We start from the raw sequence: 144,179 nt of genomic DNA on the forward strand, positions 1-144,179 counted from the left end.
CAGAGGAAACCCACGCAGACACGGGGAGAACATGCAAATTCTATGCATGGTGGACCCAGGAAGCGAACCCCGGTCTCCTAACTGCGAGGCAGCAGCGCTACCCACTGCGCCACCGTGCAGCCCCCATGTTGTACATACGAATAAATTGTGTATTTTGTTAAATATAATTAAGTTTCTTTTCAGTTTTATACTTTAATGAAAGCAGGCACCTCTTCACTCAGTGACTACAGACCAGTGGCACTTACATCTCACATCATGAAGACCTCTGAGAGGCTGGTCCTGGACTACACGAGTCCTCTTGTGGTAGACCATCTGGATCCACTGCAGTTTGCCTATTGGACAGAGATTGGAGTGTAACATACAATGACCCATCTGCTCCACAAGGCTTATTCTTACTTGGACAAAGCTGGCAGCACTGAGTGGATTCTGTTTTTTGATTTCACCAGCACCTTCAATACCATCCAGCCATCCCTGTTAGGGGGTAAACTCAGAGATATGTAGACGGATGAGCCCACGGTGTCCTGATAACGGGTTATGTGTCAGGCAGACCACAGTTTGTGAGACTCAAGGATTGTGTGAGCAACACAAGGAACAGGCCTGTCTCCTTCTATCGCCACTCTGTACAGCTCCATCTATAAATATAACAGCAGGTCATGTCACCTGCAGAAATTCTCATATTATTCTGCATTAATGGGGTGTATTGATAAGGGGGTGAGACAGACTGGAGGAGTCAGGTGGAGAACTTTGTTTCTTGGTGCAAAGTGAATCATCTGCAACTAAACATCAGAAAGATCAAGGAACTACGTAGTGACTTTTCCAACACTAAAGAACTTCTATGTCTGGTCACTATTCAGGAAGTGGGTGTAGAGGTGTGGCACCTCTACCAGTACTTGGGAGTCCACATCAATGACAGGTGGGACTGGTTTCAGAACACAGAGGAACTATAGGAGAAAGGGTTGAGAAGGCTCTCCTGTCTTTGAAGATGGTGTTCCTTTAATGTGGGAAGTGACATCCTTCACGTCTTCTGCAACTCTATGATAGTCAGTGTGATTTTCAAAGCTGTGATGTGCTGGGCTGGTAACATCACTTCAAGAGAGGCCCAACAAACCTAAATGCTAATTAAAAAGGCAGGCTTAGTTATGGGATGCACTCAGGACCCCCTGGAGATCTTAGTGAATTAGAACAAAACTGAGTGCAGTTATGAGCAATGCTGCACATCCTCTCTGTGACACATCAACACTGGGGACTTTCAGCCAACAAATTATTCAGAAGAAGTGTGTTAAGAAACACGACGGAGGCTCCTTTCTGCCAACAGCAATCCACATGGGGCTGAGACTGCCAAGTCACAACTTTTATTTTCTTTCTTTTTAAAAAATTTTCTTGCTTTTTAGTTATTGTGTGTGCACATTTATTCATTTATCGATCACTTCATTTATTTACTTATTTAAAGAGCTTCTGTAAAAACCTATATTTCCCCCTGGGGACAAAAACTTCTATCTATATATATATCCATCTAAATGTAACATGATGGAAACACTCTAATTATATTACATTTGTTTATTGTGCTAATTAATGCAAATACAAACAACTATTCACAATAAAAACTTTTTTATAAGTTGAAGTTTACAGACCTGTTCAATGCTTAAATAAATACAACAATCTCACTAGAATGCCATTTTCAATTCAAATAGTAAGATACTGTAAACCGATATGTGGATGTGAATTTGGTGTCTAAAATACTGTACTGCCATCAATAACAAATAAATACCAAACACTTTTAACCGGAATATCTAAAAAACAAACTTATTTTTATACAAAATACATCAGTTATTCCATATGACAATTTATTTGGTGAAAAACACAGTTTTGTAGTTCTTGGATCTTTAGCGAAAAAATCTGATAAAAGAACTGGGAGTTTCTTGCATACAAAATCACCCCCATGAAGAAAATTAAAGCCACCATATATTTTAAAGGATTTATTATTTGAATATTTGCCCAAATTGGATCTTTAGGCATCAAAATCGTTTTAAATGATTCACCCATCCAGTTTCTTAACCCGCTTAGCCAAAGCAGGGTCGCGGATTTAGTTCGAAATGAACGCAGTAAACCTACAGCATCTAAGTCAACGCTTTGCGTAAATACTGCACAACAACGATATTTCAAATTTATGCAATTTACTCCTCCATATAAACCATAAACGTGGACCGATCGATTCTCTCAAACCATACAGAAGTAGTTAATGCCAGGTAAGCTAATCGAGATATTCCATTATTCTTCAACGCACCGGCGAATTCCAACGACTGCTGATGACGTAATCTCTACACGCGAAGTCTTTGCCTAGGGGGCGTGGTCTGGTGCCAGTCGTAATCAGTTGCTGCCGGAAGAGTCTGATGCTTCTGCCGAAAGCTCTAGATCCAGCATGGCTGGCAGCATGTTGATACGAGATTGTTGCCGAACGGCAGTTTCTTTGTTGAGGGGGTCGTCCGGAGTGGGGCGCCTTAACAGATGCACCATCGCCCGAACGAAGCAATTTTATTCCGTTGGTAACTTCTCAACGAGTAGTCCTTCTGTACGACATTGGAGACGAGTAGCTGGCAGTAGTTGGACGCTCAGCTGTCCAGCAACGGGCGATGTTATCGACTGCACCCAGCGGAGGCATCTTCGGGGCTTCGGGAACAGGAGCGGTGGTGGTAACAACAACAGCAGCAGTAGCAGCGCATATTCAAATGATGACAACCCTGATAGCAGCGGAGGGGACGAATCGGGGGACGCGGGAGAAGGAGGGGGCTATGCTGCCCCAGTGATGACAGCGCTAACCCCGATGACAGTGCCTGAAGTTTTCCCCAACGTGCCTCTCATTGCCGTCTCCAGGAACCCCGTGTTCCCTCGCTTCATCAAGATCATCGAGGTGAGGGGATTGTGAATGTTTGCCGATCGTGACTTATTTTCATCCAAAAAAATAATAATTTTGTTAGTTGACTGTAAGTCGAACGTTGAGTGTATGAAGTTAATAATAATAATTCTTTACAGTTATACACCGCTTTTCTCACTACTCGAAGCGCTTCAGTGAGTGGGGAGCCAAAGCAGGTCTCCTGCGATTCCGATTTGGGTTAAAATGCAGACATTTTATAAAAACAGTGAAAAAAGTGATATATGTGTGCTCACGTGGGCCGGTCTGTCAGGTGACTGCTTTGCAAAATGTTGGCCGGCATAGCTGACCTTGTGTCTTCTCCCGTTACATTTGGCAAGGACAAATCCATTACGACTGTCTACAAATTGTTTTAATAAATGTCTTTAATGTAGATCTGTGCAAACCTGTTAGAGTAAAGTCACAGAATAAAAAATGGCATTGAAAAATACACGTCCATGCATTTGCTGGACCCGATTACCTCATTCATTTTTAGGGTTATGGGAAGCTGAAGCAAACCAGGCAAGATGTGAAGCTGCCTAGAAAAAACGGTATATGCAACCTGGCCAGTGTACTTGAAAAATATGATTGCCCTTCTTAATAGTTATACTGTTTGCCTTGGTTTTATAATAACTACAACACTGGTAACATGAAATATTCAGCGGTGCAATTAGAAGCACTAACTGCAGATTTATTATAGTGCTAGCTGAGTTACCTGTCTGTGATGGGTAGATTACTACTTAAAAACTCTAGAACAATAAATGGCATTTGATTTGATTTCTTAAAGTTTATACTTATTCCACTTCATAATGCATGTCAGTGTTTTTATTCATGAAAATATTACAATTATAATGTTATTTATATGCAAGTCATCTAAGATGAATAAACGTTAGATATCAAGTGATTGCTCCTTTACAAACATTTCTTGGTGTATTTCATGCAGCACGTATATTGTAAGCAAAGACTGTTTGACGTCACTCGTGCACAAGCATTATAAAGCTGGCCATGAGAGAAGCAATCTGATCTTAAATCTTACAATTTTCAGTGTCTGACCTTGTGAGTTGTTTATGACACAGATAGAAAATGGAAGATGTTTAAAAAAGAATGGAAAAGTTTTGGGAATCCACAGTATTCTTGGGAAGAAAATGGTTTGAGCACTTCTGTCTCCTACCAATATTTCAGCCTCTGTAGTGACTTCAGGAAAAAGCGTTCGACTCAGTTGATGGAGCTGCCCTGTGGGACATCCTGAGGGTTCACGGGATCCCCTCGAGGTTGCTGGATATCATGGCCAGTATGTACACTAGTACTATGAGTGTTGTTAATCTCAATCATGCTAGATTCATCTGACGCTCAGGTGATCGTGTGAGATTGCACCAAGGTGGACAATCCCACTACTGACAAATTGTGCCAAATTCTTGGAAGTGGAAATGGCTGGTTGGTTCCTCAATTTCTGGTACCTCCGACTCTTCAATTTCTGGTACCACTGACTCTGACACATCATTGTCATGATACTGGCAACTCTGTCTCTGAGACCTCAATTTATGGTACAACCAACTGTGACTCCAACTCCTCTATTTTTAATCAGACTTACTGTATATCCATATTTACAATTATGATTGAAAGCACACAGCGTGGTTGGTTGTGCTGAATTCATGGAGGTGGAACTGTTGGTTGCACTAAATTCACTGAGTTGGGACAAGGGTGGGTCGCGAACACACTGGCATATGAAAAACTGAGTTGTGACACCACAACATTTGGGGGAACACTGCTCAAAAAATTGTTACCCCTGTGCGGTGTTGTCTGTAGCAACTGGCTGTGTTGTACTGTGGAACAAGACAGTGGCCAAAACATCATGCAGAGGATGGGCAGCCTTAGTGCTGATGGTCTCTAGTTTTGCTCTCATCCTCTGTTCTGCTACTAGTGAATGCAGGGATTTATATAAGATAGGTGAATTTTTGAAAAGAAAATTTTTTTTTTTAAAGTTTAGCAGATATATAGCTGAACACTTAAGAGGCCCTGAAACCCTGAATAAAGTACAGTTTAAAAAAAAAAAAAAAAAAAACTTCATACGATGCTTAAAACACAGCAACCCACTAATTAAGGTGAAAAGTTGTGGATAAGGTACACAATGTTAAAACCTAGCAGAAGGTTCAAGGATTTTAGGCAAAGAGAGAGCGTATGAATTATATATATAGTCAATGTATGTACAATGTATGTATGTACAGTGCATCCGGAAAATATTCCCAGCGCATCACTTTTTCCACATTTTGTTATGTTACAGCCTTATTCCAAAATGGATTAAATTCATTTTTTTCCTCAGAATTCTACACACAACACCCCATAATGACAACGTGAAAAAGTTTACTTGAGGTTTTTGCAAATGTATTACTTTATAGGTAAAATAGTTAACCTTTAATTGATTGTAAAAGAATTTTAATTGGAAGAGACAAATTGGAGGTTTGGTCTTATATGTCTGTTATGATTCCTTTGACGCTCGCAACGTTTGGACAATCATTGAAAATTGCTGAAATCAATTTGGGTACAGCCTGCTTTTCACATGGACAACTTTATGTGGCATGTTCAAGGGTAGGAAGTCCTAAGAACCTTTATATATTGGCTAAAGATGGAAAAACTGAAAACATTGCATATAAGAAGGCACTTCAGTAAACAATACAAGCACATTAGTGAGTCTTCATTGTTTGTTAGTTTATTTTTATTTTTAAAGTTGTGTTTTTTTAAATTTTTCTCAAACAATTAAAAAAAAAAAAACACTTTATTTTCTTCCCGGGTATTTCATCTAGTATAACTATAAGTGAGGTCTATAAGGTTGGAATGCAAAAGGTCAGGTGTAGTTTTTTTGTTCTAAATGTTCATAGTTGCGTTAAATGGACCTGTCCTTACATCCTCGAAAACCGAGCTTTCTCATAATGGAACATAAAGAGAGCAGGCAGGCTCACAATGAAAGACGCTATATACTTGGATAAACACCAAATGCAATACATCTATTCAGTACAAAGCTATACAAAAAGAGAACAGGATAACACAGCCTAATGCTATTTCCTCCATTATGTTGTAGCAGAATACTGTCTGAGAGTTATTTGGTCTGTATACTGTAAAGCTGATCATTAAACGTTACCCCAGGTCTAACTAGAAGTTCCCTATAATAACATAGACCTCCAAGCCCAAGTCACACTCGAGGAACGCCAAGGAGATAATGTATTGTTGTAGTGGACTTTATCGACCGCTATACAAAAGTAACTTTAACTTGAAATTTGGAATGATGTACTGAAAGTTAGACTGGGTAGAGTGTCTAAGTTTACACACAGTATCTGTTCGCTTTTTATCTTGGTCATAGATGTCAGGCTTTCAGGTCATGTTATGCTCTTTTCAAAGCAAATGTCAGAAATTTAAGTTTCAAATTTCAGTTGTTTAAATCATGTGTTTTTTTTTTTTTTTTCAATTTCAGAAAACAAGCATCTCCTCCAGGCAGTTATTTTGTCAATTAAGTCAGCTCCACTAATCCATTTTCCAGATGTTTTTGGATTAGTAACTTCTCTGTAAAATGCAACTGGGAAATACTGACAGCTGAAAGCATATGGAGGAGGTGTGATGCAAGAGAGAGAAGGGTTGCATCATCATTAGTTTTTTTATCTTCTTTGTTAGGCAAATAATCCAGTAGTTACATACATATACACAAAGCAATTTGTATTAACTTGTATTTGTATTCTTTCATTTGTTGTTACCATTTTTGGTTGTAATTTTTCCAAAAGACATTTTAAAATGCTGCTCCTCAATTTGGGGGCTGGGTAGTCTTTCGGTGCACCTTGCATTTGATTTCATCATTCAGACGAGGCTGCATCCAGGCTTGAAGCCAAATTGTGCTTCCAGATCACTCTGTTTTTCTGATAAGTGTTTGTTTCTTTGTATTCATTGTGGTAGGTTGTCTGGGTAGTTAAAGGGTTGTGTGAGCAAGTGTGTTAGGGTTATACAGGCTGAAGTTACCAGAAGTAAGCAACAAAGTCCTTTTCAGATGCTTTCATGGACTTAGTGCACAAGGAGATGGGATTTCAGTATAGGAGGGCATTGTTAAAAATGCTAAACTTGCATGGTCAGACCCCACGACTGATTCAGTGAATGATTCTGAGTGAGTCATTTAGCCTGCCAGTTTTTGCATTATACAGGTGCATCTCAATAAATTAGAACATCATTGAAAAGTTAATTTATTTCAGTAATTCAATTCAAAAAGTGAAACTCATGTATAGATTCATTACACACAGAGTGTTATATTTCAAGCATGTACTGTATTTCTTTTCATTTTGCTGATTATGCCCTACAGATACAGTAACAAAAGCTCAAAATTCAGTATCTCATAAAATTAGAATATTACATAAGACCAATAAAAAAAAAGATTTTTAATACAGAAATGTTGGCCTGCTGAAAAGTACCATATATACTCGTGTGTACTGTAAGTCGGGTTTAAAATCAATAATAAAATCAGACTCCGACTTATATGCCAGTTCAAAAATGCAACACTTAATTTTTTTTACACATCTTCTTGCCGCCTCCAATCTCATACCAGTTTCTCAGACACATTGAATTTTGTTGCAGCAGTGCGATTTCTTTCGCCACTTCAGCAATTTTTAATTTAAAACCAGCTTCTTATTTTCTTCTGATCGAACGCTCCATCATAGATAAGGGATGCTCTTACGATAAAGGTGTATGAGGGTGTGAGATATAAAAAAACACAAAACAGTGCAGACTTTGCTTCGGAATAGTTTGGGTATTACCGTGTGGTCACGTAGGCACAATACATAGAACAAAAAGGCAGTGTGCTCTGTGGTTACTCTCTCAGGTGGGTGTTAGCATATCATAATCTCTTGGACCAATAGTGTGAGTTTTCCGCGTTAGACTTATACGACCGGCATTATAAAATACCGGAAATTATATTGTAAAATCAAGCTCCAACTTATACGCGGGAGAACTTAAATGCAAGTATATACGGTATGTCCATGTACGCACTCAATACTTAGTTGAGGAGGAAGATGAGAGACACCAGACCCAACAATGCAGACGAGCTGAAGCCTCCATCACAGTATCCTGGGCTTCCATAACACCTCAGCAGTGCCACAGGCTGATCGCTTCCATGCATTGATGCAGTGATTCATGCAGAAGGAGCCCCAACCAAGTATTGAGTGCGTACATCGACTTACTTTTCAGTAGGCCAACATTTCTGTATAAAAATTCTTTTTTTTTTTTTTTTTTTGTTGGTCTTATGTAATATTCTAATTTTCTGAGATACTGAATTGATATTTTGAATTGAACTTTTCATTATCTGTAAGCCATAATCAGCAAAATGAAAAGAAATAAACACTTGAAATATATCACTCTGTGTATAATGAATCTATATAATATACTGTATGAGTTTCACTTTTTGAATTGAATTACTGGAATAAATTAACCTTTCAATGATCACTTTACCTTAGGCAGGCAATACAACTTGGCAGGTTGGCCATGGCACAGAGTGCCACATTTGAGTACCGAAAAAAGAAACAGAATAGGTGAGGTTAGTGACAAATTATAACTATCATGTTTTAGTGCTAATGACTAACTAACAACAGAGATGCAGTCTGTACAGTTAATCAGCAGCTCTAGTCAGGGTGTGCTAAACTGAAGTTGTGAGTCTTCAGCTGGGATTTAAAAGCTGAGACTGAAGGGGCATCTCTTATAGTAGCAGGCAGACCAGTCCACAATTTAGGGGCCCTGTAACTAAAAGCTCGACCTTCCACTGTTATTTTATTAATCCTTGGAATCATAAGCAGACCGGCATCTTGAGATCTTAATGTGCTTTCTGGTTTGTAAGACATGATAAGTTCAGACAAGTAAGCTGGACCTCAGCCATTTAATACTTTACAGGTGCTGGTCATAAAATTAGAATATCATGACAAAGTTGATTTATTTCAGTAATTCCATTCAAAAAGTGAAACTTGTATATTAGATTCATTCATTACACACAGACTGATGTATTTCAAATGTTTATTTCTTTTAATGTTGATGATTATAACTGACAACTAATGAAAGTCCCAAATTCAGTATCTCGGAAAATTAGAATATCAATTAAGACCAATGCAAAAAAAGGATTTTTAGAAATGTTGGCCAACTGAAGCTATGAACATGAAAAGTATGAGCATGTACAGCACTCAATATTTAGTTGGGGCTCCTTTGGCCTGGATTACTGCAGCAATGCGGCGTGGCATGGAGTCGATCAGTCTGTGGCACTGCTCAGGTGTTATGAGAGCCCATGTTGCTCTGATAGTGGCTTTCAGCTCTTCTGAATTGTTGGGTCTGGCGTATTGCATCTTCCTCTTCACAACACCCCATAGATTTTCTATGGGGTTAAGGTCAGGCGAGTTTGCTGGCCAATCAAGAACAGGGATACCATGGTCCTTAAACCAGGTACAGGTAGTTTTGGCACTGTGTGCAGGTGCCAGGTCCTGTTGGAAAATGAAATCTGCATCTCCATAAAGTTCGTCAGCAGCAGGAAGCATGAAGTGCTCTAAAACTTCCTGGTAGACGGCTGCGTTGACCTTGGACCTCAGAAAACACAATGGACCAACACCAGCAGATGACATGGCACCCCAAACCATCACTGACTGTGGAAACTTTACACTGGACCTCACGCAACATGGATTCTGTGCCTCTCCTCTCTTCCTCCAGACTCTGGGACCTTGATTTCCAAAGGAAATGCAAAATTTACTTTCATAAGAGAACATAACTTTAGACCACTCAGCAGTCCTTTTTGTCTTTAGCCCAGGCGAGACGCTTCTGACGCTGTCTCTTGTTCAAGAGTGGCTTGACACAAGGAATGTGACAGCTGAAACCCATGTCTTGCATACGTCTGTGCGTGGTGGTTCTTGAAGCACTGACTCCAGCTGCAGTCTACTCTTTGTGAATCTCCCCCACATTTTTGAATGGGGTTTGTTTCACAATCCTCTCCAGGGTGCGGTTATCCCTATTGCTTGTCCACTTTTTTCTACCACATCTTGTCCTTCCCTTCGCCTCTCTATTAATGTGCTTGGACACAGAGCTCTGTGAACAGCCAGCTTCTTTAGCAATGACCTTTTGTGTCTTGCCCTCCTTGTGCAAGGTGTCAATGGTCGTCTTTTGGACAACTGTCAAGTCAGCAGTCTTCCCCATGATTGTGTAGCCTACAGAACTAGACTGAGAGACCATTTAAAGGCTTTTGCAGGTGTTTTGAGTTAATTAGCTGATTAGAATGTGGCACCAGGTGTCTTCAATATTGAACCTTTTCACAATATTCTAATTTTCCAAGATACTGAATTTGGGACTTTCATTAGTTGTCAGTTATAATCATCAACATTAAAAGAAATAAACATTTGAAATACATCAGTCTGTGTGTAATGAATGAATCTAATATACAAGTTTAACTTTTTGAATGGAATTACTGAAATAAATCAACTTTGTCATGATATTCTAATTTTATGACCAGCACCTGTATATGTTAAAAGGAGGATTTTGAAATCTGCCCTAAACTTAACTGGGAGCCAATGTAAGGATCTAAGAACTAGAGTTATGTGTTCATATTTTCTTGTTCTTGTAATAATTCTTGCAGCAGCATTTTGGATTAACTGGAGGCTGTATAAAGAACACTTTGAACATCCAGTGAACACCGCATTGCAGTAGTCTGTCCTACTAGAAATAAGTGCATGAATTAATTTCTCAGAATCCTGTTTATTTAGAAAGCGCCTTAATTTTACAACATGTTTAAGATGGAAGAAACATGATTTGGACAACTTTGTAATGTGTGCTTTAAATGACATGCTAGGGTCAAAGATAACTCCTAGATTGTGTGATGATTCAGTAAAATTAATGGGGATTCCAACTGAGTTTAATGATGACAAAATATTGTTGTGATCAGTGTCATTTCCTCCCAATTATTAACATCTCTGTTTTATTGGTGTTTGAAGATAGGTAGTTCTCATCCATCCACTCCTTTAATTCACTAACACAACTAATTAAAGACAACATTGGAGAAACTTCATTTAGTCTAAATGAAAGGCATAACTGTTTGACTGCTATCATCCTTCCATCAATTCTAAAAATACTACTTCTTTACATTTATATAACACTTTTCTCTCTACTCAGCACGCTTTTCATAACTAGGGAGCCACTTCAACCACTACTTATGTGTAGCATCCACCTGGATGATGCAATGGTAGCCATTTTTGCACCAGTACACTCACCACACATTACCTATTAGGTGGTGAAGTGTGTGACAGAGAGAGCCAATTACAGACAGGAAATGATTAAGGGGCCAGAATGACTAGGCTATTGAGGACAATTTAGACTTGACATTGGGATACACCCTGCTCATTATGAAGGATACCCAGGGATCTTTTATGACCACAGAGGGTCAGGACCTCAGTTTTACATCTCATCCAATGGATGACACCATTTTTACAGACCAGTGTCCTCACACGGACCAGAGGGTAAACACTCCCTGCCGTCTCCCTTTTTCTGCCACTGAGAAGCACCCCCATAACATACCACTGTCACCACCGCCACTACGCTTCACCGTTGTGATGTTATGAGCAGTGTCTGGTCTTCATCAGACATAGTGCTTGGACTTCTGCCCCAAAGAGTTCAAATTTTGTCTCATTAGACCAGAGAATATTTTTCCTTGTGCTCCTAGAGTCCTTTAAACCAGTGGTCCCCAACCTTTTTGACAGCAAGGACCACTTTATTAGATGCAAATTTTTCCACGGACCGGTCGGGGGGGGGGGCAGTTTTATACACAATTTACATAACATTTCTATTATTATTAAGTTATTAAGCAGTTCGCATACGTTTGTAACCTGAGATTTTTCTTCTTTTTTTGCATATAACAAAGACATATGCTTTGCATTTGCCATTCCAACAGACTGCACATCACAAACATTAACACTGTTATCGTTTTTTTCGTGTCTGCCGTTTCTATAGGAGGGTGACAATGAGTTAAATTCCAATGGATGTTTTTCAAATGTTGACAAGCAATAAGCAAAAGGTATCACTGAAAACCACAGAAAACAAAAACAGCAAAAAAAAAAAAAAACAGTACGAGGAAAGTTCGAAGAAAGAATTTTTTTTACAATGTTTCTGTTTGGGGATCGTTGTGCAAACGTGCACATCTGAGCTGCGCCCACAGATCTAACTGCTCTGTGGATGATTCATTCAGGCATTTCAAGGTCACTTCGTTGTAATGAAAGCATCTGCTGAATGTACTTCGTAGTAACGCGATTTCTATAGACTCGTGTCATATGGGGAAACTGTCGGGACCATAAAAATACTTTGTTGTAATACTCTCTCACCTCGGTCTCTCTCCTCTCTCTGAGCCGCTGCAAAGCCCCGCCCGCCAAGCGTTCTGAAAAGTCTGACTGAGTCTCCGTTGCCGGCAGTTCTCTCGCGGCCCGGCTGTCAGACGGCTGCGGCCCGGTAGTGGGTCACGGACCGGTGGTTGGAAACCCCTGCCTTAAACTATCATGTACGTTTTACTGAAGACTGCAATCCATCTAGCCACTCTACCATAAACACCTGATTGATGGAGTGCTGCTGAATTGGTCATCCTTCCGACAGATTCTCCTATCTTAGCAGAGGACTTGTGAAGCTCTATTGGAGTGGTTGTTGGGTTCTTTATGACTTCCATGAGCAAAGCCCTTCTTGGCCAGTTACTTGGTTTACCAGGGTGGCCAAATCTAGGAAGAGTCCTGGTAGTCCCAAACTTCCGTTTCAAATTAGCGAGGCCAGTGAGCTCCTGGAAATAGTCCAAGCTTTAGAAATCGGGGTTATCCCCTTGTCCTGATCTATACCTTATCACAGTTCAGTCACAGAGGTCTACAGTGAGTTCCTTGGAGCTCATGGCCTGGTTTTTGTCTTGACATATGGTGTGAATTGTAGGACCTTCTACAGTATATACAGGTACTTGTGTGCTTTTCTAAACAATGTCTGTTAAATTCAGTTTGCCACAGGTGTGTTCCAATCAAGGTATAGACGCATCTAAAAGAGAGTTAAATCAAACAGAAGGTACAATTTGGAGTGCCTCTGGTAGGTTTCTGAATGAGAGATTTCAGTTTTTGGTTTTCTTCTGAAAACGTTTTGAGTTTGTCATTATCGGTTATTGAGGGTAGATTGATGGGAAAAATGACAGATGTATCCATTTAAATATAAATCTGCAACACAATAAAGTGTGCAGAAAGTGAAGGGGTCTGAGTACGTCTGAATCCACTGTGTTGTATACAGTTTTACATGAGTTTATCTCTCTATTATAAAATAAAATCTTGAGACAAGATTATTGCCAAGAGATTTTTTTAAGTCCTACGAGATGAGGCTATTGTCAAGAGATTTTTCAAGTCCCGCCCTCCTTTCAACCATTTTCAACCATGCCCCCAGTCCTCTCACCTCTTATTTGTGTGAGTGCTTTTGTCAGACACAGTTCCTGTGCTCTCAGCTCTTATAAATTTTTACGTTTTCCTCTCTTTATGTTCCCAATAAATGAAGTCTTATTATGTCCAAATCTTATTGAAGAATTTCATCCCGAAGGGTTATCAACAGAAGAAATGAGTGCATGGGCAATCCTAGCACAGAGAAACAATGAAGTCAAACGAATTAACGTGAAAATTGTTGATCGGTTACACGCCAAATTGGTTAAATGCGTATCGATAGACTATGCTGAAACAGTTGGTGGTGATGGTGCAGAAGATGAAAACACCAACTTACAATATCCTTTAGAATATCTACAACCATTAATATTGTCCGATCTTCCACCAGCCGAATTACTGTTGAAAGAAGGATGTATTGTAATGTTATTGCGTAATTTATATCTGAGTGATGGGCTATGCAACGGAACAAGATTAGTTATATTCAAAAATGGTCGAACAATTCTGATACGTAAAATTTTAACAGACGACAAGAAAGGTAATGCACCACATCTTCCGCGGATAACATTAGATACCAAAGGAGATCTTGATATGCCATTTGTATTAAAACGTTTACAGTTTCCTGTTAGAATAGCTTTTGCTATGACAATCAGCAAATCACAGAGACAAACATTCGAAAAGTCGGTTTATTTATTAGAGAGAAAGAAACGATATTCACTCACGGGCAGTTAAACGTTGCATTGTCACAATGTAAGTCCAAACACGGAATCAAAATTCAATGCGATATTGAAGAAAAGTTAATTCCAAAAATTGTTTTTACTGAAGTTTTACAGTAAAAGTGTAAACAGAACGAAAACGTATAATGCAATGAATCCCTCTAACGCAACATGAAACATAATTTTCTTTCAATTTATTACGTTTTACTATTTTTTACTATGGTTAATTACTCGCTCTAATGTAAAATAGTTAGTTCTATTATGCATATGTAGCAATTCCCATGAAAATAACAATCTGTTTAAATTGTACATCTGCTTCCCCATATGTGAACGGCAGATCCATGAAGTGGCTAGCGTGTAGCACCCGCCCGGGGGTTGGCGAGCGAAGCGAGCAGGGGGCAGACCCCCCTAGTATTCATTATGGTAAGGTGCTATTTGAAACCATTGATCTCCATGTTCAGCCTGTATTGAGAACATTAACTGATGCTGGAAACGCTGGTCTGTCTGATTTATACGTACACTGCTATCATATGACATATGACATGTTGAAATGTAGAATTTGTATGAAGGTTTTGGAGTACCTAAAACTGGCAACTCATAGTTTTAGAGTACACTTTATCAGACAGATAATTCTCCATCTCATGAAGCATACATCATCTGTAGTTGGTTCAATGAACATAAAGGTGACTTCACTTTATCCCATGGGCCTGCACACTCCCAAGATCTCAATCATATACAGCAGAGCATTTTGTGGATTAAATGCTAGGTGTGCAGCATGAATATGTGGCCTATAATCTGCAGGAACAGTTCCTATGGAGTGTTTCCAGTGCCTTTTTGAATGCATGCCTGAAAGGCTTCGCATTACTCTGGACACGACAACGGATTCAGCTCAGTACAAGCTGACCACCAAGTGCAAGTTCTCAATGGAATTAAGGTCTGGGGAGTTTCCTGGCCATGGACCCTCTGATTGAGAACTTGTGGTCAATCCTCAATAGGTAGGTGGACAAACAAAAACCCACCAATTCTGACAAACTCCAAAAATTGCAAGAATGGGTTGCCATCAGTCAGGATTTGGCCCAGAAGTTGATTGATAGCATGCCAGGGCGATTTGCAGAGCTCCTGAAAAAGAAGAACCAACACTGCAAATATTGACTCTGTGCATAAACTTAATGTAATTGTCAATAAAAGCCTTTGAATCTTATGAAATGCTTGTAATTGTACTTCAGCATACCATAGAAACATCTGACAAAAAGATCTAAAAACAATGACCCAGAAAACATCGTGAAAATTAATGTTTTTGTCATTCTCAATATTTTTGGCCACGGCTGTAGAGTTCTCCCAGTGTCATTGCAAGTTTTCTTTGGATACACTGGTTTCATCATATAGCCATGCAGCGTAGGTTAATTGGCAATTCTAAATTGGCCCAATGTGAGTGAGCATGGGAGAGTGCATGTGCGTGGTGGCCTGATGTTCTGTCCAGGTTTGGTATTGGACTTGAGCCTTTTGGTGCTTGGGTAAACTCTGCCTCCACATAATTTTGAAATTGACCAAAGGAGTTCAGAAAATGGATGGATGTATGGATTTTTCCAGACTGTTAAGCTGATCAAATGTTAAAATGTTCAAACAGTCTGTACTTCCTGTAGGCACTGTGACAGTCTCTCACACTGACCACCATATTAACTGAAGCATTAATACATAGAAGCATTTCCTGACTGATGCCATCAACCAGTATTATAATGTGCATTTCTGTTTTGTGTTTGTTAAATTCAGGTGAAGAACAAAACCCTCATGGACTTGTTGAGAAGGAAAGTTCGGCTTGCCCAACCATATGCCGGTGTGTTTCTCAAGAAGGATGACAGGTAACTAACGGCTATGTTGCTGAGCTACCAAAAGACCACTTTCTGCTTTGTTTATAGAAAAACAGAAAGCAGAGTTACATGTGTGATGGCTTGCTGGTTATAACTGCTGCCTCACAACTTCAGGGACATTTTTTTTAAATCTGGGCATGGGCACAGTGTGTGTGGAATTTGTACATTCTTCAGTTATCAAGAATTGCTTTTCTTAAGGTTGTGTGTCTGAGGTTAATTGTCATTTGTAAATAATACTCAGTGATCATGATTCTGGAGAGTGACGACCTGTTGCATGTTGATTAGCACATGCAAATAAAACTTTCACTGTACACTGTATTTTTGACGATAATAATCCTATAAATTGGCCTGGTGTGAGTGAATATTGGCGTGTGTTTGAACATCCCATGTCATGGATTGGTGAAAGGAAAAAGTTGGTTCGGAAAATAGAGGACTGAATGAAAATATCCTATTACAGAGATCTCAGTGTTTGTAATGGAAATGCATACACTTGCATAGAAATTCCAAAGGGCAGGCACCACTATTAACAGATACACCCTCCTTTTGACCTGACTTCTGAAGGAGGGAAGTCTCCTAGTCTGCTTGTTTTGTAAATCAGTCCCACATTTCTGTAACTGTCTGTGCTTTTCTTTTTCATGGTCTGTTAAACCCACACTGGCAGTTTAAATTCCAAAATGAGCGGAATTAGCCTTAAGTCCACTAAGGGAAAAGTTATGCAAGTGGAGTGTTTAAAAATCCTCCAGTTTTCTTTAAATAGAGGGGCACAGTAATCCATTTCTTTGTCTGATTCTTCTCACACACTATGCCCAGTGCAGTACGATGGTGCGGTTTCCTCGGCCCCATATTGGTCACACTCCTCATGTGTTCTGTTTATTAATCTGAATCTGTGATGTAAGAGAAATACTTCTACTTCTTCTTCTTCAACTTTCCTTGCTTCTGCGTGGGATCAGTGTGCCTGAACAGCCTTCTCCAAACAGCTTGGTCTTTCATCTCCTCCCCAATCAGGCCCTTTTTCTTCAGATCTTCTTTTACTTTTTTATCCATCTATCTCCACATTGGCCTCCCATGCTTCTCTCTTTCATATTGTAGCAGTAGAGTCTTTTGTCCACCTCTTGAACCCTCAGGTACCACTCTGAACACGAGGTAAAAGTATAAATACTATTTTTTTTATAAATATACTGTGCACAAAGCACCCTCCACTCCACACTCATATACAATAAACTCTTCTACAATAATCACAAATCCTCCTCACCCAGACACTTCGCCACCCTACCTCCCAGCTCAGCTCAGTGTACTGGGCTTCCCATAGTCCTTTTATAGCCCCTGACCCGGAAGTGGTTTCTGGCACAACCCACAAGTCCGTTTCCTTCCGGGTCAGGGCAAACAGTCCTCTTCTTCATCCTGGGAGCACGTTGTTTCCTCCAGTCACGTGACTGTGACGCACTCCCGGGTTATAGGGCACGCAAGAGCCCACTAGCCCCCCCACAGCGACTCCCGGTGGTCCCCAAGGTATCCAGCAGGGCTGTGTATACAAACTACAAAGTCCATGAGGCCCAGCTGGAACTCGGGGCACCATCATGCTGTCCGGAGGGCTCCTCCTAGCGGCCTGGGGGTGGCGACCAGAGTCTGTAGCCGGTCGTCCATCACAATATATATATATATATATATATATATATATATATATATATATATATATATATATATATATATATATATATATATATATATATATATATATATATATATATAATATATATATATATATATATATATATATGTATATGTATATATATATATGTATAATATGTGACCCAAGGTTCCACTGTGTGTGTATATAAACATCTCGGACCATGTACAAATCGAGTTACGACCAAAAAGTTCGCCAAACTTTTGCATCCGTTCATGACCACACACTCGGGTGATGAACAATCCAGTTTCCCTTCCGGTACGTACGCGCCGATGATTTCCACGCCTGTTCAGTCTCTCCCTGTGCAGCGAGCGAGAGAGAAAGAGAGCGCGAGCGAGCAAGAGAGAGAGCACGAGCGAGCAGATAGAGTGCGCGAGTGCGAGCGAGCGAGAGAGAGAGAGTGAGTGCGCGAGTGCGAGCGAGAGAGAGATTGAGAGAGCGAGCGAGCGAGATAGAAAGAGAGCCCTAGCAGGGGTGTTTTGGCCGACACTCGGTGGGGCAGAAGGAAGCGGTCGCTCCAGCTGAGCGATCAAGGAGCTGGAGTGACCAGAAGAAATAACTAAACATTTAGTTTACTATTACACTGTGCATTCTACAGTATGGTATAATTAACTATTTTTGTGCTTAAAAATCTTTAAAAAATATATATATTTACATACAGCTCGTAGGGTCCGGAATCGATTAATTGTATTTATATATATATATATATATATATTTTTAAGCACAAAAATAGTTAATTATACCATAGAATGCACAGTGTAAATGTAAAAAAAATGTAAACGTAAAAACATTGAATAACACTAACATTGTATGAGTTTGTGCTAGACCCTTACGAACCGCTCGCTGTAAACACTATTTTTATGAGTTTTAAGCACAGGGAAAAAAAATTTAAATGCCACTTCTCTTGTGAAGCTTTTGAAACCATCCTCTACTGGCTTTAAATTCCTCACCTTCGCCACTCGAAGAAGGATTTTTTTTTTTTTTCAGCAAATCGCCATGAATCTTCCTGGCTTTCTCGCATATGATTGCCTCACTTAGTCAATCCCCTGCAAGTTGCTTCTTGTTCAACCACACTAGCAACAGTTATTCCACCTTTTCCAGAACTTGAGGCCTCTGCTTGGTTAACATTATAACTCATTTTACAACATCAGCTGCTTTCTTAGGCCCTGTATATGCAAACAAAAGAAAATGGGAAACAGAGAATGGGAAATCATTGGCGCGTACGAACGTGCGTATGGAAACTGGCCGCCAGTGTTTTTGTTCACCACCAGAGCGTGTGGTCTTGAACAGATTAAAAATTTTGGCAAACCTTTTGATCATAACCCGATTTGTACGTGTTTGGAAACATTTGTGACCAGAGGTTCTGCTGTGTGTATGTGTATGTGTGTGTGTGTAATATATATATATATATATATATATATATATATATATAAATATAAATATATAGTCACAAAGCGGATGTTTGGTGGCACTGTTGCTCACATTTTCCCCAACAGACAAATCACTAAGAAGTAATTTAATCTGTTCTCTTTTCTGTGTTGTGCCCCAAAGCACCACAACCACCACAATAAACCAATAATAAATAATACAATTCTCCTCCACACCTCCCAGCAAGCTCTGTCACACTCCCTTCCAACTCTGGCTCCCTTGCTGGGTTTCCAATACTCCTTTATGTAGTTCTTGACCCGGAAGTGCTTCTCCTCTTCTGTTCACATGGTCTGACAACACTTCCGGGTCAGATGGAGAATTACATTTTTCTTCAGCCTGGAAGTACTTCTGTCCTTCCATCCCCATGACTTGGGAGTACTTCTGGGCTATATGGAAAGTATAAAGCCTTGTGTCTCCCGGCAGCGTCCCCTGGTGGCACCCACGGTACCTAGCAGGGCTGTGAAGCCGAACTACAAAGTCCATGATGCCCTGCTGGAATCTGGGGCACCGCTACGCTGCATGGAACTCACCATCTGACATCTTGGGGGAGGCAGAATCCCTGAATAGGTGCCTTCCACCATTTTTCTTCTCTTCGGGTGTCTTGGCCAGGTTGTGCAGTCGGCCGTCTGCAACAATATATATATATATATAATATATAGTGGACTGTTGAATAACTGCAGGGTGAGTCCCAAAAGTATTGGGGTGCCAACAGAGTCTCTCTTTATAAATTTTTGAACTGAAATATAGCAAAAATCGGTGCTTGTGGGCACGAAACAGAAATAATGGAAATGCAGCTTTTTTGTTTCCAAACTCTTTTCTCTTAGACAGCGGTCAGTGGTATTTATACACATTATAAAAGTAGTACTTCAGAGGGTGTAGTAACACAGTCTCATCCAACTCTGCTTTAAGACAGGCAGAGGGTTGAATTTAGTTTTGTTAAGCTTGACTTGAATGTATAGAATGTTACTTGCTTTTAATCAATTTTTTAAAAAAGAGAGGGTTTTTAAGTAATCAGCAAAAGTTGGGACACCTTTGCAAATTGTTTGTTTCAACTTCCAAGGCTTAATTTACTTTAATTGCTGCAGAACATCTGTAGATTGTAACCTATCAGTTGTTCTGTGAAGAAAAGACCCATTTGTAATTTTGTGAAATGTCTCTGTTTTTCAGTTTTTGCTAACCGAAACTTTAAATTTAAACCTCTGGCAGTTTACTGCTTAATTTTTCACAATTTTAGGTCATTCATTGAACTGATTGAATTTCAAGGAAAACGTGGAAAACTGAGGTGTTCTTAAACTTTTGACCAGTAGTGTATGTATGTGTGGATATTTGACATAGCCACTATGAATATTGGATTGGTCATGTTGTATACTAAATGCAGTTTCAGTGGCCAGTGCATGCTTGCCGATATACCACATGTTGACTCAGAAGAGCATTTCTAAATCACCGTGCCTTGACAAGGGTTTATTCCTTCCCATGACACTATTTTAAAATCGTTTTATAAATTTCAGTCTAGTAGTGGTGTGAAAGATGTGTTTGTTGGAACATTTAGAAACGTGAGCATGCCAGAAAATATCGAATGTGTGAGATAGGCTTTAGAGATGAGCCCTTGGCGTTGAGTTGGTAGCATTAAACATTTCAAGTAAGTAACTGTTAAGTAAACAAGATAAGGTAAATAAACTGCATCGATGATATTATTTATGACTTTTATTTCATCAATTTCAAACTCAGTCTAACTAGTCAGATATTTTTTCAAAAACTGTGACATACTTGCACTGGACCCATTGTATTTTACAGGTTTGTCTTGATTAATTTCACCCTGAAATACTTCATTGGCTACTCAGTGCTAGTGAAACCATTCAAAAAAAAAAAAAATTAGTGCAATTATAAACAAGGAGATTGTTCACAATGTTGTCTCTGTTTGAATGGCCATGCAGTCCAATATTTCATACTTATTCTATTCAAATGTGTCGTATTTACTATGGCTGCCAATACACTTGGTTGTGCTGTATGTTTGTTTGCTGCGAATCACATTTTAATAAATTTGTTTGTTTGTTTGTTTATTTCTGTGGGCCAGCAATGAGTCGGATGTGGTGGGCAGCTTGGATGACATTTATCATACTGGAACGTTTGTGCAGATCCATGAGATGCAGGACCTTGGAGACAAGTTGCGCATGATCGTTATGGGACACCGCAGGTACAGGCCGCCAGAGACTTTTCAATGTTGTTTTTCCTTTTTATTTGTTATGATAAATGCTGTGAGCTATTCTTCGTTTTTTTGGTTTTGTTGCAAGACAAAGTAATATGGTGTACAGCACTCCCAACTCTTTAAATTTGCTTGCCTGTGTTGCGTGCTGTTTGTATATCTTTTTTATTTATGTTTTTAATTTCCTGCTGCATTTTATCTTCTAAAGTTTTCCCATTGTTATTTTTATTGTCTGTACGCCGACATTCCGCGCCTCCCAGTGTCCACTTTGTTCTCACGCACATTGTTTACAGCTCGCCGCAGTTAAAAAGTAGAAAGACGCAAAACTGTTTTCCTCATCTCTTCTACTATCAAGTACTGCCAACTAAAAAAAAGTTACAATGTGGCAGTTTCCGTGACAATCACGTGGGCGAATAAATAAAACTTCTCTGTCAGAACGCGCCTGGCGGCGGACGGGTCAGCGCTGTAGTCCAGAGAGGAGGGCTGGGAGAGGACAACGCAGGGTGTAGTTCTATGGGATAGATTGGCGTAGATTGGCGTGTCTGTGTTTACTTCTTTTTAATATCAGTAAAATAACTCTCACACAAATAATAACAATTCGTAAAGACGATATAAAAATGCCGTCCACAAATGAAGTGTTTAGTTCCTGTATTATAATATGTTCTGTGGTTATACGTAATTTCCATATCACGTGATCATACGTAATTTCCGTTTCATACGTAATTTCCATATCGCGTGTTCATACGTAATTTCCGTTTCAAACACGAAAAGAATTTTATATATATATATAGATATATCATAGATGCATATTTTATTATACCTACTTAACTTTTATCGACATTTATCTAACTCTGTATTTGTTTTTCTAGTATCAGAATGTAGTTTAAGTTAATTTGTTTTGGTTTCAATAGATGTATTTTTCATATTTTCGATTCTTGTTTTCTTTTTTTCATATCTTTGCGAGGGGTGCACCCCATAGTTTGAGAACCGCTGGTATAGGGAAAGTATTGTAATCGTCCAAAGATTCAATGTCGAGATTTTGTCATCCATCCATCCATCCATTTTCCAACCCGCTGAATCCGAACACAGGGTCACGGGGGTCTGCTGGAGCCAATCCCAGCCAACACAGGGCGCAAGGCAGGGAACCAATCCTGGGCAGGGCGCCAACCCACCGTAGGACACACACACAAACACCCACACATCAAGCACACACTAGGACCAATTTAGAATCGCCAATCGACCTAACCTGCATGTGTTTGGACTGTGGGAGGAAATCGGAGTGCCCAGAGGAAACCCACGCAGACACGGGGAGAACATGCAAACTCCACGCAGAGAGGACCCGGGAAGCGAACCCGGGTCTCCTTACTGTGAGGCAGCAGCGCAACCACTACGCTGCCGTGCCACCTGTGTCAATTTTAACTTTAGTCGACTTGCCTTGTGTGGGTAGTGAAATGTACCATCTCTCATCAAGGTCTCTGTCAGCAGCTATTGACCCATTGTCATTTTCACTTGCTTACCAGTTATTTCACATGCAGCTGGAAAGTGGCCTGGTTTATTGCATTTCCTACAGCGTTTGTTTTGAGCAGGGCACTCCTTCCCTTCGTGCCTGCGATTATAGTGTGTGCATTCTATAACTAGTTGTCCCTCTCCCATCTTCACTTTGTTTCGCTGACCACCGCTGTGTCTGTTGTCTCTGCACTGTGCTAGCCGAACTTCACTCGCTCCAGCCGACATTTCCGCACTTGCATTCTGTTGCTTAATTAGCTGGGATTGGCGGGCAAGCTGGACAACAACAACATTTATTTATATAGCACATTTTCATACAAACAATGCAGCTCAAAGTGCTTTACATGATGAAGAAAGAGAGAAAAAAGACAAAATAAATAAGAATTAAAATAAGGGAACACTAATTAACATAGAATAAGGTCCGATGGCCAGGGATGACAGAAAAAACAAAAAAATTCCAGACGGCTGGAGATAAAAAAAAAAAAAAAAAAATGTGCAGGGGTTCCAAGTCCACAAGACCACCCAGCCCCCTCTAGGCATTCTACCTAACATCAATGACCTCAATCAGTCCTTATTGTATACAGGGTTCTCATGAAAGAACTTGATGATGACGGTCATGTGGACTTCTGGCCGTGTAATCCAACAGTGTAGGGACATCACGGTGCTTTAAATAGCACCACAGAAAACCAGAAAAAGAACAGAAGAGAAAGTAGGGGTTAGTACGAATTTTGAAGCCATCATGAATAATAATGATAATTAATTGAATATATAGAGCATCAGGATTAAACTAAAATGAAGCTATGAGAAAGTCATGTAAAAGTCATGTGTTTTCAGCAGTGTTTTAAAGTGCTCCACTGTATCAACCTGGCTAATTCCTATTGGCAAGCTATTCCAGATTTTAGGTGCATAACAGCAGAAGGCTGCCTCACCACTTCTTTTAAGTTTAGCTCTTGGAATTCTAAGCAGACACTCGCTTGAAGATCTCAGGTTAGTGTAAGGTGACAGGCATTCTGAGATATAGGATGGAGTGAGATAATTTAAGGCTTTATAGACCATAAGCAGGATTTTAAAGTCAATTCTAAATGACACAGGTAACCAATGTAGAGACATCAAAACTGGAGAAATGTGCTCAGATTTATCTAAAGTTAATTCTGCTTCCAATTGCAACCTCTGGGAGATGTCGCCATCTGCTATCCTGATAAGAAGTCTGTTTCTTATTTGTTCTCCTTTGCTCGCCCCGAACTCACAATATTCTGCAAGCTCGTACAGACTCCTCCAACAAAAGCTTCTACTGTCTTTACAGCTTTTTGTTGCCGCTGGTGGAAGAGAGCCTGTTTATGTATAACATTTCTCCAATGTACGAAATGTTCTTCAAATTTATCAAACAGCCTCGTAATTATTCACATGAGAAGCCTCTCAAATATAATCTCGGCATCTTTGCCCATTGAATATAGCAGGGAATTAACTTGCATCTCACCTTCCTCTTTGTTTAGCTTCGTAGCGATGCGAAAACGATTAAAATGCTGAATCCACATCGGCCACTATGCTGGTTGCGTAAAGTTGAAAGCCTCCGGTGCAGTGAACTTTTGACATTTTTCCTTCTCTTTCCAAGGCTGCGTGGGTGCGACTAAACTTCTGACACCATGTGATGCGCAGAGGGACAATTCAGGAAAATAGTTTAGTTATAATAATTCCTTAATCCGAACTCACAACACAACAACACAGTGCCCAATACTAATCCCAGAACATTCATATGCACCCCTCAAGAGGTGGTAGTAGCTTACGTATTACTCATCTGATTGGCCAGCAGGCACATCGGTATCTCCACAATGCAAAGTTTGTAAGTGTTGCAGGTAATCGCCTCCACCCCCACACCCCATATATAAAAGCTGGTCAACCAGAAAGCATACTGTACCTGGACTACCAAGTCTGCATAGCTGGTAGCCCAGCAGATTACCATTTGCATTTTCAATTTGTTCTTCTCTGTGTGGTGTAGAAGTTGAGGGAATTAATTTCTGCCATAAGTGTGCTGATTCAGTTCCAGCTGGGACCGACAGTGTGACATTGAGCAAGTTGCTTAAACTTTATTAGTGTCAGTTGTAAAAAATGTACTTGAGCAATTGTACTATATACTCTTATATTGCAGGTCACCTTGGATAAAGTCATCATCTAAATGTTATTAATAATAAAAGAAGATCAGCAGATTTGCCGGCTAGTAGAGGCAGAGATCTGGCTGGTAGATACTGTATAGCATAACTGTGCTGTAAAAGTCAATTTGGCAGATGTTGTTTAGAATGGAGTTGTTTTTGTAGATAGACACAAAATATGGGAATGCGGGTTAATTCTGCACTGACAGCAGCGGACAGAAACGTAGTTTTTCCACCAGTGAGCCTATGTTAGATATGAATTTGGAATGGAATAAGAAAGTAAGATGTGCAGATGGAAGAGGGATAATGGTTTAGGACAAATAAAATCAGAAGTGTTGAAACGGGTAGAAGATCTGAGTGATTGCTGAAGTCGGCCATCTGATGAGGTGACCAGTGAGCTTAATCTTTCATTTATTACTGGAGGGATGTGAATAACGTTAACGTGTGTTTTTATTTAATTAACTCTTTTAGGGCTAATTTTTTTTTGTTTCTTTCTTCCCAGGGCTGAAAATTTTTCCAAAAACTAACTTTTTTTAAAAAAAGAACACAAAGCAATTGAAATCAACAAAAAATATTTACTTTTGACAAATGTTACTGTCTTGCATGTTGTATGAGCCTGCATACTCTATGATTTCACATACATATCACATACATTTTACACAGCAAAGTCCTGCAAAGTCTGATCTCGCTCAAAGCAGCCAATTTCAGTCATTGCCATATTGCACTCCTTACAATATGTGTTGCTTTGGTGCCTACTTTTCAATTGTCTGTTGCTGCACTTTCTCACATATATTGTTAGTGTGTACTGTAGAGAGACAAGTCACCCGTTTGCCATCGTGCCATGCCACTGCCACCAAGTTTTCTGCCCGCATGAAAACCGCATTGTCACCTCTTTTCCTCTTCAGCCTGTTTGGCTTCAACTGTGAAGCCATGTGTCTCCTGTTCACCCTCACTGTGCCACAAGCTCCAATTCCTCTGCTCTGTAGCTCCATGAACAATTCTGGGCATGTATAAAAATTGTCCAAATGTACACAACATGACCCAAATGTTCATAGCCCTGAAGCAGCTCCAGCACAACCTGACTTGTCAAGGGACAGTTCTCTCTTTGAAAGAAATACTTTCCTGTATATGTAATTACTTTCAGGCAGAAACCAGCGTTTGCTTCTGCCAGTACATAATCCTTTATGCCATACTTTGTGGGCTTGTCTGGCATATATTTGCAGAAAAAAATGTGCCCCTTTTATTTTATCATAGATTCATGCACAGACAAATCACAGCCAGGCTGATAAAATTGTTTCTATGTTGGTTCCACAATGTGAAGCAGGGGCTGAACTTTATGCATGGCGTTATAGCCTGGCTCACCCCATGGGATTTGCTTCTGTTTATTACAGAAGTGAATAAAACTTTGCAGCATCACGTACCTATCATCACACTGCATAACCTGTCCAAAGCCACCAGGGGACAAAGCACGTTTGGACCAATGTTCCCTGAAGTTATATCACCAGTTCTGTCCTGTCTCTATTTGTAATGCCACAGCGCGCTTCATCTCGTCTTTTGTTGTGGGTTTCCACTTTGAAAAACGAGAATGCGATGCAAGCGCAGCCCGCGATTCAAAAAATTTCTCTGCCTACCTGTTTGTCTCGTCTGACAGTAGCTGAAAAGCAGCATCAGGAGAGAGCAGCCTGAAGTAGTTCAGCAGCTGGTGATCTGTCGTGTCCAACAGCAAGCCATGCCGTCTTGTGAAGTCCGGTAGCCAGTTCGGCTCCCACGGATCAATGTCTGTGTATTCCTCCCACGCGAACCTTGTCGTAGATGCATCAACTGCGCAAATTCACTCAACTGGCAGCGGATCAGCTGGCGCGGGATCAGCTAGTGTCCGATCAGCTGATGCCGGCTTCTCACTCTCTTGTTCGATCTCCTGATCACTGTCAATAAAATCCGATTCTGAAAAATCAGAGTCCGACTCCGTGATAATGCGCAAAATATTGTCTGCCGAGTGTTTTCTTTTCTGCACTCGCTTCGCTCCCTTGTGACATGTCGATGCCATCTTGCCATTGTTTACATTTCGCAACTCACGCACACGCAAGGATAAGTTGCCGAGTCAACGAGTCTAGCATTCCTCCAAGCACAGAGGGAATGCCTGCAACGTGACAGTGAGTTTTGTCGCCATTAACAGCTGATTGTCGCCCTCTGTCCCTGGATGTCGACTTTTGTCGACATTCGCCCTCAACCCCTCCTGTCGACAAAAGTCGACATCCGCCCTAAAAGAGTTAATGTTTCAAAACTCAAGCACCAACATTTAATCTTTTAAGTTTCTTCATGGCTCAATACTGGAAGAAAATTACATTCCTGAGCCTCTTGTCGTTCCTTTTAGCAGACTGGTCAGATGTGTCTATGTGACTATTGAGGCCAGGGTTCTTAATTGGTAATATTTTGGTAGATCTTTGAATGTGCCTAGGTCTACTTAAAAAGGGCTCTATTCAATAAGGGCGCGCACAAAAAGGCGAGCTTCAAAAGGGCGACCTCAGTTGGGTGCGGTGAATAAAGGCCCGCGTAAATAAAGGCGATCTTCAAAAGGGCGACCTCAATTGAGCGCGGCGAATAAAGGCGTTCATAGATAATTTAGTTCAAGTGGCTCTGGAATATGTGAAGAGCAACAAAGGTGCAGATCTACTCGTAGTCTTTGTTGCGTTTGCCTTTATTCTCTGCACCCAATTGAGGTCGCCCTTTTGAAGCTCGCCTTTTTGTGCGCGCCCTTATTGAAGGATACCCTTAAAAAGAGAGTGCTATTCTTTCTCCTTCTAGATAGTGAATGGAGCCTTTTCCTCACTGTCTTCCACTATATGATATTGTAGGTGAGATTTCCTTAGAAACAAAATTGATTTTTTTTCCTTTTTAAACAGCCCCCACTTCCCTGTAGTGCCCTACAAGGACAACTTGTTTTGAAAGATCTTTTCTTTTTGATCAATAAAAAATGATTTAGTCTGCCTCAAGAATGTGAATGTGACACTACCACTGATACTGAATGGAAAATAGATTGTAGGAGGGGAATGGGCATCTCGGCTGGGAAGAAGGGTGACTTATTACCTGGATGGCAGGCCAGAGTGGAACAACAAACAAATTGGCTGGTGGGACGGAGAAACAAATTTGCACTCGGCCAGTATTACTGATGGACCGATGGAAACCAAGAATCGGGAGTTGTTCCATCCTCATAATAATATTAATAATAATTCTTTGCATTTATATAGCGCTTTTCTCACTACTCAAAGCGCTCAGCAATTGCAGGTTAAGGACCTTGCTGAAGGGCCCAACAGAGCAGAGTCCCTATTGGCATTTACGGGATTCGAACCGGCAACCTTCCGATTGCCAGTGCAGATCCCTAGCCTCAGAGCCACCACTCCGCCACCAGGTGGCAGTGATCCTCGTATGGCAACCCAGTTGGGACACCCACAGGGGTGCTTGGGAGGTGAGGTCTGGAAGTGCAGCACTGTTGAGGTCCCTACATACCGACAGAGGGCACTGTCAGAGGAGGACCTCCCTACTTTATTTATGGCCCAGAGGTTCTTCCTGGAAGACGCGGTGTGGCACCAGAAGTAGTTTGCCTTAAAAAAAGCCTGCTGCTTCACATCGGATAGTTAGAGTCGGGAGGCAGCTTGCAACAGTCAATGGGTGGAAGGAAGGAGGAAGACTTGGTTATTATTGTTTAATTTGTCTTATTGTAATGGCTGATTGTTGGAGATGATTGTGAAGAGGTATTTGGAAGAATAAATATCTTTTTTTATTCTAAAATGTGTGTTGCATTGCTGTGTCTTGGGTTTGTGGCTTGTGGTCACACAGTCAATAAAGACATGATTAACTCTTTGAATGTTGAATATTTTTTCCCTAAACCTCAGTTTTCTGAAAAGCACAGAAAGCAATTGGTTTCAGATGTACAGTAAATCAACATAAAACATCTGTTGCTGTGTGCCGCGGCTGCTGTCGGTGCCTGTTCAGTGCCTCTGGCAGTAGCGGCCACAGCTCGATGGCCAGCAGGAAAGCACCGCGGGCCGTCTACCTGGCTGTCTTTGCATTGCAAGTGGGTGGCGGTGGTAGTCCATCTGGTTTGTACCTCTTGTCATTGTAAGTGTCAGCCTTCATAAGCAAACCTTGCTTTAGGCGCCTCCTCTATACAAACAATCTCAACACCACGAACAGCTGAGGATCGACCAGCTGATGCTGGTGCCTCACTTTTGTTTTTGATTCTCTATCTCCAGATCACTTCCATCAAAATTAGAGTCTGAGAAGTCGGAGTCCAATTCAGCGATAAAATACAAAACGTCGTGCACAAAGTATTTTGCTTTGCGCGTTCACTTGGGTCTCTCAGCAGATGTTGATGCCATAGTGATTGTTTGCTCTTCGCTACTCGTGCACACACAGGGAATCGAGGTCAAATCAAAGTAGTAGCCAACAGAGCAAGCTCAGTATTGTTTAGACATCTGAGCAACTAACGAACTAACTAAAACAATATTACTTGGTTAAGACAATTACCCTAGCTCTCCTATCCCTTTTGTCCTTCAGGATCCGTATCAACAAGCAGTTGGACCCTGAACTAGAAGAACAGCAGCAGCTGGATGCAGATGATAATAAGCAGAAGGCACGCAGGAAGAACAAGCGCCCCAAAAAGGAATTACAGGACCTTGGAGAAGCCATGGAAGAGAAGGTGCAACAAGTAGAACTTGTTATTGAACCAGTGGAAGCACAAGCCAACCCAGAGGTTCTCATGGTGGAAGCAGACAATGTTGTCCATGAGGACTTCCAGATTACTGAGGAAGTCAAGGTGAGTGTATTTAAGAGAAGTGTATACAGGTTTTGTGTGAGACATTATTGGTGTCAATTGCTTTGATGATGGTATTTTGTTTTCTAGGCTCTGACTGCAGAAATTGTCAAAACTATCCGGGACATCATTGCCTTGAATCCATTATACAGGTACTTTGGATAGCGGTCTTTCTCGCTCTCTCTCTCTCTTTTATTTTTTTTTATTTATTTTTTTATATTTGCATTTTCCAGTGAAAGTTGATTGAAAGCCAAAGGCTTTCCTGGCTGTAGCAAACACAAAGCTGGAGCCAACCCTACACAGGATACCAGAAAAATCAGAGGACACACTCATATTTACACCCATAAACACACTAGATGAGCATACTGAATGCTGTTAGAACAATAGAACAGTATTGACAGGAATAGGTCTTTAAGCCCAACAGGATTGTCAATCCTCTTGAACTAATTTTTCCTAAATAACATCAAATCAAGTTTTGGTGGTCTTCAAATTACTACTGTATACCTCACTTGGTTACATAAAAAACTTTCCATCTGTGTCTCCATGTTCCTTTTTAAGATTTATTATTAGTTTGTTATTATTTTTATTTATTAGTTTGCTGCTGGAGAATGTGAATTTCCCCTTTGGGATTAATAAAGTATCTGTCTGTCTGTCTGTCTGTCTGTCTAGATTATAATTGTTGTTATTGATATAGGTTGTTATTGTAGATTTATTAATAGTTGGTATCCTCTATGCTAAATTCTTCCATTATTTCAAAATTTTTAATCATGTCGCTTCCTATTCTGCATTTGGTTAAACTTAAAAGATTCAGCTTCTTCAGTTTTTCCTCGTAACTTGTACCTTGTAGTCCCAAAATCAGTCTAATCACTCCTCTCTAGACTCTCTACAGCGCTGCTACGTTTTTTTTCTGAAACCTGTACATCAGAACTGCACACAGTACGTCAGATGGGGTATCACTAGTGCATTACACGGCTTAATTGTAACTTCTCTTGACTCTTATACAACATATTGGTCTATAAAACCTAACATCCTTAAAGCCTGCTTAGTAATGTCTGTCCACTATCTGGATATAGACAATAAAGAGTTCACTAATGCTTTGAGGTCCTTCTCATAAAATCTTCTTTCAAGTTTCATATCTTCCATTCTGTATTTATGTCTGACATTTTTACATCCTATATGTCATACAAAACCCATTTTCTGTCCGAGTTCCTTTGTAACGATTCATCTGTGATCACTCCCCCAACCACCCTTCACAACACGAGCAGCAGAGACGCAAAGTGGCAAAAGAACAGCTGCTGTACAGGCTTTTAAATGATCGACGCACAGCGTGATAAGAAGAAAATGCAGGTCGCAAGCAGCAGCAGAAAGACAACAGCTGATCCGACTGCATCTCCTTAGCATCCGTTCAGCCCCCCCTTTACAATGCAAGCAGCGTAATGCGATCTGTGAAAAACAGATTTAAACACGCCCAGGGCTAGAAATAAAGGACAAAGAGTAGATGACAAAGTAGAATGTCGTAAAGAAATCAAATATGTACACATGCACAGCACGCAAGAGATAATTGAAGTACGAAAATTCCAAAGTCTCAAAAAAAGGTTAGGGAAGGTCTCATTAGCGCAAACAAACGGAAATTATTACTCGGTGAAATAACAGAACAGTGTAAAGAGATCGAATATATTGTTTGGATTTAAACTTTAAGTCAGAGACTTTTAGATCATCTAATTTGTGTTGCCAGCGAGAATTAAAAGATTCTAAAAACGTTGTTGCAGTATGAAGTCCCATGAGATGGCGACTTTTAACATGAGATTCTTTCAAGTCACGCCCTACTTACAACCATTTTCAAACAAGACCACGGTCATCTAACCTCAGTCATGTGAATGCTTTTTGTCAGACACGCTTCCTGCGCTCTCAGCTCTTATAAATTTTATCAGGACAATAATTTTATACGTTCAAGATGACATGTCAACGACAAAACGATGAAGAAAGAGCATGGAAAAACATTCAAGAAAGTCGTTCTATTTATTAGAGAGAAAGAAACGATATTCACTCACAGGCAGTTATAAGTTGCATTATCACAATGCAAGTCCAAACAAGGAATTAAAATTCAATATGATCTTGAAGAAAAGTTAATTCCAAATATTGTTTTTACAAAAGTTTTAAAGTAAATGTGAAAATAATGCATATGTAACAATTCTGAAAATAACAATCTCTTTAAATTGTATATCCGGGAAACCAAACCCGGGGGTGGGCGAGCGAAGTGAGCAGGGGGCCGAGTCATAGTCATAATAATAATACAAGGATACCTGAAGTTTGTGAATAATTTGACAAACCAGCAAAATAATTTTGGCACCCTCTTAATAATTTACCTATATGTTTTTCAACAGTATGTGTACAGAATGTTAAAATGCGGAAGACATTTTAATGCCAATAAAAGTGCTACAACTGTAACTTTCCATGCACAGTAGTAAATTCATGTGTAGTTCTAGTATACAAAGGGACAATAAAAGTACATCTATTATTCACATAAGTAATTCTAAGCATTTTTTAGCACGAATCTGTATATTACTTTTGCCACTGTGTCCAAGTAAGGTCATGCTAAAGACTATTTAACACCAAAACTCCTATCGGGATGTCTTCAGCAATATGCTGTAGATTCCTTCTGGCCTAATTGAATGATTCCACTAAAAATGCATATGGGAAGACCATATTTTATTCCAAGCTGGAACAATCTAAACATCTCAATATATTGGATCTTAAAAATATTGAATTTGCTATCTATACAGTATCAATACAGTTTCAGACTGCCTGGCAATAAAGTTTCTGGTATATACAGTGCATCCAGGAAGTATTCACAGCGCATCACTTTTTCCACATTTTGTTATGTTACAGCCTTATTCCAAAATGGATTAAATTCATTTTTTTCCTCAGAATTCTACACACAACACCCCATAATGACAACGTGAAAAAAGTTTACTTGAGGTTTTTGCAAATTTATTAAAAATAAAAAAAATGAGAAATCACATGTACATAAGTATTCACAGCCTTTGCTCAATACTTTGTCGATGCACCTTTGGCAGCAATTACAGCCTCAAGTCTTTTTGAATATGATGCCACAAGCTTGGCACATCTATCCTTGGCCAGTTTCGCCCATTCCTCTTTGCAGCACCTCTCAAGCTCCATCAGGTTGGATGGGAAGCGTCGGTGCACAGCCATTTTAAGATCTCTCCAGAGATGTTCAATCAGATTCAAGTCTGGGCTCTGGCTGGGCCACTCAAAGACATTCACAGATTTGTCCTGAAGCCACTCCTTTGATATCTTGGCTGTGTGCTTAGGGTCGTTGTCCTGCTGAAAGATGAACCGTCACCCCAGTCTGAGGTCAAGAGCGCTCTGGAGCAGGTTTTCATCCAGGATGTCTCTGTACATTGCTGCAGTCATCTTTCCCTTTATCCTGACTAGTCTCCCAGTCCCTGCCGCTGAAAAACATCCCCACAGCATGATGCTGCCACCACCATGCTTCACTGTAGGGATGGTATTGGCCTGGTGATGAGCAGTGCCTTGTTTCCTCCAAACGTGACTCCTGGCATTCACACCAAAGAGTTCAATCTTGGTCTCATCAGACCAGAGAATTTTCTTTCTCATGGTCTGAGAGTCCTTCAGGTGCCTTTTGGCAAACTCCAGGCGGGCTGCAATGTGCCTTTTACTAAGGAGTGGCTTCCGTCTGGCCACTCTACCATACAGGCCTGATTGGTGGATTGCTGCAGAGATGGTTGTCCTTCTGGAAGGTTCTCCTCTCTCCCCAGAGGACCTCTGGAGCTCTGACAGAGTGACCATCGGGTTCTTGGTCACCTCCCTGACTAAGGCCCTTCTCCCCCGATTGCTCAGTTTAAATGGCTGGCCAGCTCTCCTGGTAGTTTCGAACTTCTTCCATTTACGGATGATGGAGGCCACTGTGCTCATTGGGACCTTCAAAGCAGCAGAAATATTTCTGAAACTTTCCCCAGATTTGTGCCTCGAGACAATCCTGTCTCGGAGGTCTACAGACAATTCCTTTGACTTCATGCTTGGTTTGTGCTCTGACATGAACTGTCAACTGTGGGACCTTATATAGACAGGTGTGTGCCTTTCCAAATCATGTCCAATCAACTGAATTTACCACAGGTGGACTCCAATGAAGCTGCAGAAACATCTCAAGGATGATCAGGGGAAACAGGATGCACCTGAGCTCAATTTGAGCTTCATGGCAAAGGCTGTGAATACTTATGTACATGTGCTTTCTTAATTTTTTTATTTTTAATAAATTTGCAAAAACCTCAAGTAAACATTTTTCACGTTGTCATTATGGGGTGTTGTGTGTAGAATTCTGAGGAATAAAATGAATTTAATCCATTTTGGAATAAGGCTGTAACATAACTAAATGTGGAAAAAGTGATGCGCTGGGAATACTTTCCAGATGCACTGTACATGTGAGTATTTCTATCTAGTGTATTTACTCTGTGTGTGTGTATGTGTGTGTGTATAAATAAATATATATTATACAGTACACAGAAGCAAACCTAAATGAGATTGACCTCCCTTAAAAGCACAGATTTTCAGGTCTGTCTTTACTCTTGCAGAGAGTCAGTGCTACAGATGATGCAGGCTGGGCAAAGAGTTGTTGACAATCCCATCTACCTGAGTGACATGGGGGCAGCACTGACTGGTGCAGAGTCACAAGAGCTTCAAGACGTCTTAGAAGAAACCAATGTGAGTACAAGTCAAAAGGATATGATCATAGTGGAGCATATGATATTATTGTTCTTGATTTTCAAATAGCTTTTGATGAGGTTCCACATGAGAGGTTGGGTATCAAACTAAAAGGAGTGCCAGTTCAAGGTGTGGTGTGTGTAGATGGGGGCAGAATTGGCTCAGACACAGGAATCAGAGGGTTATGGTGTGTGGAACGGTATTAGATTTGGCTGATGTTAAGAGTGGTGTTTCACAGCTGTCAGTGCTTATAGCTACTGCTGTTTTTAATATATAAAAATGGTTTGGATAGGAATGTAAACAAAAAGCTGGTTACATTTGCTGATGATACCAAGCTAGGTGAATTGGCAGATAATCAAGAATCCATTGAATCAAGACAGTGTACAAGCTTGGGCAGATTTGTGGTAGATGAAGTTTAATGTCAGTAAATGTAAAGTATTACACATAGGAAGTAAAAATATGAGGTTTGAATATACAATGGCCCTGTGGTGGGCTGGTGCCCTGCCTGGGGTTTGTTTCCTGCCTTGCGCCCTGTGTTGGCTGGGTTTGGCTCCAGCAGACCCCCGTGACCCTGTAGTTAGGATATAGCGGGTTGGATAATGGATGGATGGATGGAATATACAATGGGAAGTCTGAAAATCGAAAGTACACCTGATGAGAAGGATGTAGGAATTGTAGTGGACTCAACACTGTCAACTTTCAGGCAGTGTTCAGATGCCATTAAGAAGGCTAACAGAATATTAGGTTATATAGCACCCCTAGTGTGTGGAGTACAAGTCCAAGGAGGTTATAGTTTATAACGCGCTGTTGAAGCTTCAACTGGAAAACTATGTGCAGGTTTGCTTTCCAGGCTATAAAAAAGGACACAATAGTGCAATAAAAAGTCCAGAGAAGAGCAACAAGTTTAATTCCAGGGCTACAGGGGATGGGTTATGACGTAAGGTTAAAGGAGTTGAATCTTTTCATTTTAAGCCAAAGGAGTTTAAGAGGTGACATGATCAAGTATTTAAAATTATGAAAAGTATTCATACAGTGGATCCAGACTGCTATTTTAAAATGAGTTCAACAAGAATACAAGGCACAGTTGGAAACTTGTTTAGGGTAAATTTCGCACAAATGGTAGGAAGTTCTCCACATGGAAAATTATATACACATAGAATTATATTTTAAGTTATCAAGTAGTGTGGTAAATAGTAGGGCTTACTGGACATTCAGAACTCAACTTGATGTTATTTTTAAAGCAATCCGGTTGCTATGTCTTATAAACTTTTTTGGGCTGAAAGGCCTGTTCTCATATAAATTGTTCTAAAGTGAAATTGATGAAACTTTAGAAATTAGACTTCAAGAATTCTATGCTGGAAATGGAGATATAGTGATGTCAACCTTGATTAGAGAAATGGAAGTCCCAAAATGGAATCTATATATGTATTTAATGTGCAGCATTCGCTGCTCTGTAAATATGAGGGACAGTCAAAAAGTTTCTGCACTTTTATATTTTTGTTGTAAATGGTGAAGGCGGGAGGAGTAGTGATTGGGCATTAAAAAGTTGGTACGACGCTGGGAAAATTGCATTGCAAACGAAGGTGTCTGTTTAGAAAAGTGATGTAATTTGTTTTTGAAATTCCTAATAAATAGAGTTAAAAAAAAAGTGTGGAAACTTTAACGTCCCTCGTATTTCAATTAGTAATGCATGTATATTTGTCTGTCTGTCTGTGCTCCATCTCTGTCTGTTGTTTTTCCTTTCTGCAAGCTTACATTTCCAGTAAAATTCCAGAGTTCTGTGATGAGATGATAACCATAGTCATGCTGTAGAATTTGAACCTGGGCACATTTGCGATATATATATAAATAATATATTTTTGTTTGCCACAAAAACAAAGGGCATTACATACCTAATGCTTTGTTCACATCCTATGAGAAATACAGATGTGGGCAAATTTGTTGGTCTTCTTACAAATGATTGAAAAAGTGCTGTCTGCCTACTGAAAAGTGATGAAGTAAAAAGCCATTGTCCCCTGAGAAACTGGATGGCTTTGATATGTCTTCAGAGAATAAAAGCGAGTGTGATAAGAGATCAAGTATTGTTTGTTCTACAAAGGTCTAATAAAATGGCATGGACACATTTATTGGGACCCCTAGAAAAGATAATCAGTAATTGGATTCAAAGGATTTCTCGAACTAGCTGTTTTCTTGAATTCGTATCACATGTCTCCTATTGGGTGGCACGGTGGCACAGTGGTAGCGCTGCTGCCTTGCAGTAAGGAGACATGGGTTCGTTTCCCGGGTCCTCCCTGAGTGTGCATGTTCTCCCCGTGTCTGCGTGGGTTTCCTCCCACGGTTCAGTGACATGCAGGTTTGGTACATTGGCGATCCTAAGTTGTCCCTAGTGTGTGCTTGGTGTGTGTGCCCTGTGGTGGGCTGGCGCCCTGCCTGGGTTTTGTTCCTGCTTTGCGCCCAGTGTTGGCTGGGATTGGCTCCAGCAGACCCCTATGACCCTACATTAGGATGAAGCGGGTTGAACAATGACTGATAGACTGTCTTCTGTTGTGCAATCAGTCATTTAACTGATTTAAATGGAGAGCAGTAGTCAGTCTGCTGTTTGATGTCATCATGTGTCCCACACTGAACATGGACCACAGAAAGAAAATTATAGACAAGCATGTTAAAGGCAAGGGCTAGTAGACCATCCCCAAGCTGCTTGATATTCCTTTGACAACAGTTGCAAATATTATTAAGAAGTTCAAGGTCTGTGGGACTTCCAGTCTCCCTGGATGCGGCTGCAAGAGGAAAATCAACCCCAGAATGGGATGAAGAATAGTGAGAATGGTAGGCATAAAACCAAGGACAACCTCCGGACAAATACAAGCTGAATTCCAAGGTCTAGGTACATCAATGTCTGATCACACCATCTACCACTTTTTTAGTGACAGTGAACTCATTGGAAGAAGACCCAGGAGGACTCCACTGTTGAAAGAAAAAAAAAAAAAACAGACTGGAATTTTCTAAAATTCTTATTGACAAGCCACAGTGCTTATGGGAGAATGTTCTTTGCACAGGTGAGATACCACTGAGGCTTTTTGACAAGTGTCTGCTCTAAGTCCGCAGATAAAAAAAATGAAGCTTACAAAGAAGAGAACACCAAACCTGCTGTGAAACGTGGAGGAGGCTCTGTTATGTTTTGGGGCTACTTTGCTGTAGCTGGCATGGGGTGCCTTTAGTCTGTGTAGGAAACGATGAAATCTCAGGACTATCAAGACGTTCTGGAGTGAAACAATCTGCCCAGTGTCAGAGAGCTCTGCCTCAGCCGCAGGTTATGGGTCCTCCAAAAAGATAAGGAGCCAAAACACACCCAATAGTGGCTGAGAACAAAACATTGAACTACTAGCCAACCCGCGGCGTACCATACGCCGCATAATCAGGCTGGGTTTTTAATGATTTTTAAGCACAGGGAAAAAATTAACATTTGAAAAATCCGGAGGAGAGGGGAAGGACGCCGAAGCCTCACGAAGCATCAACACGTATGAAGCAATTGTGTCAGAAATCGTATCGAAGCTTCGAAGCATTTAACACTCACCTCTGTAGTGACACTTCCTGGCCATTTTTATTAACGTTACAGAAACTTATGATACACTTCAATGACGTCTGTTAAAACTCGTATTGCTTTTATTTTTTCGCAGCTACATAGTACGGCTGCTTTGCAGTAAGGAGACAGTGGAAGATTGTGGGTTCGCTTCCTGGTTCCTCCTTGTGTGGATAGCAAATTATCCGCGACAAACAAACTGTTTTACACGCTGCAAACCAACCCGAGGCATAGTATACGCCGCTTTTTCAATGTTTTTTAAGCAGAGGGAAAAAAATGAACATTTGTAAAATCCGTAACGCTGCTTTCAGTAAGTACAATGTACACGCGTTTAGTTTGTTGGTGACTTTTTGCCAGCTGTCGTTCCTGGTTTGGGCTGTTTTTGCAGTGTTACTGCCTGTGCATATTAAATCTTGAATTCTTTTGAGTAACTAATTAACTAACTAACACCCACCCACTCAGCTTGTGTGAAAAAAATGCGCCCGTTCTTTCCTCATTTTGTTGCAGCAATATACATTGTGTTTTCACTCAGCGCGGAGGTGCACATTCATCTCGGATTATTACATCCAGCTAATCTGCTACACGACTGCGTTTGAAAAACCGACTTATCCCTGATGAGTTTCACCGGCATTAATGATTAGAAATCTGGTTGGAACAAAACACTGCAGCCACAGGGGTTCAGCAGGACCGAGTTTGGGAAACACCGCTGAACACTCGTGGCTCTTGCCAACTCACGGCGTATCATATGTCGCATAATTATGTATTGATGGGTGAACACTTTCTGAACGACACAGTTGTCCAAACAGAAATGAAAGTAAAATCGAGACTGGTGCATTGTTTAACTGCATTCTCTGTCTTGTAGCGCAGTGGTAGTGTTGCTGCTTTACAGTAAGGAGACTGTGGAAGATTTTTGGTTCATTTGGGCTGCATTTGCAGTGTTACCGCCTATGCATATTAAATCTTGAAATCCTTCGAGTAACAAATTAACTAACACCCACCCACACACACACAGCTTGTGTGAAAAAATGCGCCCGTACTTTCATCATTTTGTTGCAGCCTATCAAAGACTTGCTGCCCCCAACTCAAGGTGGCTCAGAGGTCCATGTGTAGCGTACAACAGATGAACATAAATGACGCAGTTTTTTCGGAGGCATCGCGTCCCAGTTAGTGGGCGTGGCTCTGTGAGTTGTCGTCGTATCCAATGGTCATAGAGTTGGTGGGCGAGGCTCTTTCCTACTTGTCGGCGGCTTAGTGAATCCACGCCTCTTCCTGCGTGCTTTCATGGTTGTCTTGTTTTGGTGTGCGTGCTTTCATGGGTGTCTTCCCCTTTGGCGGCGACTTTGTGAATTATATATATAGACTAGCAAAATACCCGCGCTTCGCAGCGGAGAAGTAGTGTGTTAAAGAGGTTATGAAAAAAAAAGGAAACATTTTAAAAATAACGTAACATGATTGTCAATGTAATTGTGTTGTCATTGTTATGAGTGTTGCTGTGTTTTATATATATAAAATACACACACACACATATAAACATATATATACATATATATATACACATATATATACATATCTACATATATATATATATATATATATATATATATACATACAGTAATCCCTCCTCCATCGCGGGGGTTGCGTTCCAGAGCCACCCGCGAAGTAGGAAAATCCGCGAAGTAGAAACCATATGTTTATATGGTTATTTTTAGAATGTCATGCTTGGGTCACAGATTTGCGCAGAAACACAGGAGGTTGTAGAGAGACAGGAACGTTATTCAAACACTGCAAACAAACATTTGTCTCTTTTTCAAAAGTTTAAACTGTGCTCCATGACAAGACAGAGATGACAGTTCTGTCTCACAATTAAAAGAATGCAAACATATCTTCCTTTTCAAAGGAGTGCAAAGCAAGCAGTCAAAAAAAAAATCAATACGGCTTTTAAGTATGCGAAGCACCGCCGGTACAAAGCTGTTGAAGGCGGCAGCTCACACCCCCTCTGTCAGGAGCAGGGAGAGAGAGAGAGAGAGAGAGAGATAGCGAGAGACAGATAAAAAAAATCAATACGTGCCCTTTGAGCTTTTAAGTATGCGAGAAGCAGCTGCACGGAGCCCCCCTGCTCACACCCCCCTACGTCAGCGCGAGAGAGAGAGAGAGAGAAAGTTAGCTGGATAGCTTTTCAGCCATCTGCCAATAGCGTCCCTTGTATGAAATCAACTGGGCAAACCAACTGAGGAAGCATGTACCAGAAATTAAAAGACCTATTGTCCGCAGAAACCCGCGAAGCAGCGAAAAATCCGCGATATATATTTAAATATGCTTACATATAAAATCCGCGATGGAGTGAAGCCGCGAAAGGCGAAGCGCGATATAGCGAGGGATCACTGTATACACATCCACATATCAACATATATATATACACATATATACACACACACACGGTTTATGGGTGATGATTGTTTTACTCTTTTTATGTTTATTTTATTTTATTGTAGAATCAACTCCTATCTGCGCACAGCAGGGCAGCCGTGGGCGGATGCGTATGGTGTATTCACTCCATGTTATCGTGCATTGCGCTGTCAGTGGTATTTTGATAAAAGAATTTGAACAACATATAAGAAGCGTATAAATTATTAAACAGTAAAACATTAACATTTAAGAAGTAAAGTTACATTAAGTACTACTGCAGTGCCTTCGGGTATACTTCATTTTTTGTTTGCCCATTACATGCTTAAATGTATAAATTTTTTGTTGCACCTACCCGAGAACACGCGACATATAACAGAGCGTGGGAGAAGCATGGATTTTAAACACGCGTTGAGTTCATCTGCTGGTCTCCCTCGTGGAATAACTGGTAATGTTTGACTAAAATCTACAGCGAGTAAAACGACATTACCTCCTATTTTTTTTTTTACGATCTCTGAGATCTTGCTTTTTTCGGTTCAAGGCTTCATAAGCTCTTTTATGTTGTATGGTGTACTTATCCCAAACCATCATCTTTGAATGTTGCAAGACTTTCGCCTTGTATGTAGATCGGGGTAATTACATTCATTGCATTCCTAGTCTGAATCACAATCTGATTGTATGGGTGGTTACCTGGCACTGTAGGGTTGCCACCCGTCCTTTAAAATACGGAATCGTGCCGCGTTTGAGAATGAAATTGCGCGTCCCGTTTTGAATCAATACTGGACGGGATTTATCCCTAATTTTTTTTATCATTTTTTTTTTAAAGCAGCGTCTCATGCAAATCATCCCACACGCATTTTATGAAGATGCCTCCTTTCCTAGTTTTGATTGGGTAATACTTGATGTCATCGTTAGTTTGATTGGTGTTTTTAACTGTCCAGTGAGGAGGGCGTGTCTTTTAAGTACAGTCTGCAAAGTGTTGGCACTGAGATGTGGCGTCAGCGCCATAGTTGAAGCCCCTAACGTTGCGGTCAGCAAGCCGGCTAACATCCGCCATGTGCCGTCTTTCAGTTGCGAGAAGCAGATCATAGAATGGTTGAAACTGTTGCCCCTAACGTTGCGCCACGGCGTGTGGTTCGTTTATACCTCGTGTGTTCTCATTAAACTTTTATCTCGCGAATATGTTATTGCAATCCGCAGCGGGAGACTTTCTATAAACTTAATTTAAACTTACGTTTTACACCGTGCTTTGTTTCCCTTATGAACATGCTTGTAAGCTTAACTCGCTCCGTTCTCAATTGTTTAATAAATTTTTTGCTCTTCGCTGTTCCTCCATTTCCCCCTACTTCGTTCTTTTATCTCGCGAATATGTTATTGCAATCCTTAACGGGAGCGTTTCAATAAACTGATTGAAAATAGTTTTGCATTTGCCTTTTTAGTAAAAGGCGAGCTTTTAAGCCTGAGAAATCACCGCGTAAATGCACACGTTTAATTGGACATGTGTTAATATGTATGGTTACACAGTATTAAAAGACAGTGAACAACGTCAGTTACCTTTGTTCCCGCGTTTGATAAAAGGTGAGCTTTTAAGCCTGAGAAATCACCCCGTAAATGCACACGTTTAATTGCACGTGTTAATATGTATGCTTACACAGTATTAAAAGACAGTCAAAAATTAACGTCATTTACCTTCGTTCCCGCGTGTGACTCGTGCTGTAAATCTCTTCCTTGTTTTTAGTTCACGTGATTACGTAGGAGGCGTGATGACGTGATACGTGACTCCGCCTCCTCCATTACAGTGTATGGACAAAAAATATGTTCCAGTTATGACCATTACGCTTTGAATTTCGAAATGAAACCTGCCTAACTTTTGTAAGTAAGCTGTAAGGAATGAGCCTGCCAAATTTCAGCCTTCCACCTACACGGGAAGTTGGAGAATTAGTGATGAGTCAGTCAGTGAGTGAGTGAGTGAGTCAGTCAGTCAGTGAGGACTTTGCCTTTTATTATTATAGATTCTGAAGTGGCCTTCTCTGTTCCCTTATTTGAATCCCCTCAAACACCTATGGAAAGAACCGAACCATGCAGTCTAGAGAACTCCCTTCAAACCTGACACAACTGGAAGTAGTGAGCTCAGGAAGAGTGGGCCAAATGACCTGTGGACTGGTGCAGCAGTCTCAAGGAGAGCTCCAGGAATTGCTTGTTTGAAGTGGCTGTCTCTAAAGATTGTGGAACAAAATATCATTTAAGGGTCCCATCATTTTTGTCCATGCCATTAATTTTTGTTATTATTTGAAATATTCTGTTTAATCAAAACTTGAAAAGTGTTTCGTGTTAAATAGGGAATAAACAATGATGGGCGCCAATTACTTCTGTTAGTTTCAAGTTACAGTATTTCAGAGACAATTGTCGGTTCTTATTTTTTTTGTGGAGCAGCACCAACAGATTTGTCCATGAATGTATGAGAATTGCAATCTCAAATTTTAAGGATATAAAATTGGAGAATGAAGCTGTCAACCTTGAGAATGAACAGATAAAACTTAAACACTGAACAAAGGTGAATTTTTTTTGTGTTGTTGCTTTCTATTTCTCTCTGTTCCTCCGCTGTTCCTCAAGTTGTTCTTTTCCCCCCCCCCACCCATTTAGATCCCAAAGAGGCTGTATAAAGCTCTGTCTCTCTTGAAGAAGGAATTTGAGCTCAGCAAACTCCAGCAGAGACTTGGCAGAGAGGTATGTGAACTTGAAGGCAAAGGTCTTCCAATCCACTTTACAGACACCTTTTCCCAGCAACAACAACAACAACATTTATTTATATAGCACATTTTCATACAAATGATGTAGCTCAAAATGCTTTACAGGATGAAGAAAGAGAGAAAAAAGACATGAAAGAAAATAAAATTGGGCAATGCTAATCAATATAGAATAAAAGTAAGGTCTGATGGCCAGGGAGGACAGAAAAAAAAAAAACTCCAGACGGCTGGAGAAAAGAATAAAATCTGTAGGGGTTCCGAGGCCACGAGACCACTCAGCTCCCCCTGGGCATTCTACCTAACATCAGTGACCTCAATCAGTCCTCATGGTATTCAGGGTTCACATGGAAGAACTTGATGATGATGGTCATGTGGACTTCTGGCCTTTAATCCATCAATATAGGGACATCACGGTGGTTTGATCGGGTGGTGAGGGCGCAGATCACCACCACAGAAAACCAGAAAAAGAACAGAAGAGAAAGTAGGAGTTAGTACAGATTTTGAAGCCACCATGAATGATAATGATAATTAAATGAATATACAGAGTATCAGGATTAAACAAAAATGAAGCTATGAGGAAGCCATGTTAAAGTAATGTGTTTTCAGCAGTGTTTTAAAGTGCTCCACTGTATTAGTCTGTTGAATTTCTATCGGTCAGCTATTCTAGATTTTAGGTGCATAACAGCAGAAGGCCGCCTCACCACTTCTTTTAAGTTTAGCTCTTGGAATTCTAAGCAGACCCTCATTTGAGGATCTAAGGTAAAAATTTGGAGTGTAAGGTGACAGGCATTCCAAGATATGGGATGGAGCAGATTATTGAAGGATTTGTAAACCATCAGCAGTATTTTAAAGTCAATTCTAAATGACACAGGTAACCAGTGTAGTGACATCAAACACATCAGTGACACTGGAGAGATGGGCTTGGATTTTCTTTTCCTAGTTAAGATTCTGGCAGCTGCATTCTGCACTCGTTGCAATCGATTGATGTCTTTTTTTGGGTGGTCCTGAGAGGAGAGCGTTACAGTAATCTAGCCGACTGAAAGCAAAAGCATGAACTAATTTCTCAACATATTGCACTGCTATTTTATTATATTTCTTAAGTGAAAAAATGCTGTCCTAGTAATCTGATTAATTTGTGCAGGGCTACAGTATATTGAAACCAAGAGAACAGGCAGCCTTAATCAGCGTTAAACCTGGAATGACCAGTAGAGACAGCTGCTTGATTAATTACTTACTGCCCAGTATGATCTCCGGTTAAGAAACAGTATGACTTCACAATATCTGTATTTCATTATGCCACCCTTTGTCCCAGGAATTAGTGGCATGCTGAGTTTTGCATGCTGCTTAACAAATTAACAAAAATATTTGCTCTTGTTCCTCCATTATAAATGTATAATAACATACTGATTAATATACTATGCAGTGTGTGTTTGTGTGCGAGTAGTAAATGGTCAAAAATACATTTTTCTTATAACAGATGATAAAGACCGGCTACATGAGTCTGATTCCACTTTGCATCTGGATAGCTACCTCTAATTCCACTTTGCATCTGGGTAGCTACCTCTAATAGAAAGAGAAGTTAGTATGTAGGTCTGAAATCCATTTTCCAAATAGCACCATAATTCTTTTTTACCAGGTTGAAGAGAAGATAAAGCAGACCCACCGCAAGTACCTCCTGCAGGAGCAGCTGAAAATCATCAAGAAGGAGCTCGGCCTAGAGAAAGACGACAAGGATGCCATTGAGGAAAAGTTTCGTGAGCGGCTGAAAGATCTACAGGTGCCCAAGCACGTCATGGATGTAATTGATGAAGAGCTAAACAAATTAGGCCTTTTGGATAACCATTCTTCGGAATTCAAGTAAGCAGAAGAAAAGGGGATTCCTGATGCCTTATAGAAAGCGATGTAGTTTATCTGAAAATGTAAGTATTCTGTGACATGTAAAATGTTCTAAAATTTTGTTTCACTTGGCCACAGTGTAACTCGGAATTACCTGGACTGGTTGACTTCAATGCCCTGGGGAAAATGCAGTACGGAGAACCTGGATTTGATCAGAGCAAAGGAGGTCCTGGAAGAAGACCATTATGGAATGGAAGATGTGAAAAAACGCATTCTGGTACAGCATGCATGGGATGGGGTGTGGTTGAGAGGTTGTGGTTTAGATTCTTGATGTCAGTAAGTCAGTATATGTGATGAAAATGTAAAAATTGAGTCATTGTTAGCAAAAAAAAAAACATTTTCACCTATAGTCATATGAAAAAGTTTGGGAACCCCTCTCAGCCTGCATAGTAATTTACTCTACTTTCAACAAAAAAGATAACAGTGGTATGTCTTTCATTTCCTAGGAACATCTGAGTACTGGGGTGTTTTCCGAACAAAGATTTTTAGTGAAGCAGTATTTAGTTGTATAAAATTAAATCAAATGTGAAAAACTGGCTGTACAAAAAATGTGGGTCCCCTTGTAATTTTGCTGATTTGAATGCCTGTCACTGCTCAATGCTGATTACTTGCAACACCAAATTGGTTGATTAGTTCGTTAAGCCTTGAACTTCATAGACAGGTGTGTCCCATCATGAGAAAAGGTATTTAAGGTGGTCAATTGCAAGTTGTGCTTCCCTTTGACTCTCCTCTGAAGAGTAACAGCATGGGATCCTCAAAGCAACTGTTCAAAGATCTGAAAACAAAGATTGTTGAGTCTCATGGTTTAGGGGAAGGCTACAAAAAGCTATCTCCGAGGTTTAAACTGTCAGTTTCAACTATAAGGAATGGAATCAGGAAATGGAAGGCCACAGGCACAGTTGCTGTTAAATCCAGCAGGTCTAGCAGGCCAAGAAAAATACAGGAGCAACATACGCGCAGGATTGTGAGAATGGTTACAAACATCCCACAGATCACCTCCTAAGACTTGCAAGAACATCTTGCTGCAGATGGTGTATCTGTACATCGTTCTACAATTCAGCGCAATTTGCACAAAGAACATCTGTATGGCAGGGTGATGAGAAAGAAGCCCTTTCTGCACTCACACCACAAACAGAGTGGCTTGTTGTATGCAAATACTCATTTAGACAAGCCAGATTCATTTTGGAACAAAGTGCTTTGGACTGATGAGACAAAAATTGAGTTATTTGGTCCTAACAAAAAGCGCTTTGCATGCCGGGAGAAGAACACTGCATTCCAAGAAAAACACCTGCTACCTACTGTCAAATTTGGTGGAGTTATTCCATCATGCTTTGGGGCTGTGTGGCTAGTTCAGGGACTGGGGCCCTTGTTAAAGTTGAGGGTCAGATGAATTCAACCCAATATCAACAAATTCTTCAGGATAATGTTCAAGCATCAGTCATAAAGTTGAAGTTACGCAGGGGTTGGATATTCCAACAAGACAATGACCCAAAACACAATTCGAAATCTACAAAGGCATTCATGCAGAGGGAGAAGTACAGTGTTCTGAAATGGCTGTCACGGTCCCCTGACTTGAATATCATCGAAAATCTATGGGATGATTTGAAGCAGGCTGTCCATCAAATTGAACTGAACTGGAGAGATTTTGTATGGAAGAATGGTCAACAATACCTCCATCCAGAATCCAGACACTCATCAAAGGCAATAGGAGGCATCTAGAGGCTGTTATATTTGCAAAAGGAGGCTCAACTAAGTATTGATGTCATATCCCTGTTGCAACTATCCAAATTAACTGGTATTGTAGTTGAATACCACCCCCCCCCTTTCTTTTACAGTTATAATCCCAAGCAGTATAAGCAGAGTATTGATGTGAGTGTTGGCAAAGTAAAATTAATGTAGCCTGGCAATAGGCTACCAGGTGTCTCTCTATCTTAGTTATGCTGATTGGTGTCTAGTATGAAAAGGCGCTATATAGGCGCCCGACCCGACACAGACTGGACACAGACTGGACACAGAGGCACACGTAAAATAAATAAACTATTTAGTTTTCTTCATCTGTGGGGCATGTCTTCCCCGTAATCCCCACAGGCACAACACAGTCCCAAGCACAAATATACCTAATAAAACACACAACAAAGCACTCTTTTCTTCCTCCACCACTCCTCCCAGGCAACCTCGTCCTCCTCCTTCCGATTCTGGCTCCCTGAGTAGTGGCCTCAGGCTCCCTTTATAGTTCACCCAGAAGTGCTTCAGGTGGCAATTAACCTAGATTAGGCTGCACTTCTGGGTGTGGCTGCGTTGCCGCCCACTCGGGCTCAGGAAGCCTTGTAGCTCCCCCTGGCGGTAGCCACAGAGCCCAACAGGGATGAGCTCCGGTGTTCCAAGGTATTGGCCCCGATGCAACCCTTGGGGGCTGCCGCCAAATGTTCCGGGGGAAGTAGTGTGCATCCCATGGCTGCTCCCCTGGATCCAGTATCAAAGGGGCATCCTGGCCAGGCATGGGTCCCGGCTGTCCACCACACTAGTCTGATGTGGTCTTGCATGGTCATTGAATGGAGTGGTAGAAACAGATGGTGTGGCCATCTGCATGATTGGAGCAGCTGAGAGATGTTTTACTTCTATCTCAGCCCTTCATTTAAGTCCAGCCTGGTCATCATTGACATGCCTCATGAACTAGTTGGGGGTCTGTTCATGATTCAGCTTCTCAGAATGGCTGCGCCCTTTGATATTCCAGCTGCTGGTCTATCCATGTTCTTTCATCTCAGCCATCTGTATTCCCACAGGCCAGCTGGTCAGAACTTGCATTTTAACTAGCCTTTCCTAAGATCTATACAACTTCTGACTTGTAGCAAGTACAAGAACTGGTTTCTAAAGTAATTAATTTTCTAAATACATATTTTTTAAACATAAAAAAATTACATACTGAACAAAAAATAAAATTCAATAAATAAATTAATAAACCTATATTGTGCAGAAATTGCATAATAAACTTAGAGTATAAGAATTTAGTTTGGGGATTTGGGAGGAATCATTGAATTGCCTGATAGCTGGGGACAGACAATATCCCCAGTGGCTCATCATACAACACCATTTAGGAATGAGCCTGCAGCTAAAAGTGCTCCAAGACACCATGTGAATTTCCCATTGGGATTAATAAAGTATCTATCTATCTATCTATCTCTCTCTCTCTCTCTCTCTCTCTCTCTCTCTCTCTCTCTCTCTCTCTCTCTCTCTCTCTCTCTCTCTCTCTCTCTCTCTCTCTCTCTCTCTCTCTCTCTCTCTCTCTCTCTCTCTCTCTCTCTCTCTCTCTCTCTCTCTCTCTCTCTCTCTCTCTCTCTCTCTCTCTCTCTCTCTCTCTCTCTCTCCTGGAGGGGATTTTTCATGCTAGCATCCAAATTTGCCACCATCTTCTTTTCAGAACAGCTTCCCGTGTATCTGGGTTAGCTCTGTGATGCAGCAGGAATTTTTGGTAAATTTGCTCAGGCATTGTGCGACTTGTGAAGTTGCTTCTCTCAGAGAACACTGCATAGATAGTTGCAGTGATTGCTATGGACTGGTAGAACATTTCCAGCTGCTTGCTGCATACAATAGAAGACCTGAATCTCCTTAGGAAGTCCAGTCTGCTCTGGCCTTTCTTGTCTACCGCTACTGTGTTGTCACACCAGTACAATTTGCTGTTTATGCAGACACTATTTTTTATATATTTCCCCCACAAATATTTTTAAGGGTGAAATGGTAATTCAGCCGCAGCAGCAAAATCTCCTAGAGGTGGAAAAGCACCTAAGCTGCAAATGAAAATGGTTTTGTTGCGTTTGAAAGTGGATTGTTGAAGCTCCATGCTACTCTTTCATAGCATAATTTCAAATTTTAGTCTGTCAGGTCTCCAGAAAACTAATTAGGCTCTGAGAAGTTAAACTAATCTGTTATTTATTTGAGTAAAATACAGAAATCTAAAGTATCTTGAGTAGGAGTGGAAGTTTTTCATTTTGAATCATGCTAAACTCTTCCTCCAGTAATTATTTTTGTTTGTCTTCTCCTTGCAGGAGTTCATTGCGGTGAGTCAACTTAGGGGTTCAACACAGGGCAAGATCCTGTGTTTTTATGGGCCCCCTGGAGTGGGAAAAACCAGCATCGCCAGGTCCATCGCCAGGGCGTTGAACCGAGAGTACTTCAGATTTAGCGTGGGTGGAATGACTGATGTGGCAGAAATCAAAGGACACAGGTGAAGTAGTTGATAAAACTCATGTAAAATAAACTAATCCAATGCAGTTTCTGAAGCCATTTTAGTGAAATCTATCTATCTATCTATCTATCTATCTATCTATCTATCTATCTATCTATCTATCTATCTATCTATCTATCTATCTATCTATCTATCTATCTATCTATCCTAAAGTGAATATCTTTCTATTTGTGCGATATTTGATGATAACGATAATTAGTCAATATTTTGCATCCTTTAAACACGTGTTTGTAAAAGTGTTATTGATATAGCTTGGCCCTGTTAATATAATATTAATTGCAGCTTACCAATGAGATTAATAGAAACAACAGCTAAGGAAAACAGTCTTGTGTGTATTGTACTAAATTACTGGTTTCTAGTATGGAATTTCTTTTATATGTCCCTGCCCATCATCACTTTTCACTGGAACTCATGTGTAGTTTTGATAAAAATACAGATGGATTTGTGTGAGTAAATGGAAACAGAATATTTTAGGAGTTTACTTATCTTCACATAGATTGGAACCCCCCAGAAAGTGCAGTTATTCATTCATTTTCAAACTATTTAGTTGGGAGAAACTGTCCGCATCATCATCATTATCATACTTGTACTTCTTGTTTGGTGGTAAATGCTTTTGTTTGCGCTCTTTCAGTGGCGCTTCACACTTTATCAGTTTTTTCCGTGTAAATGAATAACAACCCGTTTACTCTGTAGTAATTCATGTGCTTTTCCTAATGATCCATTTACTCTGAGGTAATACATGCCCTTTTCCTGGTCTTTTAAACATACAGATGAAACGGAGAATGAGGCAGAGCCTTACGCTTGCTGATTTTACTTGACATATCTATGACTGGGAACACCTGTTTACTTACGCTTTTATATCTCAGTCTCTGATTGGTCCAGGAAGTCAATACTGGACTTTATTGGTTCTCTAAAATGTCATTCCTGACATATTTTTTTCACCGGAAGTCTGTACATGAAACTACTCCATAACTAGAAACCAAAATACTAAACCTACTCTGCGAGGAATGTGCGTGTCAAAGTGCAGATAGACACACTTGTCTAGACTTTTTTTCCTGAATTTGCAGTAACGTCAGAGATGCACAAAGTGCACTACGATGATGTAGCTGGGTCATTTTCAGAGTTGCAGTTGTGCTTCAGGCACATTTGACTGTTTTTTTTGAAACTGTTTAAAATAATGTCTTAAATACAAGGTGTCTCCCTGTTCACATGTCTTGCCCATTGGCAGGCCTGCTGATGTCTGAGAGTTAAGGATGGCAGATTACACAACCTGCTATCGGAGGTGATGATGGATTACATGTCTCTGTCAACAGCCTTTCACAACAGTTTCAAAAATTTGCCTCAATTTTATAGCCAGTTTACATACTGCTGAGAATTCCAGTGGGCTTATGACTGTTTTCCAGGTGTGGTGAGCTCAGCCCATTTTTTTTTTCCATTCTGTGGTGATAGGACAATAACCAGACATTGAACAGACAAGTCTCGTTTCTTTTTGCATAGACCAAAATACCAGCTTTCCTTCTTTTCTTGTAGCTACATTATATGCATTGTACTTTTGATTGCTACCCATTGATTGTCCGTTCTTGTGCATGCAGAAGCGTTTCCCTGCAACCTAAGACAAAAACAAACTGTAATCTTGTCGTGATGAGTTGCACACTTCTATGAATTATTGGGGTTTTAAACTACACAAGTGGCAGGCATGAACACCTGCCACGACTGTCCACACCTTCCTAAGATTACGAAAATGAAGGCTGCATCTGTAAATCACTTTAAAGCGACAAGAGATTAAGCAGTTGCAGACAACCAGTAGGTGCTGGAGAACCCTTTAGATGTGTCATATAATGAGTATGTCTCCTTTCACACTACACTTTTTTTATAAAGCAATATAATATACATTTAGTATGCAATAACTGTTGTAGGCCATCAGGTCATGGTGGTTCTTTTTAGTGAGTGAGCACATCTAGTGGATTTACATACATAGATTCTTAAATTGCAGTTAATCCAATTCACGATAAAAGGGGCTGGAGCCAACCCGGGCAACACTGGGCGTCAAGGTGTAGGAAGCAACCCTAGAAAGGATGCCAGTACTCCGTATGGCACTCTCAGAAGTAATCTTCTGTATATTGCAGCACTGTATTCCACCATTTTCTTTAGGTTTAACCATATATGATGTTTACATGTTTTGTACACATTCATTAAGGGACTATGTTTTGCAAAACTGAATGTGGTAAATGTGTTGTGTAAATGGGGAAAAAAGCCACAAAGAGCTGTTGTGTTAATACTTTTGCTTTTGTTTTAATCGGTTGACTAAAGTAGAATGAGTAGCTTCCAAAATAGTTGTTGAACTTTATTATATTTCAGGAGAACATATGTTGGAGCCATGCCGGGAAAAGTAATTCAGTGCCTTAAGAAGACAAAAACGGAGAATCCCCTAGTCCTTATTGATGAGGTACAATGTGTGTGTCTGTGACAGAGTGTGATTATGTGGTGTAAATGAGAGGTGCCCATTTCTCTTTTTGTGTCCTGAGTCTTAAATTCCATGTTCTGGTAGTGGAACGTCCAGCCCTTACACATTTTACCTCAGTTTGTCAGATCATTTTCTCTGGATACTCCCAGTACAAAGTGTTGAGGGGACTGGCAGAGCAGTTTTTTGCTTCGAAAGCAGAGTCTCTTTTCCAGTTCCCTCTGTTTGCTTTTGGAGCCCAATCTCCTACTCACCCCCTTAAACGCTCAAGTTTCTTTATGGTTATAACGGTTTTGGTTCTAATCAGTTACGTCTCAGTTGCTAGATCTGGGACACTTTAGACTGAAGATAGTTGTAGCCTTTTTGCCACTGAGCCCCAAACCCCAGACACAATTGCACAGACAAGTCCCCGGATTCACAATCAGTGTTTATTTAACAAAGTGCTTTTCCATATTTTCCATTTGTTCTCTTTTACTATTTATTCCTCTGCTCCTCCCAGACAAGTGTTGCCCTTCTCAGCTCCCAACTCCAACTCCCTGGCCCAAGTGGAGGGTTCCCTTTGAACGCCAGACCTGGTACTTCCGGAACTTAATCTATTGTCTCTGAGAAGTACTTCCAGGCTGTGCAGGACCCCATCGGTCCTAGTGCCGTCAGTTTCCAACAGCTCCCCCTGGCGGCCCCCACAAAACCCGACAGGGCAGGCTCCTGGGATCACAACTCCCATTCTGCTCTGAAGGCATCCATACTGGAACACACTAGACAGGATGCTGCCACCCAGTGTATGAGGGGATGCTCTGCCCATAGCAGAGTTTGCTGTCAAGCCCAACCACAATATCCCTCTGTGATCGTTGGGACAACAACCCTGATGTAGCTGCTGTTACAGCGTCCTTTTGTGACCATGGCCTGGTAAATAAGGGGAATATCACTGCTCCCCTTCTGATGTTCCTTTCCCATGGCCTCCTGGTCAGACAGGGGAGCATGATCCATTCCATGAGGAATGCAGGTTGGTTCCTTACACGATGTACACTCTTGTTTCTCAATTGGGACCTTAAATCTCCTCTGGGTGATCCGGTGCTCCTTTATGTGGCAGTGTTTGTTCTCTATGAGGAACTGAAATTCCGTAAGACAGGTAGCTGCTTTACACCTTATTGCTGGGATAGATTCTGGGGTTGAGTCTCTTGCTCCTTAAATAGATAAAATGGGGTTGAACATTAGAAGGACAAAAAATATATGTGGTGGAATTGAATATTTTTTGTCATCAATCCATGTTCTAAAGTTGCTTTTCTTTTTAAAAAGTAACTTGGAGATGGACATTGAACATAACCTAATATGGGAGGTAACCAGAGGAGAACAGGCATGGACAGTGACTGTACTAGAAATTAAATCCAGGTCCCTAGACTTGAAAGACAACCTTACTCTCCACATCTCCAGAAAAAAGCCATGCTGTACCACTTGAAAATGAAAATAAACTTGTGTGCATGATATTTCAGGCAGAGTAGTTGAGTACAACTTTTTGCAATTCAGTGTTTGGGTGGAAACACGTTATGTTGTGATAATTATTTGTGTCTGTTATAAACAGAGCTTCAGACATGTGATGTAGTAGATAAATAAGTGCCCTCCTCATCAATCTGTGGCTCTGTCATTGCAGGTTGATAAGATTGGCCGGGGCTTCCAGGGTGACCCTTCATCTGCTTTGCTAGAACTTTTAGACCCTGAGCAGAACTCAAACTTCCTGGATCATTATCTTGATGTTCCAGTTGACTTGTCCAAGGTAAGATATTCTGAGGAAGTGGTAAGAGAACCTATTTGTTGAAGAATTTATGCTTTTTACTTTCTTGTATACATAGTATAGGAATCGTGAAAAAAAAATTTGACCTCAAGATTTGGATGAATCTTGACGTTTTAGACATTCCTGAGTTCAAAAATACCATTTTTTGAAATGATGTCTTTCTGTGTGTAAACATAATAACTCAAAAGCTTTTTGTACACCTGCTTTATATCAAAAATATGAAATCCTATTAACTTTTGGGTCACTTCTGGCAACTGGAAGTGGTACTTTAACTGAATACTTTCGCAAATTTTCAAGTAAGCTATGGTAATACGGGTCCTCCCTGCGTGGAGTTTGCATGTTCTCCCTGTGGCTGCGTGGGTTTTCTCCTGGTACTCCGGTTTCCTCCTACAGTCCAAAGACATGTAGGTTAGGTGCATTGGTGATTCTAAATTGTCCGTAGTGTGTGGGTGGTGTGTGTGTGTGTGCCCTGCGGTGGCTCCAGCAGACCCCCGTGACCCTGTAGTTAGCATATAGCGGGTTGGATAATGGATGGATGGACTATGGTTATAATTACAGAGTGATAATTCAAATTTTGTATAGATATTTATTATGATAAAAAGCAAAAAGATATGAAATTTGAGAAAAATTACTCAACCAGAAGTAGTAATTTATTTAAACAACCATTCGAATTTTTTGTATCATGGAAGTATAAATGTGTACACGATATTAAAAACTGTATTCAATATAATGAATATTATTTCAATAACTATTATTAATTTTCTTTTAATTTATACATCATCAGTTTACCAATAACGTGTAAACATTGAACATGCCATGTAAATATAAAGATGTCATGGGAACAATAAGCTGCTACGTCCCCGTCATGTTCTTAGTAATACATTTAATTTTATTATTGTTTTTTATTTCTGCCATCATTATCATAATTACATGTAGCTACCATACCATACCATTTTTATTTGTTAAGCGCTTAAAAACACAGCATTACAACTGACCGAAGCGCTGTACAGTTAAAACAAGCAAGACTAAAAGCAAAATATTAAAAGCAAACATTAAGAGAGAATTAAAACAGAGACACTAAAAACAGGTCAGGGGACCCAATAAAACAGAGAAATAGCAAAAAGCAAGTGGAAATAAGACAGGTTAAGAATTAAAAGCCAATGTGAAGAAGTGCGTTTTTAGGCGTGATTTGAATGTGGCGACTGAAGCGGCTTGCCTAACCACTAAAGGTAAGGTGTTCCAGAGCCTGGGTGCACAGACGGAAAAAGCCCTTTCACCACGAACTTTAAAATGTGCCTTGGGAACGGTTAGGAGCAGCTGATCTGCGGATCTAAGAACACGAGGGGGATTGTGACGATGGAGCAAGACACTCAAGTAGGCAGGGGCTAGACCATTTAGTGCCTTATAGGTTAAGAGGAGTATCTTAAAATCAATTCTGAAGCTAACCGGCAGCCATTGTAGGGTTTTTAAAATCAGTGTAATGTGTTGGCTTCTGCTGCTTCCAGTTAAAAGCCTTGCAGCTGCATTTTGAACCAATTGGAGTCTAGAAAGAGTGGCTTTACTAATACCATATAGGCAGGAATTATAATAGTCGAGCCGGGACGTAATGAATGCATGGATTACTGATTCCAGAAGGTGGTAAGGCAGAATTGGTTTGAGTTTGGCAATTCGCCTGAGATGGAAAAAGCAGGATTTTACTGTGCTGTTGACTTGAGCATCCATTTTCAGGACCATATCCATTTTGATTCCAAGATTGGAAACAGACGAAGTTACTGGAATGGGAAGAAAGTCGAGGCCAAGGGGTAGGGTCTGTTTGCGGTCAGGACTAAAAACTATGACCTCGGTTTTTGAATCGTTCAGGTGAAGGAAGTTTACAGCCAGCCAGTCCTTAATGTCAGATAAGCAGTCGAGAAGAGGTTTAGTGAAGTCAGTTGACTTGAGGGAGAAATAAATTTGGCAGTCATCAGCATATAGGTGATACGAGATTGCATGTTTTCTAAAAATTGCACCTAAAGGCAGGATATAAATTGAAAAAAGTAGTGGCCCCAAAATGGAACCCTGGGGGACACCACATGGGAGTGGGACTGATTCAGATGAAAAATCGTCTAGCATGACTCTAAGAGTCCTGTTGCAGAAATATGACCTGAACCAGTCGAGGGCTAAGCCAGATACACCAGCCCAGGATTCGAGTCGGGAGATCATGATGTCGTGGTCGATTGTGTCGAAGGCAGCAGATAAATCGAGAAGAACCATAATCACGTAGAGTCCTGAGTCCAATGCCAAAAGGACATCATTTAGGACACGTAAATGCGCGGTTTCTGTGCTATGTTGGGGCCTAAAGCCTGACTGAAAAAGGTCCATTACCTGATGGTCCTGTAGGTGATGAATTAATTGCTCATAAACTACTTTTTCGAGTAATTTAGACAGGAAAGGTAGTTTGGAAATTGGACGAAGATTGGAGAAGACGGCAGGGTCAAGATCAGGTTTTTTCACGATTGGATGTACAACTGCGTGTTTGAAAGCACGAGGAACTGTAGCCGAAGATAGACTACTAGTTATGATCTTTAAGACATCATATCGAATCACAGGAAAGACATCTTTCAGCAGTCTGGACGGCACCACATCGTCCGGAGAGCCCAAAGGCTTCATTGAGGCGACGATTTTTTCCAGATGGGGGAGCGAAATGGGTTCAAAGCTGGTGAGGGAGCCGTGTACAGGAACGGCTAAATCAACAGAGCCAGAAGAAGAAATGGAGATCTGGGATCTAATGTTCGTGACCTTATCCAGAAAAAACGTAAGGATCTGATTACAAAGAGCATTGGAGGGAGAAGAGAAAACAGTTGCAGCTGGAGAGAGGACAGCATTCAGTGTTTTGTATAAGACACGTTGCCAGAATTTTTTGAGATGATGTCAGTAAAAAAACGGTTTCTTGCACCTCTAACTGCTCTCTGGTATTGAGACCACATGTCTCTCATGCAGTCAAAGGTAACAGTGAGACCATCTTTCCTCCATTTACGTTCTAGCCGCCTACAGTTTTGCCTGATGGAGCGAGTTTGTTCATTTAGCCATGGGTCATGCTTGACTTTGGATTGTCTCTGTTTGAGTGGGGCTACAACATCCATCACAGAACAGCAGGAAGTATAGAAGGTTTGCAATAAAACATCAGCATCCGTGGATTCACATGATGTGGAGATTGATGCAAAAGCAGCTGCAAAATCTTCAGCAGCAGAAGGGGAAATGACACGGAAGGGACGGGTAGTGGTGGATTTACCATGCTCAGCAGAGACCAAATCCAAATTAAACAGAACAGGCGAGTGATCAGAAAAACTGGGAGGCAGAATGTCCAAGTCACTGATTCTGAGACCGCGAGAAAGAACCAGATCCAGTGTTGTAGCCTGTCCATGTGTTGGTCCATTGACTAGTTGAGAAAGACCAAAGGAGTCAATAATGTCCAGAAAGTCTTTTGCTAGAGGTTTAACGGGACAGCAAACATGGATATTAAAATCACCCAAACAAAGGAAGCGATCATATCTGCAGGTAATATCAGCCAAAAAAGCTGCAAATTCGTCTAAAAAGTCCTTATTATATTTTGGGGGGCGATAGATGAGTGTGCACAGCAGCGGTGGAGAACAGACAAGTTCAAACATACTGAGCTCAAAAGTAAAGGGGAAAATGAAAGCGGAAGGGAAGGGCGTTTGCAGATAAAATCATATTTAAATAAGGTCAATAAGCCCCCGCCGCGGCGCTGCGCTCTCGGCGTGTTGATAAAGGAACATCCCGGGGGCAAAACTTCAGTGAGTGAGAGCGTCTCGCCCGGTAAAATCCAGGTTTCAGCAGTACATAAAAAATCCAGGCCATTGGAAAGAAAAAAGTCTTTCAGGATGAAAGTTTTGTTCACGACCGATCTGGCATTTATCAGCGCAAAACGAACCGGCTGGGACGACGTTAACAAAGACGCACCAGGCGTGGCGGCTGACATTGTCGTGATGCGGCGTAGGTTGTTAAAGTTCACCCCCCGGCGGCGGTGACGGAGCGAGGCAGGGAGGTGTACCGGAGCATCCGAGGGCAAGAGGCATTCCGAGAGCATTGACTCATGTTGGGAGCCAGGAGAGTTGTTCCTAAAGAGGATCCGGGAGGCTCGGAGCCGAGCCCTGGTGCCTCCACGCTTCCCACGGCGGCGGCGTTTCCATCGACGACCGGCCAAGCCGTGGACAGTGATGAGGAAGGCCGGGACTTCCTCAAACAGTCGGACAAAGGTTTGACTGAACTCCGGAGTCAAATGTCGAGAAACCCCCGCACTCGTTCGAAGAGCCAGAAGGGTGAAGCGATCATAACGAATCATCGAGTCTGGAAGAGCATCACAGGAGCAAGTAAGCCGAGAAAAAAGCAGGACTAACGAGAAACAAAAAAGCCAGAGCGGCTGACGGCGTGCCTCAACAGTCGGCACCATCTTTGTATGATACAGTTTTACCTATAGCAATGTATTGCAAAGGATATTATATAATACCAGTAACGGTGGACTGCACGATATCATGAAGTGAATACACTTGACTTGAGTGTTCTTAGTTTTCATCCTCTTTCTCTGTATGTTTACTATTCGTTTGCTCAGATGTTGATGTTCTTGCTGCTTCCTGAGCAGCTCTTCTTATCTCCACCCTAGCGGCCCGCTTCTTTTGTTCTTCCGTCGGCATCTTTTAGCATTAAAGCTGATTACGTCAGTGTTTGTGTTGCAATTACTTAGTACGTTTTCTTTCATTTTTTCACTTAAGCTGGCACTTAAGTCTTCAATCTACCTCAAGAATGATTTAAGATATGAAGATGTAGGGGAAGTGCGGCAAAAGAGGTAGAGAATGAGAACGGTGCCCATACGCATGCACCACACAGCTGCCCTGTGGCCGCTGCCGAGTATTGATTCTACAATAAAATAAAAATAAAAAGAGGGATATCCTTGGAGGTCAATCATCACCCTGAAAGCGGATAGTAGATGTCACATAGTATATGTGTACGAAATTTCAGGTCAATAGGTCAAACGGTTTGCGAGCTACAGGTGATTTAAAATTCTGGATAGACAAACGAACAGCCACGGTAGCGTATTATATATAAAGACTAACACTTTATGTTTTTAGGTGACTGTAACTCTTTTTACTTTGCACCTAATATAGGTAATGCATATGTAATCATGAAAAAATTCCACCACCATTTTCGACCTCCCTAAGTGCGAAAATATAATTTTAAAATAAAGTTTGATTATAAATAGAAATAATTGATTGTGTATCGATATTATCAATTAGTTATGATGAGAAACAAAGAGATATAATATTTGAGAAATAAAAGCGCTATATAAATGTAATGAATTATAATTATTATTATTATTATTGAGGGGACCGCTCTCCCGATTTTTCTTCTGATCTTCCTGGGCTTTGTTGCATGTTTTACAGGGCTATTGTACTGCATATGTTCAGCTGAATTATATTAAAACTAGGGGGCTTCGCCCCCTGCTCGCTTCGCTCGCCAACCCCCGTGTTTGGTTTTCCGGATACACACTTTTAAGATTTTTTTTCTTTGAATTGTTGTTATTTCATTAGTTTCACTTTTATTTCAGAACTTCTGTAAAAACAATATTTGTAATCTTGCGAGTCCCAATATGCTGAATCCTTTTAATAAGGTCAGGAAAGGTTTCTCTGTTTGGAATTTCAGCACAGACAAAACGATCTACATCATCAGCAGTTAATAATTCTGCATTGGACTCCTGTCTGTAAAGTCGTGCTATTCTCCTCTCACAGTTTCAGAAGTACATGGGGTTACCAAGGTGATACCCCAGCTTTTGTGCCTGCTTTGCTTCCGCAATTTCAGACGCGCGTTGTAGGCGTCTATGTACATTGTATTTGTCCATGCGGGCTCGTTTTTGCAGCTCCGTTAGTCGAGCTGTTTGGTTTTGGAGCCGAAACAGTTTTGCTTCCGCAGTTTCAGACGCGCGTTGTAGGCGCCCACGTCTATTGTTTTTATCCATGCGGGCTCGTTTTTGTAGCTCCGTTAGTCGAGCTGTTTGGTTTTGGAGCCGAGACAGTTTTGCTTCCGCGGTTCCAGATGCGCGTTGTAGGCGCCCACGTCTATTGTTTTTATCCATGCGGGTTCGCTTTTGTAGCTCCGTTAGTTGAGCTGGATCGTTTTGGAGCCATGACCGTGACTCCATTAGTTATCTGTTGTCTACTGTTAGTAATATTAATAATTGCACTTACTGTTAATACGGAGCGTTTTCTGTGGTTGTACTGTTAATAATGCGTCAATGTAATGTGATTCACATATGCTATATGGTTTGGACGTGTGAGGATGCCGTATGTTTAATACGGAGAGTTCGTTTATTCTTATTACCCCGACCAGGCTGTGTAGTGTGGACGTTTAGTTAAGAAGCGTGTTGTAGGCGCATGCACCTTTCGTACTTCCACGCGCCTTCCATACTATCTTTGTGGACCTGTGGGGCCTCCGTAGGTGTGTTAGAAGCGCGTGGACCATGCTGTGTAGTGTGGCCATTTAGTTCAGAAGCGCATTGTAGGCTTATGCGCCTTTCGTACTTTCACGTGCCTTCCGTACCATCTTTGTGGACCTGTGGGGCCTCCGTAGCCTCTTACATTTGACTCTGGGGTGCAGCGCAGAATCCTCTTTTTTGTGTGGCTGTGTCATTAGTCATTAGCTATGGCGCGTTGTTGCTTCATTTCTCATTCACATCAGTTGAGCTCTTTCGTTTTTGGGCCGTGACTCCTTCGTTTGCGGTGGAACAGACTTCGCTTGCGGTTTATGAGACGCGCGCTGTAGGCGCCTGCGCACTATGTCATGGTCCCATCGCCGTGTACCTGCGTCCATGCCTTCCGGTTTACCGAGACCTGCGTCTGTGCCTTCCGGTTTACAATTCTCGGTTAGTAATATGGATAAACTACACTGGGTTGATATGTCATCTTGAAAATATCAAGGAAAACACCATCTTAGACAAGTTGAAAAGAGCCATTAACACCCCATTTCCAATTCTTTGAAATACTCTCATCATTCTGAAATCAAAGTTGTAAAAGAGCTCTATGGAGTACACCAGTTAAATCTGTCGTCCTATTTTTTTCACAAATGTGTCTCTCCCAATATTCCCTTTTCATTTTCTTTTAATTTTTAATTACTTGTACTTTTGGATTGTAGGCAGTATGGTCTAAGCTTTGGATCTTAAATCACTACTACTACTTGTACTACTTCTTCCTGTTCATCTTTTTCTACTTCTTTGTGGGGCTGATGTGCTGGATCAACTTTTTTCATACAGCTCAGTCCCACACCTCCTCACCAGTCAAACCCTTTTCCTTCAGATCTTGTTTTACTTTATCCATCCACCTCCTCTTTGGCCTTCCTCTCTTTCTCTTCCCCTGTACTTTCATTCCCATCACTCTTTTGCCCACATTTTCATTATCTGTCCTCATCACATTCCTGTACCACTTCAACGTACTTTCCTGTACTTTCTTAGATTTCTCTCCCACTTTTGTTGTACCTCTGATTGTCTCATTTCTTATTCAGTCCTTTTCGTTATTCCTCACGTTAATCTCAACATTTTGATTTTTATTGCATCCAACTTCTTCTCCTGTGCTCCCTTTACTGCCCATGTCTGAGCTCCATAGATCATTGCTGGTCTTACCACGGCATTATAAACTTGCCTTTAATGTTCACCTTAATACTCCTGATACCTTCTTCAATTTGTTCCATCCACACTGCACTTTATAGGTTATCTCTACATCTAATTGCAATACAATACAATACAATTTATTTTTGTATAGCCCAAAATCACACAAGAAGTGGCGCAACGGGCTTTAACAGGCCCTGACTCTTGACAGCCCCCCAGCCTTTATTCTCTAAGAAGACAAGGAAAAACTCCCAAAAACCCTTGTAGGGAAACAATGGAAGAAACCTTGGGAAAGGCAGTTCAAAAAGAGACCCCTATCCAGGTAGGTTGGGCGTGCAGTGGGTGTTAAAAAGAAGGGGGACAATAAAATACAATACACAAAACAGAACAAATCCTCAATGCAGTCTAAAAATAAAAATTACGGACCAGAATTTAACAGTAGATATCATCACATAATGTGATTTGGATTTGTTTAGTGTCCTGGAGACCTCAACCATCAAGCTGCCTCCCCCATTTGGCCATTCCACAGCTGAAACTTTGCTTGGCCAGCCAATCCGATGAAAGGACCCCTCTACACCATGATTCCTGCGATCCTCCATCAGGGATGACTTTACCTTAGGCAGGCAAAACAACTTAGCAAGTGGGCTGTAGCACAAAGTGCCACGTTTGAGTACCAAGAAGAGAAACAGAATAGGTGAGGGTTAGTAACAAATTTTAACTATCATATTATTTATGTTTTAGTGCTAATGACTAAAAACAGAGATGCAGTCTGTACAGTTAATCAGCAGCTCTAGTCAGGGTGTGCTAAACTGAAGTTGAGTCTTCAGCTGGGATTTAAAAGCTGAAACAGAAGGGGCATCTCTTATAGTAGCAGGCAGACCATTCCACAGTTTAGGGGTCCTGTAACTAAAAGCTCGACCTCCCACTGTTATTTTATTAATCCTTGGAATCATAACCAGACCGACATCTTGAGATCCTAATGTGCGCTCTGGTTTGTAAGGCATAAGTTCAGACAAGTAAGCCGGACGTTGTTCTTGTAATAATTCTTGCAGCAGCATTTTGGATTAACTGGAGGCTGAATAAAGAACAGTTTGAACATCCAGTGAACACCGCATTGCAGTAGTCAATCCTACTAGAAATAAATGCATGAATTAATTTCTCAGAATCCTGTTTATTTAGAAAGTGCCTTAATTTCCCAACATTTTTAAGATGGAAGAAACATGATTTGGACAACTTTGTAATATGCGCTTTAAATGACATGCTAGAGTCAGAGATAACTCCTAGATTGCGGGCTGATTCAGGGAAATTAATGGTGATTCCAACTTAGTTAAATAATGACAAGATATTGTTGTGATCAGCGTCATTCCCTCCAACAATTAACATCTCTGTTTTATCAGTGTTTAATGACAAGTAGTTCTCATCCATCCACTCCTTTAATTCATTAACCCAACTAATTAAAGACAACATCGGAGAAACTTCATTTGATTTAAGTGAAAGGTATAACTGGGTGTCATCTGCATACAAGTGAAAATTAACATGATGTCTCCTAATGATAGATCCCAGTGGAAGCATGTAAAGTGAAACCAGTAAAGGTCCCAGTACTGAGCCCTGTGGGACACCATATCTCACTTCTGTGTATAATGATGGAGTCCTGTCAGCACATTTCTGTACATATTGGAATTGATTTGATAAATAAGAACTAAACCAAGCGAGTACAGTGCCTGTAAGGCCCAACATCATTTTCTAGCCTGTGCAGTAAAATAGAATGGTCAGTGGTGTCAAATGCTGCACTTAAGTCTAACAACATAATTGTAGTGGAGTTTCCTTCATCAGAGGATATCAGAATGTCATTTACAACTGCGTTAGTGCCGTTTCTGTACTACGACCAGTGCGGAAACCAGACTGGAATTTCTCAAATAAATTGTAATGCGTAAGGTGTGACTGAAGCTGATTGGCGACTACTTTTTTTAGTAATTTAGAGAGAAAGGGTAAATTTGAAATAGGCCTATAATTATTTAGTATGTGTGGGTTTAGGTCATTTAAAGAGGCATGAGGGAAAAGAATCTCTAGTCTGACAAAAATTGAACTCTTTGGGTAGAACTCCAAGCTCTATGTCTGGTGAAGAGCAGGCAGTGCTCATCAGAAGCCTAATACCATCCCTATGGTGAAGCATGGTTGGGACAGCATCATGCGATGGGGGTGCTTTTTAGCTGTAGGGACAAGGAGACTGGTCAGAACTGAGGAAAGGATGAATGCAGAGAAATACAGAGGGGTCATTGAAGAAAAACAGTCCAGAGTGCATGCCACCTCAGACCGGGATGACGGTACATGATTCAGCATGAAAGCATAAAATGAAGACAAAGCAGAATGTGGTAGTTTACAGACACTTCCCATCTAATCTAATGGAGCTTGTGAGGATCTGCCAAGAAGAATGAGATAAACTGACCACATCCAGGTGTGTCAAGCTTGTAAAGACTTACCCAAGAATACTCAAAGATGTAATTGCTGCCACAGTACTGAACGAAGGGTCTGAATATTTCTGTGAATTAAAGATTTCAGGTTTTGAGTTTTAATACATTTTTATAAATAATAATAATTAATAAAACTTTACTGAACATGTTTTCACTTTGTCATTATGGGTTCTTCTGTGCAGATTGATAGGCAAAAATAGGAACTTTTCCATTTAAAATTAAATCTGCATCACAATGAAGTGCAGTGAGTGAAGTGGTCTGAATACTTTCCGAATCTACTGTTTAAAAGAAAAAAATATTATTGAATTGGGACCACAGTATCTGAGTGGTATAGTTTCATGTCCGTGTTCAGGGCGGAGTGGTGGCTCTGAGGCTAGGGATCTGCACTGGCAATCGGAAGGTTGCCGGTTCGAATCCCGTAAATGCCAATAGAGACTCTTCTCTGTTGGGCCCTTAAGCAAGGCCCTTAACCTGCAATTGCTGAGTGCTTTGAGTAATGAGAAAAGCGCTATATAAATGCAAAGAATTATTAATTGTTATTATTATGTTCAGGACTATTTCATTTATGTTAGGTAGAATGCCCAGAGGGGGCTGGGTGGTCTCGTGGCCTGGAACCCCTGCAGATTTTATTTTTTTCTCCAGCCGTCTGGATTTTTTTTGTTGTTTTTTCTGTCCCCCCTGGCCATTGGACCTTACTCTTTTTCTATGTTAACTAATGTTGTCTTATTTTAATTTATTGTTTTGTCTTTTATTTTTCTTTTCTTCATTATGTAAAGCACTTTGAGCTACTTTTTTGTATGAAAATGTGCTATATAAATAAATGTTATTGTTGTTCCATGGCAATTCTGCTTCTAACAGTTACACTGCAGCACTATACTTGTAATGAACCTTGGTGTTGTGTTCATTGTAGTAAGGCACTATATTTAAAAATGTTTAAGTATATGTAGGTAAAATATAAGGAAAAAAAAAACTGCTTTGTAATATAGTGAGGTGTTACTGTTGTTCATTTTAGGTGTTGTTCATCTGCACTGCCAATGTCACTGACACTATTCCTGAGCCTCTCAGAGATCGGATGGAGATGATCAACGTTTCAGGATATGTAGCACAAGAGAAGCTGGCTATTGCTGAGGTAAACCCAGGGGACATCACTATGAATAGCTTTCCCTTGGCAGATTTTCTTAATAAGAATTTGTCTAAATTGATCACCACAGCCTAGTCATTCTGGGCCCCTAATCACCCCCTGTCTGTAATTGGCTATCTCTCTCACCCCTTCAACACCTTTCAGCTAATGTGTGGTGAGTGTAATGATGCAGAAATGGCTGCCATTGCATCACCCAGATGCATGCTACACATTAGTGATGGGTGAAGTGGCTCCCAAACTCACTGAATGGCTTTGAGTAGTGAGGAAAACACTATATAAATGTAGAATTGTTGTTATTATTATATGGAGAAAGATGATCCGATGTGGCAGCACCTAATGGGAGCAGCGGAAAGATGAAGAAGAATTATTATTAGGTGGCTTTGCCCCCTGCTCACTTCACCCCATGCCACGTGATCTGCATCTTGTGCGGCGCTTCAAACGTTTAAAAGCCTGTACAGCAGCTGTCCTTTTGTCTCACTGCCTTGTCTTTCTTCTCCCCTAGACATCCTCAAACACTATGCGATCTCTTTTCGCTGTTCCGTTATTTCACTGAGTAATATTTTCCGTCTGTTTGCGCCAATACGATCTTTACTATCATATTTTTTTTGAGACTTTCGAATTTTCCTATTTCCATTATCTCTAACCTGCTCTGCATGTGCATCGCACCGTTTTTGAATTCTTTACGCCGTTCTACTTTGTCTTTTTCCGACCCCAGGCATGGTTAAATCTCTTGGCATAAAGTCTAGTCTCGCAGGAGGGGCTGGTTATTACTTATTTTCAGAATTTGCACATCATTGTCCTTTTTTGCTTTCTTTTTTGCATTTTTTTCAATCCAACGCTTTTGGGTCTCTTTTTCGACACGCTGCTCTTTCTTCTTTGCTTAGTCGTTGACGTGTCATCTAGAACATACAAAATTTTTAAGAGCTGAGAGCACAGGAAGTGTGTCTGCCAAAAGCATTCCAACAACTGAGAGGTTAGCTGACCGTGGTCTTGTTTGAAAATGGTTGTAAGTAGGGCGCGACTTGCAAAAGTCACTGTCTCACGGGACTTGCTTCCAAAGGTTGTAAGTATGATGTGACTTGAACGCCTCGCGGGATGTGAACGTGTCTCTCTTCAAAACAGCTTGTCTCATTGCAGAAAAAAAAGACTCGTCTCGTCCCCAAATTTTTTTTTATAATAGATTATTATTAAGAATTTACTAACACAACACAGTTTGATACTTATATGTGCGTGTTGAAAGTTACTCTGAAAAGAAACTCTTAGTCGTGAGGTGGAAAAAATCCCAACATCACAAGAATGAGGGACTCACTAGTAAATGGTCTGAAAAATCAAATGGCACCAGAAAGTGTACTCTGAACTGGCCAGCAGAAGTCAGTCACTGTATTAGACCTTAAAGGATAGCTGCTTGGAGGCAGAATCCTTGTTATGTCAAGTAAGTTTACAGGGGACCACCAGCAGAGGTTGTCACCAGGACCTCACAAGACTTTGAGTGCCACCCAGTTTGAGTTTGATGGAAGATTGGGCAAGCCATCAACAAAAAAAATGTGTGACGCGAAAAAGTAATAATTTGAGAAACTAAGCAAGTTGTGAGTGTACCTTTTTGGTTAGACCAAGCAGTCCAGACAATTGTTTGCTGTTTGGGCTTTGTTTCTTCTTTATATTATTAATATATATTTCCCTTTATTTAAAATAAAGGCTTATACTTTATATACTTTAGGGACTGGGTTCTATTATGTTCAAGATCTTGGAAAGAACCACGGAATGTGTTGACAAGTGTAACATGAGGTTTCTGAAAAAAAGGCAAAAAAAAAAAACAAATTTCAGTTTGGGACAAATCACAATCGGTTAAGGCCATGTCACATTAGACGACTTTTCCAGCGATTTTCGGTCATAACCTTTAGCTACATAATCGGGGCCAGTTGGCAGTGTGCTCCCGTGAAGGCCGGTTGCGTAATGTGACATACCCAATGACTCACTCCAGCTACTCCCAAGACTCTCTTCGATAAAATCAAACAGGTTTCAGTTTCTCTTTAGTCGTGGGGATGAGTGTTGACAAACAATGAATGCTCCTATAGAAGTACAATATACAGTGCCCTCCATAATGTTTGAGACAAAGACAAATTTTTCCATGATTTACCCTTCTGTTCCACAGTTGTAGATTACAAATCAAACTATTCAGATGTGATTAAAGTGCACATTGCATACTTTCATTTAAGGGTATTTGCACATCTGCATGGTTCCCCCCATTTCAGGGCACCTTAATGTTTAGAACATTTGGTGTCCCAGGTGTTTGTAAATCCTCAGGTGGCTTTCATTGCTTCATAAGATACCTCGGCCAGCTTCTACTCTTTGGAGTCTGCAGTTTCCATTATTCAGAGCTGTGCCAAAGTGTTGTCATTTCTACAATGTGTGTCCATAATGTATGCTGATACCCTTAAGTGAAAGTCTGCAATGTGCTCTTTAATCACAATGTCTGAATTGTTTGATTTGTAATTTTAAACTGTGGCAACAGAGGGTTAAATCAAGGAAAAATGTGTCTTTGTCCCCAAATATTATGGAGGGCACTGTATATAATGTAGCAACAAGGAATAAAGAGAGATTATGTTTTGGATCTCAAAAATAGAAAAGAAGCTCATCTGCCTGATATATTGCATTTTATGTACAGAATGATAAAAGAGAAAACAAAATCCAGCTGAACTTGCTGTGCCTGTTAACCCTTCTTACAGCACAGGCTCTGTCAGGCAACACACTGTTGGCTCTCCGACAATAGGGTTCTTGGAATTTTGGCATGTAGTCCTAAATATGACATGCCCAGCGATTTTCACTTGTGTAAATTGACACGGTCCAGTCACAATGTCAGTGTGGACGCTGAAGTCGAAAACAACGGAAGACAAAAACACCAATTTAAAATAAAAAGCAATTTCTTTATTCTTGGTGAATTAGAAGAGACTGCAAACCCCCAAGAGGTTGGATGGTAAGCGTCAGTGCACAGCCATTTTAAGATCTCTCCAGAGATGTTCAATCGGATTCAAGTCTGGGCTCTGCCTGGGCCACTCAAGGACATTCACAGAGTTGTCCTGAAGCCACTCCTTTGATATCTTGGCTGTGTGCTTAGGGTCGTTGTCCTGCTGAAAGATGAACCGTCGCCCCAGTCTCAGATCAAGAGCGCTGTGGAGCAGGTTTTCATCCAGGATGTCTCTGTACATTGCTGCAGTCATCTTTCCCTTTATCCTGACTAGTCTCCCAGTCCCTGCCGCTGAAAAACATCCCCACAGCATGATGCTGCCACCACCATGCTTCACTGTAGGGATGGTATTGTCCCGGTGATGAGCGGTGCCTGGTTTCCTCCAAACGTGACGCCTGGCATTCACACCAAAGAATTCAATCTTTGTCTCATCAGACCAGAGAATTTTCTTTCTCATGGTCTGAGAGTCCTTCAGGTGCCTTTTGGCAAACTCCAGGTGGGCTGCCATGTGCCTTTTACTAAGGAGTGGCTCCCGTCTGGCCACTCTACCATACAGGCCTGATTGGTGGATTGCTGCAGAGATGGTTGTCCTTCTGGAAGGACCTCCTCTCTCCACAGAGGACCTCTGGAGCTCTGACAGAGTGACCATCGGGTTCTTGGTCACCTCCCTGACTAAGGCCCTTCTCCCCCGATCGCTCAGTTTAGATGGCCGGCCAGCTCTAGGAAGAGTCCTGGTGGTTTCGAACTTCTTCCACTTACGGATGATGGAGGCCACTGTGCTCATTGGGACCTTCAAAGCAGCAGAAATTTTTCTGTAACCTTCCCCAGATTTGTGCCTTGAGACAATCCTGTCTCGGAGGTCTACAGACAATTCCTTTGACTTCATGCTTGGTTTGTGCTCTGGCATGAACTGTCAACTGTGGGACCTTCTATAGACAGGTGTGTTCCTTTCCAAATCATGTCCAATCAACTGAATTTACCATAGGTGGACTCCAATGAAGCTGCAGAAACATCTCAAGGATGATCAGGGGAAACAGGATGCACCTGAGCTCAATTTTGAGCTTTATGGCAAAGGCTGTGAATACTTATGTACATGTGCTTTCTCAATTTTTTTATTTTTAATAAATTTGCAAAAATCTCAAGTAAACTTTTTTCACGTTGTCATTATGGGGTGTTGTATGTAGAATTCTAAGGAAAAAAATTAATTTAATCCATTTTAGAAAAAGGCTGTAACATAAAATGTGAAAAAAGTGATGCGCTGTGAATACTTTCCGGATGCACTGTAGCTCTCTGCAGCATGATTGATGCAAAATACAGTCCTTGATATTTGTGAGTTAAATACTTATAATCATTACAGTTAATAATGTTTTCTCATCCTCATCGGCAACCACAGTCAGCAAGCCAGACATACCCTACATCTAGAAGTCACGTAATCTGACATCGGCTTTAGAGAGCAATTTCAGTCACAGTCTTCATCCCCTCCAGTTTCCTGAGTTGTTGCCACAATATGCTACACTTGTTACCATGTAATTCAAAATATGAAACCCCCTCGCACATCAAATGATGATATTTAAAAACATGATAAAAATGCATAACTTGTTAGAATTATGATCTTATGGCTAAATGGAGAATCTGTAAACCAGAATTGTAGCAGAATAGCATGCCCGGCACAGAAGCAAATATAGTTTTGGTGAAGGTGCAAAATTCAGACTTGCTTGAAAAAAAAAAGAATTTTTGCAAATTGAAAAGTAGTGACCCCATTCTGGGTGGAAAACTGAAATCTGAAAATTCATTGTTACCAGTTCAGATTTTTCACTAGCCAACGTATAACTCAGAGCAGGTCAAATCCATCCATTTGTGTGGTGAATTGCACCCCTTAAGAGGTGCCATGCAAAATAAATGACGTGTTGGACCTGAAGTGAAAACAAAATGAAAGACTGCTGAGAGTGATGGGGTGAATCACCTCAATTTATGGGCATTCATGGCACTCAACAAATGCTCCAATGTGTTTACCAGTATAATGATATTTTGCAATGTGCTTTATCATATTATTTGCTTCTTTTCTTTAGCGATACCTAGTCCCACAACTGAGAGCACTGTGTGGACTGGATGAGGAGAAGACGAGCATCACATCAGAGGCACTAACAGTCCTCATTAAACAATACTGTCGCGAGAGTGGTGTGCGAAACTTACAGAAGCAAGTAGAGAAGGTAAACCCAAACACCCAGGAGAACCTGCTCAGTAGTCACCTTAGACTTGTCACTTCTCTTCATCCAGTAACTCCATTCCATTTTCCAGGTTTTCAGAAAGTCAGCGTTTCGCATTGTGAATGGGGAGGCCACCTCTGTCCAGGTGACGGTAGAAAATCTCCAGGATTTTGTGGGCAAGCCCATCTTCACTGTGGACAGGATGTATGACATCACACCTCCAGGGGTTGTAATGGGATTGGCATGGACTGCTATGGGTAAGGTCTTGTCCTCTCTTTGTGTCTAACAGCCCATCAAACACAATTCAAAAATGAGATGAAGAATAATGCTCCCCCATTTCCAATGTTTAACTGAGGTACACAGACTAAAGATAACAAGCATGAAATTAAAAAAAAATACTAGAATTATAAAATTTTAAAAATTAAAATATGAATTAAAGTTGAATCTCTTGCATTTTAGAGTGTTGTTACAGTGATTACAGTGTAGTCAGAAAAGTATTCAAACCCCTTCACCTTCTAGATTAGATTATACTACTGTATATACTTGCGTTTAAGTTCTCCCGCGGATAAGTCAGGGCTTGATTTTTTCCATATAATTTCCGGTATTTTATAATGTCGGTTGTATTAGTCGAATGTGGAAAGTGACGCTATTGGTCCAAGAGATTACAATATGCTAACGCCCACGTGAGACAGTAACCACGGAGCACACAGCCTTTTTTTTCTATGTATTGTGCCTACGTGACCACACGGTAATACCCGAACTATTCCAAAGCGACTTTTGCACAGTTTTGTGTTTTTTGTGTCTCATACACCTTTATCGTAAGAGCATCCCCTTATCTACGATGGAGCATTCGATCAGAAGAAAATATGAAGCTGGTTTTAAATTAAAAGTCATTGAAGTGGCAAAAGAAATTGTAACTGCGCTGCTGCAACAAATTGTGATGCGTCTGAGAAACTGATGCGCGATTGGAGGAGGCAAGAAGATTTAAAAAAAAAAAAAATTAAGTGTCGTATTTTTGAACGGGCGTATAAGTCGGGGTCTGATTTTATGATCGATTTTTCGGGTTTCAAGACCCAATTTACATGAGTATATATGGTACATAAACATTAATTCCAGGGGGGAACTTAGGTGCATACAGCAATAGAAACGTAAAAAATAAAGATGCAGAATTGCAAGACAAATAATAAAATCAGTCAATTGATAAATCATTCAATCACTAATAAATATACATTGTGCATGAATTGCAAAATGAACTTCAAGTTGTGACAGACGTCCACGGTCGTTGTCTGGCCGGGACATCAGCGGGATGGAAGTTCCTTGGGGGAGAGCTCCTGCGAGGTGTTACCTCCCCTGGGATACCAGAGGGCAGCTCTCCTGGGCAGCTGTATCACCACGGGTTCCTCTAGTGCAGACTGGGAGTGAGATTTTCATGCAGCCCTGTTGGTTCCCATGGGGGTTGCCAGGGGGAGTTGAATAGTCTGGCAAAGGATTTCCATCACACCTGGAAGTGATTCCAGGTGATACTGATGAATCAATTGGGACACTTCCAGGATCTGGGACAAGAGTTGGGAGAAAGAAGACGCAGTTTACCAGAGAGGGAGTGGAGGCAGAAAAGAGGAAAGAAAAGTCAGTCAGTCAGTCATCGTCCAACCCGCTATATCCTAACACAGGGTCACAGGGATCTGCTGGAGCCAATCCCAGTCAGCATAGGGCTCAAGACAGGAACAAACCCCACTGCAGGGCACACGCACGCACGCACACACACACACACACACACACACACACACACTAGGGACAATTTAGGATTGCCAATGCACCTAACCTGTATGTCTTTGGACTGTGGGAAGAAACCCACGCAGACACTGGGAGAACATGCAAACTCCACGCACAGGGGACCCGGGAAGCAAACCCAGGTGTCCTTACTGCAAGGCAGCAGCGCTACCACTTTGCCACTGTGATGCTTCTGGAAAGAAAAGGAATAATACGACCTTGTAGTGTATGGTACTGTATACTAGAAGTGTGTGGTTATATTGTGAACAGAGTAGAAAAGTTCCCAAGGGGAAGATTAATAAAACGAGTGTTGTGTGGTAAAACCGTGTTTCTCTGCCTGCCTGTGTCGAGTAGGGGCGGCTCTGCGCACCCCTGGTCTCCACACAGTATAAGCATTTAGTTTGAGATGACTGGAGAGGCATTGGACTACCTGATAGCAGCAGACATAAAAGACCCCCAGAGATACTTCTTTAACACACCACAGTGTAATGAGCCTGTGGCTAAAAGTGCTCCTGGAGGGGATTTTTCATGATGGCACCCAATTTTGCCATCCTCCTCTTTTCCACAACAGCTTCTAGTGTGTCCAGGGTTAGCCCTGTGATGGAGCAGGCCTTCCTGATAAGTTTTTTCAGACATTGTGTGTCTTTTGACATCCAATTGTTTCGCCAGGAGACAACAGTGTAGAACACCACACTGGGTACTGCGGACTGGTAGAGCATTTCAAGCAGCTTGCTGCACACGTCAAAGGTCCTAAGTCTCCTTATGAAGTACAGCCTTCTTTTACAGCTCCATTGTGTTGTCCGGCCAGTCCAGGTGTTGTTTATCTGAACCCCCAGGTACTTGTAAGTCTGCACCACTTCCATATAATCCTCCTGAATGGTGATTGGTCTCAATAGTTCTTCCTGCACAACAAGATGAAGTCTTCTACAAGCCACCTGTACTCTGACTCGTCTCCCATTATTAATGAAGCCTATGATGGAAGAGTCATCTGAAAGTTTCTGTAGATGACAAGCACTGGTTTTGTGCTGGAAGTCTGTTGCGTAGAGGACTAAACAGGAAGGGAGACAGGAAAGTTACTTTATCCAGTATTACACACCACCATTTCTGACACACAGTCTCTGAGCCTCCCAAACTGTTGTCTGTTGTTCAGGTAGTCTATGATCCGTGAGACTACAGGGCCATTAAAATGCATACTCGAGCTTTTTTCCCATTCCATGAAAATCTGCACACTTTATTTTTTTGGAAGTTTTCTAATTTATTAAAAATCAAAAACTGATATCTGTCGTGAGTTGGCGTCGAACCCATAGCTAAAAAAAAGATGTGAGGCCTCCAAGACCTTCTTTAAGCCAAGCCAGGCCAGGCTTCCTATTATTAACTGGATAAGATCTCAAAATAGGGTTGAGCCATAACCCCAAAGACTGCTTCAGCCTACACAAGACTAATTGTGTAGAAGCTTCAAAAATAAACTTAACTATCCCAAATGTCAAAAGTGCCTCTCAAAAAACAGAAAACTTAGAAATCTTTCGTTGAAGAACTAAACAAGAAACATTTTAAAATAAATAATTATTTAAAGCAAAAAGTGCCATGAAGGCATTAAAAAGAAGCTAAAGGCAGTTACATAAAATGGTAATCCACAACAAAACAAGTTCCAGTGCATGTCTGAATTGTTTGATTTATAATTTTAAACTGTGGAGCAGAGGGGTAAATCAAGGAAAAATGTGACTTTGGCCCAAACATTATGGAGGGCACTGAACATCCTCAATACCTTTTCTCTCTCAGAAGTGTTGTTATTAGTAGCAAGCTTCAAGAATGCTTGTTAGTATTTTAGATAGTGATGTTGGAAATAGACACTCAATTTCCAAAATCTTTTAGACAGCAGGTAGTGTTCATCTAAATAGCTCCAGACACTTGTTTTCATCTTGATTGTTTAATCCAAGAATGCCTTCATTTTGCTGCATAGCACTTTTGATTGGTTGCTGTTTACAAGAAATCTCAGTTTGCACCAATTGTGAATCATAACGAGATGCTTGAAGCCAACTCTAGTGCAGAAAATGCTCATTGAGATTGAGCCCCACCTCACATTCGAAGGGAATTCTCTGCAGACTCCGAGAGAGCGAAGCAGGAGACAGACACTCAACACCCCCATCTGGACGCTAACCTGCAGCACGATAGCTCAGATCCAGAAAGAGCTTCCTGTCAAGACCATGGGTCTTAGAAAGAATTCAGGTAGAGAACCAAATCGCCATGTGGAAGAGCAAACTGAACACCTCTGATTTTCCGGTTAAAGGAGAACTGGCCCCTGACCGCGGTCTGCCTTACACATTGTGGAGAACTCTATATTGCATTACAGTTGGTGTGCCAAGATGCAAGACCATCTTGCAGATATGGGGTCTCCTACTAGCTGATGTGGAGCTCTGTGAGAGTGTGGTGCTGTCCAAGATCCTAATCACCAGGGGCCTCATGTATAACGCCGTGCGTAGAACTCACACTATAACATGGCGTAAGCACAAAAGCGGGATTGTGCGTACGCACAGAAAAATCCAGATGCAGGAATCTGTGCGCATGCATACTTTCACGTTCTTCTACTACATAAATCCCGATTTGCGTGAAAAGTAACGCACGTGCACGCGCCTTCTGTCCCGCCCCAACTCCTCCCAGAATTACGCCTCTTTGAATATGCAAATCAATATAAATAGCCTGCTGTGAAAAGACAATGGGAAAAGCACGGGAGAAAATATAAGAATTTCAGGGAATACCAAGTGGAGGTAAAGGAAAAACGTTCTACTTGTTGGTTTAAACAGTGGTATAATCAACAAAAGGAAGCTGATCGAGTGACAGAGTGTCGGAGAAACTCGAAGGCTCAACTTCACAAAGTCGCACAGTGCCCGAAATAAAAAAGAAATCACATATCAAAGTCGCCGTGAAAAAGCGAGTCGTAGCCCACCGTCTGAGTGTCATATGAAAGCTTATTAGGGTACAGACAAAAAAAAGGCACACAGTGGGGAAAAAAGCACGAAATGTCAACTTTAATCTCGAAATTTCCACTTTAATCACGTAGTTTATTTTGCCATTAAAGTAGAACATCATAAAGTTCATCTTAAAATCGTTTAATTTACTAGTTTCTCAAATCCTATTGTAACTAAAGTGGCATGTTAAATGCTTTGTTCTGTATTTGATCTTCTATGTGCTCTATGTGTATGAATCACTACCTGCTTTTTAAACGGGCTTTCTCTTTCTCCGACAGGACACATAATCCATTACATTCTTGATATTACAGCTCTCTGAATAATTAAAATACTGAGATGTATACGTGATATCTTTTTCATGATGATAGGAATGAAAGCATGTTATTAAACATGGGAACACAGTGGCGCAGTGCTTGTTAATGTCTCACGCAAGAAGCTTGCTGCGCCATGTGCGACCTTCAATTAAATAATTTATCACAGCAGTACTGTCTCTTTCAAACGTACTAACCTCCAATTCCTGTCCTTACTTTTCTTTCTCCAAAAACTCAATCGCCACACAATAAGCTATGTAATAGACGTGAAGCCATCTGTAAGCTTAGAACTTCGATTCTTCAAAACTTTTAAGGAACATTGAAATATCTTAGTAGTACGTGTTTAATTATTATATCCGTCTATCTTTCCAGTGTCGCGTCAGCACCAGCAAGAATACAGCGCAAGGCAGGAACAATTACTGAACTAGCTAGCGCAAGGCACCGTGTCCTCACATGTTTAATTATAAACAATACAGATTATTTAAATGAAGTTAAAGTTTTATCTGTATAATATAATCTACATGTTTTGCTGCATTTCGTCTTAGAAATGAATACCGTCATCACATGTAAATACGCGCTTTATAAAGTGGCGCAGGTTGTGCAATATTATAACTGTAGTGCAAGTTTACAGTGGGGTAATTGTACTTATAAGTCCAAATATTTCTACAAGGAGCACTTGATGGACTGATTTAGTGTGTTTAGAGTCCTTGGGATGAAACTGTTTCTAAACCGCGAAGTCCGTACAGGGACTAAAGCGTTTGCTGTGGCTCAGGCAGCATCTGCTTCATGCTGTGTACCGATATTTCTCTTTCCAATCAGCTGCTGCTGTGATTTCCCACTCAGATACAGTGATATAAATACTCTGAGTGGTGCAGTGAGAGTAATGTGGAAAAAGATGATCTGCTGTGGCAACCCTTAACGGGATCAGCTGAAAGAAGATGCAGTGAGAGTTACAACGCTAAAGCAGTTATGGTATTTGGAATACTATGGCTATTCCCTGGACCATTATATTGCTACAGGTTAATTACAATCAGATGCATTACACTAATAAACAATATGCAGTTAATTTCAGTGTACTTATAAAGCCGCGCCAGGAATGTGGATTTAAGAATGAAAGGGTGATCACACAGGAACAGTAGCACTGCTTTGACGCTGGGTGCCACCAGTCTGCAAAACCGGGCGGATAAATTGCGTACGCCAAGGAATGAGTTACCGTGGAAATGTGCGTGGCTTTACGCCAAGTTTAGGTTTTATACATCGCGATTTGAGCGTGGAAAGGTTCGTACGCAGCATTTCTGTGCGTACGCACCGTTTATACATGAGGCCCCTGCTGATCTGGCCCAGATTAGACCATCATTGCACAATGGAAGGCATCCAATAAACCAATGATGAAGCCGTCTTAGCCGCAAATTTCTGGACGTTTTGTATTTGACTGGACACAGAAAGAAGAAGAACTGTGAACAGAGAAGAAAATGTGCATCCTTCCATTACGAAAGACCGTGTTTCATTTTGCTAAAGTTTTGGTTGATGATGCCATTTACTTGTTTGTAAAGTGGATAAAGAAATTTGTGTTTCTTAATAAAATATTACAGGAAAATCTGCTTAGAAAGAAAAGAATTTGTAATCTTTAGAATGCTGGCTATACATCCCATTTTCAGTTAAGAGAATGTCAAGAGTCATAATAAGTACAGTATAGACACCATAATCTATTCTCTTCACAGCCTCACTGTTGTCTTTCAGGTGGATCCACTTTGTTTATTGAGACGTCCTTACGCAGACCACTTGCCAAAAGAGGTAAGGAGGAGATCAAAGAAGGGTCTTTGGAAGTGACAGGTCAGCTGGGAGATGTCATGAAGGAGAGTGCGAAGATCGCTTATACCTTCGCCAGGTCATTCTTGATAAAGGAGGATCCAGAAAACGACTTTCTGGTATCATCCCATCTGCATTTGCACGTTCCTGAGGTAAGATCCTGGGCAAGGCGTTCTTAAGCTTGTTAGCTTGACACTGTCTCAGATTCCATGGCAGGTCACCCCTAGTTAATCTTCATTATAATAAACCTAAAACAAGCTGCAACTTGTGAGGTGTTGTCCAAACGCATGCATGCAAAGAATACATTTTAATAAATCAACTATAAGAAAATAACAAATGCTGCTCCGCCGACTTAAGAATTCAAGTCTGGCCACTTGCTTTGAAACGTGGCACCTGCGTCTGTCATCTTTTGACTTTTCTGGGGGCTCAGCTGTATTTTTTTAAAATATTCGAAGGGTGCTTGGAGTTACTTTACAGGAAGTCTGCACATTTGTTTTTTATTTCAGCCTTCATCTTTTTGTCTGCTTTTAGTGGAAATGTCAGTACAATTCATTTTCTCTTTTGGCAGGGTGCCACCCCAAAAGATGGTCCCAGCGCTGGCTGTACTATCATCACAGCACTTCTCTCTCTGGCTAAAAACAAGCCAATCCGACAAAATGTAGCCATGACTGGCGAGGTGTCCTTAACTGGGAAGATACTGCCAGTGGGTGGAATCAAGGAGAAGACCATTGCGGTAAGCCCTTCATGGAGGTTCAAGTCTCACACATTACATTGTGTCAAACAGAAACTAGGATCCAAAAGACCATCAGGCACTGAGAATGTAGGACCACTAGTGAGGAGAGAGGATGTGATTAAGTCTTAAGTAATACTGGAGTAATGTATTTGGAATTGTTACATGTGCCATGACTGCAGACTCCCAGAGGGTGGATTTTTATCCAGAGCAATGCTTTCAAAACAAACTACCTTTGAAAAAATAATTATATACAGTGTTTACGGTACATTTCTTGGCTGACCTCTGTGTTTTGTGTTGTAAACGTGTCCAGAAAAGGCACTTTAACCTCTGAGATTGACAAGTTAATATTGCAAATGTCTAAATTGTTAGCCTTGATTCACACGCATGTCCTGCAAAACTTTATCTGTTCATCGTTCACTCAGCACAGATTAGCTCAAGTACAAAGCAACAATATGTTAACACTGGCCAAGGCCAGCTACCTCAACTTTGATACCTTACCAGGAGCTAGAAGCCACTCCACTCATGAGGTGTCCCTGCCCGGGATTTGTGGCGATCAATCTTCAGATTGCTTCCCTTGAAAGGGCTACACTTTATAGAGTGTCCTAGCAAAAGCCAGGAACCTCCATACCTGTTGGGCTTTTATATCCCGATGCCTACCTTTGAAAGGACGAGACAATCTAACAGAATCCACGGGCTAGTCACTACCCCGACAGTATGTAACCTAAATAGACAGTGTTTGTTTTGTTAACAATCATTGGTCATTGCTAAATGTCAGTAAGCAACAGGATAACTTCAGCAAGCAATACTCAAACTATTTCAATCGTTACTTATCGTTTATTTCAAGGAGAAACAAGGTGTAAGTGTTAGATATGAAAACATATAAGCTGAACGATTCAATTTAGGGTCACACAACAAGCTTCGTTTCAGGTGGCTGTAGCTTTGCTTGCTGCAGTCTTTGTTTCCTTCAGCCATGCTTGGGAGCAGATGGATGGTCTATAGGTGGCAAAGTCTGACCAGGTTGTCTTCTCTCCGGCTCTTATTTCTTTCTCTCTCCTCCTCATGGCTTCTTTTAAAATCCTTTGAATTTGTAGTTTCATACTGGCTACCTTATGCAAGATATTTGCATTAGTTAAAAATCTGAAACAACTGACATGTTCCCATGAGTCTGTTTGTTAATTAAGTAACTTTTGAAAAGTGTTCATTTTAGAATCCCAATCCTCCATTACATATATTCTTGCAAGCATATACACACTGGTCAGTTTATCTAAGCTGAAGCATATACATTCTACTAAACAATGACACTCTTTTAAACAATTTTAGTCTTATTTTCCCAGAATTCCTGTTCATGTCAATTTGGCATAAACACCCCAGAATTTTATCTGGTCCTAAATTAGATACTCTTGGAAAATTTCCTCATGAATATTAATGAGCGTGTTTGTACCTGCCTGTTGTTTCAGTTACAGAACATTTCCCACATAAGCTCTGAGCTCACAAGTTAAGAGTGATTAACTAATTCTAAAATTAAACACACTGAAATAAAACACTCAAAAGTAAATTTTACTTAGAGTCATATTTAGCTACTGTAAAATTAAAATATTTTCAACAGAATTAATAATAATATATTTTATTTATATAGCACCTTTCCCAGAGTCTCAGAAAGAACAGCAAGGTATATGCTGTTGGTGGCGCAGTGGTAGTGCTGCTGCTTTGCAGTAAGGAGACTGTGGAAGATTGAGGGTTCGCTTCCCGGTTCCTCCCTGTGTGGATAGCGCTTTGAGTACTGAGAAAGCGCTATGTAAATGTAATGAATTATTATTATTATTATTATGCAACATTGGATACAAATTTTCTGCATAGAACAATAAATACAGGATATACAAAGCATTAAATAGAATTAAAGACAAACCAGAGTAAAATACTAAAAGAAAACCTAGCAAATAACATCATTTGTGATATAACACACACACACACACACACACACACACACACACACATACAAATTAACTTGCTTATCTCGACTGAGAGGTAAACTGAAAGAGGAGGCAGAATGTCAGGTTAAGTTCAAAGCCTTCCTGAACAGATGAGTTTAAAGTTGTCTCTCTATTATAAAAAAAAATCTTGAAAGGAGACAATACGTGATCTTCTCGGAAGACAGTTTGACGTCCCGCGAGACAAGGCAGTGAGACAAAAGGATGGCTGCTGTACAGGCTTTTAAATGATCGACGCGCAGCACGACAAGCAGAACACGCAGCTCGGCAGCAGCAGCAGAAAGACAGCAGCTGATCAGACCGCATCTCCTCAGCTTGTGTTCAGCCCCTCCCACCACCACCACCCCCGGGGGTGGGGGGGGGGATGGGAAGGTGCGGGCAAGCAAAGCGAGCAGGGGGCAACGCCCCCTAGTTTTTTAAAAGAATGAATTGAGTCAGCTGATCTCCTTAATTTTGGGAGGTCATTCCGAAGTCTGACTGCCAGAATCAGAGGACTTTTGTGGGTGAACAGGAGTAGAGTGACGACATGCTGTCTAAGTAAATGAGGCAGACTGAATGACCACTTATTTGTGAAACAAGCCAAGCTGTTGTTGGGGAAAATTAGAAATAGCCTCCAATTAAGACTGGAAAATTCATAAGAGAGCTAAATGGTTTGTAGGTCGGGAGTAGGACAGAAAGCAGGCCAGTGAGCTGTAAATAAAGCAAAAAGAAAAAAATGCAAGAACAGGAGGCCATGAATCTTCTAGTATGATGGCAGTAAATAAATCAGGTTTTTAGGCAGGGCACCCTCAAGTACGGCAAAGGAAAACCAATACAATTGTGGCCAATGTGATAGGAACCCGTGCATTTTAGTTTTATTTTGTACAATATGTGCTGAGAAAAGTGGTCAGTAAAAGAGCTTTGGTCTGTATATACTCATTTGTTTGAAAGAGTGCACCAGCGAATCAAACAATAGCAAATAGGAAGCGATATGTGTTTGGATATAGTGTAAAATTTTAATACTTCCTTACTGACAATGCCATTATGATGATCGAAAGTTGGCATATTTCCAGTTCTTTCTGAAGATATCGTACAGTACATGATATACTTAAAAGGCCAGGAAAGTATGACTGTAACAAATACAGAGGGATGGGAGGCCAGACAGCCTTGGGGTACAGCAGAGAGAAACGTGCAGTAATATAATCTCATACAGCCCCTAATAAAGTAGGGACAACCCCTGTGAGTAAGGGGAGGGCGATCATCATCAGTTAATGCAAGACTAGGTTCACCAGAAAACGGCTGCTAATATACAAAGCCAGGCATTGATTTCTCTGAAGAAACATTGTTGGAAGAAAGCAGATGTCCTCAAGGGATGTGGGGACATCCAGTGCCTTCGGAAAGTATTTAGAGCCCTTCACTTTTTCCACAAATTTCTCTGTGTTGCAGCCTTGTGGTGAAATCATTTAAATTATTTTCCCTCATCAAACAACACTCACTGCACCAGAATGATAAAGCATAAACAGGATTTTAGGAATTTTTGTAAATTTATTAAAAATCGGAAACTGAAACATCTCACTGACGCACGAATTCTGAGCCTTTTGCTGTAACACTTGAAATTTGGCTCCGGTGCATCCCATTCTATTGATCATCATTGAGATGTTTCTACACGTTATTTGGAGTCTACTTGTGGTTAATTCAGTTGATTGCAGGTGATCAGGAAAGACACACACCTGTCTATAAAAGATCCAATAGCTGACAAAACCCAAGCTGTGATTTCGAAGGAATTACCTGTAGAGATTAGAGGCGGGAGTGTCGAGGCGCAAATGTGCCTTTTAAGTATGCAAAAAAATCTCTGCAGTGTTGACGGTTCCCAAGAGCACAGTGGCCTCCATGATTCTTAAATGGAAGAAGTTTGGAATAACCTTAGTTCTTCCTAGAGCTGACCAACAGGTGAAACTGAGCAATCGGGGGAGAAGAGAGGTGGCCAACAATCTGATGGTCATTCTGGCTGAGCTCTAGAGAACCAGTTTATAGTTGGGAGAATCTTCCAGAAGGACAACCACCACTGCAACACTCTACTGATCTGGGGCCTCATACATAACGGCGTGCGTAGAATTCACAATAAAACATGGTGTACAAACAAAACAGCGAATGTGCGTACGCACAAAAAAATCCAGATGCATAAATCTGTGCCTTTCGTCAACTTCCACGTTCTTCTGCTACATAAATCCCAGTCAGCATGAAAACTAACGCATGTGCAGCTATGGTATTTGGAATATTTTGGTCATTCCGTGGACCATTATATTGTTACAGGTTAATTACAATCGGATGCCTTAACCTTTTAACCGCCAACTCCCTAAATATTCCCCATGCCAGGAGAAATCTGAACAATTTTCGTTTTTTTACTTTACATTTATTCAAGCAGTATTTACCTGCTGAAACACCTGCTGAAATGTTTCAAATAAATGGTCAATCAAAGGACGTAGCTTGAACAAGCGGTCACGGTTTGGATCTTTCATATCTGGCTCAGATAACGGGCAGCAGTCCAGTTGAGATGCTGGGGATACACCCACTCATCGCCATCATCCGATGCGTCGTCATTCACAGTATCATGCAGCGCACGTTGCTGATCATCATTGTCGCTAAAATCTTCTTCAGAACTGCTACAATCATGATCAGAATTATTGTCCAAAATCGCCTGCAAAACCTCACTTGAAGTCAGTTTACGTTTCGCCATATTCACAGCTTTCACTTTCAAATCACATCACGTGATCGGCCAATACAAGCGCAGAGTTGTCGAAATACAACGTAGTAATAATACCCACGCCAAACTGTCAGTTATACTATGCGCCAGGCATTCACATAACCACAGGCAAATGTGCCGGATAATTCCGGCAGTAAGGCGTCAGCAATAAAGCTACGATGCCGGATATATCCGGCAGAGGGCGGTTAAGGGGTTAAACTAATAAATGGTTAATTTCAGTGTATATGATAGAGCCGCGTCAGGGATGTGGATCTAAAAAAGAAATGGAAACCACACTGGAATAAAAGCACTGCTTTGACGCTGGGTGCTGCCAGTTTGCAAAACCGAGCGGAGAACTTGCGTACCGCAAGGATTGAGCTGACATGAAACTGTACGTGGCTTTATGCCAAGTTTAGTTTTTATACATCGCGATGCGAGTGTGAAAAAACGGGCATACGCAACATTTTTGTGCGTACGCATCGTTTATACATGAGGCCCCTGGACTTTATGACAGAGTGTGCCAGACGGCACATGAAGCCCACCTGGTACCTAAAGGACTCTCTAGGCTGTGATTTCCAGGACTGATGAAACCAAAGTTAGAACTGCCTGGCCTCAATTCTAAGCGTCGCATCTGGAGGAAACCGGAAATTGCTCATCACCTGTGCAGCATTCCAATGGCGAAGTGTTGTGGCTGTGGGGTTGTTTTTCAGTGGCAGGAACTGGGTGACTACACAGCATTGAGGGAAAGCTAAATGGTGCAAAAGTACACAGATATCCTTAATGAACACCCGCTCCAGACCACTCTGTACTTCAGACTGGGCCGATGGTTCACCTTAACCACAAAGCAAAGACAACACAGGAGTAGCTTAGGGTCAACTCTGTGAACGTCCCTGAGTGACACAGACAGAGCCGAGACCTAAAGCCAATCAGACATCTCTGGAGAGACCTAAACATACCTGTCAACTGACAGTCTCCTCTGATCTGACAGAGAGCTTGAAAGGTTCTGCTGAGAAGAAGGGCAGAAAGTCCCCCAAATTCAGGTGTGTGAAGCTTGTAACGTCAAAACTCAAGATGACACCAGGCGGGAATCACTGCCTGAGGGCCTTCAGCTTAGTACTGCATAAAATGTCTGAATACTCATGTCAAGGTGATATTTTGTTCTTTTTACCGTTAATGAATTTGCAAAAATTTCAAAAATTTCTTTTTTAGTTTTCGCTTTGTCATTCTGGGGTATCGAGTGTTGCATGAATAAGAGAAAAAAATGAAATGATTTTAGCACAAGGTTGCAACATAACAAAAAGTGTAAAAAAGTAAAGGGGTCTGAATTCTTTCTGGATGGGCTGTTAAGCCTTGAGTCGGCTATGGAGAAGCACACAAGAGTATGAGGCCAGATATGTTCAAGTAAGGCAGCTTGAACGTCAAGGCCTGATTATAGAATAACTTCCAGTTTTTATCTTTTAAGGTTATGAGGCTGGGCAATTGTGATTAAGTAAGAGAAGCTCATAACGCCAGTGAGCATTGAGTAAATGAGAAAGTCAACACTGCCATTAGACCAGGCAGCAGAGTAAGGTGTTAACGCCAACAGGGCTTCTCCACATATAGTTGTGCTTGAAAGTTTGTGAACCCTTTAGAATTTTCTATATTTCTGCATAAATTTGACCTAAAACATCATCAGATTTTCACTCAAGTCCTAAAAGTAGATAAAGAGAAACCAGTTAAACAAATGAGACAAAAATATTATACTTGGTCATTTATTTATTAAGGAAAATGATTGAATATTACATATTTGTGATTGGAAAAAGTATGTGAACCTTTGCTTTCAGTATCTGGTGTGACCCCCTTTGCAGCAATAACTGCAACTAAACGTTTCCGGTAACAGTTGATCAGTTCTGCACACCGGCTTGGAGGAGTTTTAGCCCATTCCTCCGTACAGAGCAGCTTCAACTCTTGGATGTTGGTGGGTTTCTTCACATTAGCTGCTCCCTTCAGGTCCTTCCACAACATTTCGATTGGATTAAGGTCAGGACTTTGACTTGGTCATTCCAAAACGTTAACTTTATTCTTCTTTAACCATTCTTTGGTAGAACGACTTGTGTGCTTAGAGTCGTTGTCTTGCTGCATGACCCACCTTCTCTTGAGATTCAGTTCATGGACAGATGTCCTGACATTTTCCTTTAGAGTTCTCTGATATAATTCAGAATTCATTATTCCATCAATGTAGGCAAGCCGTCCTGGCCCAGATGCAGCAAAACAGGCCCAAACCATGATACTACCACCACCATGTTTCACAGATGGGATAAGGTTCTTATGCTGAATTGCAGTGTTTTCCTTTCTCCAAACATAACGCTTTTCATTTAAACCAAAAAGTCCTATTTTGGTCTCATCCGTCCACAAAACATTCTTCCAATAGCCTTCTGGTTTGTCCACGTGATCTTTAGCAAACTGCAGACGAGCAGCAATGTTTTTTTTCTTGGAGAGCAGTGGCTTTCTCTTTGCAAACCTGACATGCACACCATTGTTGTTGAGTGTTCTCCTGATGGTGGACTCATGAACATGAACATTAGCCAATGTGAGAGAGGCCTTCAGTTGCTTAGAAGTTACCCTGGGGTCCTTTGTGACCTCGCCGACTATTACACGCCTTGGTCTTGGAGTGATCTGTTGATTGACCACTCCTGGGGAGGGTAACAATGGTTTTGAATTTCCTCCATTTGTACACAATCTGTCTGACTGTGGATTATTGGAGTCCAAACTCTTTACAGATGGTTTTGTAACTTTTTCCAGCCTGATGAGCATCAACAACTCTTTGTCGGAGGTCCTCAGAAATCTCCTTTGTTCGTGCCATGATACACTTCCACGAACATGTGTTGTGAACAGCAGACTTTGATAGATCCTGTTCTTTAAATAACACAGGGTGCCCACTCACACCTGATTGATTGAAAACACCGGACTCAAGTTTCACCTTCACACTAACTGCTAATCCTAGAGGTTCACATACTTTTTGCCACTCACAAATATATAATATTCAAACATTTTCCTCAATAAATAAATGACCATGTATAATATTTTTGTCTCATTTGTTTAACTGGTTTCTCCTTATCTACTTGTAGGACTTAAGTGACAATCTGATGATGTTTTAGGTCATATTTATGCAGAAATATAGAAAATTGTAAAGGATTCACAAACTTTCAAGCACAACTGTAATGCAGAGAAGTTTGTATTGGAAGGCAGCACCCAGCTGAAGATGGCAGAGAAGAACACACTGACACTGACTGACTTCAAATCTGTTGGTGGGTGATGGGATAGTAGGCTGCTTGTGCTGATCGACACATTTGCAAAACAAAAGACGCTGATGATAGAGGTGCGAAGGAATTTAGGGTGACCTGGGATTACAAGTTTTCTCTTAGGCTTCAGGGATTCTAGTGTTAAACAGATAAGCCTATACTGGAAGGTGACGAGATGGCATCTGCAAGTAAACCAGAAAAATCCATAGGGATATGAGGCCAGAATCAGGATGGATATCCTAATAATATACAGGATAAAGGTGGTCTTTACAAGGTGGCACCCTAGCCTCATCAAGTATGGTAGGGGACTTCGTACTCAAAGGAGGGTGGGCAGACTTTACCTAGGTAAGGCAGAAAAGCTAATTAGGCTTGGAAGGAGGGCAGGTAGCCTCATAATGTGATGTGCTCTTTCCAGGAAGTTACCTGCACCTCACGTAAATTAGGAAAACTATCCTGGCATGAGGGCAGACGGCCTCACTGGAGTAACACAGAAAAGCCAGAATGTTATGAGGCCTAAAAAGACAACGCGCTTGCGAAAGGAGTCATGGCTCAAACCAACTGTGACAACGCGCGCGCATACAACGCGCTTGCGAAAGGAGTCACGGCTCAAACCAACTGTGACAACGCGCGCGCCTACAACGCGCTTGCGAAAGGAGTCGCAGCTCGAACCAAAGAGAAAACAGAGACAAGACTACGACCTGTGGACTGCACCTGGGGTAAAGCATGCACGCCAGGTTGTACAGCCGCCCGGCCGCGACCGCCCACACCACCGCACATACCCTCCATGATATGTCTTCATGCAGCGGCTTCCCACCGAGGCGCATATTGCGCTGTGGCGCTCGCCCCACAGTCAGACGCGGCGGCTTCCCAGTGTCAGTAGGTGGCCCCCAAACAACACAACCTGTTCAAGCAGTCGGCGTCAGCGAAGGCAACAGACTCACGTCTCCACAAAACGAAACCGCTTTAGTACAGATATGCTTATAGGATTAAATGACATTTCCCCAGACACACCCGCCCTCCATGATATGTCATCCATCCACATATCGGATGGAACAGAAACTGATTGCCATTCTAGGATTTCCGATTTGCTAGCGAATCGCGGGCTCACTTGTTTAATATAAATGTCATTTTTTTTATGCCAAAAATGCAATGCTAAGAAGGTTAATTAATTTTATTTTTTTTCTTTATTAGTTCCCAGCCCTAGTATTTATTTATTTATTTATTTCAAGAGCTTCTAAAAGGCAAATTTCCTCCGGGGGACATATGAAGTTCTCTCCAGTTACCCCACTTCTGCTTTCTTTTTTCCAGGCGAGGAGAGCCGGAGTGCAGTGTATCCTCCTGCCAGAAGAAAACCAGAAGGACTACTCGGACCTTCCTGAGTTCATCACTGAAGGCCTGGAGGTGCACTTTGTAGAACACTACCGGCAGATCTACGACATTGTGTTTTCGACAGACTGAGTTGTCGTTCAAACCTAGCGAGGGTCTGGGAGGGGCACCCGCACAACACCCCCCGGGCGGGTCTACAGTTCTGTCTGCAAGCGTCGTGCTGAACTCAAGGACCACGAGAGGGATGGGCGCACCGGAAGGACCCCCTTTTCTTTTTTTTTTTTTAAGAATTTCAGAACCCGTGAAGCCTTGTAGCTTTAGACATCAATTCCATTAGCTCAGTAAAGGCCGTCGATCTGGCAGCTGCCTTAATGAAGTCTGTGGCAGTGACTTTTTTAAAAAACTTTCTTTGCACGTTTCAGCATCTCATTATGGAAAACGGGATACAAAAATTGGATCATTTTGGAACTGAAAGGCGGAAGCTCCAAGTTAGGAAGGCAGACGGACGTTCTGTGGAGATGCAATCTGTTTATACATTCATGCCCTGATGGAGCCTCAAAACCCATTTTTTAGGTGCGTGTCCCAGACCACCAGAGGGTCCGGGAATCGAAAGAATCAAAGGTAATGCTACCACGTAGTGCGGACTTCAGCACATACTGTAGCTGTATAGTAAATTTCAATTTTTGTATTTAAAAGAAAACACAAGTACTGTCCAGCTTTAATATTAAACTATGTATTCCATATTTTTCTGCGATTACTGCATCTAAACAAGTCCATTTTTGTTAAAACCAACGTGCTTCGCTGTTCTTTTCTGCTCTTTCTGCAGACGCAGTGAAGCAGGGCTGACCTTGACAGGAGAGATTCCTTTTACAGTAATCCCTCGCTACTTCGCGGTTCACTTTTCGCGGATTCACAACTTCGCGGATTTTATATGTAAGCATATCTAAATATATAACGCGGATTTTTCGCTGCTTCGCGGGTGTCTGCGGACAATGGGTCTTTTTACTTCTGGTATTTGCTTCCTCAGTTGGTTTGCCCAGTTGATTTCATACAAGAGATGCTATTGGCGGATGGCTGAGAAGCTACCCAATCAGAGCACGCAGTTAAGTTCCTGTGTGCTGCTGATTGGCTCAGCGACGGAGTGCTGCATCAACCAGGAAGTCTCATCTCACACATTCAGCATTAACGTGCTCCTGCATTCAGGGGATTATCACCTTCATCATCATCATTTTTACTGCGCAGCATATTCATCACCATCATCACGTCATATATAGCTACGTGTAATTCGCTATACAGTAAGTGTAAACTTATCTACCGATTTCATATTGCTTAGCAGTTGTCCCTGTTTTTAATAGAGTAAATGGTGGGTTGTAAACAATACAGGGAGGGTTTAAAAACGTCCAAATACACGTTAAGTAATTAAATAAATATGGTGTCCCTACTTCGCGGAAATTCAGTTATCGCGGTCGGCCTTGGAACCTATCTCACCGCGATAAGTGAGGGATTACTGTATTGCTTTTTCATGTCTGCCCATCCGTGTGGTGCCCCTGCTTCAGCTGTTTTAGCAACACTCTAAATAAACTTGGAGGTCACTTTGTACATTTCACTCCAGGTTCAAATTTAGGGAAAACTGGTGGCTCTCTGGCTAAGGATCTGCTCTGGTTGCCATTTCAAATCCCAGTACTGCCAGAAGGGGTCCTTAATGTGTTGGGCCACTGAGTAAGACCCTTAACCTGACGATTGTACAATGGCCGACTCTGCGCTCAGACCCCAAAACGGTCATGCAAAAAGACATTTCTCTTTGGGGATTAACAAAGTACAACAAATTTCATCAAAATAAATACATATTTTATTATGATCTTTGTGGTGCAGCCTTAGCATTAGTATCGGGAAACTACAAAAAGTCACCACGCGTTCAGGGTGTCATGAAGTCGTGGCCGCCTACTGCGAATGGATGTAGGACGCTTCATGGCTACTTCTCATGTCTTACACCAAGGTGGGACAAAGTCTTATCCTAGTGTGACTTTTAGTGCCATTCCTATGAGCAAGTCTGCCATGCTTGACGACTATACGCCCACAATGGCCCACATTTCACCCATGGTGGTCCTCCTCCTCTCATATCTCTGAGCAGTATTTGCCTCCATTGTGGTCCAAACCAGGAGGACTAACCTGTTGTCCAGTTGTGGTGCTCAGACATTGCTGTCCAGGTTAAGAAATTCAGTATGTGTTTCCACATGAGAAGTAGAATTGTGTGTGCCATTTTGAATGAGAGTGTTTCCCAAATTAAAACACTTTTTCACTTTTGGTTAATCGTGTCTAACATAGAGAACTGGGTGTAGTGTTGTCTTAAAATACATCTTTTGAAATTAAAAGTGAATGTGACCCTGAAAATATTATTACTGTTCAGCCGACTAAGAAGCAGCTATTCAGATGACCTCTCGATTGTAACGCTGTTAGAAACTCCAATTTCATTAACATACTAATGAAATATTTTGAAACTCCACTGTCTTTACTCCTTTTTGTTCAAATACTGCAAATTATGGTTTCTACCACTACACATCTTTTAACGCTTCCCATGCAGTGTAACAGAGCTGGAGAGAACTTGCCAGGAAGAATGGGATCAACTGCGCAAATTCAGGAGTGCAAAGCTTGTAGAGTCTTACCTGTGAAGAAACAAGGCTGCGAGTGCTGGCAGAGGGGCTTCTACAAAGTACCGAGCTAAGGGTCTGAACACTTCCGTGATGAAGAGATTCATTAAAAAAAAAAATCAAAAAACTGAAAACAGGGGAGGCACGGTGGCGCAGTTAGGAGACCCGGGTTCGCTTCCCGGGTCCTCCCTGCGTGGAGTTTGCATGTTCTCCCCGTGTCTGCGTGGGTTTCCTCCGGGCGCTCCGGTTTCCTCCCACAGTCCAAAGCCATGCAGGTTAGGTGGATTGGCGATTCTAAATTGGCACTAGTGTGTGCTTGGTGTGTGTGTGTGTGTCCTGCAGTGGGTTGGCACCCTGCCCAGGATTGGTTCCTGCCTTGTGCCCTGTGTTGGCTGGGATTGGCTCCAGCAGACCCCCGTGACCCTATGTTCAGATTCAGCGGGTTGGACAATGGATGGATGGAAAAAACTGAAAACAGGATTTCACTTTGATAGGCTGTTGAGTGAAGACTGAGGGGCAAACATACCAAATGTATCAATTTAAAATTAAATCTACAGAAAGTGAAGGGGCCTGAATACCTTCTGGAGCCACCGTGTGCTGTGTTATATACAAATACTTCCATAGAAATGTTTTGGACATCCCTCACTGATTACAACTACTACAACAAATTAACATTTTCATAAAAAAGTCATTGCTGTAGTTTATATACAGTCACAACTTTTTGATGTACTGAAAAATGTTTTTAAAAAAATTTAAAGTGTGGCATTTAGAAAGGTCTGGGCACCTTTTCAACATTAAGGGCTCAGAGCTTGCTGGGCTGCCATTCTGGACTGGCTCTGCTCCTCACGTGTTAATCTGGTCAAGAACTGACATCTGTGACAAATTTAGAGCAACGTAAATGTCTCTCGCCAGACTGCAATTGGCTGCCTTCTTAATGTCTGTAAACTGAGCTCTGCCCAGTACAAACACGGACTCTCATAAAGTGTATTTTCCAGCTCCACTCTACCAGTTTTAAGAAGAAATTATGCTGAATAATTTTACATTTCATGTTAAAGGCTGTTAAATCTATCATTTCTTGTCCACATATCTGAATTCTGTGCAGGTTAACTAACATACAGTGCATCCGGAAAGTATTCCCAGCGCATCACTTTTTCCACATTTTGTTATGTTACAACCTTATTCCAAAATGGATTAAATTCATTTTTTTCCTCAGAATTCTACACACAACACCCCATAATGACAACGTGAAAAAAGTTACTTGAGGTTTTTACAAATTTATTAAAAATAAAAAAACTGAGAAAGCACATGTACATAAGTATTCACAGCCTTTGCCATGAAGCTCAAAATTGAGCTCGGGTGCCTCCTGTTTCCCCTGATCATCCTTGAGATGTTTCTGCAGCTTCATTGGAGTCCACCTGTGGTAAATGCAGTTGACTGGACCTGATTTGGAAAGTCACACACCTGTCTATAGAAGGTCCCACAGTTGACAGTTCATGTCAGAGCACAAATCAAGCATGAAGTCAAAGGAATTGTCTGTAGACCTCCGAGACAGGATTATCTTGAGGCACAAATCTGGGGAAGGTTACAGAAAAATTTCTGCTGCTTTGAAGGTCCCAATGAGCACAGTGGCCTCCATCATCCGTAAGTGGAAGAAGTTCGAAACCACCAGGACTCTTCCTAGAGCTGGCCGGCCATCTAAACTGAGCGATCAGAGGAGAAGGGCCTTAGTCAGGGAGGTGACCAAGAACCCGATGGTCACTCTGTCAGAGGTCCTCTGTGGAGAGAGGAGAACCTTCCAGAAGGACAACCATCTCTGCAGCAATCCACCAATCAGGCCTGTATGGTAGAGTGGCCAGACGGAAGACACTCCTTAGTAAAAGGCACATGGCAGCCCGCCTGGAGTTTGCCAAAAGGCACCTGAAGGACTCTCAGACCATGAGAAAGAAAATTCTCTGGTCTGATGAGACAAAGATTGAACTCTTTGGTGTGAATGTCAGGCGTCACGTTTGGAGGAAACCAGGCACCGCTCATCACCAGGCCAATACCATCCCTACAGTGAAGCATGGTGGTGGCAGCATCATGCTGTGGGGATGTTTTTCAGTGACGGGGACTGGGAGACTAGTCAGGGGAAAGGGAAAGATGACTGCAGCAATGTACAGAGACATCCTGGATGAAAACCTGCTCCAGAGCGCTCTTGACCTCAGACTGGGGCGACAGTTCATCTTTCAGCAGGACAACCACCCTAAGCACACAGCCAAGATATCAAAGGAGTGGCTTCAGGACAACTCTGTGAATGTCCTTGAGTGGCCCAGACTTGAATCCGATTGAACATCTCTGGAGAGATCTTAAAATGGCTGTGCACCGACGCTTCCCATCCAACCTGATGGAGCTTGAGAGGTGCTGCAAAGAGGAATGGGCCAAACTGGCCAAGGATACGTGTGCCAAGCTTGTGGCATCATATTCAAAAAGACTTGAGGCTGGAATTGCTGCCAAAGGTGCATCGACAAAGTATTGAGCAAAGGCTGTGAATACTTATGTACATGTGATTTCTCAGTTTTTTTTTTTTTAATAAATTTGCAAAAACCTCAAGTAACTTTTTTCACGTTGTCATTATGGGGTGTTGTGTGTAGAATTCTGAGGAAAAAAATGAATTTAATCCATTTTGGAATAAGGCTGTAACATAACAAAATGTGGAAAAAGAGATGCGCTGCACATGCTAATCTCTCCGTAATGGTGCTTTTTTTGTCCATTTCATACATATAAAAGGCATCAGTGGCCACTTTTCACTTAACTCTGAAAAACCAACACAGCAGGAACTTTCAACAGGTTTTCTATAATTTTATTTTTTTTCAAGTAACATATGAAATTAGTCTTTCTTGGCAGCTGCCTTTCTCATGGCTGCTAGGATGTTGCTCAGTTCTTCTCTCTTCCTCTTTGCACGAATGTGGGTTCCAACCTAGAGAGAGATTTGCAAAGTAATTAAAATGACAAATCTGCCCAAGGAGGATCAAGAGGACTTAAATACACGGTCAGGGTCTCCTCTCTCTTTAACTACATTATAAACGGCATCCACCACTACAGCTCAAGGCCAGAGTGTGTACGGCAAACCAAGAAGCATTTCAATTCGTGTTTTCAAAATGTATACAAGTTTTTTCACCCCAATTCTTGGCAAGAAGGAGCAAAAACAATATGTAACAAATAGTGGGCTTTGTCCAAATCCTCTTTGCTAGAGAGAGCCAGTCTTAAAACATTTCAGATCCCTACCCCACAGAAACATCATATTAAGTGCAAATCCCTCCTTAAATGAGTTTTAAGATCTGTGTATGTCAAGTAAACTTAAATGTGAAACACAGCAGACATCACCAAGAACAACTACATTCAAACTTTCTTTATATTCCAAACAGCTAGAATGCCATTTATATTCACTGTCTCCATTTTATATTTTAAATACTACCATCGTCACCTACACTCACCCTGTTAAAAGCTGCAGTAGCAACTCTCTGATCAGGCTACCCTATCTAAACTCTAAATCAATTCCTTGGGAATGCCCTTACTCTTCCCATGGACGTCTGAGAGATTGAATCCCTCCTGTGCACCCTGCTCCGCACACTCAAGTCTTCTCTAACCGGCTCAGGTCTTGAACAGTTACCATTAGGAAGCACCCAGTACCTTTTTACTTGTAACCACCTGAGAGGATTCTTCTCAACCCAGAGAGGTGGCACATCAGCTCCAGCGTCATGTGATGTTGGTGCACCTCTCACCTTCCTCGTCAGCCCAACACGCATGGACAGGAAATACAATGACCCTTGTGGTATTTCTACATACGGTTATATCAAATTCAACTCGAGCACCGGTCCTAACAAACCTCTGCCTGCTTTACTACTCAAGTCCAATTTTCACCTTGTGAACACTTGTTTTAGCAGAAATGTAAAATATCATTTACAAAAATTACTCCATGGAAGTTAATTACAAAAACCTACTCACACTTAAAGGATAGCTACAAATGCAAGTATCTAACAGATGGAAAAGTCTGCCATAAGCTCAGTACTAACCTCAAGATAGTGCAACTGAAATGTATCTGGGATGTGCTGCCTAAACCTACAAAATATCAACTCATTTCTGGACACCTGAGCAGTACTGTGATTGAATATACACTGTCTGAATACAATTCACACGCTTATTCTAATTTTGGTCCAGTGGGAGAATACGGACAAGCAATGACAGCCCTACTTCAGTCAAAATTCAACTCTGATTGGTGGAACTCACCCTCTTCTTGATGAACTTGAGTGCTCGCTTATCCTTGGACACTTTCAGCAACTCCATTGCACGCCTTTCGTAAGGGGCAAAGCCACACACCTCACGGATCATGTCTCGGACAAACTTGGTATGTTTGGTTAGGCGCTGCAGAAGGGTGGGGGGAGAGAGACAAACATATTTCAGAGATGACCATTAAACGGTATTTGCAGCATTTTAATCCAATACTTACTGTGTATAACACATTTCCAAACTATACCATCTAAAAGACATTTAACAAAAGTATACTAGAACATTCTTAAGAAGATAAATGCATAAATAAACGGCACAAATGTATGATAAAATCAAAAGAAAATAAACATGGAACGGACATACAAATGCCCGCAAGAGAAAGAAATACACACCTTCAATGTATAAACTGCCCACGCCAAAAATAGACAAGAGAAGGAAGCCTCAGGGTTGGGCCTGACAAAGCCTCACTAAGAGCCATACTGGTCTTATATTTTGCTTCTTTTAAACTACTGATTATATTAATGTTCGATTAATCTATTGATTACTCTGACAATTACCTGATCAACTGGAGTTATGTTGTTAAAGTTCTGCATTAAAAATGAACTTAAAGGAATACTCCACCCAAAAATTTTTTTTTCTTAATGTTACTTTCCCATGTAGTTTGCAATGGTGGATGACAAAAATTGTTAATCTCAGACTTTCATGCAGAACACGTGGAAACAGTTTAGGATGTAATGGAAAATAATGGTGACCAATCCTACACAACAAAATGTGAAATACGTCCATGGGGGAAAAGAAAAAAAGTAAGACATGTACAAGGAACAAAAAAAAAAAAAAAAAGTGTCACATAATCCACATGTCAACCATTTGTATTCTCAAAATATGCCAAATTTGTGCACTTTTACTAAAGTTTTAATACTTCCACAAAATTCAGTGTAGAAGAGAACAGGAAAGAATTAATTCCCATAATCCTATGCATTTAAATTGAAGATCCACCTTTCCCCTCAGTTATTGGTAAAGTGTCCCGAGTGATCTTCAGCCTCGACACTGTAAAGAGGATCATTAAACGTCACCCATAGTCTGACTCAAGGCTAACTGATAAAATGGAAACCTGAGCCCGAGTCATTTTCGGGGGGTGGGGGTTTTGGGGGGGGGCAGTAAAGCAAAAAAGGTTAATAATGACTGCATATAAAATCCTATTGCACTCCAGAGGTCTGTGTAAGTATAGAACAAATCCCCATGATATGAATTTGCGGGTTCATCTGAAGAAACTGCTAAACAGCTGCCAATTACCTCAGAGCTTAGTTAATAAACTTGTATCATCACTGCTCATGAACTTCTCCTAACTTATACATACGTGCATCTGCACCGTGTGCCTGCCTACATCATGTTAAGTGCCGCATTTTGAATGCTTTTACAGGACTTGAAGAAAATAAAACTAAACCATGGTTAAAAGATTAACTTTCAAATTTAAAACTGGCTCTATGGCACGGCTTAGAAAGGAGAATTTTCAGTCATTTGCACTTTAGTAGAGGTGTTGTAATTGGGGGAGTGCTGCCGCTGTGTGTTTTCACTCATTACTGAATATTTTCTTTCCTAATGATTTCTGTCGGAAAGCTGCTTTTCATTTCACTTTTTAATAATAAAAGAAACTATGACTCAGTGCTTTAGATTTCTGTACTTTAAGAAGTAAATCTCAGTATCTCCACTGACAGGATGAGCAAAGTTTCATTTGGCACAGAATGTAGGCTCGCCCAGGATTCACGCACACATTGAATGGCTTTAATTTGACATGCAAGAAATACGCTAAACAAAAGCAAAATAAACCACAACCCAGTTTTAGCATGAATACAAATATCAGAGAAAACAAAGATGTTTAAAAAATGCTGCCAGTAGGCCCAGTGGCTTCATTTACTGCAATCTGATCCTACTTGCAATGCAACAGAAGCCGAGGAATGATCTTGTGGTAATGTGAGATAATGAAAAACATCATTGTAACAGAATTCATCCAAAAACCTAACAATGCATTTATAAACATTTAAATCACCATGTTTCTACAAATTAGAAATGTTTTGCTCAATGTTATCAGTTTAACTGAAGGCAGCGCTTGAGGTTTCGCCTTCCCACTTCAGTGTGTTCACATGAATTTCTGATCATCTTTGTGGGAGAAACGTGAAGTCGCTGGTGATGTGCTACAAAATAAGACTAAAAAACTGAACATGAATCTAGTGCAGAATTTCTACCAGGTTTGTGACAGTGGATTACACCTGTTAATTTGTGCCTAAAGAATCCTTTTTTTCATTTAAGTGCAGACATAAAGAGTATATGAGAATCACAAACAAGTAAATCCTTTAACATTAAAAAGAATTCCATAAAATATGCAGTCATATGAAAAAGTTTGGGAAGCCCTCTTAATTCTTTAGATTTTTGTTTCTCATTGGCTGAGCTTTCAAAGTAGCAACTTTCTTTTAATATCTGACATGCCTTATGGACACAGTAGGATTTCAGCAGTGACATTAAGTTTATTGGATTAACAGAAAATATGCAATATGCATCATAACAAAATTAGGTGCATAAATGTGGGCACCCCAACAGAGATATGACATCAATACTTAGTTGAGCCTCCTTTTGCAAATCTAACAGCCTCTTGACGCTGTCCTCCTATAGCCTCTGATGAGTGTCTGGATTCTGGATGGAGGTATTGTTGACCATTCTACATACAAAATCTCTCCAGTTCAGTTCAATTTGATGGCTGCTGAGCATGGACAGCCTGCTTCAAATCATCCCATAGATGATCTGGGGACTGTGACAGCCATTCCAGAACATTGTACTTCTCCCTCTGCATGAATACCTTTGTAGATTTCTAATTGTTTTGGGTCATTGTCTTGTTGAAATATCCAACCCCTGCGTAACTTCAACTTTGTGACTGATGCTTGAACATTATCCTGAAGAATTTGTTGATATTGGGTTGAATTCATCCGTCCCTCGACTTTAACAAGGGCCCCGGTCCCTGAACTAGCCACACATCCCCACATCATAATGGAACCTCCACCAAATTGGACAGTTGGTAGCAGGTGTTTTCTTGGAATGCAGTGCTGTTCTTCCGCCATGCAAAGCGCTTTTTGTTAGGACCAAATAACTCCATTTTTTGTCTCATCAGTCCAAAGCACTTTGTTCCAAAATGAATCTGGCTTATCTAAATGAGCATTTGCATACAACAAGCGACTGTTTGTAGCGTGAGTGCAGAAAGGGCTTCTTTCTCATCACCCTGCCATACAGATGTTCTTTGTGCAAATTGTGCCGAATTGTAGAACGATGTACAGATACACCATCTGCAGCAAGATGTTCTTAAAGGTCTTTGGAGGTGATCTGTGAGTTGTCTGTAACCACTCTCACAATCCTGTACATATGCCGTTCCTATATTTTTCTTGGCCTACCAGACCTGCTGGGATTAACAGCAACTGTGCCTGTGACCTTCCATTTCCTGATTACATTCCTTACAGTTGAAGCTGACAATTTAAACCTCTGAGATGGCTTTGTGTAGCCTTCCCCTAAACCATGAGACTCAACAATCTTTGTTTTCAGATCTTTTGAGAGTTTCTTTGAGGATCCCATGCTGTCCCTCTTCAGAGAAGAGTCAAAGGGAAGCACAACTTGCAATTGTCCACCTTAAATACCTTTTCTCATGATTAGACACACTGACTATGAAGTTCAAGGCTTAACAAGCTCATCCAACCAATTTGGTGTTGTAAGTAATCAGCATTGAGCAGTGACAGGCATTCAAATCAGCAAAATTACAAGGGGACCCACATTTTTGTACAGCCAGTTTTTCACATTTGATTTAATTTCATACAACTAAATACTGCGTCACTAAAAATCTTTGTTCGGAAAACACAGCAGTACTCAGATGTTCCTAGGAAATGAAAGACATACCACTGTTATCTTTTTTTATTGAAAGTAGAGTAAATTATTATGCAGGCTGAGAGCGGTTCCCAAACTTTTTCATATGACTGTAGCTAGTTTCCCCGGGGAAGAGGGTGAACAGTCATTTGAAAGATTGCTCAGTTCTCCAAGCTATAAAATAATGCAAAGTGTGTTTTATAAAATTGCAATTCTCTAACATCAACACATAAAAGTCTCACAAGAAAAAGCAATTTAAACAAAAAAGGAAAGAGACATTCACTGTTTCTACTTCTTAGCCCAATCAGGTTGGATTTCTTCTTAAGTACACATTATGTCATCATTCACATTTTATTTTATTATGGTGATAGTAACAAAGGTCATCAAAAATCCACAAAACTTTGATGTAGGTGATAATGGATATGTTAAAAATAACACAAAAATTAAATATGCCTAGAAAATGACTGTGTTGGGTTTTCATTTAGAAATGCAGTTGTCAAACTGGCACATTCAGAAGATCTTAAGCTTATTCAGTAGCAGTGGATCTGTGTTGGTGGGCTCTCCGTTATCTTGACCACAGCATACTACATAAATCTTACATTCCCAATTCTCAGGTATGCAAATAAAATAAGCAATATCTAAAGAAACATGACAACAATCCTGTAAAACACAAAAATGCCAAAATGAATTCCTGTGTACAAGGCAACTAGTAAAAACCATTCCCAAGTGTCAATTATGATTACAAATCAGAAATCTTAAACCAATGACCAAGTTACAACTAGGCTGACCATTGGTATCCAAATGCTACACACAGTGGAAAACCAGGTTGTGACTAGGGCCTCAGATGCCTCGAAAGTTCAGTTAGCCAATAAAAGTTGTCAATTTGCTTGACTTCTCACTGCATCCATAATGACTAACATGGTACAACACCAGACTACAGTTTATGTGGGAAATTGGCCATAAAGGAACAGAAATATGATTTTTTAAGCAGTAAAATATCAGCATCTATTTAATTCTTTGCATGCAGCTCTTCCTTTTCCCTCCAATTAGGTTTATTTTAAGCACCAAAAATACACCACTAAAGATTGGGGGATAAAAAAACTTCCAAGTATTACGACACAGCTAGAAATTTGAAATTTCCCAGGTGAATTGATGTAACGTGCATCTCTCTCTCATATATATATATATATATATATATATGCATATATAATCCAAAGTCTGTCTGTCTCTCTGTCTGCTTTTGATGAGAGAACTACTTAATGGAGTTGGATCTGGTTTTTCCTATAATTTGTTTGAACATTCTGGGTGATTCTGCGACTTCCGTCATTGTGCTAAGAATCATAGTTCACTTGCAGGAGTGATATATTTGTGCTAACCTGAGACAGAGGCTACGGGCTGAGGGGAAGGGGAAGCATTACGTCAGGAGTGGGGAGCTGGGCAGGGCCCTCCTCACTCATGCTCCAGCCTCTGATTGAATCGGTCTACTTCTGGCCACGTTTTGGAGCGCACCTTGCTTCCGCTTAGTTAGCGATACCTGTTTGTTGATTTTTAAAGTTTGCCCTGTTTCACTATTATGCAGGCAGAGCCACAGGGAACAGCTAGTATTGAATATGGCAGAGTCTTTCAGACACATCTGGTACAAAATAATGTGAATCTCACTTACCCCTCTTCTTCTGTTCTGCCTTGGCTTGCTCACATTCTTGGTCACGGGGTGGCCTTTATTAAGGCCAACGGCCATGGATACCGGATTGCCATATCTGAAAAGAAACAAAAATGATTATGTGGTAAAAAAAAAATGTTTTAAGAGGTTATGAGCTAACCAGTTACTTCCTAGTCTAATTGAATCACTACTTAAAATACTGCACAATATACAAGTTCTGTATTGGTGAAGTTTTTCTTTTCCTCTATCCAAATAATGGTTAATCCAACAATCACAAACAGCCTTGCTTCATTGAGAACTCTTAATTTTTTTTGCATTATTTAATCTGACATTTATATTGATGTAAGGTGTGTCTGTTCAATTTCAAATATTTTTCTAAGAACAATTTCCATACTTCACAGTTAAACATATTCCTGAGTAAATAGGCACAACTGTGTATTTTTCACCTCAAATCATAGCTGCATAAAACATTACTTGAACTAATCTTCTTCAGACAAATTAGGAACGTAAAGCCGATTAAGCATATGTATTAGAAGGGACTCCTTGAAATGGACTTAAGACAAAGACTACAATTTGCAACTTCTCCACATGCTACTTAAGAGAACTTGTGTAGTAAAATAAAGCTTCAAATACAGATGGCTCATCTGTGACGCAATACAGGATGTAATTACTCATTGAGTATGATGATGTTGAACAGGCCAAAAATTCCTTGACTGTATCCAGTATATGCTTCAGAAAAGACAAATTAATGGAAACAAAAATGAACCACGGTGGCATAATTTCTATGCTTAGCAGAAAAACAGTACTTGAGTTTTGGCAAGTTCAGTGTGTTAAAAGACAACAAATGACACCATTACAAAAAGATTTGAAAAAAAAACTATATCTGCATTCCAATCAAGTTAAAAACTGCAAGGTGCAATATGCAGAGTAAGACAACCGCCAATGCTTTATAGGACATCTTTACATAATGGCCTGTGCTGTACAAGTCCAAGCTATTGAAGAATGATTTACTTTCTGTAAAAGAAAGAACAGATGGGAAAAGGGCCAAGCTAAGGGTCACAAAACACTAGCAAAAATTGTAGACCAAAACTTTGAAATACTTGGTCTAATTTCTTAGCTATTACTATAGTAAGCATAAGCAAGCAACAAAAGTACAGAAAGAAGTAGATTAAAAGCTAAAGAGGAATGCAGGGTTAAAATGTATTTTGTCAAATATTCTTGTAGTACTTGTTGGGCACTGTACTTCCCTTCCCAAGGCAAGCAATTATTTTATCTGCACCAAATTTTTTTCTTACTGATTACTTGGTTGACGCCTTTATCCAAGGCAACCTTTCAACGTTTGTGGCATAAGTGGTTACACTTCTGTTGTTTTTCCAAATGGAGCACAGGTTGGTTAAGTAATTTGTTCATGGTTACACAGTCGGTAGCGGTATTTGAGCCCACAACCTTAGGGTATGAAGTCCAAAGCCATAATCACCATGCCATACTGTCTGCAATTATAATGCAGGACTGTCCATTTGAATATGTCAGGTAAGACACACTCGAGGTCCGGTAGATGCCATTCCGATACATATAAAACGTATATATGCTTTTGTGGTATGTGCAGTACGTATATTTTATGTAAAATATTTGGATTTGCCCAGGACAACATTAGAGTTACTGTCTCTGTGCAGCCAGGCCTATTTCGGTGTGTTTTAGTAATCAACGACTAATTACACTTTTCGCATTTCCACTCATTAGTGAAGCACGGTCACAACGGGACAGTCAATCGCTTTTGCTACACTATCCGCAAACACAAACGGCTAAAAATGTACCCAAGAAGCCCAGTGACCAATCCTTTACAGAAATAAAGAGTACTGCTCATCCACCATGCCTGCTATTTTGGTTACGTCGGTCGGCGTGTAATAAAATCAGCGGGTTTGGTGGTTCCTATCGTAACGCAGCACTTAAAGAAAACGTGCCACGACGGGCCGACGAAATACAAGCATCTTCTGCAACAAAACACTGCCTGCTTACCCTCTACGCCGAGACGCTTAGCATTTATTGGCGTGAAACAGCAGCTAAACTGCCAACTCTAACATTCATGCTTTCAAACACAGTAACCATCGCTTCTCCACAATACAACTCAAACAATTTAACTCTATAAAGACCTATTAAAACATGAACTGTACCCTGCCAATGTTAAACAAGTCTTAAAATCATCGATGGTTGTGATTGTACACAGATTTCTTTCTCCGATCTCCTGTAACTTACTTTCCCTTCGAATGGAGGCCACAAAGGAAAGGGCGAGCAAAACCGGAAGAAGTCAATATGCACCACTAGCGCGGCAGGCGGCTTGAGTTCTAAAACAGCGGCCTCTAGCGGTCGGAGAGTGGAACGTATATCCTTTGGTCCTTCCTCCGTCAGAGCGTGTAATACACGCATCTTTTAATTTCAAAAGTGTTCAGGTGTTTTTATTTAAATTACCAAAACATACGTAGTACACACCCAGCAAACGCATTTGTGAAACAGTTACAAATTACTAGTGTAAAGTATTTTGCAGATAATGGAGAACATTATCAGCGACTCTCCTTAGTTCAAAAAGAACCCGTTGATTTGAGCGGTTCAGTGACGTCACCGCTTCTGGCAGAATAACGGCGGCTGAAGGAGGCTTGCTTTTTTCAAAATGTATTTTTATAATTTCAGCCAACATCAATGATAGAATATAAGAAATATAATTTTTTAAATGTTAAAGATTTTCAAATATTCTTAAAATGTATTTAAAAACGTGGTGTCCATTAATAGAAAAAATAAAGAACATTATAAAGCCACCGTAGTGGATATAGATATATACACCAGCAAAACCCAAGGAGCTGGTGGTGGATTTTAGGAGGCCCAGACCCCTCATAGACCCAGTGATCATCAAAGGTGACTGTGTGCAGATGGGTGCAGACCTATAAATATCTGGGAGTGCTGCTGGAAGATAAATTAGACTGGACTGCCAATACTGATGCGCTGTGCAAGAAAGGACAAAGCCGGTTATACTTCCTTAGAAGGCTGGCTTCCTTCAACATCTGCAATAAGATGCTGCAGATGTTCTATCAAACAGTTGTGGCGAGCGCACTCTTCTACGCAGTGGTGTGCTGGGGAGGCAGCATAAGAGGAAAGACGCCTCACGCCTGGACAAACTGGTGAGGAAGGCAGGCTCTATTGTTGGCATGGAGCTGGACAGTTTAAACATCTGTGGCAGAGCGAAGGGCGCTCAGCAGGCTCCTATCAATTATGGAGAATCCACTGCATCCACTAAATAATGTCATCTCCAGACAGAAGAGCAGCTTCAGCGACAGACTGCTGTCACTGTCCTGCTCCACAGACAGATTGAGGAGATCGTTCCTCCCCCAAACTATGCGACTCTTTAATTCCACCAGGGGGGGGTAAACGTTAATTATTTAACATTATACATAGTTATTGTCTGTTTTTTTCACCTGTATTATTATCATTCTTTAATTTAATATTATTTATTGTATCAGTATGCTGCTGCTGAAGAATGTGAATTTCCCATCGGGATTAATAAAGTATCTATCTATCTATCTATCTATCTATCTATCTATCTATCTATCTATCTATCTATCTATCTATCTATCTATCTATCTATCTATCTATCTATAGGGAGTTAAATGTAACATTATAAATTGTATGTTGGCGATTAAAATAATAGAAAACTTTAACTTTTTTAATATTATACATGTAGTTAAACATGAATAGTCATTACACATGCAGTGTGTCATGATGGTTAAGGCTTTGGATTGCAGCCCGTGGGTTGTGGGTTTAAATCTCAATTCTTACACTATGTGACAAGGAGTGAGTTACTTCACATGTCAGGGCTCCACTTGCAAAAACAAAAGAAATGCAACCAGTTTTGAATCACCTTGGGTAAAGGTATCAGTCAATTAATAATGTATAAAGATGTTCCTGTTCCAAAGAAGACAGCAGCTTCCTTCACCTAATAACTATAGAGACTAGTGACATTTATATCTCACATCATGAAGACCTTTTGACTGGTAAGAATCTCTACTGAGGACATACTTGGAATGACCTTAACACTATAAGATATGGATATGGCACCATAAACAAATTAAGTAATCACTCTACCTTAATTTATTTGGCACATTGGTGTGTATGAGTGGTCTGTGCAGGACTGGCACCCATACAGCTCAGGTTTTGCCATATGTTCAATGTTTCCAATATGTGCTTCAGCTCCAGCTGTTTGAAAATGGATGGATAGAGAGGCTGGTCCTGGACTATATGAGTCTTCTTGTGGCAGACCACCAGGACCCACTGCAGTTTGCCTATCAGACAAAGATTGAAGCGGAGGATGCAGTTATCAATATTCTCCACAAGGCTTATTCTCACCTAAACAAAGTTGGCCACATTGTGGATGATGTTTTTTGGTTTCTCCAGCATCTTTAGTAGATAGATAGATAGATAGATAGATAGATAGATAGATAGATAGATAGATAGATAGATAGATAGATAGATAGATAGATAGATAGATAGATAGATAGATAGATAGATAGATAGATACCAAAAAGGGAAATTCACATTCTCCAGCAGCAGCATACTGATACAAAAAACAATATTAAATTAAAGATTGATAATAATGCAGGAAAAAACAGACAATAACTTTGTATAATGTTAACGTTTACCCCCACGGGAAGAATTGAAGAGTCACATAGATTGGGGGAGGAACGATCTTCTCAGTCTGTCAGTGGAGCAGGACAGTGACAGCAGTCTGTCGCTGAAGCTGCTCTTCTGTCTGGAGATGACATTGTTTAGTGGATGCAGTGGATTCTCCATAATTGATAGGAGTCTGCTCAGCTCCCATCACTCTGCCACAGATGTCAAACTGTCCAGCTCCATGCCAACAATAGAGCCTTCCTTCCTCACCAGTTTGTCAAGGCGTGAGGCGTCCTTCTTCTTAATGCTGCCTCCCCAGCACACCACCGCATAGAAGAGGGCGCTCGCCACAACCGTCTGATAGAACATCAGCAGCATCTTATTGCAGATGTTCAAGGACGCCAGCCTTCTAAGGAAGTATAGTTGGCTCTGTCCTTTCTTACACAGAGCATCAGTATTGGCAGTCCAGTCTAATTTATCATCCAGCTGCAGTCCTAGGTCTGCACCATCTGCACACAGTCACCTCTGATGATCACGGGGTCCATCCAGTGATGGTACCATAGTACCATCCAGCCATCCCTGTTAAGGGATAAACTGAGAGATTTTCAGGTGGATGAGCCTGTAGTGTCCAGAATGATTGACCGTCTGTCAGGCAGACCACCGTTTGTGAGATTCAAGGGCTGTATGTGCAACACTGGAGCACCACGAGGAACAGGCCTGTCTGCTTCACTCTTCACTCTGTACACCTCAGACTATAAAAATTACAGCAAGTTATATCACCTATAGAAATGCTCAGATGATTCTGAACTTATGGGGTGTATTAATAACGGGGTGTGAGACAGAGGAGAGGAGTCAGGGTAGAACTTTGAGAACTGCAACTTAACATCAGAAAAACCAAGGAACTGCTTATTGATTTCACTGGTCTACAAAATATATTTTTTGTTTGCTTCTGGGAACTTCAGAGCAGCTCTCTATTAAGTTTTTTACACTGATTTCATATATGAAATCGGAATTAAGCTAGCACATCAGGTTTTTGAAATACACATCATTGACGTTTTGACACTTTTGAATATCAATATAATATACCAACATGATATCTAGAGTTTGGACTCTATCCCACCAAAATTGTTTTGATGTGTTTATTCTGAAAACAAACCAGAAGACGATACCAGAGACATGTTAAAGTATATTTTTGTCAATTTACCTCAATATAAAAATGAGGTCAGCATGCCCAAAAATGTTGGAGGCACTCGCTTTTGCGCTTGTACTGCACATCTGTCTCTCTTTGCAAGAACCAACAGTAGTCACCCATCATGCTCGGAGTGAATTTTTCCCAATATCAGTTTTCCATCACCGTTTTATCTTGATGAAATCTTTCCCCACGCTCATCTCTGACATCGCTTAGATTTGGTGGAAAAAAGTCGAGATGGGAATGTAAAAAATGCATCTGCATTGACATTCAGGCTCCCGTAAGCTAATATACTTTCAGCATATTCTCCACAAGCTCAGCATAATTCTCTGCTCTGTGACTGTGAAGAAAATTCTGGACAACCCGCACGAATGAGGGTGCTGATTCAGTGGGCTTCAGTTTCCTTTTGAACTCCTCGTCAAACATCAGTTCACGGATTTCAGGGCCAACAAAAACACCTTCCTTAATTTTGGCTTCACTTTTCTCAACACCAAACTTATTTCTTGAATGCTGAAACGCATCGCCTTTACTGTCCAGTCACCCTAGTTGTCCAAGGCCTGGAACATCGTAACTAAAAAACGGGACGTGCTGCTGGACGAAAACGGTTTTCAGATTTGGAGTCAGCAAGTGAAATTTGTTAAAGTACAGGTGAAAGAATCCCAGTAGCAAAATGCTTGTTGACCAGTGAAAGCACCAAAGAGCCTTTATGTCCATTCACTATTCCAGCGTTTCTCAACCTTTAAGTATTTGTGACCCGAGTTTTCATAACAGTTTTAATCGCGCCCCTCTAATGTTTTTTTAAAAGGAGCCCACTAATACCAATTTGTTCTTTTTTAATTAATGATATATCATAGATGCATATTTTATTATACCTACTTAACTTTTATCGACATTTATCTAACTCTATATTTATTTTTCTAGTATCAGAATGTAGTTTAAGTTAATTTGTTTTGGTTTCAATAGATGTATTTTTCATATTTTCGATTCTTGTTTTCTTTTTTTTTCATCTTCGCGCCCCTATTTTTGTTACTTCGCGTCCCCCTAGGGGGGCCCGCCCCACAGTTTGAGAACCACTGCACTATTCAGTACTTGGGGGTCCACATCAATGACAGGCTGGTCCGGTCTCATAGCCAGTGCCAGGGCTAGGTTATTTTGTGCCCTTGGACAAGTTTATTAGTGTACCAACCTACTGTCCGGTAGCTAACCCGTAAGGCTGGGTTTTCTCCACTTATGATCTGCTGCCTAGGTGAATGCTTAATTCGCCTCTGCTCATAGTACAGAGGAACTATAAAAGAAAGGGCAGAGCAGGCTCTTCTTTTATCAGGTGACTGCGTTCATTTAATGTGGGAAGTGACATCCTTCACGTCTTCTACATCTCTGTGATGGCCAGTGTGCTGTGCTGGGCTGGTAACATCACGTCAAGAGAAACTGACCAAATCACCAAGATTATTATAAAGGCAGGCTCAGTTATGGGATGCACTCTAGACCCACACACTTACCCCATTGTTCCACCTTATAGCTTAACGTTTTAATTTTTTTTTCCTCAAATGAAAATTGGCCAAAACTACACACATGCATTCTAATACACATCTTCCTTAAAATATCAAATGATTATAAACTTACACAGAAACATCACCAGTGTTAACTGTATCACTAGAAAAGTTCATTTAACTCTTAAAAAATTATTGTAATGAGCACCAAGATGGAAAAACCGAGAGACACGCCGGATGGCGGTTAAGCCCAATAACGGGCGCGTTTATTCCACAACAAATAATTTACAGCAGCCTTCCTGCAGAATCAAACCCACAAAGGTCCTGAAAAAATAACAGTCACTTCACTAGGCAGGTTATTCCTCTCTCGCAGTGTTCCCGACCGTCATCTGGCGTCTCGTTTTCCAGTTCTGCAGGGCTGTATTTACAGTGGTGTGAAAAACTATTTGCCCCCTTCCTGATTTCTTATTCTTTTGCATGTTTGTCACACAAAATGTTTCTGATCATCAAACACATTTAACCATTAGTCAAATATAACACAAGTAAACACAAAATGCAGTTTGTAAATGGTGGTTTTTATTATTTAGGGAGAAAAAAAAATCCAAACCTACATGGCCCTGTGTGAAAAAGTAATTGCCCCCTTAACCTAATAACTGGTTGGGCCACCCTTAGCAGCAATAACTGCAATCAAGCGTTTGCGATAACTTGCAATGAGTCTTTTACAGCGCTCTGGAGGAATTTTGGCCCACTCATCTTTGCAAAATTGTTGTAATTCAGCTTTATTTGAGGGTTTTCTAGCATGAACCGCCTTTTTAAGGTCATGCCATAGCATCTCAATTGGATTCAGGTCAGGACTTTGACTAGGCCACTCCAAAGTCTTCATTTTGTTTTTCTTCAGCCATTCAGAGGTGGATTTGCTGGTGTGTTTTGGGTCATTGTCCTGTTGCAGCACCCAAGATCGCTTCAGCTTGAGTTGACGAACAGATGGCCGGACATTCTCCTTCAGGATTTTTTGGTAGACAGTAGAATTCATGGTTCCATCTATCACAGCAAGCCTTCCAGGTCCTGAAGCAGCAAAACAACCCCAGACCATCACACTACCACCACCATATTTTACTGTTGGTATGATGTTCTTTTTCTGAAATGCTGTGTTCCTTTTACGCCAGATGTAACGGGACATTTGCCTTCCAAAAAGTTCAACTTTTGTCTCATCAGTCCACAAGGTATTTCCCCAAAAGTCTTGGCAATCATTGAGATGTTTCTTAGCAAAATTGAGACGAGCCCTAATGTTCTTTTTGCTTAACAGTGGTTTGCGTCTTGGAAATCTGCCATGCAGGCCGTTTTTGCCCAGTCTCTTTCTTATGGTGGAGTCGTGAACACTGACCTTAATTGAGGCAAGTGAGGCCTGCAGTTCTTTAGACGTTGTCCTGGGGTCTTTTGTGACCTCTCGGATGAGTCGTCTCTGCGCTCTTGGGGTAATTTTGGTCGGCCGGCCACTCCTGGGAAGGTTCACCACTGTTCCATGTTTTTGCCATTTGTGGATAATGGCTCCCACTGTGGTTCGCTGGAGTCCCAAAGCTTTAGAAATGGCTTTATAACCTTTACAAGACTGATAGATCTCAATTACTTCTGTTCTCATTTGTTCCTGAATTTCTTTGGATCTTGGCATGATGTCTAGCTTTTGAGGTGCTTTTGGTCTACTTCTCTGTGTCAGGCAGCTCCTATTTAAGTGATTTCTTGATTGAAACAGGTGTGGCAGTAATCAGGCCTGGGGGGTGGCTACGGAAATTGAACTCAGGTGTGATACACCACAGTTAGGTTATTTTTTAACAAGGGGGCAATTACTTTTTCACACAGGGCCATGTAGGTTTGGATTTTTTTTTCTCCCTAAATAATAAAAACCACCATTTACAAACTGCATTTTGTGTTTACTTGTGTTATATTTGACTAATGGTTAAATGTGTTTGATGATCAGAAACATTTTGTGTGACAAACATGCAAAAGAATAAGAAATCAGGAAGGGGGCAAATAGTTTTTCACACCACTGTATAATGTCACGGGAGTCTCCAGCAGCTTTTCTTGGTCTTCAAAGGTATAACGGGAAAGTTCTAGGGTTTCCTGGAACGCAGAGCTCTGCACACCTGTGTGCACCCTACTGTCAATCACCTGTCCAGAACCCGCCCATCTCTAGAGTGACAGTGCCTGGCTGTTACAATACAGTTAAACCTCGATTATCCGTCAGGGGTCGGGGACAGAGGACGAGCCGGATAAGACGGATAACAGGACAGCTACTTTAAAAATGATATACTATAGATTATTTTAGCAAATAGCTATATTTATTAAAAATATATATTCCTAAAATATAATATAGTATTAACAAAACGAATTAATTAATTTATATAATATTGTAATGACCAGCGAAATAAGCAAATACAACTCAGAGCTAGTGGAGTTTTCTACGTTTGGAGTCTTCGTTCCGTGTGCCCTGCCTCATACTCCGTTATCTGTTTTACAGAGCACATCTCCAAAACAAGAAAAGAAAGCTTTCCCTGCCGATTATTATCTCCTGCCACTCACGTTCTGTCTTTTTCTGCTTCTTGTCTCCTGACTTCCTACTCCAGACTTTCTTGCCCCCCCCCCCCCGCATCTTCTCCTGTCACTCATCTCCTAATAGGCGTGTCCACCCCTCACAGAACAGAAGCCCCGCCCCCAGTCCCATCACTTACACCACGGGTGTCGAACTCCAGTCCCGGAGGGCCGCAGTGGCTGCAGCTTTTCATTCGGACCCCTTATCTAATCAGTGACAAGGTTTCACTGCTAATTAACTCCTCTTCCCTTCATTTTAATAGCCCTGTTTTTAAGGACTGAGTCCCCTGAATTGATTCTTTTCTTCATTAAATGGCAGCTAAACAGTAATGAGACGTGAAATGAGCCAACAGATGACCAGCTAAACTGGGGCTTCAAACTCCAGCCAATTTCATTCCAACAGTACAATACAATACAATTTAAAAAAATTTACGTTGGGATGAGTGAACTTTTTTTTTAATTAATATTATGTAGCGACGGATGGCACTGATGCCCCAGGAGGCTCTGCGGCGCTGCACCGACAATTAGACTGTTATTTATGATTTTTTCATGTTGGGTTTCAAATAGTTGTGTTTAATTTTGGTTTGTAGCTTTTGGCAATGGGGGTGTTTTATTGAAGCTTAAAGGGGGAGCAGGATTGAGTTTGCCCACCACCACTAGCAGAAGCTGCCTGGTTTATGCGGGACTAAAGGGTGGTGACTTAATTTGAACATTGCTATATGTAGTGATTGTGTGTATTACTTGAACGTACAACACTACCAGTACTAAGAAAACAGTAAAGAAAAAGTGAATCGAGTGTGTTTGTTTGTTACAATATATTTGACAGTTATACAAATAACATTGTGCCCACTCGTGGCAAATTTAGGTCCACCTGTTTCATGAAATCCATGCGCCGCTACTGGTCTCAACATGAATTTCCGTTATGGGGCTGCGAGCAGCAGGAGCGAATGCCGGCAGCATTGAATGAAAGGCGGTAGTCCTCCCTCGCTGGGGTCCCCGTCCTGATTCGCCAATCGATCTAAACTTTTTACGGATTAAAGATGATAAGATTTGCATTGGATGTGACGAGGATGGATAGCATTAGAAATGAGGACATTAGAGGGTCAACTCAGGTGGGAAGGTTGGGAGACAAAGTCAGAGAGGCGAGATTGCGTTGGTTTGGGCATGTGCAGAGGAGAGAGGCTGGGTATATTGGGAGAAGGGTGTTAGGGATAGAGCTGCCAGGTAAGGGGAAGAGAGGAAGGCCTAAGCGAAGGTTTATGGATGTGGTGAGAGAGAACATGCAGGTGACGGGTGTGACAGAACAAGATGGAGAGGACAGAAAGATATGGAAGAAGATGATCTGCTGTGGCGACCCCTAACAGAAGCAGCCGAAAGAAGAAGAAGGTCAGATCAGGTTGGGGAGCCTGCACTGGTACAGCACGTTGCCGCACCCACTATCCCACTGCCATTTCTGGCTAAAATTCTAGAAAGAATTATTTATAATCAATTGGTTGATTCACCTTAACTCCAATAATTTATTTGAGATCTACCAATCTAGCTTTAGGCGTTATCACAGTGTTGAAACGGCACACCTGAAAGTGTTCAGCGACATCTCTCTTATTACTGACTCAGGTGATGTGGAAGTCCTTCTCCTCCTTGACCTGTCCGCTGCCTTTGACACTATTGACCATGAGATGTTGTTGTTGCGGCTTGAACATCTTGTTGGGCTTAAAGGGGCTGCTCTTAACTGGTTCAGGTCATATTTAACTAGTAGACACTTTTCAGTGACTTTTAATTCCTCTTCTTCATCTACTATTCCTCTTAAATATGGTGTTCCTCAGGGATCCATTTTGGGTCCTATTTTATTGTCCACATACCTTCACCCTATTGGAGCGATTTTTAGGAAATTTAGCATTGCTTTTCACTGCTATGCTGATGATACTCAGGTTTATATTCCTGTCTGCAACTCTGCAACAAATTAACTCCACAACTGTCTGTCTGAACTAAGATCCTGGATGGCTAATAATTTTCTTGATCTAAATTAAAATAAAACGGAGGTGCTTATAGTGGGTCCATCAGCTAAAACCCAAATTGGTCTTGGACTTCTCGGCTCTTTCTCTGTCTTTTTCCAACCTCAAGTCCGCAATCTTGGTGTTACCTTTGATAGTAACCTCTCTTTTGAGAAACAAGTAAATTCTGTAGTCAAGACTTGCTTTTTCCAACTTTGTCTATTAGGTAAGAGAAAGCCTTTTTTATCTTCTAGGGATCTTGAGATAGCTACCCATCGTTTATTTTTTCTCGCCTCGATTACTGCAACTTGCTGTATTCTGGGATTAACAAATCCCTGATACACAGGTTACAGTTGGTCCAAAATACTGCTGCTCGCTTTCTGGTTGGGGCAAGAAAGTATGACTCTGTCTCTCCTATTTTAGCTTCTTTACACTGGCTGCCTGTCAGTTTTCGAATTGATTTTAAAATCTTGCTGCTAGTTTTTAAATCTTTACACGGGCTTGCTCCTGCCTATTTACCTGAACTGTGTGTTTTACATCAGCCATCTAGAGTGCTTAGATCTTCTGGTCAGCTGTCTCTTGTTGTCCCTCGTACCAAGTGTAAAACCAAGGGGGACAGGGCTTTTGCAGCTGCTGCGCCTCGCCTTTGGAACTCTTTACCTCATCACATAAAGGAGTTGTCAACAATTGGACTGTTTAAAACAAGATTAAAGACTCATTTCTATTCACTTGCATTCCGTGACCTTCAGTAATACTGATGGTTTCCTCTTTGTGATTATATAACATTACTTCTATTTTTTATGTATTTTATGTTCATACTAGACAAAGAGCCCGTTTCGACAATGTAAGATGAAACGGGCACGAGTTTATGTCAGCAGTATATGAAGAACAAATGATAAGTAACGAAGAAGTTGTTTTGTAATGATTGTAGTCCGCTTTACTCATTACTGTACAGGCTTGTACTGTTAGTTGATGAATTTTCCAGGCCTATAGTATAATATTGAATGATGAATGTTCCAGTACAATATGGAATAGTAATAAGTATTAGCACCACAAACCTGATATAGGTGTATTGAATGAATGCGTAATTGAATCAGAATGCGTAATTAGGCCTCGAGCTGTAGTCGAAATCGCCTTTCAGGCCTCTAGAGCAGTGGTCCCCAACCATTTTGACAGCAAGGACCACTTTACTAAAAGCAAATTTTTCCAGGGACCGGTGGGGGGGATGGATGGGGGGGGGGGGTTGAGGATTCGGGGCGGGTTCATAGGGCAGTTTTATACACAATTTACATTACATTTCTATTATTATTAAGTTATTAAGCAGTTCACATACGTTTGCAACCCGAGATTTTTCTTTTTTTTTTGCATATAACAAAGACATATAGATAGATAGATAGATAGATAGATAGATAGATAGATAGATAGATAGATAGATAGATAGATAGATAGATAGATACTTTATTAATCCCCATGGGAAATTCACATTCTTCAGCAGCAGCATACTGATACAATAAATAATATTAAATTAAAGAATGATAACAATGCAGGTGAAAAACAGAAAAACAGACAATAACTATGTATAATGTTGAATGTTAACGTTTACCCCTCTGGGTGGAATTAAAGAGTCGCATAGTTTGGGGGAGAAACGATCTCCTCAATCTGTCAGTGGAGCAGGACAGTGACAGCAGTCTGTCGCTGAAGCTGCTCTTCTGTCTGGAGATGATCCTGTTCAGTGGATGCGGTGGATTCTCCATAATTGATAGGAGCCTGCTGAGCGCCCTTCGCTCTGCCACAGATGTTAAACTGTCCAGCTCCATGCCAACAATAGAGCTTGCCTTCCTCACCAGTTTGTCCAGACGTGAGGCGTCTTTCCTCTTAATGCTGCCTCCCCAGCACACCACTGCGTAGAAGAGGGCGCTCGCCACAACTGTCTGATAGAACATCTGCAGCATCTTATTGCAGATGTTGAAGGACGCCAGCCTTCTAAGGTAGTATAACCGGCTCTGTCCTTTCTTGCACAGTGCATCAGTATTGGCAGTCCAGTCTAATTTATCATCCAGCTGCACTCCCAGATATTTATAGGTCTGCACCATCTGCACACAGTCACCTTTGATGATCACTGGGTCTATGAGGGGTCTGGGCCTCCTAAAATCCACCACCAGCTCTTTGGTTTTGCTGGTATGCATATGCATACATATGCATTGCATTTGTCATTCCAACAGATTGCACATCACAAACATTAACACTGTTATTGTTTTTTTTTGTGTCTGTTGTTTCTATAAGAGGATGACAATGAGTTAAATTCCAATGGATGTTTTTCAAATGTTGACAAGCAATAAGCAAAACGTATCACTGAAAACCACAGAAAACAAAAACAGTACGAGGAAAGTTCGAAGAAAGAATTTTTTTTTTTTTACAATGTTTCTGTTTGGGGATCGTTGTGGATGATTCATTCAAGCATTTTAAGGTCACTTCGTTGTAATGAAAGTATCTGCTGAATGTACTTCTAACGAGATTTCTATAGACTCGTGTCATATGAGGAAACTGTCGGGACCATAAAAATACTTTGTTGTAATACTCTCTCACCTCGGTCTCTCACCTCTCTCCGAGCCGCTGCAAAGCCCCGCCCACCAAGCGTTCTGAAAAGTCTGAGCGAGTCTCCATTGCCGGCAGTTCTCTCGCGGCCCGGCTGTCAGACGGCTGCGGATCGGGGGTTGGGGACCCCTGCTCTAGAGCTTTAATCGAAGTCGCCTTTCTCTTTGAATTTTCGCGGCCGTAAATCCGGCGACTGCGCATTCGGCTTCGGACGTGCGCAGAAGGCGACTGCGCATTCGGCTTCGGACGGACGGGAGTGAGTGAGGAGACAGGCGAATTATGTATTAAGATATTTTATTTCTATTGTTTATGTTAATTGTTTTGTTTTTCTTTTATTCTATTATTGTAAACACTTTGGCCACAGCATTATTATGTTGTTTTAAATGTGCTATATAAATAAATTGACATTGACACTACACGACAAAACAGTACGCCCCACCCCCGGGTAGACACGCGGTACATTTCCACCCTCCGGAAATGGCCATCTGTTTGCTTCAGCCAGGTGTTACGTGGGCGTCCCCTTGGCCTGGTCCTGCAGCTCGAGGATCCAACGAGCCGGATCACCCTCGGGGAATCGCGCCACACGGCCAAAAAACACAGTACCGAAGGAGTCCAGTCTTTGTCTCAGGTCACTGGATAGCGTCCGTGTCTCGCAACCATATGACAGGCTTTTAGATTAATAGGAAAACCGGAGTACCCCAAAAAAGTGCTGTGAAGAATATACAAACCCCAAGCAATTACCGAAACTGAAATAGTAATGCTGCGGCTTTAAAAGCGCGCCGCTGTACCCTTTAGGCAGCAAGCCCACATCCATCCGCTTTTTCCTTAAGGCACCAACTCCGTGCATTTGTCGCAATAAGAATCGAACCCCATTATGTGAAGGTGGGGATTTGCAGTGCTAACCACTGCGCATTGTCACGCCCAAAGGAAAAAAATAATGCAATGTTAAATCAGCTTTAAAAATGTTTGACGCTTGCTATTGTTCATTGTTACACCCTTAGATGTTTCATGTACAGCTCATATCGTTTTTAAGAAACAGCAGAAGCGGGCACATCTGTATGACTTTACGTCTTTGTAACGTCTGGACAGCAGCAGGGATCGGAATGTTGTTTTTTGTTTTCTTCTTCTTCCTTTTTGAAAGCCCGCCTTGTCTGTCCCTTGGCACAGCTGTCCGGACGCCGGCTGTTGTGTTTTCCCGTCTGTTCATTGTAAACAGTGCGCCAAAATTTAAAAGCCGCACTATCTTCATTCGCTATTGGACTCGACTCCTCCAATGATGCCACGGCTTTATTTGTATTTGCCTTCCTTGGCATCCAACCAGTTGGTCCGCGATAGAAGGTTGTCCGTTAAGTGCTCAGACCCCACCCTCTACCGCGCAGCATTTTGGGATTTGTAGTTTCAGGTATTGTTGCGACTCCTGAGCTCGGACTCGCTCTTCAAAAGTACAAAGGAAGCTGCAGCTGCGCGACTTGTAACAAACGTGGCCTAATTTGACGTGACCTTACCACAGTCAGACGCTCGTATCACGTTAATTTAATTAAATTTAGTAACCCTTTCACACGCGCAAAAATCAAAAAACAAAAACGAGTGAATGCAACTTATACCAGGGATTGTGGAAGGTCACAGTGGCTGCAGGCTTTTGTTCTAGCCCCAGACACTTCCCCAATTAGCAAACAACTGCTGATAATGGGACCTGGTGACTTTACCCTCACTTTATTTGACTTGCTTTTTTTGTAGATTGGTTTGTTTTTTTCCTCAACCAGTAACCAAACAACAATGAGATGCAAAGTGAGCCAATAGATGACCACCTAACTTCATCCCATGTCAAGTCTTTTTTGGCACCCCTGAATTATCCATCCATCTGTCTTCCTAACTCACTTATCCAGGGCAGGGTTATGGGGTTATAGAGCCTATTCTAGCAATCATAAAGCGCTTGGTAAAATCAACACCTGGAGAGGGTGCCAGCCCATTGCAGTGCAAAAATACACATATACACATGGGCAAATTCGGCATCATTAATCCACTTATTCTGCATTACTTTGGACAAGTCAAGTCAAGTTGGGGAGCATGCACTGGTACAGTGCGTTGCCGCACCCACTACACAATGAAACAACTCAGGATCCTGGTTGGCAACCCCCCAGGGAGACACGTAGTCCAGTCCCACCCTCCAGACATGACTCTCTATCATCTCTATCATCTCTAACAGCCAGGTTTTATGAGGGCGACCCCTTGGTCTGGTCCAGCCACTCGGGTCCTCAACAATGAGGATCTTATGAGCCAGATAATCCTCAGGGAAATGCACCACATGGCCGTAGTGCCGTAACTGACGCTCCCTCACAATGAAGGTCATGTGCCTCATTCGAGAATCCATGAGCAACGCAAAGTCAAACCAGCGGAACCCAAGGATTTTCTGGAGAGACCCGGTACCAAAGGAGTCCAGTCTTCGTCTCGGGTCACTGGATAGCGTCCATGTCTCGCAACCATATACCAAGACAGAAAGCACCAGAACTCTAAAGACTTGGACTGTCGTCCTTTTGTAGAGATATTGGGAGCGCCACACACCCCTTTCCAGTGACCTCATGACTCCCCATGCTCTCCCAATCCGTCTACTGACTTCTTAGGAAGAGTCACCAGAGACATGAATGTCACTGCTGAGGTAAGTAAACCTCTCAACAAGGTCAACACTCTCTCTGCAAACAGACACACTGCTGATGACCGTGCCCAAGAGGTCATTAAAGGCCTGGATGTTGGTTTTTATCAGGACACTCGTAAGCCCAGACACTCAGACTCCTTGCTCAGTCTCTCGAGCACCCTGATCAGAGCCTCCATTGACTCCGCAAAGATTACAGCATCGTCAGCAAAGTCAAGATCCATGGACCTTTCTTCACCAACAGATGCCCCACAACCACTGGACCCCACAACCTTGCCCAACACCCAGTCCATACAAGCATTGAACAGATTAGGAGCAGAACACACCAATGATGAACCCCAGAATCAACTGGGAAAAACACAGAGGTCTTGCCTCCACTCTGCACAGCACTCACAGTACCAGTGTACAGGCCAGCCATGATATCCAGCAACCTCGAGGGGATCCCGTGAATCCTCAGGATGTCCCACAGGGCAGCTCGATCAACTGAGTAGAGCGCTTTGCAAAAAATCGACAAAGGCTGCAAAGAAACTCTGCCGATATTCGTGCTTGCGTTCCATGAGAACCCTCAGCGCCAGGATGCGGTCGATGGTAGACTTCTTAGGCATAAAACCAGACTGTTCTGGTCGCTGGTAGGTGAGCTATTGAGGAAGACCCTAGCAAGGACCTTACCCGGGACCGAGAGCAGTGTTATCTCCCTGTAGCTTGCTGCAATCCAGGCGATCACCCTTCCCTTTCCAGATAGGGACAACAAGTCCCATTTTCCAGTCAGTTGTGATGATGCCAGTCTCCCAAATGGGAGCAAAGATTGCTTGCAATGCCAGGAGGATGCACAGAGAATCAGTATTGGCAGTCCAGTCCAATTTAACATCCAGCTGCACTCCCAGAATGTATAGGTCTGTATACCCTCTGCAATGAAAAATGTGGTGAATTGCATTTGTCATTGCAACAGATGGCGTATCACAAACATTAAAACTACTTGTACATGTCCCTTACAAAATGTAATAAAACTGACACATATGCACTGCATTTGTCATTCCAACAGATGGCACATCACAAACATTAATACTGCTTTTATGAATCCCATACCACATGGCATATAATGGAGAATGTGGTGAATTGCATTTGTCATTCCAACAGATGGTGCATAACAAACATTAAGAATGCTTTTATAAATCCCATACCGCATGGCATATAATGGAGAATGTGGTGAATTGCATTTGTCATTCCAACAGATGGCACATCACAAACATTAAGAATGCTTTTATGAATCCCCTACCACATGGCATATAATGGAGAATGTGGTGAATTGCATTTGTCATTCCAACAGATGGTGCATAACAAACATTAAGAATGCTTTTATAAATCCCATACCGCATGGCATATAATGGAGAATGTGGTGAATTGCGTTTGTCATTCCAACAGATGGCACATCACAAACATTAAGAATGCTTTTATGAATCCCATACCACATGGCATATAATGGAGAATGTGGTGAATTGCATTTGTCATTCCAACAGATGATGCATAACAAACATTAAGAATGCTTTTATAAATCTCATACCGCATGGCATATAATGGAGGATGTGGTGAATTGCGTTTGTCATTCCAACAGATGGCACATCACAAACATTAAGAATGCTTTTATAAATCCCATACCACATGGCGTATAATGGAGAATGTGGTGAATTGCATTTGTCATTCCAACAGATGGTGCGTTACAAACATTAAAACTGCTTTTACAGATCCCATACCAAATCACATATAACTGAGACATAGCACTCCAAATGTTAACACTAAGGTCTACGTTTATTACTTAGATTTTGACTATCTTATATGAGTAGCACAGCTAGTGTGCAATTATACAGTAAGTATGACAGTCACTCCAGAACTCTCTTTGACCCTAAACTGCATTAAGCAGGTTCTATAACGGATGGGTGGACTTTCACATTCACACATGGCACAGTCTGTGATTCAAAGTGTTTCATTTCACCTGCTGGGGCTCCAGTTGAATAAATGCAGAAATAATTGTAATTTATACTTTGGTGAAAATGTTACCTGTATATCAGGCTATTAGATTACATTAGATTAGAACAGATACACTTTATGAATCCCTAAGGGGAAATTCAAGTGCATACCACAGCGAAAACAAAATACACAGAGATTCAAAAAGCAATATAACATAACAGAGTAAAAACATATTATACAATAAATATTATGCTAAAATAAGTGTAGTAGACTGAGTCTGGACTAACTTCCTAGAGCTTCTGGCTGGTGTGAAGGACGGGATGTCGGGAGGAAGTGCTGAAGTGCCTTACAGGCAGCAGGTAGGCAAGATCATCATAGACACTCTTTTTACACCGTGGCAGTGTGAGTCTGCAGATAAAAGCACTCCAAGGAAGTGCCCTCTGAATGGGATGGGCAGAACTGTTCATGATGGCATCCAAATTCGTTAATAATAATAATACATTTTATTTAATAGGCACCTTTCTTAACACTCATGGTCACCTTACAATGAAATTAAACAACAGTAATAAGATATGAAAACAAAGAGAACAATACAATCAAATAACAATAAGGCACAGAGGTAGTAGTAACTCATAATTGGCATGCCAGTCTGAAGAGAGAAGTTTTGAGGGCAGTTTTAAAATGTGTTATTGAGTCGAGTTGACGGATATGAGAGGGAAGAGAATTCCGGAGTTTAGGAGCAGTATGAGAGGACGCTCGAGCTGCCATAGAGCAGAGTTTGATGTGCGGTACAGAAAGTCGAGCTGCAGATGAGGATCTGAGGGAGCGAGAGCAGTGTACGTCTGTAGGAGATCAGTGAGGTAGGGAGGAGCGGGACTGGGAGAGCTTTAAATGTTAAGAGCAGTATTTTGTATTGTATTCAGTAGCAAACACTCAGCCAGTGAAGTTGGGAGAGAATCAGTGTAATATGTTCAGTGGATTTGTCCTTGTTACCATCCTCTTTTTCACAACAGCTTCTAAAGTGTCCAGACTAAGCCTTGTGATGAAGTTAGCTTTTCCAATAAGTTTGTTCAAGCATTTTTGCATCACCTGAACTCAAACAACACACTGGGTACAATTTTACTGGTAGAACATTTACATCAGTTTGCTGCACACCAAAACCCCCCACCAGATCATAACCTGGTTCTGCTTCCGCCTCACTACAAACCAAGAGTGAGGGAGCTACCTACAACCACATGCTCATTCAGGAAGTGGTGTCCTGAGGCAGAGCAGGCTCTGAGGGACTGCTTTGGAACTACAGACTGGGATATCCTGCAGGGATCACATAGTGAGAACATTGAGGAGGTTGTTGACTGCACTACTGATTACATCAACTTCTTTATGGACATTGTAGTTCCAGTAAGAACAGTACTCTGCTATGCTAACAACAAACCATGGAGTACAAGTGACATCAAGGGCCTTTTGAACCAGAAGAAAAGGGCTTTTAAAGGCAGTGATCAGCATGAGCTCAAGCATGTGCAGAAGGAACTCTGAGTCCAGCTCAGGGCAGCGAAGGAGCAGTACAGGAGAAAGCTGGAGCAGACATTGCAGAACAACAGCATGAAGGAAGTGTGGGATGGGATGAAGATCATCACTGGCTGCAGCTCGAAGCGGGGTGCCACCATCGAGAGAGATGTGGAGAGAGCAAACCAGATGAACAACTTTTTTAACAAGTTTGACCACCCTAACCCACTCTCACCTCAGAGTACTACACCCTCCAACCATCCTTCTGCTGATACCAGCATAGGAGAGAGTTTCCCCCAACCCACAATTACAGCAGCACAGGTAAGCAGAAAGCTGAGGAGACTTTGTGCCAGCAAAGCAGCGGGTCCAGATAGAATATCGCCACAACTGCTGAAGGCCTGTGTGTTGGAGCTGGGGAGTCCTCTACAGCGCATCTTCAACCTGAGCCGGGAACAGGGGAGAGTCGCGAGGCTTTGGAAAACATCTTGCATCACCCCAGTCCCAAAGGTATCACGTCCTAGTGAGCTGAATGGCTTCCGGCCTGTCGCTCTGACGTCACATGTGATGAAGGTGGGAGCGGAGGATGTCATCATCTACATGCTACACTGATCCCTCTCCCACTTGGACAGAGGCAGTGGTGCTGTAAGAATTATGTTTCTAGACTTCTCTAGCACCTTCAGCACCATCCAACCTATGCTCCTTAGAGACAAGCTGACAGAGATAGGAGTAGATTCATACCTGGTGGCATGGATCGTGGACTATCTAACAGACAGACCTCAGTATGTGCTTCTTGGGAACTGCAGGTTTGACATTGTGGTCAGCAACACAGGAGAGCCGCAGGGGACTGTACTTTCTCCGGTCCTGTTCAGCCTATATACATCAGACTTCCAATACAACTCGGAGTCTGCAAAAGTTCGCTGACGACACTGCTATCGTGGGCTGCAAAAGGAATGGGCAGGAAGAGGAGTATAGGAACTTAATCAAAGACTTTGTTAAATGGTGCGACTCAAACCAACTACAACTGAACACCAGCAAAACCAAGGAGCTGGTGGTGGATTTTAGGAGGACCAGGCCCCTCATGGACCCCGTGATCATCAGAGGTGACTGTGTGCAGATGGTGCAGACCTATAAATATCTGGGAGTGCAGCTGGATGATAAATTGGACTGGACTGCCAATACTGATGCTCTGTGTAAGAAAGGACAGAGCCGACTATACTTCCTTAGAAGGCCGGCGTCCTTCAACATCTGCAATAAGATGCTGCAGATGTTCTATCAGGCAGTTGTGGCGAGTGCCCTCTTCTATGCAGTGGTGTGCTGGGGAAGCAGCATGAAGAAGAGAGACGCCTCACGCCTGGACAAACTGGTGAGGAAGGCAGGCTCTATTGTAGGCACAGAGCTGGACAGTTTGACATCTGTGGCAGAGCGACGGACGCTGAGCAGACTCCTGTCAATCATGGAGAATCCACTGCATCCACTGAACAGGATCATCTACAGAGAGAGGAGCAGCTTCAGCGACAGACTGCTGTCACCATCCTGCTCCACTGACAGACTGAGGAGATCGTTCCTCCCCCGCACTATGCGACTCAATTCCACCAGGGGGGGTGGGGGGTGATAAACGTTAAAATTATGCAAAGTTACTGTCTGTCTGGAAACCCACATTGTTATCGGCATTGTTATCACTCTTTAATTTAATATTGCTCTTTATCAGTATGCTGCTGCTAGAGTATGCGAATTTCCCCTTGGGATTAATAAAGTATCTATCTATCTATCTATCTATCTATCTATCTATCTATCTATCTATCTATCTATCTATCTATCTATCTATCTATCTATCTATCTATCTAACATCTCTGACACACAGCCATTCAGTCTCACTACATACCATCCATTGGTGGTGTAATCCATTGTCCAGGAGACTGTGGGCAGATCATCAGGTTTAAAGGAGGAACCCGCCCCATATGGTTTGTAGATAGGGCATCGATCACAGACATCAGGACACAAACCCACACTGACTCAAACCATGACAATTTTGAGTTGCTAATTAAATAATCTATCCCAACATCCATCAAACCAGATTCATCCAATTTAGTTTAGTAGGAACTAGAACCCATCCTAAAAGACAGGCAAGAATTAATCCTAAATGGAATGCCCACATGGATTTATACTCACACTGTGGCAATTTAGATTCACAAATCAATCTAACCAGCAAAGAATTGCGAAATAAATAATCTATATATCCATAAAATAATCTATGTCAACATCCATCAAACCAAATTAACCCAATTTAGTGTGGCAGACCATCCCAAAAGACAGGCAGGGGTCAATCCTGAAAAGGACACCAGTGCTGATCTACATTTCACTGTGGCAATATAGATTAGAAAATCAATCTGCCCAATTAAGAATTTGTAATTAAATAATCCATTGTGATATTTGCCCGGACACCATCAGACCGACACCGCATCTTTATCAAATCCATGCTTTATTTTCTTCTCCACACAACACAAACTCAGTCCCGCACAACAACACAGTGTCTTCAGCCCCAGTCACCTTTCTCCTGGGCCTTCTCTCTCCTCGTCCCTGGGCCACCTGTCTCCTCTCTCCAGGAGCTTCGTCCTGCTCCTGCTCCCGACTCCAGCTCCCTGACAGGAGGGAAGCGGCCCCCTTTATCCTCACCCAGATGAGCTCCAGGTGCTCTACCTGACGTCACATCCTGGTGTGGAAGCATCAGGAGAGCACCCGGAAGCACTCCGGGTGACCCTGGAAGGATTGTCCTCCATGATTGTGGCGAAAGTAAATAAGTCCTGGGCTCCATGAGGCTCGGGGCGCACCCTGGCGGTGACCAGAGGCCCCAACGGTCTTGAGCCTCCGTGCTCCCCTTCCGTGGGCCTCTTCTACTCCAGGGCGGTTGCCCCCTCGTGGCCCGGAGGACAAATATGCCGCGACCTAGTCCTTCTAGGCGTCCCGGCTGGGTCTGACCCCCAGCCATGTATGACACCATATATCAATTACCTTACCAGATTAATCCAATTGGGCAATGCAGGAGATGGAGTGTATCCAGGCAGTATAGGCCTCAAGACAGGAATCAGTCCTGGGCAAGATGGCAGTTCATTGCAAGCACATACCCACAATGACTCATACAGCTAATTGAATAAACCAGTAATCCATTATCAAATTATTTTAATCAAATATGGGATTGCAGGAAATGGAGCCTATCCCAACAGTACTGTCCTAAAGACAGGAACCAGTTCTATATGGGATGACAGGCATTCACAAGGCACAAACCCACACTTACTTTTACCAAACCAATTTAGAATTGCTAATTACATAATTAATCCATGTGTTTTCTTAACAGCTGAATGTCATTCTGCATTGCAGGAGTTGGAGTAAATATCAATGGTCTCGATCTCAAAGCATGAACAAATCCTGGATGTGACACTAGTCCATCATAGGACACACTCCCACACTGTCTCACACCAGACCAAATCAGAATAACGAGATAGATAGATAGAACTTTATTAGTTTGGCTTTTTACATAAGTTCATCCATCCATCCATTTTCCAACCCGCTGAATCCGAACACAGGGTCACGGGGGTCTGCTGGAGCCAATCCCAGCCAACACAGGGCACAAGGCAGGAAACAAGCCACCGCAGGACACACACAAACACACCCACACACCAAGCACACACTAAGGCCAATTTAGAATCACCAATCCACCTAACCTGCATGTCTTTGGACTGTGGGAGGAAACCGGAGTGCCCAGAGGAAACCCACGCAGACACGGAGAGAACATGCAAACTCCACGCAGGGAGGACCCGGGAAGTGAACCCAAGTCCCCAGATTACCCAACTGCGAGCCACCGTGCCGCCCTACATAAGTTCAATAAATACTAAATAAATATTACTATATTACAACAAACAAGTCTCAAATATACAGAATAACTAAAAAGAAATAAAGCTTCTGATTTGGCTAAAATAAATGAGCATTTCCAGTGACGCATTATTAAGGTGTACAGCCACTGGTATTAAGGAGCCCCTGTCATGTTTCCAGACACAGTTCTACTGAATGATTCATTGACTGAAAGTCCTCAGTGTTGTTGTGTCACAGAGAGGATGTGCAGTGTTGTTCATAATGGCACTCAGTTTTGCCTTCATTGTTTCCTCCACTCCTACCTTCATTGGATGCAAAGGATATCTCATAATTGAGCTTGTTGATTCGGTGGGCCTCTCTTGAAGTGATGTCACCAGCCCAGCACACCACACTGGCCATCACAGAGTTGTAGAAGATGTGCAGGATGTCAATTCACAAATTACAGGAGTGTAGTCTCTTAAGAAAAGAAGAGCCTGCTCTGCACTTGTTTCAGTAGTTCCTCTGTGTTACGAGACCAGTCATGCAAGTCATTGGTGTGGATCCCCAAGTACTTATGGCAGTGCACCACCTCCTCATCCACTCCTTGAGTAGTGACTGGACATAAATAATCTTTGGTATGATGAGAGTCAATAAACAGTTCCATGATTTTGCTGATATTAAGATGCAGGCAGTTCTCTCTGCACCAAGAAATAAAGTTCTCCACCTGACTCCTCTTCTCTGTCTCATCCCCCTTATCAATGCATCTCATTTAGTGCAGAGTCATCAGAAAATTTCCACAAATGACATGACCTGGTATTATATTTATTATATCTGAGGTGTACAGGGTGAACAGAACTGGGTGCTCCAGTGATGCTCACACAGTCTTTGAGTCTCATAAACTGTTGTCTGATTGACTGCTAGTCCATTATCCAGGACACGATAAGCTCATCTACCTGCAAATCTCTTAGTTTACCTCTTAACAGGGGTGGCTCACTTGTATTAAAGACAGGAAAAACAGAATCCTCACAGTGTGCTCACTTTGTCCAGCAAAAGCAGACAGATACAGTAATTGCGTCCTCCACTCCAGTCAGACTGAAGTGGGTCAACGTGGTCTACCACAAGAAGACTCATATAGTCCTGGACCACCCTCTCCATCCATCCATTATCAAAGCAGCTTGAGCTAGAGCCCATATTTGAAGTACTGAACACAAGGCAAGACCTTCACCTGGATGGGATGCTAGTCTAGCACAGAGCGCTCATACACACCAAGTTGCCAAATAAGTTAAGGTAGGGTGATTACTTAATTTTCTCTAGTGCCATGTCCAGATCCTTCTATGGTAAAGCAATTCCAAGTACTGTATGTCCTCACTAGAGATTCTAAACAGTCAAGGCCCGTACATCTAGATGAACCTGACCACCTGACTTGTCTTTTTTTGTCTCTTCATTTCAGCTGCTTAATCAAATTAGCCTCCTCCTGTGTGCATTCCGTGAATTCCAGACAGAAACGATCACAGAAACAAGCCAAGAATGTTAAGTCTCAGATGTTCTCTTTTTAACCACCTATGCCCCTGATCCTCTCTGGCCTGACAGATCGATAGAGATGGAGTAGGACTCTGCAGTTCTCACAGTTACCCAGCTTTTCACACTTCAAGATTGAATTCATTTTTGTGGACCTCTGACTTACCTGAATTGGGGGGTCTTACGATATTGGACTTCTACACCCTCCAGATTCAGCACCTTAACATCTAAAGTAGGGGTTCTTAACCTGAGGTCCATGGACTGATGTGTTTCAGGGGGTCCATGAGGGTCAGAAAAAAATGAACATTTATATTCACTATACAGCCTGGTACTGTTGATTTAGAGTACATGTAGTAGTAGTAGTAGTAATAATAGTAGTAGAAAACATAGTAGTAGTAGATCTGTTTTAATTTGCACAAGAGGATTGTATTTCATAATTATAATGCGTGGCCATTACTTTTTGCATAAAAAAGGGACTTTTTTTTTAGATTGTTTACTTTAAATTTTAATACTACTTTGTGTATGTCATATATGTATGAGACAATCAGTCAGTCAGTCATTTTCCAACCCGCTATACCCTAACTACAGGGTCACGGGGGTCTGCTGGAGCCAATTCCATCCAGCACAGGGCGCAAGACAGGAACAAATCCCGGGCAGGGTGCCAGCCCACCGCAGGACACACACACACACCAAGCACACACTACAGACAATTTAAGATTGCCGGTGCACCTAACCTGCATGTAAATGGAAAGTGGGAGGAAACCCACGCAGACATGGGGAGAACATGCAAACTCCACGCAGGGAAGCGAACCTGGGTCTCCTAACTGCGATGCAGCAGCGCTACCCACTGCCCCACCGTGCCGCCCATGAGACAATCAAATCTCAATAAATAAAGTACATGATATTCATTGCATGCAAAGTTGTGTTTATGTGAATATTTCTGGGGAAGGGGGTCCATAGCTTTCATCAGATTCTGAAAGGGGTCCGTGACTCAAAAAAGGTTAATCACTGATCTAAAGCTACAAACGTCATACCTGTCCACCTTCACTCTTTTTGAGGAATGCAGTCCTCCTAGATTCCTACATTTTTTCAGTTGCACCTTCTTATGTTTGCAATCTTAAAACTTCTTGATTTTTTTGTCTTTCATTTAAGACTCTGGTGTTTTATTGTAGAGTTCACACCACTCCTTTATTCCTGTATGGGTGGCACGACGCGCACACATTGTGCAAGCAGGAAAGCATGGCAGAGGATATGGGCAGAACCAAGTAAAGCTGCCACCCAAATATTATATTTCTTTACTAGACAAAGAGCCCGTTTCGACAACGTAAGATGAAACGGGCACGAGTGGAATAGTTATAAGTATAAGCACCGCAAACCTGATATAGGTGTATTGAATGAATGTGTAGTTAGGTCTCGAGCTGTAGTCGAAATTGCCTTTCAGGCCTCTAGAGCTTTAATCGAAGTCGCCTTTTTCTTTGAAATTTTGCGGCCGTAAATCCGCCGCCTCCCGCGATGTTGGGGTTGGATGTCGGTTGAAGTCGCCTTTCTCTTTGAATTTTCGCGGCCGTAAATCCGCCGCCTGCCGCGATGTCGGTCTCGTAAGGTTTTTCGGGCAGCTGCGCAGAAGGCGACTGCGCATTCGGCTTCGGACATGCGCAGAAGGCGACGTGCGCAGAAGGCGACTGCGCATTCAGTTTCAGATGGACTTGAGTGAGTGAGTGAGTGACTGAGGAGACTGGCGAATTATGTATTAAGATATGTTACTTACACTGTTGTGACCTGTAGGGGGTGCTGCCACACCCCAAACCCCAGACACAAGTCCCAGGTTCAAAGAAAAGGTTTTCTTACAATCAATTATCTTGACACAAGCACAATGCAAAACACACTTCTCTCTCCTTCTCTTTTCCTCCATTTCTCCCAGGTGAGTGTTGTCCATCCTGCTCTCCTAACTCTAACTCACCTGGGCAAGGCAGTGCGGCTTTTTTATCGAACACCTAAGAATACTTCCAGTGCCAGAGCATTGTCCGCAGGAAGCACTCCCAGGTTAATAAGAAGTCTCATAAAGTAAGGGGGTTACGAACCCCCACAGCACCCCTTGGCGGCACCCACGGTACACCAACAGGGCTGCCCCATGGGACTATAGTTCCTGGTATACTGTGCTGCTGTCCAAATGAGTAGCGAGGCCCCGGGATGCTGCCATCTAGCTGAACTCTATCCTCCACTTCCTCCATTACATTGGCTTCTTGGCCAAGATAAAGATCATTGGTCCATCCCACTTAAACATTGGCAACTTCAACCAACCTCCTGGCCAAGGTAGAACATTCCTTGCCTTCCTTCTTTGTTATTCAATCGTGTCTCAAGCGTGCGCTTGACAGGCAGCTTAAGAGCTCTGGTGATGGTAGTTACCCACCAAACCAGGGGTTGGCACTGTTTGCTAATGCCTTCTCTCTTTCTTCCTCTGCAGAACAGAAGAGTGACAGCCATTCCACCTCTGACGTCACTTCCATCATCTGCCCTCCTGGGCCCGTCCCTGTATATGACGAGCAGTTTGGCCATCTTGGAGTTGACGACCTCCAGCTCTTTACAGCATCCAAGCAAGCTGAAAGAGACCCCAGGGAGTTGTTTCTAAGTAGTAGATAAATTTGGATGTCTTCCACAAAACAATGGAAAGATACATAATGCTTACGGAAAATAGAGCAAAGAGGAAGCATGGATAATGAAAACAGAATTGGCCCAAGTATAGAACCTTGTGGAATCCCATATTTTACTTGAGCATGTGAGGATGACGATTCATCCAAATTACTGAAAAATATGAACGAAGCTAATTTAGAGCAGCACCTCGAATGCCAATAACATTCTGTTGTCTGTCCATCCATCCATCCTCCAACCCGCTGAATTCGAACACAGGGTCACGGGGGTCTGCTGGAGCCAATCCCAGCCAACACAGGGCACAAGGCAGGAATCAATCCTGGGCAGGGTGCCAACCCACCACAGGACACACACAAACACACCCACACACCAAGCACACACTACGGCCAATTTAGAATCGCCAATCCACCTAACCTGCATGTCTTTGGACTGTGGGAGGAAACCCACGCAGACAACATGCAAACTCCATGCAGGGAGGACCCGGGAAGCGAACCCGGGTCTCCTAACTGCGAGGCAGCAGCGCTACCACTGCGCCACCGTGCCGCCCCATTCTGTTGTCTAGCTGCAGTCAACTCTAACAGGACAAGTACAACAGGTGTCCCAGTATCAACAGTTAATAAAATATCATTAAGAACTTTTTAAAGAGCCGTTTCAGTACTGTGATGTTGTTTAAAACTGGATTGAAAATTTTCATGTATGTGATGTTTTGAAATTGATCGAGTACAATCTTTTCCAGGATCTCTGACATAAAAGGTGGCTGAGGTATTTGGTCTAAAATTTGACAGTACAGTCAGATTAAGGTTGGTCATTTATGTCCCCTTAGTTTATCTGCCACTTTTCCCCACACGTTCTAGCACTGCCCTCTTCTCTTTTCCTTTCGGACTCAAGTATGTCACCTACCATCATAGCCGGCCCAATGGCATAAACAAACTAAGTGGCTGCATAGAGGGGGCCTCCATCTGCTCAGTCTGTCACAGAAAACAGGAAAGATGAGGAAGTGAAAGTTGACAAATGACAGCTAGGCTCTGGAGTAGGTAAGCAGTTCTTTTCAATTATGGTGATTACTCCAAAGGGGACAAGCCCCCCAACATGATCAACTCTTTTAGTGTAACTTATTAACAAGTGTCAGTCGATCCATCCATCCATTGTCCAACCCGCTATATCCTAACACAGGGTCACGGGGGTCTGCTGGAGCCAATCCCAGCCAGCACAGATCACAAGGCAGGAACAAACCCCGGGCAAGCCGCCAGCCCACCGCAGGGCACACACACACACCAAGCACACACTAGGGACAATTTAGGATCGCCAATGCACCTGACCTGCATGTCTTTGGACTGTGGGAGGAAACCGGAGCACCCGAAGGAAACCCACGCAGACATGGGGAGAATATACAAACTCCACACAGGGAGGACCTGGGAAGTGAACCCGGGGCTCCTAACTGCAAGGCAGCAGTGCTACCCACTGTGCCACCATGCTGCCCAGTACAAAACTAGCAGTGCCTATTATCTTCTGATTTTTCTCTTAATACTCCTCTGTTGCCTCAAATCTTATTTTTTCTAGACCTGTCTATGATTTCGCTTAAAACTCCTGAACATAAATTATTCTGACTTGGCACCCCATGTGGCCACTAGGGGGCGTATCAGCACCCCCAAACCCCAGGCACAAATTGCACCACAACTTGTCCAATTTCAATTAAAGTATTTTTAATTTCAGCAACACCTTCTGCACAACCTTTTCTTTTGCTTTCCTCTCTTCCACTACCTCCACCAAGTCCGACTCCAACACTCACCCCTGAGTTGGGTGAAGGGCTCACTTTTAACTCCAGATCCGTTGTTTAATCTATTACCCCCGGGAAGCACTTCTAGGTCTGGAAGGACCCCAACAGTCCTTGTATCATTACTATCCAACAGCTCCCCTGGCAGCCCCCACAGAACCTGGCAGAACAGACTCCTGGGACCACAACTCCCATACTGCCCTGGGGGTTTCCATGCTGGGGCTCTCCAGAATGGGTTCTGCCACCCAGTGCATGGGGGGACACTCTGCCCATATCAGGCATTCACCAATTTTCAAGATGTTCCCAGTACACAAGCCTAATCAGTGTGTCCTTCCAAGGATGCTGGGATACTAACCCTGGTGTAGCTGCTTCTGCAGCATCTTCCTGCATCCATATCCTGGCTCCCCAGCTCTCCTTCATTTCCCATGGCTTCCTGGAGAGGAAAGAAAGCAAGTAAGACCATTCCCAGTTGGGACACCCATTGGTCCCTCACATCCGGCAGCCAAATTAAATTTTGCCTCCTATTAGACGGCACCTGAGCACAGTACTGTGCGGACAACTAGCTCTTTCTATAATTTAGTAGATCTTGGACTGTCCACACCATGAATTAATGGTGTCTCCAGCAATACTATCAAAATGTGGACCACTGCTGCTCAAATGTGTAATTCCTGGCTTGCTGTGGCACCATGACTGGTTTTCTGTCAGGTACTGCTTGTTTTTTTATAATCTTCACTTTTGTGTCATGATTCTTTAAGTCCTTTCTTTTCTTCTCTGGTCTTCACCAAATTCTCTGGTCTTTACTAGATCTTCACAGAATATTTACTCCTTGGCTCAGGGTGGGTAGGAGAGGACGGGAGAGGGAGGTTTGAATTCTTTTCTATCTTATGGTTAGGAGGAGAGAGGAAAGGTTGGGAGCCCACACTGATGCAGCATGTTGTCGCACCCACCTCACGACTAATCACCTCAGGATCCCAAATTAGATAGATAGATAGATAGATAGATAGATAGATAGATAGATAGATAGATAGATAGATAGATAGATAGATAGATAGATAGATAGATAGATAGATAGAACTTTATTAGTTTGGCTTTTTACATAAGTTCAATAAATACTAAATAAATATTACTATATTACAACAAACAAAAAACAAGTCTCAAATATACAGAATAACGAAAAAGAAATAAAGCTTCTGATTTGGCTAAAATAAATGAGCATTTCCAGTGACACATTATAAAGGTGTACAGCCGCTGGTATTAAGGAGCCCCTGTCATGTTTCCCGACATAGTTCTACTGAATGATTCATTGACTGAAAGTCCTCAGTGTTGTTGTGTCACAGAGAGGATGTGCAGTGTTGTTCATAATGGCACTCAGTTTTGCCTTCATTGTTTCCTCAACCCTACCTTCATTGGATGCAAAGGGTATCTCATAATTGAGCTTGTTGATTCGGTGGGCCTCTCTTGAAGTGATGTTACCAGCCCAGCACACCACACTGGCCATCACAGAGTTGTAGAAGATGTGCAGGATGTCAGTTCACACATTACAGGAGTGTAGTCTCTTAAGAAAAGAAGAGCCTGCTCTGCACTTGTTTCAGTAGTTCCTCTGTGTTACGAGACCAGTCATGCAAGTCATTGGTGTGGATCCCCAAGTACTTATGGCAGTGCACCACCTCCTCATCCACTCCTTGAGTAGTGACTGGACATAAAGAATCTTTGGTGTGATGAAAGTCAATAAACAGTTCCATGGTTTTGCTGATATTAAGATGCAGGCAGTTCTCTTTGCACCAAGAAACAAAGTTTTCCACCTGACTCCTCTTCTCTGTCTCATCTTCTCTGTCCAATGGGTGACTCCTCAGCACCACATTAGTTCCAATGGAATGGAACAGTATGAGTTTTTTTTTTTTTTTACAGTGGCTGGAGTGCCAGTCCTATGACTAACCCCCAGTTAGGGTTAGGGTTTTATTCTTACGGCTGCTTATTATTTATTTCTTGTCATTTTCTCTTTATTTCATAAACAGTTAATGACACAAAAAATGAACTGCCATACCTGTCTCCTCGTGCAAATCTAATATATAAAGCAGAGTCTATGTATGTTTGTTTGTCCGCCATACAAATCTGCACCGGGAGTCCGATTGCCACCAAACTGGGCATGGGGCTGCTTTGTGACCAGGAGGAGGTCATGGGGTATGTTTGGTTGGGAAAAATGTCCTTGCTCATGCGCAGGACACCTTTTGACCGACACAACGTTCGCAAAAAGTCCCCGTACTTATCATCAACAAGATGGCCGCACGTTACAACAGACGTTAACGGCGGCGCCATCTAACGGCATGTTTGGTCTCTGTGCATCCCTCTTTACCAATGATTCTTTAAATTGCCAAGACATTGCAGAAGTGTCTAAGTATGAGAAAGCCGACTGCTTTCATTGCGTGAAGGGGAACTGCCATGTGGATGTCAAACGTGAACGACCCAGTGCGCGTGACTGGCTTTTCGTATTTGTGGTGCTATTTGCTCACTTTCCGACTCAAAGTAAGATTTCAGTCTTGGTCTTTCTGACTGACTAGTGCTATTTGTTTGCTTTCCGACGTATTGTAAATAACGTACATTCATCTCACTCTGGTGCTTATTTCGTACGTCATACCATGTGACACATTATAATTGTCCTGCTTTTTGCTAATATGCCCATGCCACCAAAAAAAAGACATGGCATTAGAAAGTCCCTTCCGATGCCACAAAAAAGTCTATTTCAAGGCCGTCTCAAACATTGCGCAAGACGTCAAGATGTTTTCATACCAAGAATTCTGCTGATTCCGAATGATTTACCCTTTGATTTCAAAAGGCTAGAATTTCCTATTCGTTTGGATTTTACTATGTGAATTTCTAAGGCTGAAGGGCAATCACTCCAAGGTAAAGACATCTTTTTGGAAAATTCATGCTTTTCACACAGACAACTCTACGTTACATGTTCTACAGTGGGCAATCCTCACAATTTGTTCATTTTCGGAACCCCAGGACAACCCAAAAAATATACATGTATCCAAAGCCTCTAAAATGACCACTTATATTGCCTATTGCAATGAAATGTCAATCAGAAAAATGTTGGTTCAATGTCTATGTTCTGTTTATTTCATTTGGGAAATTCACCAGTTATAGATTCCTGGGCAACGCTGGGTACTCCTGCTAGTTAAGTACTAAATGTCCTATCAGAGGAGTAATGTTAAAGGAAATAGGCAGTTTTTCCACAATTTGCTCACTTGAAATAGACTATCAAATATTCGATTTTGCAGGATTGGGTGGGATTTTGACTGTGATTGGGCTGTAAAGGGCCTGTCAAATCTAGCAACCTTGACTGTGCCCCAACAAGCAGGGCCATCAGTAACAAGAACAAATAGTTTTGGGGAGACAGGGTAAAAGACCATGAAACCAATAGTGTAGGTAGAAGGTACCAAGCACAGGGACTGGTTGCCTCAAAGTGCTGTACTGCAAAACTGACCCTTAAGGCTCATAGAAAGTTCAGGTTGTTCTCTTCCAGCAGAATGGAAGGAAGACATCATCCTTTCACTGTACAAGGGTAAAGAACCCAGAACAGAATGTTCCAGTTACAGACTCTCAGTCCCTTTCCTGACAGGGAGGTATCATCCTCAGAAATCGAGCTTTCCTGTGGACCACTCCACAATAAATTCTCTTCTCACTCTCAGGCTGCTTTCACAGATACAGAATTAGTTTTATTTTCCATTGTATGCTGCTTATGTTGATTTGAAGGCAGTCTTCATCTCTGCAGCAAGCTCTGCAAAAAATTGGTGCTCCAATTGGCCTACCTCAACCTCATCAAGGATGTCCATGATGGAATCACAACCAGGGAGGATTAAAACTCCTAGAGTTTTGTGACCCCCCACTGGAACTGGACAGGTCTGCATCCTGGCTCCTGCACTCTTTTGCAGAACCATGGACTGGATTCTTCTTGTTCAGAACAATGGTGTCATATTGCCAGAGCACCACTTTGCATACTGCAAGACTACAGAACTGACTGGAGCAATTTGAATCAGTGGAATCCTGTATGTGTCCTGGCCAAAAATGAAACTGCAGAGTTTAAGGGGCGTGAACAACACAGGTGACATTATTGTCAAGGGTCAGAAAGTGGAGCAGGTCTTACGGTTGACATACCTGAGAAGTGGACAGAGTTCTGACGGCAGGTGTTTTCCAGACATCATATGCAGTAATAGCCCTACTGCTTCTGTCATGAAATCGCTACTAAAACTCTGGCATCAGCAGAACATTAAGATCAATGGAAAGACCAGAATTTATCAAACCTATGTTCTGCAAATCTGGCTCTAAGGCTCAGAGACTGAGATCAAGCTGGCCTTTGACATACAAAGGCAGGAGTCTTTCCATTTGTGATGCCAATGCCAGATACTCTGTCTTTATTGGTATGACTTCATGAGGAACTCCAAAGTCATCTCCCTCACTGCCCTGAATCCCATCAAGATATTATCATTCATTGCTGGCTCTCACTTTTCAGCCATGTTGCATACCAGAGGCCATTAAGTAAAGCTCTAGCCTGGCGACCCTGATGCAAATATAATGCTTCCCTTGACCCAGAAAGTAACTAAGGGGTTTGGCTAGAAGTGACCCCAACCTAGGGTATAAAGCTACCACATACATGGGATGAGTTATGAAGAAACATTGCAGATGATACCAAGCTAGGTAGACTGGCAGGTAATCGAGAGTCTGAAGAATCATCACAGAGGGACTTGGACAGCCTTGGGGAGATTTGTTGACAATGAAATGCTATGTAAGTAAATGTAAAGTTTTACACGTAAAAAGTAAAAATCTGAAGTTTGAATATACAATGGAAGGGCTGAAAATAGAAAGTGCACCTTATGAGAAGGATTTAGGAGTCATAGTGGACTCATCACTATTAACTTCCAGACAGTGTTCAGAAGCCGCTGAGAAGGCTAACAGAGTGTCAGGTTATATAGCACCCTTTTAACATATAAAGCCTTAAATGGCTGAGGTCCGTCTTACTTGTCTGAACTTTTCATGACTTACAAACCAGAGCGCATATTAAGATCACAGGATTCCAGTCTGCAAATGATTCCAAGGATTACTAAAATAACAGTGGGAGGTTGTGCTTTTAGTTAGAGGGCCCCTAAATTGTGGAACGGTCTGCCTGCTACTATAAGAGATGCCCTGAAGTCTCAGCTTTCAAATCCCGGCTGAAGACTCACGACTTCAGTTTAGCACACCCTGACTAGACCTGCTGATTAACTGCACAGACTGCATCTCTGTTGTTAGTCATTAGCACTAAAACATAAGTAACATGATAGTTCTAATTTGTTACTAACCCTCACCTATTCTGTTTCTCTTGTTGGTACTCAAGTGTGGCACTTGGTGCCACTGCCCACCTGCCAAGTTGTGTTGCCTGATCTCTGATGGAGGATTGCAGGAATCATCGTGTAGAGGGGTCTTTTCATTGGATTGGCTAGCCCAGCACTGACTTAGCAGAGGAATGGCCAATAGGGGGAGGCAGCATGATGGCTGAGGTCTCCAGAACTCTAAACAAATCCAATCCATATTATGTGATATCATCTACTCTTGAATTCTGCTCTGTACTTGTAATATTGACTCAGTACTTCTAATGACTCGGGCGCCGCCGCGAGTTGCAGCCTTTGCAACAGCTCCGTGTATGACTTTGTCTGTTGTGAATTTCCCTTTGGGATTAATAAAGTATCTATCTATCTATCTATCTATCTATCTATCTATCTATCTATCTATCTATCTATCTATCTATCTATCTATCTATCTATCTATCTATCTATCTATTTCTATTTCTATTTCTATTGCACTATTATATCGTACTGTTCTGTGTATTGTATTGTAATTACCCCTTTTTTTGACACCCGCTGCACGCCCAACCTACCTGGAAAGGGGTCTCTCTTTGAACTGCATTTCCCAAGGTTTCTTCCATTTTTTTCCCAAAAAGGGCTTTTTTTGGGAGTTTCTTCTTGTCTTTTTAGAGAGTTAAGGCTGGGGGGCTGTTAAAAGGCAGGGCCAGTTAAAGTCCATTGCAGTACCCCTTGTGTGATTTTGGACTCTACAGAAATAAATTGTATTGTATTATATTTATGTGTGGAGTACAAGTATAAGAAGGTGATGCTCAAGCTTTATAATGCACCTCATTTGGAGTACTGTGTGCAGTTTTGGTCTCCAGGTAACAAAATGGATTACAGTAGCAGTAGAAAGTCCAGAGAAGAGCAACTAGTCTGATTTCAGGAGTATAGGAGATGAGTTATGAAGAATGAATAAAATAGCTGAGCCCATCCATCCATCCATTTTCGAACCCGCTGAATCCGAACACAGGGTCACGGGGGTCTGCTGGAGCCAATCCCAGCCAACACAGGGCACAAGGCAGGAACCAATCTCGGGCAGGGTGCCAACCCACCACAGTAGGCCGGCGAGGCATCGTCGGATGGCGCCTCCGACGTGATGGCCGGCAAGGGGGTCGGAACTGACGCGGCTCGTCCCTGTCCCGGCCACCCACGGAGCGTGGGACGGGGGGCTGGGACTTTTCCGCGGGGCCTTTCCCCAAAACCGCCGTCGCGTCGGCGGACATCCCGGGGGTGGGAGGTTCCGAGACAATAGCTGAGCCTTTTCAGTTTATGCAAACAGAGATTGAGAGGAGACATGTTTGAAGAGATTAAAATTATGAAGGGAATTAGTCCAGTGGATTGAGACAGTGACTTTAAAATTAATTCATCAAGATCACGGGGACATAGTTGGAAATGTGTTAAGAGTAAATTTTGCACCAGGTTATTTTTTCTTCATACAGAGAATCATACACACGTGGAATAAGCAACCAAATAGTGTGGTAGACAGTAGGACTTTAATGACCTTCAAAACTGTTATTTTGAAGGAATTAAGTGGATAGGACTGGGCTGAATGGCCTGTTCTCATCCATGTAGCTCTAATGTTCTAAGTTAAGCAAAAAGGATGCACCAGAGCACCATTTGGAGTGCCACAACCAAAGCTCTCAATATTTATAGAAATGAGAGATTTCAGTTTCTTAATTTAAATAAATTTGGAAAACTTTCAGAAAACATGTTTTCACTTTGTCATTATGGGATATTGAGTGTGGAGTGATAGGAAAAATGGCAAATGTATCCATGGCCAAGCACATGCGCATAGAGGATAGTTTATGGGCTCTGGGGATAATTATTCTCCGCCACTTTCAGGGCTGGTGCTCTGTGATAACGTCTTTTGTTTTTCTCCCTCTGTAGACTAGAAGATTGACGACTTTTCCACTGCTGACGTCACTTCCTCTTGGACTCGGCTCTTCTTACTGGTAAACATCATAATTGGAAGAACTGCCATCTCTGGCATGTGGCACCAGACTCCCATCTGAAAAGATGTGTCTAAACACTTGTGAAATATGACGGCCCGGACACACACAGGCGGACACCGATTCTTCCATCACCACACGTTTATTACACCAATCTATTATATACAAAGTCTTACGTGCACTGCCATCAAGCCCCACAGTCTCCCAAAGTCCAGGCTCTCAATAACCACTTTCTTCTTCTCACACAAATCACACTTGGGCCTCTCCTCGCCTCCTCTGCACCGACCTCATCTTCCTCCTCACCCGACTCCAGCCTTGATTGCAGGGAGTCAGCTCCTTAAAGATAGATAGATAGATAGATAGATAGATAGATAGATAGATAGATAGATAGATAGATAGATAGATAGATAGATAGATAGATAGATAGATAGATAGATAGATACTTTATTAATCCATCCAGTTTCCAACCCGCTGAATCCGAACACAGGGTCGCGGGGGTCTGCTGGAGCCAATCCCAGCCAACACAGGGCACAAGGCAGGAACCAATCCCGGGCAGGGTGCCAACCCACCACAGTACTTTATTAATCCCAAGGGGAAATTCACATACTCCAGCAGCAGCATACTGATACAAAAAACAATATTAAATTAAAGAGTAATAAAAATGCAGGTAAATACAGACAATAACTTTGAATAATGTTAACGTTTACCCCCCCGGGTGGAATTGAAGAGTCGCATAGTCCCCACCTTCCCTTCTACATCTATAACTTCAGGCAATTAGGTGTAGTAAAAAGACAAGCAGGAGTTAAGTTACATATAAAATAATGTATTATTGATAATAATCATAAATAATAACAATATGCAAAGTACATTTGAATATTGGCAACCATACAACCTGATTAAATGGTAATGTGTAGTTTCAGGCGGCACACAGACTTGTTAGTTACTTAAAAATGTCTCCAGTTAAAGCATCATTCAGCTTTCTTCAGAACAGGCTGCATTGCCTGCCTCAATATGGCTGCCGACTTGTGCTCTCCATTGTGTTATCTTCTTCAGTTCATGGTGTGATGGTCTTCATCAGTTTGGTAAGAGAGATGCTTCTTCATCATATGTTGGTTAGTAAGAGAGATAGTGTGAGGTTAAGCAAGTAAATTTATAGATGTTCTGTCCAACCCCTAGAGCCAATAGGGCGTCATAGTACTTAAAGCAGAAGTTGCAGAACAACAGCATGAAGGAAGTGTGGGATGGGATGAAGATCATCACTGGCTGCAGCTCGAAGCGTGGTACCACTATAGAGAGAGACGTGAAGAGAGCAAACCAAATGAACATCTTCTTTAACAGGTTTGACCACCCTAACCCACTCTCACCTCGGAGTACTGCACTCTCTACACATCCTTCTGCTGATACCAACATAGGAGAGACATCCCCACCCACAATTACAGCAGCGCAAGTGAGCAGAGAGCTGAGGAAACTTCGTGCCAGCAAAGCAGCAGGTCCAGATGGAGTATCGCCACGACTGCTGAAGGTCTGTGCATCAGAGCTGGGGGGTCCTCTACAGCGCATCTTCAACCTGAGCCTGGAACAGGGGAAAGTCCCGAGGCTTTGGAAAACATCTTGCATCACCCCAGTCCCAAAGGTATCACGTCCTGGTGAGCTGAATGACTTCCGGCCTGTCGCTCTAACATCACATGTGATGAAGACCATGGAGCGGCTGCTGCTTCACCACCTGAGGCCACAGGGCCCTCGACCCTCTGCAGTTTGCATACCAGGAGAAGGTGGGAGCGGAAGATGCCATCATCTACATGCTACATCGATCCCTCTCCCACTTGGACAGAGGCAGTGGCGCTGTAAGAATTATGTTTCTAGACTTCTCTAGCGCCTTCAACACCATCCAACCTCTGCTCCTTAGGGACAAGCTGACAGAGATGGGAGTAGATTCATACCTGGTGGCATGGATCGTGGACTATCTTACAAACAGACCTCAGTATGTGCGTCTCGGGAATTGCAGATCTGACATTGTGGTCAGCAACACAGGAGCGCCGCAGGGGACTGTACTTTCTCCGGTCCTGTTCAGCCTATATACATCGGACTTCCAATATAACTCGGAGTCCTGCCACGTGCAAAAGTTTGCTGATGACACTGCTATCGTGGACTGCATCAGGAGTGGGCAGGAGGAGGAGTATAGGGACCTAATAAAGGACTTTGTTAAATGGTGCGACTTAAACCACCTACAACTGAACACCAGCAAAACCAAGGAACTGGTGGTGGATTTTAGGAGACCCAGGCCCCTCATGGACCCCGTGATCATGAGAGGTGACTGTGTGCAGAGGGTGCAGACCTATAAATACCTGGGAGTGCAGCTGGATGATAAATTGGACTGGACTGCCAATACTGATTCTCTGTGCAAGAAAGGACAGAGCCGCCTGTACTTCCTTAGAAGACTGGCATCCTTCAACATCTGCAGTAAGATGCTGCAGATGTTCTATCAGATGGTTGTGGCGAGTGCCCTCTTCTATGCAGTGGTGTGCTGGGGAGGCAGCATTAAGAAGAAGGATGCCTCACGCCTGGACAAACTGGTGAGGAAGGCAGGCTCTATTGTTGGCATAGAGCTGGACGGTTTGACATCCGTAGCAGAGCAACGGGCACTCAGCAGGCTCCTATCAATTATGGAGAATCCACTACATCCATTAAACAGTGTCATCTCCAGACAGAGGAGCAGTTTCAGCGACAGACTGTTGTCACTGTCCTGCTCCACTAACAGACTGAGAAGATCATTCCTCCCCCAAACTATGCGACTCTTCAATTCCACCAGAGGGTGTAAACGTTGAACATTATTCAAGTTATTGTCTGTTTTTTTTTTTTTACCTGCATTTTTTATTACTCTTTAATTTAATATTTTTTGCGGCTGGAGTATGTGAATTTCTTCCTGGGATTAATAAAGTATCTATCTATCTATCTATCTATCTATCTATCTATCTATCTATCTATCTATCTATCTATCTATCTATCTATCTATCTATCTATCTATCTATCTATCTATCTATCTATCTATCTATCTATCTATCTATCTATCTATTTATCTATCTAAAGGCCTCAGATCCAAGCCAATTCCAAACAGCCATACCTCAGACCAATGATGGAAATAGAACATCTTAACACCTGCCCCCAAACCATATGTTAAAGTGACCCGGCTTCCTTGCGGGGGTTGAAAGACTTTAGTAAAGAAACACTCGCCAAACTGGTTTAAGGTACAACCCCCCACCATCTCTGTCGTAAAATTCAAAGAGACCCATTCATAAAGGGTGGGTAGGGGGGTAAACACTAAATTACATTGCTTTACCTAAATTACAAATAAAGACATACAAAATATGTATCAACTTATATGCAAAATCTCACATCACAACAACCAGGGTATTGTTTTCTCACGACAAAAACAAAATCTGAAAAGCATGAGACAAAAGAATATCAGAACATGTCTCCATTTTATTTCCTTCTGATGTCATTGTTGCCTAGAAGAAACTAAAAAGATATTAAGGAAATCTCTTATTTGATTTTTCATTCCTATTGCTTTTTTTTTTTAGTTCACTCATTGCCTGTTTTTTCCATTCCACACTGTCTCCTGGTCAGAATTTGTTTCATTATTCTGGATTCACAGGCAACTCCTGAGTGCCCTCATTGTTATACACAGCGTAAAATCTAAATGTATCAGTTTTGGCGGGCTGGCAGAGTCTACCCTCAAGGAGCCTTATATGGTCAGACCTCACATTCTTTCCTCTTCATCACTCTTCTGCTAGACTGTCAAAACTCACCAGCACTGTAGACTTTGATCTTTTTCAGATTATGCAGACTCGTTCAGCTCTTTCGTGTAAAAAAGCTAACCACTGTAACCCTCACAGTCCCACCTTTTGAAACCATAAAGCTGGTTCTTGAAATGTCACACATGATTAATTAGCATCTTAACCCACATGCATCAAGACAGAGCTTATACAGCTGCAGCTTTAATATCTTGCATTCTGATTTCAAGATTTCAGGGTCTTGTGAGCAAGTTCATTTCACACCAATCAAGTCTAGTACAGCCTACCACAAGGTCATTATTACAGCAAAACCTCCAAAACAAGTCATCTCATGATATATCTGAAAAAATATCTGTATGGAATAAGAATGGCAGAAAGCAGCCACTTAAACAGTAACCTCTATCAGAGTAAGCCTTCACAGACCTCCTTTAAAGAAATTCAGCAGCATATCTTATTTAGGAGCTTGGAAGGAAATGGAGCGGTTGATTGCATGTGTAAATCTGATTTTCTGTTACTCTTTGAAGCGCTTAAATGGAGACCACACCACTCACAGGGGTGTTTCATTTAAGAAATGCAACGGCCATGTGGCTTACCAGTTTCTGTCAAGTCATCTAGTGTAATCACAGTTTCAGGCGCTTGAGAGGAACTTCTAGATTCTTTTGGCCAAATTTAGCAATCTGCAGCCACAGTCTTACAGTATTAAAAGAGTAAAGACAAAAAAGGAGAAAGCAGCTTTGCTTATTGGCCACAGAATCAAAATTAATAAAGGGACAAATGTAAATTGCTTTTTTAGGCTCAACCATGAGGCCTGTTTGCCTAGATGGATATGTATGGAGGGACTACATGAAGTATGCAGAATAAACAGAATGAAAGTGAGCACACCAAATAACAGTATATAAAATAATCTCTCTCTCTCTCTCTCTATATATATATATATATATGGTTGAAATAGTTTACTGTCAAATAAATGCAAAGAGTACGCGACACGTGTTTCGCCCTCATTCTGGGCTCATCAGGCGTACACACTCCACAGCACTCCCTCTCGGGAATCGAACCTCGGACGTCAGCGCCAGAGGCGATGCCCCTAACGTTGCGCCACGGCGTGTGGTTCGTTTATTTGACAGCATGTAGATCGGGGTAATTACATTCACGGCATTCTTAGTCTGTGTCACAATCTGATTGTATGGGTGGTTACCTACCAGGTAACGCTTGTGGTTGGCCAGCAATCTGCTAACATCTGCCACGGTGCCCTCAGTTTGTGAGGAGCAGATCATAGAATGGTTGAAATAGTTTACTGTCAAATAAATGCAAAGAGTACGCGACACGTGTTTCGCCCTCATTCTGGGCTCATCAGGCATACACACTCCAATGCACTCCCTCTCGGGAATCGAACCTTGGCACCAGAGGCGATGCCCCTAACGTTGCGCCACGGCGTGTGGTTCGTTTATTTGACAGCATGTAGATCGGGGTAATTACATTCACGGCATTCGTAGTCTGTGTCACAATCTGATTGTATGGGTGGTTACCTACCAGGTAACGCTTGTGGTTGGCCAGCAATCTGCTAACATCCGCCACGGTGCCCTCAGTTTGTGAGGAGCAGATCATAGAATGGTTGAAATAGTTTACTGTCAAATAAATGCAAAGAGTACGCGACACGTGTTTCGCCCTCATTCTGGGCTCATCAGGCGTACACACTCCACTGCACTCCCTCTCGGGAATCGAACCTCGGACATCAGCGCCAGAGGCAATGCCCCTAACGTTACAAACTGAGGGCACAGTGGGCGGATGTTAGCAGATTGCTGGCCAACCACAAGCGTTACCTGATAGGTAACCACCCATACAATCAGATTGTGACTACGAATGCCGTGAATATATATATATATATATATATATATATATATATATATATATATATATATATATATATATATATATATATATAAATAAAATCCATTGTCTGTCTGTGTGTCTGTCCGATTTTCATGAGAGAACTACTTAACAGATTTAGATCAGATTTTTTTCTATAATTTGCCTGAACATTCCGGTTGATTTTGCGACTTCTCTCATCTTGCCGAGTATCATAGTTCGCTTGCAGGAGCGATTTATTCTCGCTAATCCAAGACAGAGGCTGTGGGCCGAAGGGAGGGGGAAGTGTGACGTCAGGGGTGGGGAGCCGGACGGGGCCCTCCTCACTCATGCGCCATCGTCTACCTCTCACCACATTTTGGAGTTACCTTGCCTCTGCTTAGTTAGTGATACCTGTTTGTTTATTGATTTTTAAAGTTTGTCCTGTTTCACTACTACACGGGTGGAGCCACAGGGGAACAGCTAATGGTAGATAAAGATGAGTCTATGAATTCAGCTACACAAAAAGCTAATACATGAAAAGATATAGCTTTAGATTAACAGTGCCTTCAGAAAGTATTCAGACTGTTTCACTTTTTCACATTCTGTTATGCTGCACCCTCATGCTAAAATCATTTACATTCATTTTTTCCCCACATCAAGCAGCACTCAGTACCCCAGAATGCCCATCCATCCATCCATCTATCCATTTTCTGCCATTTATCCAGATCCAGGTCACGGGATTATTTAACTGCACATTTAGACAACCGTGTTTGACTGAAGATGCTTCAGACACATTATGGGAATAAGATGGACAAAAACAATTTGTAATGAGAATTTGAGAGAAAAGACTGATCAAATAGAGCTGAGTGAAATAGGTGTATCGAGAATTCTAAGATGGACAGGACATGTATGGCACTTGGATGACTCAAGGACAGCAAGAAGAGTGGAAAGATGGTTTCCAGTGGGAAGGAGTAAGAAGCCAAGAAAAAAAACTGAAAGATATGGTGATAGAGGAAGCAAGGGACAGAGGAGCAAGGGGAAGAAACATGGAGGGAGTGGCACAGGATAGAGAGAAGTGGAGGGGATGCAGCATCGAAGACGATGGAAGTGCAGCTAACTAACTAAGGTGACGGGGGCAGCAGTCTAAGCAAAGATGTACAGAAATCCCTTTTCCCCGCCACCTACTGATTCTTCTCCTTCAGGGGGATATAGAGGTGTTCCCTGGCCAGCGGAGTGGTGGCTCTGAGGCTAGGGATCTGCACTGGCAATCAGAAGGTTGCTGGTTTGAATCCCATTAATGTCAATAGGGACTCTGCTCTGTTGGGCCTTTGAGCAAGGCCCTTAACCTGCAATTGCTGAGCACTTTGAGTAGTGAGAAAAGTGCTATATAAATGCAAAGAATTATAATATAA

The 144,179-nt window shown here is 41.7% G+C and overlaps 2 protein-coding genes across 2 annotated transcripts; one reads left to right on the forward strand and one right to left on the reverse strand.

Annotated features, from left to right (window-relative positions):
* The first annotated feature begins 2,370 nt into the window (after positions 1–2,370).
* Positions 2,371–89,410, forward strand: lonp1 (lon peptidase 1, mitochondrial). The gene is made up of 18 exons (XM_028816563.2): positions 2,371–2,908; positions 15,825–15,913; positions 21,112–21,231; positions 29,451–29,709; positions 29,797–29,858; positions 34,320–34,449; positions 43,076–43,159; positions 44,816–45,036; positions 45,154–45,292; positions 49,119–49,297; positions 51,677–51,764; positions 53,428–53,550; positions 64,703–64,819; positions 69,866–70,006; positions 70,095–70,260; positions 76,791–77,011; positions 77,428–77,592; positions 86,892–89,410. The coding sequence occupies exons 1-18, from the start codon at positions 2,420–2,422 to the stop codon at positions 87,039–87,041; spliced, it is 2,943 nt and encodes a 980-aa protein (XP_028672396.1). The 5' UTR covers positions 2,371–2,419; the 3' UTR covers positions 87,042–89,410.
* A 2,961-nt stretch (positions 89,411–92,371) lies between these two features.
* On the reverse strand, positions 92,372–99,478 carry rpl36 (ribosomal protein L36). The gene is given in 4 exon segments (XM_028816564.2): positions 92,372–92,513; positions 93,824–93,958; positions 99,387–99,460; positions 99,463–99,478. Coding segments are annotated over 4 exon segments (315 nt in total). The 3' UTR covers positions 92,372–92,423.
* Positions 99,479–144,179: the final 44,701 nt, after the last annotated feature.

Source organism: Erpetoichthys calabaricus, chromosome 12, assembly GCF_900747795.2.
Source record: "Erpetoichthys calabaricus chromosome 12, fErpCal1.3, whole genome shotgun sequence".
Classification (NCBI taxonomy): Eukaryota; Metazoa; Chordata; class Cladistia; order Polypteriformes; family Polypteridae; genus Erpetoichthys; species Erpetoichthys calabaricus.

What these genes read in the sequence shown, in the direction of transcription:
- lonp1 (XM_028816563.2), top strand. Translation starts at nt 2,420, where the DNA reads ATGGCTGGCAGCATGTTGATACGAGATTGTTGCCGAACGGCAGTTTCT. An exon ending in AGCAGAGACTTGGCAGAGAG is followed by an intron (nt 43,160 to 44,815) that starts GTATGTGAACTT and finishes CTTTTTTACCAG; the next exon opens with GTTGAAGAGAAGATAAAGCA. An exon ending in ATTGGCATGGACTGCTATGG is followed by an intron (nt 70,261 to 76,790) that starts GTAAGGTCTTGT and finishes GTTGTCTTTCAG; the next exon opens with GTGGATCCACTTTGTTTATT.